Consider the following 142,872-nt stretch of genomic DNA (forward strand, 5'->3'; position numbering starts at 1 on the left):
TACAAATGGATCTAAAAGTTTGGAAACACGCTGTAGAAGCGTATTAAAAAGTGGCTACTTTGCCGCTCTCTAATTAGGGAAAAAATAACCCTACAAAGACGCAAAAAAAAGCAAAAAAAAGAACTTCGTTAGTTCTATGACAAGTGTCATTTTCAAATTTTTTGAGTTTCATTTAATATAATGAATTTTAAATTGAAAATGAGATTTGTCATTTTTGCCCATTTCTCCCCTTCTATCCCACCCCGCGGTGTTGTCGCGATTTCTCCTTTGTTTCATTTTCGGAGGTGGGAAATTTTCGCCTTTGCTCTAGTAGGCGATATTTACCCTTCCTACGAAAATGAGTCTATTCCAAAATTTACAGGTGGTCCAGACGAATCGCCAGATGAATTCGTTGCCCGAGTGGTTGCATTGGCGACGACGGAAGGATGGGACGATGGCCAGAGGATTCAGGTCGCTGTTCGACGATTAGGCCCAACCGTAGCATATTGGCCCGTTCGTGTTGGCAATACACACGCAGCATGGAACAACTGGTCAGCAGCATTCAGGACGGCGTTCGCAACAAAGATCTCTTTCACCGACTGGACGAGCAAGATGGTGGCCAGAGTGCAACAGCCAGGTGAATCTGTTATGCAATACGCAATGGCCAAAGAAAAGCTGTTGGCTATGGCTCCTGTCGTGTTGACCGACCAGCAAAAAGTGCAAGCGCTCACTGAAGGCCTACGCTCATGGCAACATCAGGCGGCCGTTATGAGTACAAATCCAGCCAACGTCGCAGCATTCTACACGGCGTGCAATAATCTGCCTACTAGCTTGGCAGCACCAGCAGGGGAGACGCCCTCAAAATCGACCGATCCAGTCGACCCATCAGCTGCAATAGAAGCTGTTGCAAACCGGTTGGTGAATGACTTGGCCTCCCGATTCGAAGAAATTGCTTTTGCAAGAGTGAAGGAGTCAGTGGCCGACCTCGTATGGGTGAGACAGCTGGACGAGGAAGCGGCGGTGGAGGGACGGCAGCAACACCGGGCCCGCGATTTGTTCCGGTGAGTGACCGAAAATGTTTCAATTGCGACGTTAAAGGTCATCTCGCTAAGGACTGTCCATCTCCAAAAAAGTAACATTGCCGCTGGGTACTGGGCCGATTCTAACCGTATATCGCAAATCACCCCACAGTGTCCCCCTCCCAGTTATCAAAGTGTTTATTGAAGGTATAGGTGAAGTAGTAGCGTTGGTTGACTCTGGTGCAAGTTCGAGCGCCATCCGGCGCAGCCTTGCAAAAAAGTTGGACAAGTGTGTTGGACCTAGTGTAAATTTTCGCGGTTGGGACAACAGAACCGTTGAAATCGATTCATTTGTGAATATGTGTGTGTGACGTGGGAAGGTAGAAAAACCATGGTTGAACGAGTAGCAACAGTAAAACATCCTCCGTTTTCTGTCATACTGGGTGTAGACTGGATAATAGCCAGCAAGACGGATCTAATTGTACAAGAAGAAAAATTGGTGCCAGTTTCACAGCCAAAAACAGCTGAAGCGTTCACCACAGGGACAACACCAGAGAAGAAAAGTATGAAATCAGTGCGATTCGGTGAAGTGCGGGTGAAAGTTTTTGATCGAAAAAAGGCCGTCGTAGAATCGAAAGTCAGTGAACACGTCTATCAGTGTAAGGATGAAGAGGAACCTTGGGACATCACGGACGAGCTAATAGCCTCCTTTCAAGAGGAAGGAAGGTGCAAGAAAAGGAGTGGACAGTCGGCAAACATTTTGCGTCGCACGACAATCCCAGTAGATTCACTGAAATTCGTAGCATGTAAAGTAGGCTAAAAACAAACGGAAACTGTGTTAGTGCGTCCGATTCGTTGTTCCCTCCCTGGGAAGGAATTTTGTGTGCCCTCCTGTCTAGTCAGCATTGAGAAGGGAATAGTAAGTGTACCCGTCCTCAATCTTAGTACCGGAACACTTCATCTTAACCCTTTATCTACCATCGGGACAAAAAAAATTGACGGCTTTTCAGTAGGCAGACACGAGAAATTAAAACCAGACAAAGTGCCTCACACTTAAGCTGTTTTCTCAATGATCTACCTACAAAATTGAATCGCCTTTTCAGCATATGTCAATCGTTTATCGGTTGATCGAGGATAAGAGTTTCAAACGATTCGTACGAGCCATTCTCGTGTTTTACGAGGATTTTGTCGTAGGGACATTTCTGGCACGTCAGGCGGCTCCGATCGAAGTCTACACGAGAACCTTTGATCGCGAACCGTCGGGACTTTTAAGTCTCCGCCAGCTATGTCCCTTCCGGTGGCTGCAATTTGCAAAGCCCGGAAGAGATGTCAGAAATTGTGAGGTTTTATTTGTGTTCCTCATTTAAAAAAAAAAAAAAAAAACAAAGAAGTAGAGCTGACCAGCCAGGCAGGCGCGGTCGAAAGAAATGGGATCGAGCGATGGTTGGATAGATATCGAAGGGAAGGCGAAAGGGGCGAAGAGAAAGCGCGAAATTTTTTAAGTAGCTTCGACGCAAAAACTTTGCTATCAAAGGGGAGCTTTGTGGAATGAAACGAAGACAAAGAATTGGGAGTGTCCGGTTCGGCGTTGATTGTAGTTTCATTTCCTCCGTAGCAAATCTCCTTTCCGACCATCAATTGGTTTTATTTTGATTCCGCACGGGCATATATGAGTTCGAGAGCATGGCGGGTGAAAGAAATGAATTTGAAGTTGTGTTTGGATGGAGAGCTCTTTCTTGGAATGGGTCAAAAACGAAGAATCAGAAGTGTCCGATTCGGGGTTACTAGTTTCATTCCTTGTGGCCAGAGCTCCTTTCCTACCCGCCGCTTCAAATGAATTCAGTTTCGATTTCGTTGCATCGCTTCTCGGTCTTATAGTACCTACCTGTCTACGGCCGGAAGATATAAATCCGAACCGAAAGATTATGAGAGAGACGAGGGTATCGACCCAATTTTACCCTAGGAAGTCTCGAAAGTCGTTTGCTCAATCAGGAAGTGAATACCTGATGGTGATGGTATTGTTAATTCTTCCTTGATTACCGATGGAACAGCAAAGCGAAAGATTGGGGACGAAAAGAGCAGAGTTCATTCCCAATTCGAATCTTAGTAGTTTTCATCTTTCGTGTTCTACTCACCGGTCCAAGATCGTGGAATTCCACTTCTGTACACAGTTCGCGTGATCTCGATTGAGTCACGATTGTATATTGACGTCTCTGGTCATTGCCCACTCCTAATTGTGGACCCTGGGTAACATCCTATTTATATATATGTTGCTTGAATGTCAATGTAAATTTTATATCGTTATTCAGGCACCAGTTTAATAGTCTAAATACAGCATCATCCTATTTCACTCGTTGGCCCAAGCTGTCATTGTCATTCTTGGTTTCATTGGTGATCGTAGCAGGACAACTGCAAGAAAGAACTGACAATGGCCAGGGGCAGGAAGAAGGCTGATCAAGCCCGTCAACAAGTTGCTGAAGACACTATTGCTGGTAGAAGGAAGAATCGAAACGTCCAGTCCATTTATCAAAGACAAGCAGAAGATCTTGGCAAGTCTCAAGCACAAACCACAGCCAACGATGGTGGACAAGGACTAAAAAATCAGACCCCAAATGCAAAGTGAAACAACATCTCAACATAGTCGAGCCCAGGATGCAGTCGACCGCGATGCTATGCGTTCCAAGATTGACTTAGCATGCAAGATTATCAACACGCTGATCGCAGACAACGGTTCTCGCCGAGCATGTCGCGGATTGGTTGACAAGCTCAACTCTATGTTTGCAGATACCGAACGTCTTAACCTGTTGGCTGTCATGCCAAACGATGCCGAAGAGTTTGGAAGACAAGCAGCCATCCAAATTGCACTGTTCACTCAAATTGAGACAGCCAAGGAAGATGTGGATGGATTCATCGATTCTCGTGCAGACGAGGCTTCTTCTATTGCCTCCTTTCAGCCTCTTTCCATCCGAAGTGAAGTATTAGGCAACTGGACTCAAACGCAACAACTCCGTCAGCAAACCTCTCAAGCGCTGATCGATGCGAAACAGAAAGCCGAAGAAGCTCAACGAACCGCAGAAAAGTTGCAGAAAGAGTCGGACGACGCAAAGCAGAAAGCGGACGAAGCAAACAAAGAGGTGGCAAATTTAACAGGAGCTATTGGAAAAATAAAATCTGCAAGTACAGTAATCAGTGGTGGAAATCATGACTGGGGAGTCAAGAAAGCTGCTATCAACGATTGGCGTCGGAAGTCCCTTATTGAACCAAGATCCCAGGAAACCGAAGAGGAAGGCGAGCCCGATTGTTGGATTGACCGATATTGCTCCGGTTTAGAATATCCGACCTGGTTTTATTCCCATAAGGCCCCATCATTGAAAAGTGAACTCCCGGTATTTTCTGGTAAAGCTTTAGACTGGTTCTGGTGGATTGATCTGTATCGTTCAATGGTGCATGATCAACGGATTTCAGCTGGCGAGAAGTTAGCAATTCTGAAGAGTCGCTTAAGCGGTGAGCAACTGGATATTGTTCAAGGCCTAGGAGGAGGAGAACCTGCTTACAAATCGGCGCTTTCCCGTCTCAAGCAAGCAGCTGGACGCCGCGATGTCATGCGAGTTGCTCATCTCAGTGAGCTCGATCGGATGGATCTCGGGCGTGATCCAACAGCATTTCGTCGGTTTGCGGAAAAGGCGAGGACTCATTTCTTCGATTTGACGCGAATGGGAGAAACTTCAAGCTCCGACATCATCGAACGTTTATGCTGAAAGCTTCATCCATCGGATCGTCTCGAGTGGAATTTCGGAAGAGGAACTGGATTGGAGCGTAGAAGTCTCAACGAATTTGGTGAGTGGCTATGTGAAAGAGCCTCAGCTTATCAAAATGCGTGCAATATCGCGGCAGAGCAAGCATCCGGAAATGGGTTTGGCAATTCGCGCCATCGTCCGACCGCCGCACGTGCTCATCACGCCAGCTTCGAACCAGATCGGTCAGAAAAGCCCTACAAGAGTCGCTGCTATTGTTGCAATGAAGAGCATCGGGTGTTATCTTGCCCAACCTTCAAGGCGATGCCGACCAAAGAGAAGATCAGATTCTGCATAAGAAGGCGGTTATGTCTCAAACGAGTAACCTGAGCCCCGGTCAAATCCGGGGAACTTTGGTCTAGCGTAAAGTTGGACTCTTTTGCTATTTGCTTTTCTGTAGCTTAATCATCTGCCCGTTAAAGATTTTATCGTGGGAAATCTGCCCAGTACCTTACTTGAAGATGTCGTCATAACGGCGAGACATCTGGTGGTGATTTGTTTGGGCATGTTTGGGCATGTTCCATTTTGGGGGAGGAGCCTGTGTTGACACATTATCCGTGACAGACACAGGCTCCTCCCCCAAAAAGCTTGTTCTTTTATTATATATGGATTTTTCGGAGCGAAGCATTCAGCCAAAGATTGTACGTTCGGAAAAGGATGCGGGGTGAAGGATTGCCCTTATGAACATCACAGCATACTCCATGATGCAGAAAATGTTCCGACGGTAAAAGGCGACAGTAATCACACTTCCCTTTCAGCCCGAGCGGATCATATGAAGGTGGCGCTGGGAGTAATTTGGACCGAAGCCTACGCTACTGATGGTACAGTGATTCCGGTGTCGGTGATGATCGATGAAGGCAGCGATACTACGTTGTTCCAGGAAGATTTCCTCCGTCATCTGAAGATAACAGGAAAGAAGCAGAAGCTGGATCTTGTTGGTGTGACCGGTGCCGAACGTTACGATTCTCAACGTGCTGACGTGCGATTTCGACTACCGGACGGTGAAGAAACAATTATCGCCGGACTGACGATACCGCAAGTCGCTCGCCCCACTCCAATTGTTAATTGGGATGAATTAAAACAATGGTGGCCCCATCTTGCCGACGTGCCTGTTATGAAGAGTGGAGGAAAGATCGATGTGTTGCTGGGTCTTGATCATTCGCATTTGATTTCCGTGCTGGAATCTCGAGTAGGTAGAGATGATGAACCGTTTGCCTCTCGAACCCGATTGGGATGGATTGTTCGCGGCTTGCTGGGAGGAGACATCGGTCCGATGACTGCCCGATCATCTTACTGCAACTTCAAGAGAAGAAGGTCCGTCTGTTCAAGAATCATTGGATGCCGAATTCAGAGCCTTTTGTGAAACCGAAAATTTTGGAACGGAGTTTCGAGGTGAAGGTTTGTCGGAGTCAGACGACGATCTCTACTCCGACGATCAGTTTTATCTTCCCCATCACGGAGTCTACAAGAAGGTCTACGGGAAGAAAGAGAGAAAACTGCGAGTCGTATTTGATGGAGCTTCCCGCTGGAAACGGAAGAGTTTGAACGATGGAATGCGGTCCGGTCCAAAACTTCAAAATGATTTAGCTAAAGTTCTTGTTAGATTCCAACAGGGTGAAATTGCCTTTTCAGCAGACATCACAGCCATGTACAGTATCCTACAAAAAAATCCGAACGGCGATTTTTTTGTTTTAAGCCACCTATCCATGTATCGGGAAACTGTGTTTGGCTTTTTTACATAAATGTAGGGGGCTAGGAACAAAGCGAAAGGTGGGAAGAAAGTAATGTCTGGAATAGCCTTAGGCTCCTTGTCAATTTTTGGACAAGTGACGAGAAAACCTAAAAGCTGCCGAAATCTTGCATGTAAAGCGGGAATAATTCGTTGTTCATTTTTTCGCGCCATGACAATTCCAGACAGCCTGTCTGATTTTGTTCATATTTTTTGGGGGGAAGGGGTGGAGACATGACCAAGGGCTAATTGAGCCTATAACTCCTTTTTTCATTCTTCCCAGTTCCCACCATTCGCTTTGTTCCTTGCCTCCCAAATTTAGGTCTAAAACCAAACAATTTCCCGAAATATGGATAGGTGGCTCAAAACAAAAAAATCGCCGTTCGGATTTTTTTGTAGGATACTGTACAGCCGAATTCGACTGAAGCCAAGTGATGCCCGATTTCACCGGTTCCTATTGCAGGAACCTGGATCAGAGAAGATTTTAACATATCAGATGGACCGACTGCCCTTCGGATTAAATTGTTCTCCGCTCATAGCTCTCAAGACAGTGAAGCGAGCAGCTGCCGATGCCAAAACGGGGAGGAAGGAGTGTATAGAAGCGGTTGAAAATAACATGTATATGGATGATTTATTGAAAGCCGCCGACAGTGAAGAATTAGCCATTGAAAACGCGAAAAATATCCGAGACGGCTTGGCGGAAGGCGACTTTCATCTGACCAACTGGATCTCCAATTCACCGAAACTTGTCGCAGCTCTTCAACCAATTGCAGATTCTACCGTGGAGGCAACATGCAGTTTAGCTTCGGACGAAGTCGAGAAGTTGCTGGGAATCTTTTACGAGCCTAGTACCGACGATCTGACCTTCCGAGTGACCGGTGCGGATGAAGTGGAATGGACGCGTGCTGGATTACTCAGCAAAGTGGCAGCCGTTTATGATCCGTTAGGCCATGCAGCTCCTCTGATTGTAAAAGCGAAGATTAAACTTTGCGAATTAGGCATCAAAGGCTTGAACTGGAAGGACGTCGTGACCGGAGAAGATAAGTCATGGTGGCAACGTTGGTTCAGCTCGCTGAAACATTTAAACAGCATCCGGATGCCAAGAAACCTTCAACCGAACAAAAAGAATATCAAGAGCAGTCAACTCCTAACGTTTTGTGATGCATGCGAAGAGGCCGTTGCAGCTGCAGTGTATTTGAATACTTCCTACGAAGACGGCTCCTCAAATTGCCGATTGGTGATGGCGAAAACGAAATTGGCTCCGCGTAAAACAATTTCCATTCCTAAATTGGAACTTAATACTGCTCTGCTTGGTGCAAGACTTTCCAGGTACGTGGAAGAGGCGTTAAACCTTCCGTATCTCACCCGACTATTCTGGACAGATTCGAGTACCACCCGGAATTGGCTACGCGCCGTTGCTGCTCACTACACTCCATTTGTCAGCCATAGAGTTGGGGAAATACAATCTCTCACCGACCCGAGCGAATGGAGATTTGTACCCGGAAAACTAAATATTGCTGATGTCGCAACGCGGTCGCTTCTCATCGATGAAGAACCGATTCCGCCTGGCTGGTTAGAAGGTCCAGATTTTCTGAAACAACCAATCAATTTGTGGCCAAAGGATCTACCCTGGATGGCTGTTTCCGAAGAGCGACGTGCGGCCCATACTCAACATGCGACAAAACTTCCGTCAAATTATGATTGGTCAAAGGTGAAAATTGACTCATCCAAACTCTCTCATTGTCTAAAGATGGAAGGCCCGTTTAAGGAGTTGATGCGTCGGTGTCAAGAAGAGGAATTTAATGAAGATATCCAGCAACTCCGTGACTTCAAGACATCGAGACATCGAGACTTCAACAATTGAGCCCGTTCGTAGACAGCGACGGAATTCTCCGACTTGGAGGCCGCATCCGTCGAGCCCGTTTACCCTATGATGTCTTGCATCCTCCGATCCTGCCAGGAAAACATGTTTTTGCAGAGGCGATCGTCACAGCGCTCCATACCGAGGCGCATCATGTCGGCACGGATTTTCTACATTCCAAGGCTAGGCAACACTTCTGGATTCTACAAGGGAAGGAGCTGGCCAAAAAAATTCGCTTTAAGTGTTCAACTTGAATTAAGACAAGAGCCAAATTGGCAACTCAGAAGATGGGAGATCTTCCAGCCGCCCGTTTGGATTCATACTCCGCACCATTTACCCATGTCACGCTGGATTATTTTGGTCCTATGGAAACTTCGGCGTACAGGGGGAGGATTATCAAGCGGTATGGCTTACTTATATCCTGTTGTGTAACGCGCTATGTTTATCTAGACATGGCTCAATCATTGTCGACACCGGATTTTCTTTATTGTTTTCGTCGATTCGTCGGGGAGTATGCTAAACCATCCGAAGTCTTCAGCGATAATGGCACGAATTTTGTCGGCGCAGAAAAAGAAATGGTTGCAGCCGTTCGTGAGCTACAAATGGACGACAAATTTCAAGAATTCGTTAAAGAAAAGTCGATTGTTTGGAAATTTCAGCCGCCAAGTGCTTCACATTTCGGCGGATCTCATGAATCGTTGGTGAAATCCGTAAAAAGAGCGCTCTACAGAGCATTGGACACAGAAAAGGCCGGCTTAAGATATCCAACGGATAAAATTTTGAGAACTCTATTGAAGGAGGTGTCGGGCCAGCTGAATAGTCGTCCCTTGACGCTCGCGAATAACGACCCGGAAGATTTTCGGCCCATCAAACCAAGAGATTTCTTAAATTTGCCGCCAACTTCAGATTTGCAAGCCGGAATCGTCAAAAATGCTCTTCCTCGGGACCATTTTCGATACGTAAAAAAGATGTCTAATCTTATTTGGGACCTGTGGACTAAATTTTATCTGCCAACATTGATTCCTCGACGAAAATGGACTGCGGAAGAGAGAAATTTTGTCATCGGAGACGCCGTAATGGTGTCAGAAAGCAATCTGCAGCCCAGCCAATGGAAGACGGGACGCGTGATCGAAGTATTTCCTGGATCTGATGGCCTCGTCAGAGTAGTTAAAGTGAGGACGGACAGCGGCGATTATCTACGAGTCATCCATCGACTAGTTTTGCTGGAACCAAGCTCGGCCAGCGTTCCGCTAACCTCGGGGGAGAATGTTCCAGTGAAAATCGACGCGTAATTTATTCGTCTGCTGTTCATTTGAATTTGTGTTGTATTTTCTTCATGGTAGATGTCACGTCAAATATTGGAGGAAGTAATTATCAGCTGATCAGAAACGTAGTCGTCTTTGTAAATTCTTGTGTCATCTTGAGTCATAAGAGGCCATTTTGCCGTAGTAACGTTTGACAGCTCTTAATTTGATCCGCTGTTTTATATCTTTGATTGTGTGTGTCTATTTTATGCTACTCTGCATTCAGGTATTTAAATTGAGATTATTTATTGAATTATTTATATTAATCGACTGTATTCTAGAGTGTATATAGCATTGAGTGAATTGATACGTGATCTCGATTGAGTCACGATTGTATATTGACGTCTCTGGTCATTGCCCACTCCTAATTGTTGGGTAACATCCTATTTATATATATGTTGCTTGAATGTCAATGTAAATTTTATAGCGTTATTCAGGCACCAGTTTAATAGTCTAAATACAGCATCATCCTATTTCACTCGTTGGCCCAAGCTGTCATTGTCATTCTTGGTTTCAGGTTTTAAATGATGGATATGGTCGAAGCGGTCGGTGAATGGCTCGAATCAGAGACGAAAGCGCTTTTTGGCAGATAACTCCTTCATGAGGTTTATTTGAGCTGGTCCCCGTGCCCATTGCAGTACCGGGCGTTAATTAATTCATTAATTAAACAATGAGCCATGCGTTAAGTCTTGAAAAATCGAACCTTGCCAAGTCCCGACGACGGGGTAGTGACGTCGTTGCCGGGACTTGGATGAATGCGAGCTTGTGGAAGACAAAATAATAGACGAACGGTGCAATTCATCCTGCTTAACTTTTTGTTCGAATACTGATGAAACTTAAAAACCTAGTAATCTTTCCAATACAAGAGTAACTCCGATTCATTTGCCCGATTGTCGGGTTTTGGGCCGCGGCTGAAATGATCCTGATCTTACCAGAAATCTTTCCGGATTTATAGTGCCCGTTCGGTGGTCAGCAATGCCTCTTGTCTTGTCTTTTCTGTGCGTTGTTCACAAATGTGCGGCAATCTGCGGCAGATGTGAAAAGCGCTGGATAAGATGAGAAACAAACCCCGTATTATTGAATGTGCATGCATGTCCCAGCATGAGGAGACCGTCGAAATCAAATAAAATTGGATCCTTTTGGCCAATATAGAAGCCTTGAATAAACATGGCAATAAAAAAAAAGTCCTAAGAGTTTTTTGGAAGTGGCGTAGAGACGAATGTCTCGTGAATTGGCTCCTAATTTATCCTAGAGCCGGGTGCAAATTCGATTAAGCCAGATCAGACTGGCCGGTTAGAGATGTCAGAAATTCAAAGATCAGAGATGTCAGAAATATACTGGTCTACACGGCTGAAAGAAAATTGAAGGGGTGGTTGTAATGAATTCCCCTGGGAATTAGCGAAAACAGAACGGGAAGTGTCAGTTCTAAATAGTTTTTTTTCCAGGCGGTATTTTTATTCCGTTCCGGTCCGTGTAGTCGAATGAAATGAATTTGAAGCCAAGAAAAAGTGGCTGCTGTGTGTAACTGTCGGGACATTTTTTTATCCCGGCGGACGGCAGTCGCTTGGAAATTTGGCCGTTGGCTGTTTCGGTGAAAGGCGCTGGATAAGAATTAGCCCTGGTAACTCCTGCATGTGCATGCTTTTCCCCTGCATGATAAAATAAGACCGTCATATAAGGCTTAGGACGTAAGGCAATTCGTTATCCTTTTGCCGAATTCACAAAGACTAATCGTGCCTTTTTTTCGATTCTGTATTTTCAGATTGATTAAAAATGGCGAAAAATAAAAAGAGAGACGCAAGATATACTAAGTCGAGAGCCGTTAAAAATTCAGCCAAGAAAGCCGCCGCCGCAGCTGTATTAAAAAGGCAGCAATTAAAAGAGGCAAATGAACGAGAAGCTGGGAATAAAGAGCCGTCCATCGATACTGAGGCTCAAAATAATGTAGAGGAATCGGTTGTCTCCGAGGAGCCGGTTGAGGAGCCTGGTCAGGAGCTGGCGACTGAAAGGGAACCGGTTCTTGATCAGGGGCCGGCTGATGAGGAGGAACCAATTGCCGAAAAAGAAAGAGAGACTGCCAACGAAGAACCTCCGGTTAAAGCTAAAACAGCGGTCAATTTGAAAAAAGTGACCAACAGGTTGGAACGCCTGGCTTTTAATCCGGATGGTTCGACGAAGGCAACAAAAAATAAAGAACAAGATGCTGATCTTGAAGGTGGTTCCTCGCCACCTGAAAAAAGGAGAAGAATGACCTGGTCAACCGCCAAGGTAGGGTGCTCTTCTGACGGTCAAGTTACCGACGACGAAGTGACTCGTTACTTCGCTCGAAAAAAATCGGACTGACCAATGCGAAATTGAGACATCGTGGCCCTCTTAGTTCTAAAGGACATCCATCCATGGCCCCTAAAAAGGTCAATTCAGATGCGGTGAAGCTTAGAATGCAACAAAAGGCCGATGATAAATTAATCGCACACCATAAAGTCATCAAAAAGCATTGAAAGGGAGTGAGCTATTGGACCGATGTGGAAGAAGATTACGAAGAGAATGATGATGAGAATCAGGGGCCACAGTACCGGCAGTATTCCTACTCGTTTACTCCAGAGGAACCTGTGGGCCCCGTATTTTCTAAGTTCCATCCGGGTGATACTCCTCTCCACATCTTTTGGTCTATGTTTGGCGGACACCAAACTTTTGATCTTTTGCCAGAAAAGACAAATAAACGGGTCCGAGACTCCTGGAATTACGTTGAAAAGGGCAATCCACCATCTAGGAGATTTGGAGGCAGACCAGAAGGGAGGCAGTCTAGCGAAATGCTTCCTGGAGGTTTAGTCGACAGATATGAACTTGTTGCGTTCCTCGGAATACAGTTCTTGATGGGTTATCATCGTTTGCAGGAGCTGTCGATGTATTGGGAAAGGCAGCCGGATACTGGTTACGGCATTGGAATCGTTCATCAAGCAATGACACGTGAGCGTTTTAAATTCATTTCAAAACACTCGGCTTGCGCTGATCATGGTGAATTAGACAAGGATAAACAGTTGAAGGTGCGAAAGGATCCTATTTATAAGATCCGATCGTTGGTGGACGTACTCAATAAGCAATTTAATGAGTGTCGCCGGTCTCCCAGGTGGCAAAGTATAGACGAATCCATGGTGAAACTTAAAGGTCGATCCATGCTTCGGCAAACGATGAAGGGCAAACCCATCAAAAGCGGCTTCAAAATCTGGAGTCGATGCTGTAGTAGAGGCTACACCTATAATTTTGAGATCTATCATGGAGCTCGAATTGGTGAAACGCTCAAGGATTCCAATTTTACGATGGTGGAAGGAGTAGTTCTTGATCTATGCAAGCCCTTGGCAAAGAACGGACATGCAGTAGCCTTTGATCGTTTCTTCACGAGCATCGCCCTCCTGGACGAACTCGACAAAAGAGGGATCAATTCGGTTGGAACGATTCTTAAAACCAGAGTGGGGCAACCCATTTTTACGGTCAACGAATCGAACCTTCCGCAGGACGAATTTGTGGCCAAGTTGGCGGTGAACCAGGAACGGGAAGAAAGGGTCGAAACGGATCCTTTGGGGATTTATCCTTCATCTGATTCCTCTGATGATTCTGATTTTGACGTGCTAAATAATGATGTAAATGATGCTGTCCTTTTAGATGAAGACGAATGGCTTCAATAAACTGTTTTATGTTGTATCAATTTGTTTTTTTACTGAGTTTGGGGATCTGAATGAGCGGTCACCGGCACGGGCGAAAGCCTGGATTGATATCAACTGAAATAGGAACGGTCGAAAGAAATGGATTCGAAGCGGATGTTGGATGTAGCTGTTTGGAATAAGCGAAAATGAACCAGAAGTGTCCGGTTCAATAGTTTATTCCTTCGTGGACAAGCTCCTTTCCTTCCGCCGTTTCAAATGGATTCATTTTGATTCCGTTTTTGGCCGAGAAAAATGAGAAAGAGAAAAGACGAAGAATTTCCGAAGTGTCGGATCATTTTTGTTTTCATCTTTCGCGTTCTACTCGCTGAAACCCCTAAGACTTTAAGTGCGAGCCGTCTGACGGGACAAAAGTGGCTGCTGTGTGTAACTGTCGGGACATTTTTTTTGTCCATGCGGACGGCAGTCGCTTGGAAATTTGGCCGTTTTTCGGTGACTGAAGTGCCGGTCGGGACTTTCCTGACGGGACATAAAACAAAAAAACAAAAAAAGTACAGTAAAAAAAGGAATTTTTTATTTCTTTTTAATTGAGTGGTTTGAGACGTCCTCAGCAATCTGTACTTTTAATTTCAGTCAAGCACGGCCAAAATAACTTTGGCGTCGAAAAAGGGTTAAAGCACGAGACTGGCTGACCAAGATCGAGTGCGCCTATGATGCTCAAGTTCAATTAGTGGAAGACCAGGAGTCGTTGAAAGATGAAGAGAAAGACAAAACAACATCGAATATGTTCGATAATGTGTACAGCTGTACATTGGAAGGAGCGGTGGGACGCGATAAAAGAAGAAATTCAATTAGGAAGCGGACTCAACGAAGAACAGCGCCGTAGAGTATTGAATGTCGTGTCCAAACATTTAAAATGTTTCCCCTCTGATGGTAAGCAGGGCTCCACATCACTAGTTGAGTTTAAGATCGACACCGGAGACGCGAAGCGCAACGCTCAAACCCAATTCGAACGTCATACAGTGAACGGAAGGTCATCATCGCTCAAAAAGTAGAAGAGTTTGTGCCTAAAGGTCTGGCACGACCATCTAAAAGCCCTTGGGCTGTTAGCGTCGTCTTTGTGAAGAAAAAGGATCAAGATTTCCGCTTCTGTGTGGATTACCGAAGAATCAATAGCGTGAGTAAAAGAGACGTTTACCCACTTCCACGTATTGATGACGTCCTCGACCGATTGGCTGGAGCGAAATGGTTTGCCAGTATCGACCTCCTCAGCGGATACTACCAGATCCCGGTGGCAGAAAAAAAAGAGAGAAGACCGCGTTCATCACACCGGACGGTCTGTATGAGTTTACACGAATGCCGCAAGGAGTTCATAATGGTCCAGCATGCTTCCAGCGCTTAATGGATAGAGTTTTGCGACATCTTAAGTGGTCCATGTGCCTTGTATATTTAGATTATTGTCTTGTCTTCGGTTCCAACTTCGACGAATTTTTGGAGCGACTTAATCTCGTTCTAACAGCCATTAGTGACGCCGGTCTCACTATCAATCCCAAGAAATGTGTGTTCGCGACGGACAGTGTTTTTCATCTCGGCCACGTCATCGACGCCAAAGGTATACGGCCCAATCCTGAAAAAGTCAGTTCCCTTTCTAGAATGGTGGTGAAGAGCGTGAAAACGATGCGAAGTTTGATCGGTGTGGCCTCGTTTTTTCGGAAGTTTGTTCCAGGTTTTTCGGTCGTCGCATAGCCTTTATTTAAATTGTTAAAGAAAAATGTGTCGTGGACCTGGGGTGCCGAACAAGAAGAAGCAAAGAAGAAACTGGTCAAATTACTAACAACGGCTCCAGTCCTGGCTCATTATAATGAAGATATAGAGGTGGTGGTTCAAACCGACGCGAGTCAAGAAGGTCTAGGAGCGGTGCTGCTTCAAGACGGCGGAGACGGGCCACGGCCGATTTCTTACATCAGTCGGGGCCTGAATGATGTCGAAAAGAGGCAGCATTGCAACGAACTCGAGTGCCTTGCGTTGGTCTGGGCGCTAGAGAAATTCAGGCCGTATGTAAAAGATTTAAAGTAGAAACAGACAGCTCAGCTGTCAAATGGTTGTTCAGTAAAAAGGAAGTTGGGAAATTTGGTCGTTGGATTTATGCTTTGCAAGAATATGATTTTGAGGTGTGTCATATTCGAGGAAAAACCAATTCGGTAGCCGACGGTCTGTCAAGAAACCCTCTAGTTGAAACAACAGACGGTTTTTCCACGATCAGTCAAATGTGTTCATTTGTTTGTATGTAAAGTTGTCTACGGGTCTAGAAAACAAGGAGTTGAGATTCCAACAGCAAGTGGATCCTCAACTCCGTCTATTTTTTTTTATTGTGTAAAGTTAACAAACAAAAATTCTCAAAATATTTCTTCTTTCAAAATGGTGTGTTGTATAGGAAGACAAAATTTGGCTTCTCTATGTGTGTCCCTAATATCCTTCGCAGTACTGTCTGATATTTTTGTCACGACGTTCCAGCTTCCGGTCATATGGGAGTAGAAAAGACTTTAGTGAGAGTGTTGCAAAGATATTGGTGGCCCCGTGTAACTGTCGATGTACATAAATATGTTCTTTCCTGTCTCTTCTGTCAATTACATAAGCCCCAGACCGGTACCCCATTCGGCATTCTTCAACCGATAGCGCCACTTACAAGTTGCTTCGAATTCATCGTAATAGACCATCTGGGACCTTTCAAGCTAACTTAAGACGGTAATCAGCACATCATTGTCGCGATCGATGCTCTGAGCAAGTAGTATGTTGAGCTCGAGGCAGTGCCGGACACTACGGCAGCAAATGTTGTGAGATTCCTGAAGAACAACATTGTCCATCGATTTGGTACACCCGTCCGTAAAGTGTCAGATCAAGGAACGGCATATACGGCAAAAGAAGTAGCTGACGCACTGGAGGATTGGGGAATAAAGCATGTTTTTGCAACCGGAGAACATCCGCAGACATCAGGATTAGTTTAACGCGCCAACCGGACGCTTGCCTTAGTTTTGGCGGCGTATGTAAACACGGAACACAACGACTGGGACAAACATCTAAGAGAAGCAGCCTACGCAATCAATACTGCTAAACAAAGCACTACCGAGAAGATGCCATTCGAACTTCTGCTTGGTCGAGTGCCCAGAACGCCGTTGGGAAATTCTTTATCATGCCCAGCAGACCGGCCACAGTCGTTCGTTGAGTTCCAGTCGCTCGTGGAAGAATTGCGCAAAGAAGTGTATATGCGTTTCATCAGTAAACAATCGAAGACCAAAGCGTTCGTGGATTTACGTCGACGAGTTATGCAGCCACTTCAACCCGGAGAGTTTGTTCTGGTGCGTCGAAAGGCAAAAAAAGAAGGGAAAGACCAGGAAATTTTTGCCTAAATTTACTGGGCCTTTTCAAGTAGTGAAACAAGTGAAATCAGGTGACAACATCTGTGAAACAACATATCTAGTTGAAGACCCCCTGGAAGAAGAACAGCGAGGAAGTTCCGGCGATTTAATGCGCATGTGTCACAAATCAGGAAATTTTGGCCACGAGAAGTTGTTTTCGACGAGAGTGAAGATGATGAAGAGAATACGGAGGTAGAACAACAGCCCGAGACCGTAATTCCGCAACGAAAAGGACGACGGAAATCGACGACGAATACGCGAGCGGATTCCGTTCCGGACGAGCCGCAACCACCACCGTTACGCCCATCATCGAGAGGTCGTCAGAGGAAGCGTCCAGATTATCTTAAAGATTACGTGACGGAATAACGGGTCGGTCTGGTAGGATTATAATTATTTCATTTCATTTTTCACTATCGTCCGTCTTCATAGTCTCATTCCTCCCGTAAAAGAAGAAAAAAAACGAAGCTATCTCTATTTTGCGTCCTCTCCTTCATAATAGTAACTCGAACATTTTTTTTATCCCTCCAAAACCAACCGTAAAAACCTATTTCTTGCTTTGTTTCCATTTTTGTTTTGCCCAATCAGCCAAGTTAATTTTCCCATTTAAAACCAATTTTCTCTACCGGTTATTTGAATAGAAGAAAAATCGGTCGGTACATTATCCCGACCTTTGTGTGCGCATTCCCTTTTGCAACAATTCCGCATTATTTATTTGATTTTTTTGTGTTGTTGTTTTCGGTTTATGTTTCTCGTTCCCCCATATTTTTTGTTGTCCCTTGTTCATTGCGCACTCGTGTGATGAGTTCAGTTTTTCAATGCGTTTCATTGTTATTGTGTGTCCATAATCATTCATTATCATTGAAAAAAAACGGTGTTTCGATGTCCATGTATGGCCGATCAAGTCAGGAAAGGCCGAATGTTACGGTACGGTAGTACCTGCTCCCTTGCGTACGGTGTGTACGTAGAGCCATCTATCTCCCTTGGCAGTTTCCCTTGTGTCTTGATTGTGTAAAAGGGGTGTGTCGTCAAAAGGGGCTGAAGGTGACGAGTTCGGGAAAGGGACGTCATTCCAGGACTTGAAGCTGAACACGGACGATATCGAAGTCAAGTGACGTGTGTAATTGTAATACAGAGTGTCGAAACCCAACTTGGTGTATTTAATCAAGGGGAGAAGGGAGAAGATGGGCTGATTGAAAGGTGCACCCTAACATGTGTGTGACTTTCACTCGCTCAGAAGCCAAGTGTTGTATTTAGTCATTGAGGTATTGAATCGCTGCGTCTAATTTTCTCCCTATTCTGTAGTCATTTGTGCTTTTCTTATTCCCCCAGTATGATACGTCCCAGTATGATATGTTCTTCATCCATTATTATTACGAGCTCACTCCAATCCATTGAGTTACCCTACCCATCCACCAACCTACCCATACTTTAGCAAGTTTATCAGCACCAACAAAAGCTACGCCTGTTTCTGGAGTGCCTTCGTTGCCTTTAGCAGATCCATCCAGGCTAACGAGCAATGCGCGGGTCTGGGGGACGCCTCTTCTACCTTGACTCAAGTATGATCTGGCAAACAGGGTGAGTAGCAGATCCATTCCACTGCCACCTAGAAGTCACACTCACACATCGCCAGCATTCGCCAAACTCAGTTGGACTGATCTGAATCGAGTACCACCGCCGTTCACGAAGCCTATCATCATCATGTCATAGGAGTGGACCGGTCCCTCTGAGAGTGCCCTTTGCCTATATATGCATATATATATGCTTATGATCAGCAGGTTCTGTCTCAAGTTTCCGTATGGTAGACTCGTCTGAAATGAAGATCAGACCACCGGTGTAGATATAAGAAACGTCAACGTGTTCATACGTTGGCTGTGAAGTAGGGCATCCTACCAGAATGCCCCTGTCCTTCCTACCGAATATTTCAACAATTGAGCGGTGGTTTAATTGAGGTGGAATGTGTGACCCACTCGAGGAAGAGATGTCGTATGGAGTAAGATTTAGCGCTTCGTGGTGTACGAAAGGAGGGTAAAGTCAAGAAGCCGCCTTCCCAAGAAGCCAGTACCAAGAAGTCACTGGCTTCTGTCACTCTGTCTGTCACTCTACCGGCTGCCGGCAAAGTTACCGACGTGAAATCCTTCAAAATTTACACGCGGCTCACCAAGGGATCGTTCGCATGAAGTGGCGGGCCCGCCAAACCATACACTGGCCAGGATTGAGCAACGACATCGTCGCGTTTGTAGACAGTTGCCAGGTATGTCAAGAACTTCAGCCGTCCCAGCAACAAGAGCCCCTACTACGCGACGCTTTACCAGAGCGCGTCTTCGAGGAGGTATCGGCGGATTTGTTCGAATCCCGGCGACTGCATGTTCTCGTGTATACAGACCGCCTATCCGGATGGCTGGTGATCCACCGATGGTATCATGCCCCTTCAGCCAGAGAATTGATTCAGGCGATCACAGAAAATTTGGTCGACCTCGGGGTGCCCATCCGTATACGCACTGATGGCGGCCCTCAGTTTGGAGCCGGAGCATTCCAGCAAGCGCTACAGAAATGGGGGGTAGTGTGGGAAAATTCATCTCCATACTACGCGCAGAGCAACGGTCATGCAGAGGCGGAAGTAAACGCTATGAAGCGGCTCGTTTTGAAAATCGCAACCCCAGGAGACCTCACATCCAACGCATTCATGCAAGGTCTTCTTGAATTCCGTAATACGCAACGTGAAAACGGAATGTCCCCGGCGGAGATGGTGGTCGGCAGCCAGCTTCGTTCGATATTGCCAGCCCATCGCACTTCTTTTGCTACACACTGGAAGGACATCATGAACGCACGAGACCACAAACATACCTTGGATGAAGAGGTAAAAAACGCTACGACGAACGGGCAAGTCCGCTTTCACCACTGCCCATCGGATCTCACGTCCGAATCCCCTCTTCCCCCTCTCGATAGGTGTAGGCTGACGTTATGAGGGAGACTACCCCAACAGACCCTAAAGGCAAAGAGGGGGAAATTTTGCTTTCGCGAGCGCTAGGTGGCTTACGGGATAAAGGCCGGCATGGCCAAAAAACGAAGAAATTTTTGGAAATTTTTTTCAAAATTTCAATCATTAATATCTCGGCTTCTAAGCAGAATATTTTTAAAAAATTAAAATGATTTGAAGAGACGGGCTATCTCATCATTTTAAACCAATTGGATTATTTTTAGGTGCAGCAGTTGACGAGAAAACTGCTGCACAAAAAACGAAAAAAAAGTCCAAATTTCGGCTACCCCCTCTCAGTTTTTTTTTAATATCTCCCAAACTACAAAAGCTAGGCGATTGCGGTTTTTAGCAATCGACTAAGCGAAAAATTTTGCACAAAACCCATCTATTTGTTTATTTTTAGAACCCCCAGCGACGATTTCTGCTAAATCAAAAACCCCCAAAACGGTCTCTTTGAGTGGCGGATCGCTTGTTAATATTTAAAATAACTAAATCTTTATAATACGATCCCCATTTCCCATTTACATATTTTCAATTACAAATTGCTATAGAATCCCACGGGCTAATTTTGTCCTCTTTTATTAGTAATTACTTAAAAAGTAAGTAGAAACAGTGTTCATTTAGAAAATTTCTAATTACATTTCCTAATTACATTTTGTACTAGGTATAGACCTTATTAAGATCCAAAGGTATGGGTCAAGCCGACCCCTTTGCGTCGCGTTGCAGTGTGAAGGGGTGCCGTGAACAGAAGATTTTGTTTGGCTCGGCCCATGGTATTGCTCTCAGGACTTGTCGGGTTAATCGTGCCCGAGGGAAGGAAAGGGTGGAAAGGAAAGAATGAAAAAAAGAGGGGACCAGACTTTCCTTTCCTCCCTATTCTTCCCTCGGGCACGATTAACCCGACAAGTCCTGAGAGCAATACCATGGGCCGAGCCAAATAAAATCTTCTGTTCACGGCACCCCTTCACACTGCAACGCGACGCAAAGGGGTCGGCTTGACCCATACCTTTGGATCTTAATAAGGTCTATTAATGCTAAAGTGACTGTACTATCTTAGGGAAGGTAACCAAAGCAAAAATCTGACGGAATGGATGACACAACTTAAAGGCAAAAAAAATATACTATTTTTTATTCCCATACACTAAAACTGTAGCAAAAATTTAAAAACCAAAATAGTCCAGCTATGTGAATGTGACGTGATCGATTTTGTATGCGAAATTACTTCGACCATGAAAGATGTACAAATTGTAAAAATGCTTCAACAACTGTTTTATATGGTGTAATAACTTTTGTTTACTTTTATTATTTTATTTTTTTATAAAGTTTAGGTGATTTTAGTTGTGATTTTTTTTATTTAAAGGGGTCCGCAACTCAAATTTACTAAAAAAAGGTAAAAAAGCAAAAAAAAGCAAAAAAAGGGGAAAAAAAGGAAATTTACTTTACATGCTAAAAGAAGGGTGCGCGCGAACGAACCCCCCCCCCTCCCCATCCCCTCCCTACCCTTTTATTTTCGCTTGAAAGAAAGCCTATCTCAAAAGGAAAAAAGGAAAAATAAAGCAAGGAAAAAGTAAAAAATAAAAAAATAAAAATAAAAAGTAAATTTGAGTTGCGGACCCTTTGCAGGAACCTAAGGGTAAATTTTATAATTATCTATGATCGTATGATTTCAAGATCGTCTTTTCATCTGATAGGTAAAAAATCTATCTCTAGCCGTTAACAATTTGTTGCACTAATGATACATTTAGCACGTATAGCGCTGTCTCTAGCCAAGTTAAACTTACCTAAATATTGGATATTATTCTCCGCCAGGCGACGACACAATAGCTTTAAGAAATAGCGCTGGAAAATGGCGAAAAGGAAAAAATGTAAAACTTCAAATGTGAGTGAGACATGAGGGTTGAATTTGAGGTGCTACTTATTATACAACAGTATATACTATAAAGAGTAAAGACTCAGTAAACCTTAAAACTTTCGTGCTGCTCAAACCCACCAAAGTGACAATTTGAATTTGTGTACACTTTACAGCTATAATTTTTTTAAATATACTTGACCGCCAAAACCAAATCATGTTGCTAATGTTAATTAAATGTAATGAATTGAAAAAGTTTCATTTGTTGATAACCAAGTAATACGGTTTATTTTACATTTAGACTTAATAGTTTACAATAAAGCCAAACCATCTGTTATTATCATTATCATATTATCATATGTTTGTTTTTTCTTTGTCTCATATGAAATTACCACAATTTTGCACAAAAATCACTTTCAGTCACATTAAGTGTCATCACACAAGTTTTTTTCTTCATATTATCGAGACCATCATAGGCCTACATACAACATACGCATGGGTGTGGGTTCAGCGCGATTTTGCCTGATTCTGTGTCTGTGTGTTACACATGTAGGGATTAACGTCTAATAAAAGAATAGTGTGTCACATTCAAAAGTGTTGTAAATAACATCGAAGTGCACACCGCCATCATCACTGATATACAGAGTGCACAGTGTAGTACAAGTATATTAGTTATACATATCTCAAGTCTCGGCATTGATTTCATTTAGAAATTTTCTGATAGGAGAGGAGGGATTGGAATTGAAACAAGAAAGACAACCAATTTAACGCACATCCACGACATCATATATCGTCTGCTTTGTCAGCATCACCGTTACCATTACCTCACGGCGAATGATACGATGGACGATAGACGTAACGCACATGACACTTCATGCTGGTCCAGCACGACCGGAGACTGAAGGCGAAACGGGCAATAATAACATCATCGAAATGGTGACATAATATATATATACTATGTATCAATTATATCAACTCAAGACAAAAAAAGGGGCTGTTTGCGCCCGGCCAACCGATGGCCCAACAGTCGATGGGGTAATATAAAGAAGATCACGTAGTATGTGTAGTAATAACAATGAAAGTTCCAGCAACAAAACAAACGCAAACTGAACCGCGGCTAATGATGATTAAGGGAGGGAAATGAAGAGGTGAGGGACATCAAAACAAACCTTTAGAAATCTGCTAACCGAAACTATACATGTACAATACGAAGCGCATAAAATGCAAGCGTTCGTCATGCAAGATGTTTTTAATAATACAAACAAGAGCGATTCGTTCAAAAAATTTCCCGGGTTCATCTTGGAGCAGGGAATTTCGAAAGGAGAAATGATGTTTGTTTTTTTTCTGTCTCTTTATTTTTTGTATAGCTTTCCCCAACACGGGTTCTGCTATTGTCGTTTTCTTGCCATGATATAGCGAACGATTTGAGCAATTCGCAAAAAAATGCAATGACTACTGTAGCAGTGACATTGAGGCAATTTATACGTACACGCTGAATACATAATAAGTGTATGTGAAGAAGGTATTTTGAAATTTGTATAAAAGAATAGAGATTTAATAATTAAATTTTAAAAAAAGAAACAAAAAAAACAATTCGACGAATTCGATCACGATAAATTGATTGAACCGAGGGAATAATATAGGGTCGAATGCTAAACAAATGTTTATTTTATATAGACAGGCAGGGAAGTTTAAATCGCTCGTTTTGTTTTTTTTTTTTTTTTTTCTTTCATTTCTTGCAACAATTTCCCAAATTTTTTGCTTTTTTTCTTGTCTTTAAATGTTTTTGGTTTCTTTGTTATTTTTCGAAATGAAATCTTAATTTGGCGGATTGAATCCGAGAGCTTTTTCATAATACATTTCGTATAGTACAATCATTTTTATTTTTTTGTCGATTGAGAGTTTGAGGGAAGTGTATAACTATATGTAACGCAAATAAGAAATAACGTATTAACGTAATGGAAATCTGATCGAATGGGATAACACTCCTATTGAGCGAACCATTTTTTTTTTCTGGTACGTCCAAAGTCGTTAAGTCTTGCCTGACGCGAGCCCAATTTTTTAAGTGTAATTTTGTATGGCCCCCAATGGCAAAATGACAATGATGTCAGTTTCCATATTTTTTGTGTGTGTTTCGTGTTTGCGTTTTTGTGTCGTCATTTGGTGGACAGAACTTGTTTACTGTTTAGGTATAACCGACTAGGTCGACATGTCCTTTTGCCCCCTCATATATATTTGCAAGGAGATGGTGGATTTTGCGTTCAATGGAGCCGAAAGTTGCTGGTGCTGTTGGTTTTGTTGGTTCTCATGGCCGACGACGAACTCATGGTGGAGGCCGATCCAGTGCCGAGCATCATTGTTTTGAGCGACTCCAGTTCGGAGGCGAGCCGGGCGATGTGCGAACGAAGTTCATCGTTGTTCTCGTCCGACGACTCGTTGCCGCCAACGATCACCAACCGTTCGTGATTGATTCCAGAAGCTGCTTCGTTTTCTTCCTCCTCCGTCTCTTGGTTGCCCATCAGCTGCTGCTGCTGCTGCTGCTGCTGCTGCTGCTGCTGTTGGTTGACTCGTGAACCCACGAAGCGCCGCTGCACAGCTTGCTGATGCTGCTGTTGCGCGTGGTGCTGGATGGGGGGTGAATTGGAGCTCATTCGCATCCGCTTCGAAGCAGGTTGTTGTTGCTGCTGCTGTTGTTGTTGCAGTGGCTGGTACGAATGAGCGGGGTTGTTGCCGTGGTTGCCAGTGACGCTGGCTGTGCTCCCACTGCTGCTGCTGCTGAATCGCGACGAGCTGCGCGGCAACGACCAATCGCCGCCGGATGAGATTCCCGAATCGCGGTCGTCGCTCGACTCGGTCGAACGTCGGCCACTTTGGTGCTGGTGAAGCTGTTGGTGCGGGTGGGGGTTCGGGTGTGATTGTAGGTGAGGTTGCGGGTGGTGGTGGTGGTGGTGGTGCTCTGGGTGGTGATGAAGGCCATGGTGATGGACTTGGCTGTGATGATCGCTGACGTTGTTGTTCATCTCGGACGTCACGTTCTCCACCGTCGACTCCACCGCCGAGGGACTGTCATCGATGCCTTCCGGCTCGTGTTTGATCTCATTCAGCGTCAGGAGAACAGCGGCGGCAGAAGCCGTTGCGGCCGTGACGTCCCTGTCGCCCAGGTGGGTTTTGTGTCGCAATTTGAGCGGCAAGAGGCGGCCGGCGGCCACGGCCGGGTCGATGGGCGAGTGACTTCCGTCTTCGCCACTACTCGATCCTGGATGACTACTCGAACTGCTTGAACTGCTGCTGCTCGACGACGAGCACAGGTCGAAGAAAGCAGCGACGGGCCCGACATTTCCGCTAGAGCCCGTCCTGTCGACGACCGCCAGGCCGTGCTGTGGGTGAGCGCCTTCGGCCGGCGAGGCTCCGGCTTCCAAGTGATGATTGGGGGAAATCCCTGGGACAGGAGTCAGAGCAGGCAGTGGCGGCAATGACCTCTCCATTACCCGCTGCTGTGCTTTCATTGGCTGAGCGTGCTGATGATGCTGATGATGCTGGTGATGCTGGAACACGTTGGCGCCGGCCGCGGCCGATTCGCCGACCGACTGGTAACGGTAGCCGTGCTGGTGCTGCTGCTGCTGCTGGTGATGGTGTCCGTTGCTGGCGTAAGCGTGTTGCTGCTGCTGCATCGACAGCGAGCCAGATCCTTGCCCAGATCCAACGTTGGGCGGACTAGGAGATCTGTGCGATCGGTTCATCGACATGAGAACCGACTGCCTCTGTTGCTGGTGCGGCTGCTGGTGATGCGGTTGGTGCGAGAGCAGCTGCGACTGCTGCGACATGGGCGGCGACAGGCTGCGATTGCTCGGGGCCGGCGAGACAGAGCCGCCGCCGCGACCGGAGCCCATCGAAGGGCTCAAGCCGGACAGGAGGCGAGAGCGGGGACGTGGCAGGCTGAGGACCTGGTCGGGCGACGGCAAGGTGGCCAGCACCTGATCGATGGAAACCAGACCGTCCGGGTTGATTCCGTATTTCTCGCGAACGGCCGACAGCTGGGCGCGAAGGATGTGATTCTCCTTGGTCAACTCCAGCACTCGACTCTCCAGTACCATGTCGTTGAGGCGGCGTTTCTCCCTGGAGCGTTTAGCTGCCTCGTTGTTGCGTCTTCGCCGGTCCCAGTAGCTGTCGTCTTTCTTGTTGTCCGGAATGAATTCGCGCTGCTTCCTCTGCTGGTTGCTGTTGTTGTTGCTGTTGTTGTTGTTCTGCTGTTGCTGCTGCTCATTGTTGTGCTGCAAGTGGTTCATGAGGCCGACGGGCACCAGTCCGGAGAGGTCCATGCCGACCGACAGATTGGCCGAGCTGAAACCGGAGACGGCGGCTGCAACGGCGGCGGCGGCCTGAAGGGCGGCGGCTCTCTCCTCCATGGCAGCGTTGTGATGCGAGAGGCTGTTGACGTGCTGCTGAGAATTTCCAGAGGGGCTGGTGCGTTGCGGTTCGCCGGACATGCTGTGCTGTTGGATCACCATGGCGCGCTCCTCGTTGGCGCCTTGGTGGTGAGACGACGTCTGATGCTGGAGGTATCGGCTGCTGCGCTGCTGCTGCAGTTGCTGCTGCTGTTGAATGTGCTGAGAATGATGGTGCGAATGGCTCTCAGTCACCATATTGCGACTCTGCGTGAAAAAAACGACGAGAAAAAACGAAATTGGGTTAGAACCGATCGCAAACGCAAACCACGTCCGTCTGCTTCAAAGAATTGAATGAAAATCTCGTCATCGGATTCGCAACTATATTATATCAGCCAGAAGCTCAGAAACGCGTTTTGACTATTGTGGATTGGTAGGTGAGTGCCTCGTATAGTATGATTGAGCAACTTTCGATTACCTTTTCACTTTTTCAGTCATAAAACGTGTTAGGTACTAGTGAAAAAAATGAGAGAATCCGGATCTTAAATTTTCGATGACCTGTTCTCCTTAGCATTTCCGAAAAATAACACGTCACTATAGATCCTGCGGGAGAAACCAGAGCCCAAGGAGAACTTGCGTAATCAACGCTTCCGGTTTTGGCATTGTGCGTGCGTGCTGTTCCACCGCCACGAAATTCGGTCGGCTAGTGACGCAACGCATGTCGGTTCAAATGAAAGCCAAAGAACAAAGTCGCGAGGAAAAGAAAAAGAAAAAAATTGCTTACACAACCGACAGCCGGTAATTTTTACAAGTTGTGTCATAACTGGAAATATCTTTAGTCCCGGAAAGATGGGCGGATAGAGAGTTACCGTGAAGTGATAAAGGAATCGCTCAAACAAATATCAAGTGCGATCTTTTGATAAATAGCACAGCAAATAAGCGAAAATGCAAACAATAATTATTTTAAAATGAAACAAGGAATATAAAACAAAGAAATAAAAAAAAAATGAATAAAAGCCGAAAAAAGAATGGAATGAAAGAAATTATCGTCCCGAGAGCTCGAACAAAACAAAACAAAAAAACGAGGTGCAAAATGATTACGATTGAAAAGTTGCGTAATCAGATTGTGAACGGGCGAGATAGAGTTATTACACAGCATACTTGTGTAGTTTATATTGCCTTTAGCGAAAGAAAGAGATGAAGAATAAGTAGATAAGGATATATACAGTAGAAGGAGAGGGCCGGGGAGAGAGAAGTTCTTTTTCGTTCTTACGAAATCACGCAGGAGGCTAATTGAATTACAAAAACACGCTAAACCTTCTACACACGAGGACAGAGTGCGCCATCTATAGACGTCTAATAGCGTGCAGAGACAAGAAGGTTGGATCGTTGACTTGGGTCCGATCAGAAAGGGGGGAGAGGATGATGGGATTGCGTAACGGTGACGTCATTCGTCAAGGGCCGCCTTCCTTATCGTTTTGATGGGCCATCTGTCGGACGAATCCATCCCTTTGCTTTACTATTTTTCTGTCAGCGCGGCGGGACTATACAATTTCGTATTTGTGCATGGACTAGCATCACACAGCAACTTCATGTATAGACAACGGGACTTTATCGCATGTAAACTCCGCAGTCCGCACCGCTTGACGTAGCACTGCCTCTACTATATCGATCTCCTATCCGCGTATACGCGGCATTCAATCGTCTCAAAGTCACCCAAACGACATTGTTATATAACTGGTTCCAGGAGATGACTATTAAAACAGCACTCTTAGCGCGTTTCATTTATTTTGGTAAAATTGTTAATATGTTTTGAATTTCTCGCACTTTGTTAAATACTACTTCCCATTCGGACGCAACGCAGATCCAGATCGTCCTTGTGGATTTCAAACACTTTCCGTGAGTGACTATACTATACTGAGATCCCGTACTTCGTTCCCTCTCTCGGCTATTTACCTCGTCTACAGTTTTATGAGAACTTTGTCTTTCAGACCGGAAAGAACCCCTGACGACGCGGTGAAATTGGTGCGCGCGTGCAGTAGCTCATAAGTAATAACAGCAGCGCGTGCATGCTTGCTTTGCCATCGCAAACCCACCAGTCCACCAATTTGCTTTTCCGCGTGTCCCTTAACATTAATTTTTTTAGGGTTTGAAAATATTTCGTCCCCCATACCTTGCCCCATACGATATGGATACTCGGTGCTCTTGGAATGATGCTGGCGGAATGAATCGAAAAAAAAAAAAAAATCTGACGAGAAATTTAAAGTCAAGTATTCCAAGTCCAAAATAGGAAACGGCCAGCAGTGATGCGCAGAAATATATAAATGGTAGATATAATGTAGGTACTAATATAATATACTCGCTCAACTGCAAATGTGTATATAGCTTTAGAAAGAGCAAAGAGTGACAAGGGGGGGGGGGGGTTGGGTGGTGGGTGGGGGAGAAGGGGCTAAAGAATGGGAATCAATAATAAATAGAACGGAAGATGTGATGCGCACGTGCCTATGTGACTTTGTGCGTATTTTCTTTGTCTGTTTGGACGGCTGCCATCCCGCAAGATAGCCGAACTGGAAGATGCCAACAGGCTGCAAAGCAACGGCCGCAACACACAGCACACAAGCCCAAGTGTGAGAAAGGAGAGAAGGAGAGCAAAAAGAGAAAAGAGGCGGGGAGAGAAAGAGAGAGAGAGAGAGGGAAAGCAAGAGAGGCCATTAATAACCGAAACCCGGCCAGACGAGTCCTCCACGTGTAGATATCTGAACGCGCGTTCGTGCAAGCCTGCAAGGTCTTGGTTAGTACTTGGTAGTAGCCTTGAGTTTTATTTTCTATCCCTTCGCCTATCTTCCTCCTCCTCCGCCCACCCACCCTCCCTTATGCGCTCTCCTCCTCTATATGCTGCTATTGACTCCCCCCTTTTTGTCTTCTTCTCCATCTCTTCCTCTTTCGCCTCCTTCTTCTCACGGGGGCAATGGTATCTACTATACCCTGTAGTATACGCGCGCCTATCCACTAGCTGATGTCGAATTGTGTGGACTCTTTCGTCACTTCAGCTTCCTCCCCGTCGTCCCTCCCTTGCCTCGTGTCTGCCCCACGCACAACCCCCGCCCGCTGCTGTGTGTAGCCTATAGCCAACCACCACCTACTCAATTCGTCCGTCACATCGCCCTCCTTGCATGCTGCCGCCTCCACCCAACCCCCCACCCCCCAAACACCAACCCTTTTTCGCTGGCTAGGCTCAAGGCACCGAATAGCCTCAATATTTCTCATCATGCCATAGCGATGGTATGGCGTATGGCCAACATTGGCGACGACTGCTGCAGAGTACGGCAGCAGCAACAGCAGCAGCACGTTATAGGCTACGGCTACGTGTGTGTATATAAGTAGCGTACTGTGTATAATATGGCTGCAGAAATACACGCGCCACCCCCTTTGGCTAGCGTCCCAAACACGGGCGTATGGTCTTCTCTCCTTATTCTCGCTACCTATTAGAACCGCGTTCAAAAGAGTCCAGGCATTCAACGGGTTTTTCCCTCTATGGAGACTAACACTGTAGGCGCTACAACTTCGGTAATCGTCATGGTAGCCCGTCGTTAGTTGAGAGTGAATGACGCAACCAGCACACAACGATTTCTAATTACCAGCAAAGAAAAGAAAAACAAACGAAACCAGGCATCGCAAAAAAAACGTGTCGTGAAAGGAATCTAAATACAATCGGCCGCTTTAGCTTCTGCATGATCATTGATGAATTTAAATTGATTAGAATGATATTTGAATCTTAAGCCAAAATTGATCTAAAGTTGCAATCTCTCACTTTTTTTTTTATAATCACAATCTTTTCCCAACTTGATTGTAATAATCTTATAAGCTATTATAACCTATATGTTCACCATTTTATCTCTATTCCGTCTAAGAGATTTTATATTAAATAAGCAGTGAATAGTGTTTTGGATGTTCAGATTCAAGTTTTAGTTTCACACGCATCATTATGCGGCATTCGATTCCCTCGCAATTTGAATTGTCTTTGGTAATTCTCCAGAAAACAGTTGTTAAATAGATAGTGGTTGCAAGAGTGCTGAGTCTAAAAACCCGTCGTGTAACGAAAATGGTAGATGATAGGCTACACCGAAACCAAGGCAATATATAATCGTATATAAAATCATGAGTGGTCATATACAGCATATAGAATAGAATGGCAGACAACGGTAATTTTAGTTCTTTTTTCCCATCACTGAACGAAAAAAAACCTTATACAACGACCGTATATGCGTAACGGTCACGGACTGTTGTCTCATGTTTGACTTTTCTCTCTTTTCTCCTCCTTTCTTTCCTTCAAAAAAAATTCGAGGAAAAAAGAAGAGTCTCCGGACAATTTAGGTACAAGGGACCTAATTGTTGAATGGAATGTCCGATTATTATAATGTCAAATAATAATTTAAAAAAAGACAAAAAAAAAAAAAAAAAACACGTGGAAAAATCTTCTTTATGCAAATATGAAAAAGATGAGTAAAAATGTTGAAGTTGTAACCTATTACCGGGAATCATCATTGAGCCCTGGGAGTGTTTTCATTGAAATCGCTATACGAGACCATAATTTCTGAACACACATCATAAGCAACTATAACTGCTCATAATGTTACGTAACAAATAATATCCGCATAATATTGATTTTGAAACAACAACAACTTATCGTGCATAAATCGGATAGCTATCGCCTTTATCATCGCAGCTATTATAACTTTGTCCACAAATGTAATAATGAATTTCTTTTTATCAGTGTCGTACAGACGTATACGAATACGTATAAGAAGGTACAACACGTGTAATTCATTTCACATGTCTACAATGATGGACAAGACCTTGATATAGGCTACATACTTATATTATGGTCTCTAGTCTAATCGATGCGAAGTGAAGGCCTACGTCTATAAAACCCATAAAAAGCAACACGTCGAAAGGAGGACTCATTCGGATAAGGGTCTAATCAATACATAGATAACGTCAACATCAGGTGACGTGGCTCTTCTGTATGTCCTGATTATATAATGTTGGTCAGCGTCTAGCTGGTCAAATCCCTCCTTAGCGGGCCACGAGCGATGCAAAAGGGCCAACGCCAATAACCGTACAGTCATTTGCGTTTTTATTCTTTGGACACAACTCCTTATACATTTACCTGCTGCTGGTTCCGCCAGCACCTCATGAACTCATCTCTCATCTGGCTCTCACGCGCGTGTCTTTGTCGCCCCTCCAAGCAGCGAGTCACGCGAATCATCAACCAATAAAAGAAATCGCCAGATAAAATCCAAAAGGATAGGGACATTGGACGACGAAGAATCGCCACAAGCCTGAGCTTTTCGCTGTTGCTGGAGAGACGACACCAAACAGCGGGTTCGTCCAAAAGTCCAACATTGTGCTGCTGCTGTGCATGATATAGAAGCCATCAATATTATGCGCGCTCGCCCAATGCTTGCTCGTTGTCTTGTTATTGAACGCGGTTTATTGATTTTTTAAAATATCATTTCACTGTTGCTGCTGTAATCAGATTATAATGGCCCTAATTACGTCACTATGTAATATAGTCGCATATTCTCCAGACCTACCACTCGAAATGACGACACCTCAACTCAAGGTCTCAATCGTTTCAACAGATGAAACTAGTGAGCAAGTGTAGGTATAGATGCTTTGCTGGGATCGGCTGGTAGGCCTATGGAAGCATGTCGGCCTTTCCATCAGTGTTAGGCTATTACAGCAGGTATACATAATTCCAAAAACCATCTCGCTATATTCGAGTATAGACAATGAGAAAAAGTCTAGCCTTGTGTGTGTGTGTACTCTGTGTTGTGTTACTAAAATAGCTGTTGATGGAGTCCGTAGGATATTCATATATTTACGTGTATTTCGAACTTATTTGTGGGCAGCCATGAAAGGACAAAGGTCCGGCTGAGAATTTATTAGAGTCACAAGGAAGCACTTTTTGGGGAGCAACTTGCATTAGGAAAATCGCGTTCGAAACACATTTGTATATTATATATCCGTTTTAATTCTCCAGACTCCTTTTTGCTATATATATATGTCGAGTCGAACCGAAAAGTCTGGTTTATTGATGTAAAGCATCAACAGTAGGCTATTACGTAATCACGCATATAATATACGTATAGGCGTAGACCATAATACTTTCGAATGCAATTGAAATTCAATAGAACGAGCAGCAGCTATATAGCCTAATATCGATTGAGATAAAAATTGACGTCATGGAAGCAAGGTTAATATTTCGCAAGGTTATATACTAGATACATGTTGCTGTTCTGTCGTAGTAACTGCTACTTTTAACTTGTCCCTGGTCGCAGCGCGGTGAATGTTCAAAATAATCAATACAGCAAAGCAATTCAATGAAACTTCAATAGCTTGGAGTCAACAAGTAAAAATAGATTTAGTCTCGCATAATATAGGTATAATAATTAAGATTAATCCGTCTGTAGGCCTTGTAACCTATAATAGAGGGATTTATAGGCGAGCGTGCTCTATAGGTCAAAGGGCTCTATCTAAACTCAAATATTTATATTGGCTGCAAACTTGCACAGCGCACAAAAGCGGACTTGAACTAAATCTGTAACAAATATCTAACTGTAGGGCCTATGTCTATAAGCCTATACGGACGCAGGTCGAGGCGTCTATATACAAGCCATGTAGTATTTCCTATGCCTATATGTGCTGTATATCAAGTGTTATTCTGTATTAAAAGAGACCAACGTATATAGCTGCTATACTATAGCTCCCATGTATAGCTGGATGCAATAAACAGGTTGTTTGATGCATGCACCCGCGCGCGTCGTTGGTCGTCGTCGTCGTCGTCGGTGCCGTGTACATCATATAGACTATGCTGCTGCTGCATGATGCCGCTAGCACAGCAGCAGCCACCGCGTTCTCTCTCCTCTCTCTCTTTTTAGTAGCAAGAGTTTTCGTCCTCGTGTCTCTCTCTCTCTCTCTCTCTCTCTCTCTCTCTTATTCCCAGCCTCCCTTTTATTTACATGGCAGACGTGATCCAGTGCACACGGACTGGGGCGGGAAAAGGGAATGAGAAGGGAGAGAATAGAGAGAGAATAGAGAGAGAATAGCGAGAGAAGGAAGGAAAAGGGAAGGAAAGAAAAAGAAAGAATGAAAAAGGGCCGTCCGTTCCCGGAGTTGATCTCCCACCACCCCGCCGACGAACCGTCCCACCCCGCGCCCACTCCACGTGTAACCTACTATCACGCAATATACGACGCAACACACATCCACACACACACACACACACACACACAAACTCCGTGCCAGAGAAGGAAAGGAGGGCTACGACCTGCTTCAACCGTATAGACAAACACACACACACACACGATCTACACGCGCGCTCCGTTCTCGGCTCCCGGCTTTCGGCTCACGGGCTCTCTAGCTCTGCTGTGAAGGCCACGCCAACCAACCCAACAACCCAACCACCACACTAGAACCGATAGCAGCGCCAAGGTCCAAACTCGTGCCGTCATTGCCGCACGATGACTCTTGCCGTCCCGCGCGCTTAAATGCTGCAACTCTTTTTCGCTACATCATTCTCTCTCTCTCCTATCAAATCATTTCAGCCGAATTTCGCCCTCTCCTTACAGCTTATATTAGCAATTCCCTCCACCCCCCCTTATTTTCATTCTATTTTATGGTTAGACAGTCGGTTTATTAAAATAGACGCGTTATTTTATACGCGTCCGTTTCTATAAATATCAAACGTGTTTTCCAAAAATGACGTTTGATTTTATAAAGGAGGGCTATTTCTTGTATACTATCTGTTCGGCTGCCATTGATGGGGGGGGGGGAGAAAAGAGGACGCCAATCCCGAAAAAAAGAAGAAGAAGAAGAAGAAGAAGAAAAAACGAGACCGGGATTGCTAGATGACTCGTTCCGCCTATACAACGACTCGTTACAGTTCGTCTCTTGTTCTCGTTCTCTTTTATATATTTCTTCAATGTTTCTCTCTGCTGTGCTGTCTCTATATTATTTGGTAACTTGACGTGGCGCTTCAAACTCAAAAGAGAAGAAAAATAGAAAAAAAATAGAAATAAAAAGAGACGGGCGTTTTTTTGTTGGGGGTTTTGAAGGACGACGAGAGAATAAGGGAATTGAGAATTGCTCTCTGCTGCCACTGCTCTCTCGTCCCGAAAAAGTCAGCACACGAGGCAAAGTCATACGGCAAGGTCTGCTCCCATTGGTTACGCCGTCCCGATTACCTCATCGGCCGCCGAAAGAGGAAGGGGGGTGGGTGGAATTGTTATGAATTGTTTCGTTTCTTTCTTTTTTCTTTTCCTTTCCCTCTGCTGAGACTCTGTTCCTTGTTTATTTTTGAGACATGCATTTCCAAAGGTTATTTTCAATTTTGTGTGTCTGTTATCAACTCTGTACGTAAGAAAAAAAAAGAAAAGTTTGGTTGGCGTATATATATATATATACGCGGTCTATTTCTTTTACGATTCGTCTGTAGCTATACATGTATAGTATGCTGAGTTTCCGACATCCTGAGGAAATGTCTGATTTCTACACTCGATATTATCCAAATGTATGACAGGCAGAAGACAGCCTGTTTCTCCCCTGGTTTTCCCCTTTATTACGCGTGTATAGACTGTGTACGGTACGGGGGTGGGGAGACATTCCGCATCCTTATGTAAGCGTCCCATCGTCGACTGATATAGACTCGACTCTGTGCTGTGCTCTGTGCAGACTGTAGTGTACATCTATTGAGCTATGGGAGCTATATAATAGGAACTATTGAGTTTGAGGGTACTTTTGCGGTCGCTATGCTCTCCTTGAATGCTTGCCGTGCTGTCCCTTTTCCCAAAGTCCGAATAGACACTGATGCACCACGCACAGCACATAGCCCAGCCATCAGTACAGCCAGCACACTGCACAGCCCTTTTAGGGAGAGGACTAAACGAGGGTGTATTGTCTTTTGTTCGTTTGGAATTTTGTCCCAAAACTTGTAACCTGTAACTTGTGAACTGTGTAACTTGACGAGACTTGTTTTGCTTGTTTTTCGTTCTTTTGGGTTTTTCTGTTTGTTTTGCTTTTCTCTAGCTTTCTTCTCATTTTTGGCTTTTTGGGGGTTTTCTCAATTCTCTTGATCGTATCCGATCGTATCACGCAGCACATACGCGACCCTCTCCATGCGACTATAAGACTTTGACGTCAACCGAGGAAAAAAAAACGAGAGAGTGGGGATGAAAACGGCGAGAAATGAATACTATTATTGCAGCATACTTCATTCTGCTTTTGGGTTTTGTTGGATATGACGACGAGACAAAACAACCGAATCTGCTTCCGCACGTCTGGCTCTTCGTCTGTTTGTTTGGTTTGTCTCAACTCGGCTTCATCTGAAAATTCTTTTTGTAAACTAACATGTACATTTTGATCGCTTCCTGAAAGTTCTGATGAAGCATGGCTCTCCTCTGCGAGGATTCTATGCAAATGACGCTTGATTTTATTTCGAGGATTCGATCTGCTGAGCCGCAATTTCGAGCGATCGTGAGCGATCCGATTGGAAGATCTGAATTACACGTCTATAATAATTAACGATTGTATGGTATAGTACTATGTGCAAAACAGGGGGCTACTACAACGAACCACCCCACGCGCAATGAAATCAACAAATCAAAGATGATGATGAAAAAAGTGGAAGAGGGAAAACGGGGAAAAAAATAAATAAATAAATGTGAAAAGATGGGAAAAAGAAAAAGGCAGGCAGACAGGCAGGCAGGCAGGCAGGCAGTCACCCTTCATTCGACCTCTGCACGTGTCGCCCGCTCTCTCGTCTTTTTTACTCATCGACCGGCGGGGGCACTCGGCACCGTGGAATTCTCCTTTTTTTTCTTCTTTCTTGTTTCTTTTTCTTTTTTCCCTTTTTCCTTTTTATTCTTTTTTTCTCGTCTCTCTCTCTCTCTCTCTCTCTTTTCTCCTTCTTCTCTCCCCTTTGCTTTTCTCTCCGCCTACTCTCTTATTCCTTGGCAGTCAGTTCCCGCTCACTCCCGCTCTCGCACACGCAAGCACACACACACACACACACACACTCACACACACACACACACACCAAAGACGAGCATGACGCAATATCTGTGATAATAACTGGCGACGTGACGCCATGAGTTGCTCAATTTCAAAATCCAGCGCAAGAGCTGCGGGTATTTGACGGTATATTATGAAGCTGATGGAAAGCAAACGGGTTCGATCTGACCGTTCTCTTGGTCGTCTTTTCTACATGTATTATTCGTTTCTCTCTTTCTCTCTGATTCGTTCTCTATTGCCTACTTCTATTGCTCTCCTTCTTCAATCGCAATTTACGATTCGCCTTCACACATCCTTCCTTTCTCTCGCTCGCTCTTTCCCAGATTAGCGCACAGCAGCGGCGATGGATGACGAAACACATTCGAGTCTATTTAATGGGTACAGCAGTAACAGCAAACAGCAGAGATAACTAGACAATTCTTGATGATTTCTTTGACTCTCTCTAACCGATCACGTAATCATATGGTGGGAGACGCCAAGGCTTGACACAACAATGGCATCGCGTAACAGAGACAGAGATATGCACATAACTGCTACGTACAAAATATTAAGACAAGGCCAACGTATATACTACTAGCGCATCATATGAGCCTATAATAGACCGCACAGCAGAAATGTTTCAGAGAAGCCCAGCGCTTATTAGGCCTCCAGACACCGCCACCTCCTATTTAGCTATTTATGTACATTAGAAAACACATACGGACTAAAGCGGAGTTGTCCGTATTGAACAGGCCTGTCGCTTTTTATACTGATACATACAAACCGATTTCTATCGCCATTCCCTTATATATTATAGTCTTGACCTGCCTGAATAAGCCCATGCAGTGTAGGACTGCTGGTGCCTCTATTCCTAGCTTGGCATATTTTTATAAAAGACTAGTATTTTATGTAATAGCACTTTTCAGCAAAATAACATTTTTCTAGTAGGCTAATTATATAGTATACAGGGCTAAGTACTTGGCAGGAAATCAAACTACAACTGATTCGCAGATATTTATGTACAGTATAGCTATATCTAAACACATAAGAGTGATATGGTTTGCGATTTGTTCTGTCTGCCTACCTTGTTCCGTTGGGAAGCTTGCGAGAAATCAAAGCTTTGCGGTCCGTCCTTGTACACAGAGTTGGACACAGGGCGTAGCAGAACAAGCGGCCAAGAAAAATAACGATTCGGCTCGAAAGAAACGATTGGCTTGTCTGCTGCTTTATAGTTTCCTCAAATGTTCATATGGGGAATCGAATAAAAAAAAACACACCGACGAAAGTCACTGAAGCGGCGAATCAAATAAGTCTGACGATGCACGCCGAAGACGGGACGTCAATCACCACCAAGAGGGTACTGGGTACGCGAAGGAAAAAGACTTGCTCACAAGAAACGGGAGAAAGAAAAACCCCTCAAAAGAAATCGCGGCAGCGCACGGGTTATATAGATGGCGGTTGTTCCAGTGGATTACGACGATTCCGATCGAAAGCGCACCTATATACGCGCCCGTGGTTGTTTTCTGTCAAAGTTTCGGTGGCGATCTGACGGGCCACACCACACTACGCAAGGGTTATGTGGGTATCTATACAGCGGGCGATACGCACGTATCTGATGTTGTGGTACGCGCGGGTGGCCGACTCGTTGGACCTCTGACGTAACACTGAGCCAAGGCAACTGAATAACCGATGCGTCAACTGTTCCGTCCGAGAGAGGCGGGCCTTCCTCGCGCACCCTGGCTCTGCTGGGCTGTTCTGCTGTGTGCTGCCTGCTGCCCCGTTCTTCGGCAGCAGCAGCATACACCCTCTTTCTAATACATATTAGACTGCTAGAATGCTATATGCTGCTATACGTGCCGTTTCCTTTTCTCTATATAGAGAGGCTACTGGAGACGCTTTAGCCTATTAGCTTAGCTAATCTATTCAAAAGGTAACCCATTTCGACGAATATGTCGAGCAACTCTATATCGCTGATTGAGCTAGAGCTAGACTATTTATATACACATGTAGAGTTTTCCAATTCTTTTTCAATCGTATATAATACCTTTTTTTCTTTCTTTTATGTAAGAGTCGATGAGACGACCCGAGACTATTTTATACATGCAAGCTTTTGTACTGTAGTAGCTTACGTAATCTTTTCTTTGTTTCAATGAGGGGGCTGGGAGGGAAGGACTATGGTGGAGAGTTGGCCACGTCCCTATTGTGTGTAATAGAGAGTAAGGCAAAAATATATACACGGAATGAGAAAGGAGAAAAAGAGAAGAAAAAAAGGAGGAGGGAGAGGAAGGAGGAGGAGGAGGAGGGAGGAGGAGGAAGAGGAAAAGAAGAAGAAGAAACCTGGGTGGAAATTGGAGGAGGGAGGGACAAAGGCGGGTGTTGGAAGAAGGAGGAGCCGTCTGCATGGTTCGTAGACTCGAAAACATTTGACAAATAAATACAGACTATATAGTATATATATTCTACGTACATGGTACGTAATGGCAATGGCCAAACAATTATATAAACATCAGGGCCAAACAATCTATGCAAAATATAAAAAATCACGTAGATCTCAAAGAGGGAAGTAATAACAACTTTTTGATTGCATCGTTTAGTTTCCGCGACCTTCCTATATTATAGCTTCGAAAACCGTAAGCTCCGCAACTCACTTTTTAGTCACAATTTTTGACGATTTTATTCTGAGATGCTCAGAACCCTCAAATATACCATAGATTTGGATTTTTTCTGTATTTTCTTTTACCTTTTTTTGCCATCAAGTCCTATAAACGTAACTGATGATAACTGATGTGAAACAAAAGAAACGATTTTAAATCTAACATATCTGATCGAGTTTTGTAAATCGTTTTCCCTTCTTGATCCGCGGTATCACCAGCACACAGCAATTTATGTAGTCGGACTGTAATCAAACAGATATATTCGGATATATTGTTTCTCCTTATATCCGAACTCACCTGCCTAATCCACGTTCCTTGTTTATTCCCTCCACGCAGTCAGAATTTCGAAATCTCCCCCTCATCCGTTTACCGTTCGCTCTCTCTGACATTGCTGTCCTCCATACGTATTTAGCCTAAGCTATACTATACAAGGAACAGCAGATAATGTCGAACACAGATAGAGGAAACTTACGGTCATGAACGGATGAAACTTGTCCAGCGTGAGGCCTTGGTGTTCCGCGATAAGCGGAGGCTGTATAGATTTATTTTGCCGGGGGAAGATTGACACGGAAACGGTCCAATTAGCATGTGCACACGAGTTTGAATTGGGGGTTGAAATCCGACGACAGCACAATCGCACAAAGATCACAGAGCGATTAACACAAAATAATGGTGGCCAATGAGAGGCAGTTAAATAGTTGTTTTTAGCAGCACTTTGTCGTTGTTTGTCTTGTGTTCAATTCTTTTTTACTTTTAGTCTATTACACGTTTAGCAGTTGCGTTTGCTCGGCTGTAGTGGCTGAGAATGGCAATAAAAGACGATGACGAATGTCGGCGCGATATTAAAATAATGCCCAATAACTGCAATAAGCCATGAATCCGCCGCTGGATGGTCGGTCCGGTGTGAATAATTGCGAATAACTGCTGTGAGCAATCATGTAAGCGATTTGGCGGAGGGGAGAAGAAGCGAAACCGCGAAACGGGCGAAGCGCACGCGGGAAAACAAGGTGCGCTCCTCTCAGAGGTGGCGGGCGCAATAAGACCAGTTCACCAGCGACAGTCCCGTGTCTATATATCACACACACGCACGCGTATACATACACACACACACACAGCACACACATATAGGCTACACAGCACACACTTGCCCGGCACAGCCCCAACACAAACACTCACGCAATACACACACACACACACACACACACACATATATATATATATATATTGTATAGAAGCGTGAGTTCCCCGCGCTCTCTTGTCTCCCTCCCAACAAAATAATACTCCGTATAGCATATAGCATTCCGAATCGACCCACTATAGACGACCACCCCCAACCCTCCCTTTCAGTTTTCCTCCCGTTCTGTTATAGTATTTTAGTTTCTTTTTTGTCCGCTTTCGTTCGCCTTCATTTATTCTCGCCTCGTGTATACGGACGCATAAGAAAACTAGGCCCCTCCTATTCCCCACCCGTCTCACGCTTCGTCTTCATCCCTTCGTCGTCAGTGGCAACGAATCAAGAGCAATCGCTGCATTCATACGATTTATACAGTGAAGTTCAACCCGTTAAACCGAAAACGAGCGAAAGCGAAGCAGGGCTACAACGGCTACAATATATTGCGTGTATAGCAGCATCGCCAATCGGCGGCATCGCATTTGTAGCCTACACCACATTTATTAGAAGATGCATAATTGTGTATTAAAATTTCTCAATATATAGTCTGATATTGCTGGTGGCATGTTTACATTTTTAAAATAAATTTATTGAAATACTATTAACACAAGTTTACAACAAGCCGCTGTCTTTGTTTGTACAAAGATATATGTAGGTCTAATAATCAGGTTATTTCATGTGTCTTTTTTGTCACACGTCAATTCAATTAATATGAGACTGTTTCTATATTATATTACCTATATAGGCTAATTTATGCTCTGATTTGAATAGTGATGAAATTCATGGAATTTTCATCGGGAGACGCGAGATGGAAATAACGAGAAAATGCAGAACTATAATCCTATATAATCACTTAATCAGATAAATGTGGTAAAATCATTAGTTACAATCTGTACAACTACGGCGAATTATATACAGAAGTAGGCCTATAGTCCCATATACAAGTTTTTAAAAATGAACAATGTTTGATGCATTATTAGCATAAACGTCTACATAGACAAGAAAGTTGCACATCTCACATCACAACTTATCAACAGGTGGGTCCTGATAGCGACTATGTTATATAATTTTTATATGCTTATCCTATGTAAAAAATTATGATATCGTATTAGGCAATCTGCCTATTATATAATGGACTACTCAAAAAAGATAGTAATTAATAATAAATATATTAGGCCTACGCTATAGCTAACTATATATATCGTATACTGTTTCGGAAATGTAAATTTGCTTTGATGGCGTATAACATTAATAATCTTTTCCTATTTGCGTTCAGTACATGATTAATATACTTTCAATTCAATTGCATCCATTAATAGGATCATGAATGTATAGGATCATGTGCTGAACAATGTTCGAATTAGCCTATACACACGATATATCTATAGGCCTACATTAGGCCTATACTATACGAGTAGCCTACCATATCGTTTGGGCACATTCAATGTCACAATTTATGTTTACAGGTTTGCTTATAAATTGCACATTATAGTCAAGGATAGTAACCACATATTAAATCAGTTCTATCTTGTTTAATAAATAGAAAGAAGAAGCAGCGTATGCATTTGAGAGAAATAATGACCGTGGTATAGATATTAGCCTTCATAAAGCCTAATATTGTTCTACAGATAAAGGCCTGTATTTTTTTAATGATTGGCTTTATCATTATAGTAGCCTACTTCAAATCATAAGATTATCGATATAGTAGCCTACTGTACTGGTGGAATTGGAAATAGCACATGCAAGCAAATGAATTATTATGATGGGGACGTTAATTCGTATCGCAAAGAATTAATTGCGCTGTTTAAAGCAAAGAATAAAGTGGACAAAGGGCGACGAAATAAAGGATGCATCATTGTCTTTATAAGAACACGATGGATTCCTATATGATATTATTATCATCTGTTTTTACACTGCTGCAGGTTGGGGAAGTCAGTACACATTTCTGTCACGTTCCAAGCCACGGGAGCAACGGATTACCTCTTATTACACGATTGGAACAATATATACTCCCGACTTTACCCTTTATTCAATATAGGCAGATATATATGCACTGCACACTATATTAGGTAATTTTGCCACTATCGGTGCTGGATTGCTGTCACTGCACAGAAACACGTGAACGCCTGCACGAGTCGTTCGAAAATAGCTAATATTTAATAGGCTTCGCCCCATTCTTATTAGTATAGCATATATACCCATTGCCGTTTCTTTTCAAGAGAGGAAGAATATGACGAGAGTGTAAAACACAGGTAAACAAGGAAGAAGCCGTATTAACGCTATTATAACGTACCTATAGAAGTCGAAATTTTGAGTCTAGCGTTGAATATGCTGGGAATTGAGAAACGGATGACTTGAAAATAATTTCAGATCAGTAACTTTGATATGGGTAACTCATACTTTCATTCTACTCATTAGGCACTTGTACGTTTCGTATTTGTATAATGAATGAAAAAATAACGCTGTGTACAATTTCGATATAATGCAGGTTTACGCGACCCCTGCCGGTTATGCTATTTGTTATTTATTTATATATAATTGTGTTGTGTTTAGATGAAACGTTGATTTAATTTTTGTAAGCAAATATTCTCATCTAAATGCGTCTAAATGCTAATGATTTCTAGTACAATTTTCATTTTTTAAACGCATTCCTGATCCTGACCACAAGATGGCGCATCCCATATTTTCCGGAAGTATAGGCCTACTGTTATAAAACGTGGTTATATAACTTGTAGCTATTTTTTTGTTATATATTATTGACTATCAATGCATATAAAGTGATGTTTAAATTTATAATTACCACGAACACAATTGTTGAAGTGCACCATAAGCTTGGGAAAAATCTTGCTGGAAAAAGAACCAAAGAAAGCAGTGATGGTTGATGAACTCGGGACTTGGCTCCGCCCAATTTCATGAAGGTAACACGTGCGGCACGCGCGTGTCAACTAGAAAGCTTGCGACTGACTCAAATTCCAGCAAAATATTGTAAGGAAAAGTCGAAATGAACGAAGATCTATGAAAAACGGAGGGAGACAAAAGGAGATATAGGCCTATACTGGGTTGCGTTCTGTACATCAACAAGTGCTCGTCGTGCTTATTATGACGAATAATATAGCCTAATAGCCCTATTTTTTTCGGTTGGCAGCTGTATCCCACATTTCACAATCATAACAGTTGGCAGTTGCTGATCCCAGCTGATCCATATAGTTAATAGACGATATAAACTGAAATCCAAGAAAAAAAACAAAAAAAGAAAGACAGTACACCGTCCAAATAAGAACTCACACTGCAATCGTAAAACGTAATAGCCTGCACTATTATTATTGGCTACTGAACTGATTTTTTGTTAGATATTTTACTGTTATTAATTTGTTCGAGTTGTGTTTATCCATATATAGCCTAACATACTCTGATGAGACAGGCCGCGTAGGCTGAATTAAAACGATCCACAGTTGCCATCCATTTTGTGCGATTTTGTGTTCACACTCGACCAGTCTTAAACTCGTGAACCAGCAGTTAACATATTGTCACGAGCACGGGTTCAACGGGTTTGACGGGCAGTATGTATACGTATATCGTATATGTATATGGTTGATCGCAGGCAAAGAGTTGGCACACTCGAAACAGTCACGAGCTCAGAGCCTCAGACTCACCCTTGACTTTCACCACCGACCACACCCTAACTTGGTCGCCAGCACTCGAGTCAGCACTGCCATGCACAACAGACAACCGCGTTGGTTTATTTAGAACTATCTCATAGGTCTAAAGCCCTCCCTCCATTCTCTCTCTCATGATAATGACCGGGGTTCGTTACATGTATACAGTACCTACCAGAAGTTTGGAAACGCGCGAGAGAAGCGGAGAGAAGCTTATGTAAAAAGCCGATTTTCGCCGCGTTCCCAAAAAATCGGGTTTTTGACGATTTTCGGAGGTGAAAAATTTTCGCCTTTGCTCTAGTAGGCGATATTTACCCTTCCTACGAAAATGAAACAAAGGAGAAATCGCGACAACACCGCGGGGTGGGATAGAAGGGGAAAAATGGGCAAAAATGACAAATCTCATTTTCAATTTGAAATTCATTAGCCTATATTAAATGAAAATTCTAAAAAATTCAAATATGTCAATTTTTACTTGAAACTTGCACAAACAGTAGACGACATAGTCGTGTACATTTGGACAAAGTTTTAAATTTTTTAAATGAAAAGCTGATTTTTGACGATTTTTTAAAGAAAAAAAGCCGATTAATTTGGAGAGAACAAAGGGGTTCGGCGGTTTTCCCTCATCTATTGAATTTTTTAGAATTTTTTAAGTAACATACACTTTAGCTTGGAAACATATGGCGAATGCGCCGATGTTTCCAAACTTTATTTCTAGGACTTTGGGGCTAAACTAATATTCACAAAAATTTCCAAAAAATCATAGTAAAAGATAATTCTTTCCTCAACAAGAGCATTTTTTTAGATTTGTTTTGCGATAACTCAAACGTGAGTAATCGCGTAAAAAAGGGAGACACTTTGGCCCGTAAGCCGCCGTGTTGGAAGCGCGAAAACACTTGCCGTGTTTCCAAACTTCATGAGGGTAGGGGAGACCGGACCCACTTGGGACAGTTCCGGTTTTTCCCCCATAACTCCAAGTCTCCAATCCCCTTACGCGAAAGATTATTTTTTTTTGCAAAAACACGCTTAAATAATTACCGCACACCCATGATTTTTTTCAGTTACGTACCTTTAAAAGTATAAAAGTTATTGAGGTTTGAATTTTTTTGGTTTACCAGGCCGGGGTAATATTGGACAGACGCCTGTACCATGTTAGACAGGGTATTAAAAGAGGGATAGTATGAATACAAAATTATGAAAAAATCAGGAAATGTAGATGGTAATGTAGTTTAACCCCAAACAAATTTTGGAAATTATATCTTTAAAACTGAAAAAGTTTTCTTAAAGGGAAAGAATTACAACTTTTATATGGGGCGAGATAGGGAAAAAATGTAGGTGGCGCTGAAGTCAATATGTATGTATGTATGTATGTATGTATATTAACATTTATATACCGCACTTTCTCATATAATAACAATACGTTCAAATGACGGTTTAAAAGTGAGCTGTGCTTTAGTGACGGGCAGTTAAAAAAGGGTAATATATTACCCATTGTCCAATATTACCCATTGGAACTGTCCAAAATGGCCTCAAAATCATGCCCCCCGCAAATTAATTAATTGTAGGTACACCAAAGCACCTAAAAATAATTTTCTTACACGCAATTGTAAAGGATAAACAGTTTTACACACTGATGTGTTCAAACAATTTTTTACTCAAACAAACTTGGAGAAAGATCAATAATTCGGGTGACAAATTTTGCAATAATTTATCGTGTTTTTTTCTTCCTCCTATAACTCCCGTTCTACTGTCGGGAAATTAATTAAACTACACAGGATCTAGCATAATCACATCTAGAACAATTCGTGTGAAATCTAGAATTTTAAAGCAATTTTTACTATATTTTAAGACACTGTCCAACTTGGAACAGTGTCCAACATGGGTCCGGTCTCCCCTACTGTATACATAACCTTGTATCTTGTATACTTGTACGTAATCTGATCTATTAGCCACTATGGCACTATATAGCCTAGTTTTCGCATTCGTATTATGCTCTTGATGCACGTATGACAACTGACAATTTGCACGTGTCAACTACAACAGCACATTTTAACATTTAACGTATAACTATTGTTTCTAAATCTTTTTGACTGTAGTAAAAAGTCTAATATAGAAATCATGAAATATTTAATTATTTACTGCAGCTTTCGATGTAAAAAAAAACTATGTTGTAGCTAGGATTTCGTCTACTCTTATGAGAACTTAAAAACGAGATTTTGTCAATCCCAAAAGAAAGCGCCTGTATGTTGTAACACGACGAGGAAAGAGCTTGTGATTCGTCACTGCACTTTTATATGGCTTCTATAACCTCGCAGCACATTATATCGCCCGTGTTGTAGGTTGCCATTACAGCAGTATTAGACTAATTTGGTATTTCATGATGCAAGATACACTTTACTTCCAGGTGACTTATGGATCGCTCGCATATGACAACCAAACATGATCTGCACGTGCTTGACCGCGCGTCATCGTCAGTATGTCACGTTGTTGATGGAAAGAATACGTACAACTGTCTCTAAAACGTATATGATAAACCGTTGAGGTCCGACACCAAATATACACTACAAGTATACCAAACAATTTACAGTAAATTTGAAAATATTGACTCTCGTGTATTTGACATTTTTCTCTTTTGATTCTTCTCGTTTGCTGTTATATTTGATTCACGCAATCGTTTTCTTTTAAAAATTCCAGCAGCGGTCCTCCCCCTAAACTTGCCTTTTACCCCTTCCCCAACTGTAAAAAGAGCTAAAGCCCCATTAGCGTCTCATCCGAGTTTAAAAGTGGCACCAGTACCCAAGGATGTAATACTGCGGTACATCAGACTTCTTCCATACCAAACTGATGGAAATAAGATTTATCCAGAGAATTTAAATATTTTACCAAAATGCGAGCTCTGGGAATCCTCATACACCCTGGCTAGAATCCCCCCAGAATCTCATAGAATCTTCAGAATCTCGTAGAATCTTCAGAATCTCACTAAATCCCGTATGAAATCGTAGAATCTCGTAGCATCTCATAGAATCTCTCTTAATTTACCTTTTTTAAAACTTAAAGTAACCCCAAAACCGTAAAAAATTCCAGGTATTTATCGAATTTGATCATATAAACTGAAATTGTTTAAAAAATGCACTAGAAACTACTGGAGAATGTCGAAATGTGGGATGCGCTAAACATTAATTTAATTCCCCCCCCCTTTTTAGCCGATGGTAATTAATTTTTAACCTCGGACAAAATGTAACATGAAATTTTTTAAATGAGCTTTTTTATTTTAGTGTTCAAGATGTTACATAAAAAACCCTCTTTGAAAATATAAAATATTTATGTAAAAAATTCAAAGTTTAAATTCAAATTATTTTACTTCCGTATAAATATGGTACTTCTAATTAGAAATATTCCCACGTGTTCTACGTCTTTTACTTTAGAACTTATCCAATTTTCATAAATCAGGTGTAAAATAATAAATATTTATGAAAGAAATAGTGACAGACGGTCAAATCTGGTCAAATCATTTTCAGCCGCGCGGCTGCTGCGGTTTACATGGTGCCTTATGGCAAAGCGGCCTTTACAAAAAAAAATTTTTCTAATAAACTAAAAAACTTAAAAATTAGAAGCTTTCGCCATAAAATAAACAATATTATGCCCGATTGATGGTAAGAAGGTTTATTAAAAGCAATGTATAGCTTTCTAATTTGTTGGAACAAGCTCATCGAGGCGGTGCGGCAACACGCTCCGGGCGTCAAGTTGCTGAAACTCATGCGCACACAGGGTGCTGCTTAGCATCCATTCTTTTCCACTATCCCTCGTTTTAGTTCTTTCCTTTCTTTCTTCTTTTGTCACCTCGTGTAGAAGTTAGAAGCTCAATAGCATCTCTCTTTCTTTCGTATCTATCTAAGTGTTTAATATTCAACTGTACCTCATCACATAATTGTTAGTACTCGTTGAATATTCAATGTATCCCAATACAGATAGTCAATCACAACAGTATGTTCACCGTCAGTTTCCTCACTATACTCTAACATAATTATTGAGTGGAAAAAAAGTCCATTTTGGACTATTAGAAAAACTTAATTTTGTCTAGGCCGCTTTGCCATAAGTCACCATGCATTTACATTTTGTCCGAGGTTTTTTTTTTCCGTAACTACCCTCGACTATTTTCCACCACTGGGTGGCGCAAATATTTTGTCGTCTGCTCATGAATGGAGGATATTATTTATTCAATTTCTATAGCGCACTTTGCAACTACATGATCAAATGACGCTTTAGGTAGAGTCACTCAAGAAAAAATGTACAATTTGGGTCATTTATAACATTTACTGAACAAATAGGATTTCAACAGAGTTTTAAAATTCTTCAGCTCCGTCATTTTCTTGATGTTATCCGGCAGGTCGTTCCACAGCCTCGGACCCATTCTTGAGAATGTGCGCGAGCCATAGAGCCCAGGATTTTCTGGTGGGACAGCTAGATCACTAGAAAACGACGATCTAAGGATTCATGGTGGGTTGTAACGCTCAATCACGGATGACAAATATGGAGGGGCATATCCATGCAGACACTTAAAGGACAATACCAGAAAATTAAAGCTGATGCGCTCGTTGACTGGCAGCCAACGCAGGGTTTTGAGATGGTTGCAAACAGGATCAAACCTCCTCGCTCCGACAATCAATCTGGCAGCAGCGTTTTGGACTCTCTGGAGTCTCAGGATCTGTTCCTTTGGAAGACCAGCGAACAGCGAGTTGGCGTAGTCCAGTCGGGATAGAACCATGGCTTGAACCAAGGTTTTCGCCGCATGTGGTGACAGGTATTTCCTGATTTTTCCCAGTGTGCGAATGTAAAAAAAAGCTGACTTGCACACGCTGTTGATATGCGAGATCATGGTTAAATTGCTGTCGAAGATCACTCCAAGATTTTTTACCACTAGAGAAGGTTGAACCAAGTCATCTCCAACCTGAAGAGGTAGTTTTTCAATCAGCTTGGATCGGTTCGGAGTCGATGTGTAGAGAAGTTCGCTCTTACACACGTTAAGCTTCACCCGACTTGCAGTAAACCAAGTTTCCGAGCGCGCTGCACAACTTGCCATCATGCTTAGGGCCGATAGCTGTTGACATGGAGCGGGACGGAGTAGAAAGCCAATCCAGAGCTGAGTGTCATCAGAGAACTGGCCCATCTTCAGAACATCTAGGGATGCGTCAAATTTCGGCTTAAGCTTTGCTTATCCGGCGTTGTCTGTCATACGAAATTGTTCATTGTGCTGTTCCGCATAATTGACGATTTGGCACATACTGTGAGACGTCTTCCAAGTGTTGTTTACCTTTTTTGTAGCTGAGAAAAATGGAAGAAATACGGATATTGACAGGGGTTTTCGCCGCAGCCTGCATACAGGAACATTTTTAAAACATCGATTATGACGAGGAAGAAAGTTTAGTGATTTTCAACAGATGTCTGAAATATTTAAGTCCTCGAAGTCGATCGTCAGTATTGAGATGGTTGTTTGTGCAAATGAGAGAAAGAAGAAGGCATCGGAGGGAAGCATTATGTGGATTTGCTGCCATGGTACTTAGGTATGCAGACGTTCAATTTGCAGAGGACTTTCGTATGAATCGACAGAGATTTCGGGTATAATTTTTCAATTGGTAATTTTAGACTGACAGTTTTTCATTGCTATTTCTTGATATATAGGAACTGTATGACTTGATAGAGCAGCATCTCGAGGAGCAATTTTATTGTGGAAGAGAATCTATTTTGCATAAACTGCTGTTAGCGATTTGGTCTCTAAGCACTCCAGAAACATTTCGTGAAATTGCCCATCGTTTCGGATACCGTTGTAGAGGTATCCAAACTTGTAACTTTCTTACATACATACAGACATACGTCACGAAAGTAAAATTTTCTTTTTATCACATGTAAACATATTTTTTTACATGTAACCAATTTGTTATATTCTTTAAATTTCGTTATACACAGGAAGTGCCCATCATGTTTTGAGAAAAGTTTGTCGTTTAATTGTGGAACACAGTGAACTATTCGTCACATGGCCAGTCAGATATGAATATGCAAATATTTCAGCGCAGTTTAGGTTCCCTTTTGCTCTTGGTAATTACCAACTTTGTGTATTTACAGTCTTAAATGAGCTTCAGTTAAGTTCCTATATCGTTAAAAAATATAGGTGCAATAGACGCGACGTATATAAGATTAGCTAATAATCCCCAAGAAGAAGGTACAAGCTACATTAATAGAAAGGGATTCCCTGGAGTTTCCCTTCAAGTGGTCTGTGACGCTAATGACGGATACTGGACGCCAGCACTGGCTGGCCATCGTCAATGCAAGACTCTAGAATATTCAGGAAAAGTTTTATCGGGCGACATGTTGACATGCTGCTTGCCGACACAGACTACATTCTGTTGGCTGATGGAGGTTACACATTGCTGCCGCGTGTTATGATTCCTTATCGATTAGACCATCCACTGGAACCGGTATATTAAAAAAAGCAATCTGAATTTTTCTCAAATAATTATTTTGTTAATTTCGATCAAGTTTGAGGTGGTGTACAACTATATGCAGCGACGTAGCCACCAAGTAGTTGAGCGATGCTTTGCTCTTCTCAAGTTGAAATTTAGGAGACTTAAAGTTATCGATGTGCACAATTTAGAGTACCTGTCGGATATAATAATAGCCTGCTGCTGTTTACACAACTTTGTACTTGATGAATCATTTTTCGAGCCAGTAAACATGACCGAATTTCTAAGGGACCACCCACTGGAGGATGAAGATATAGAAGATGATGATTATATAGGTTTTGAATTGGAAAATGAAGCTGAAATTAGAAGAGATGAACTTGCAGGTTATTTCGTGCCTGTCTGAATAAATGAACAAAGAGTGTATTTGACTCTTACGATATCACAATGCCAAATGAAAGAAATAAAGTAAATTAACTGATGGTCTCTTGATTGAAAAGGGTGACAGAAAAGGTTTGTACTGCAGGATTTCCTATACTTTGATTTCTGTTGGCAGCATGACATGGAATTAAATAAAAATGATTCATATTGAAAAATTAAGCAGGTTTCTGTTGAGTCAAGTGCTGAACAAGGGCAGCGGAAAGTAAGCGCAAGGCTTCGGTTGAGGACTTTTGAAGCTCAGTTCTCTTTGAACTTTGTTCAGCAATTGTCTTCATATGTTCTGCAACAGCATCATCTTTTATCTTTTGTTCTTCATACCTATTTCTTCTTTCTTCAGCTTCTTCCTTCTCCCTCTCAATAAGTTCTTTAAAAAAATCAGCATTTTTCTTTGGAACCTGCGTTTTCCGTCTTTTTGAGTTCGATAACCTGCACTCGTCTTCTTCCTGCATTAAATGAATGATTTGCTTATAAATAATTAAGTAAAAGACGAAATATTAATGAAATTTGAAAGTGTAAGTTTACATCTAAATCAGAGGTTGGATAATCAGCCTCTTCTTTTCGTTTTGTCCCAGTTTCCCGGACGAAAGCACTGCTGTTTTCAGCTTTGCTTCCTTCAATCCGTTGCAAAGTAGCATGATGTACCCATGGGTCGAGGTTTTTCCCCTTGAAGTCCAAACGAGAGCGGTATTGCCCTAGAAGTTTACTGAATTTGTCCATACATTGAGCTGCAGAAAACGAAAAAACGTCGTCGGCCAATTGTTCCGCAATGTAAAATATTTCGAACATGTAAAAAAAAGAAAAACAATCATTTTTGAGTTGTTTATACCGCAACAAGGCCATCCTTTTGTGAGGTTTCGACAGATCCGTTTTTTTTAAAAGCCTCGTAAGCTTCCAACATTTTCTTCGTAGCTGGTTCTGTCCATCTGTTTCTTGTCTTCGTCTTGCCCTTCAACGACTCTGAAAATAGAAATATTATTTAGAGCACTTCAGTTTGATTTTTTAACATTTCGTTGGTCTTACCGCTGCTGTTTGATGTAGAAGGACCACTTTCATTCACATGGGTCTTGTCAGTATTGATATCTAAAATATTTACTATTCCTTCTGGGGCATCTATGACGACGATTGGGCGATGATCGCCACGACTTTCCCCTCGGAAAAGAACAATTGGTACAGCAGAAGCATATGACTACGCGAAAGAAATAAACACCTGAAGTTATAAACATTTTAAATTTTTGATTTTTGACATATAATTTAGCTGTGGTTATTTTTTGTTGTGGTTGCTTGAGCTGCACGTTGGGGTTTGTTACTCTGATTTGCGTTAGTCGAATGTTGGGCGTTTGTCCTTACCTCTGAAAAAATGTTCTATTCTTAGTACCGCAACATATAAATATGTTATATTAAGGAAATTGTCCATACCAATGTGTTCCCTGGTGTAACAACACGCACTAGCTTTACAGGTGTTTTACTATTTAGAAGAAGTGTTGAGTTAATGTTGGGGTTAGTAGTAGAGTTACGAATGGCTTGGTCATTCATCAACTGCCATGATGAGTTTCTTGGAATTGGACCCAATGGACGCACCTGTTGACATAATAAAGCAATGATTATGCAAAAAAAACAGGGTATTACATTAATAGCCCCCTGATTTGTAATGGGAAATGGGAAACGAATCGATGATGCATTTGAAACGACGACTGTTCTTTCAAATCCTCTAGCAACTGCAAAGTCATTCATTAGATTTGCACATTTTATCAATTACTTAAGACACTTACGGTTTCCAACATCCGTCGAGCTGCTGTCTACATTAATTTGATGCCCAGTTTCTTTACTTTTACTTGAACTGCAATTCTTAGACATTTTGGTCGACAATGGAGATCACATGTGAAATTTAACTGCTTGGGTGGTCTGCTATTGCAAATAACGCGGAACACAATCAAAATAGCAGAAGACACAATTTCGTAAAACAGGCAACGGCGCATAAGAAAAGCTTAAGCCGAAATTTGACGCTCTCTAGGCCACCGTTGTTAAGATTGGTACCTTCTAGCACCGACGAAAGAGGATTCGCGTAAGCGAGGTAAAGAAGCGGGCCAAGTACAGAGCCCTGTGGGATCCCCGAAGATAGAGTGACGCTATCAGATGGCAGAGCATTCACAACAACAGACTGAGAACGGCCGTCAAGATAGGAGGAAAACCAATCCAGGGCAACTCCCGATACGCCACAGTGAGATGAAAGTCTCTGCATCAAGATCGTATGATCGATGGTATCGAACGCAGCGCTTAGATCCAAAAGAAGAAGTGCAGCACCATCCCCACGATCCGCCACAGCCAGTAGATCCTCACAAATACATAAAAGTGCTGTTTCGGTTGAATGATTCAAACGGTATGCCGACTGATGAACGGACAGTATAGAATTGGCCGAAAAATGTTCATGAATCTGAGCAGCGACAACCCGTTCAATGAGTTTCAATATGTACGACAAAATAGAAACGGGTCTGTAATTTGAGAGCTCTTCAGGATCAAGGGAAGGTTTCTTCAACAAGGGAGTGACCAGCGCATGTTTCATCTTTGGAGGGAAGGCGCTGGACGACAGTGAGAGATTGATAATCTTAGTGATTGGATCCACCAACACGTGTAATACCTTCTTCAGGAGCCAAGTTGGTAGTGGGTCCAGACTGCAGGATTTTGTTGGTGAAGACACGACTATAGCTTTGACACTATCTGGGCTGACCGGTTTAAACACGTGAAGGCGGTCGGACTCTCGTCTGGATGAAAGGAACTGAGCATCTTTGAGGAATGGATGGTCTAGATTGTCCACTGACGCGGTGGCCGCAACGATTCCAAGTCTGATCTTCATGATTTTTTGGCAAAAATAATCGCTAAACTTCATGGAAAGGTCATGGCCAGACGATTGGGATGGAAGCGGAGACATTGATGGCTTGCCAGTCAGAGTACTGACAAGACGAAAGAGATCTCCGATCACCCGAGCACTCTATCACCTTTGCGTTCAGGTAGCCAGTCTTCTCACGCGTCAGAAGAAAAGCATGCATGGAGGATGGTGGATGGGACAAATTTATTCCATCATGGCTTCCAAGGGGGTCCTAGGGGGTGTTATTACTTATTAGGACCAGTTTTTCGGAAAATTTGCGGGTTTCGTGCAAATTGTCTTTTTGATCCTGTCTGTGGTGGGTAGGTGAAGTCACACTTGATGAGACGGATAAGCTGACAAAAAAATATCACGATCCGTTCAGCGAATCGTGATATGAGCGCTGTCGATTAAACCGCTTTTTTCGTTTTTGCAGTTCGGATTGAGGGAAGGGGTCGAATTTTGGGCGGGGGTGGTTGGTAAAGGCTCATTTTTTGTGTGTGTTAAGGGGTCAGTTTTTGGAGGGGGAGGAGTGGGTTTTTCTGGCCTTCTATAGTTAAAGTGTCGTCTGCTTTCTTTGTGTTTTGTTCTCATCGTTAAGCAGACGATACGACAGTCACAACCGGTCACAACACACACACACGAAAAAAGACAAACACAAAGAGGGACCTGCCGCCACACTTGCACCTCCTGGTTGTTAAAAAAATTATTGATAATGCAATTAACAAGATTGAATTGGGTCTCGAAGTAAAAATTAGGTAATAGAGAAATGAATAAAGTATTCACTGTGCAGAAGAAAAGGGTGTAAAATCAAAGATATAGGTAAGAAAATAACTTTTTTAACGAAAAAAAGTTGGTTTCTCCATAAGACGCTGTAGACAACACAGACCAACTTGGACACTCATTTGATTTTCGCATTTGCGGAGAATGCGCAACGCAGGATGTTCAAATGCTCCATTGTAGTCCCTTTTTCTATAAGGTGCCGGTGTGGCGGCAGGTCCCTCTTGGTGATTTTTTTTTAAATAAATCTTTTTCCTGGGAAGAGTACAAGGTTTTTTTTTTTTTTTTAAAATGAGGTGTGTATTCGCCGAAGGCGAATGTTACCAATACAAGGGTATTAAACAAATTATTAAAGGGTAATTCGGACATTAAAACATATTCATTAGTCATTAAAGTTAAGATAATGCTAATTTGCTATTAAGATTAACTCATTGTATCTGAGTAGTTTTCACCCTGTTTTGTCGTTTGCTAACTTTTGATTTAAATCAAGGCTTGAACTGAAATCAAATCGGAAGCAGACGAAGCTTAAACTACGCGTATAAAGGAGAGACCGGGGCTATGTGGGACACTTTTTTCTTTACGCTGTCAATTTTTTAAATAGAAGAATTAAGTTAAAATAAAAGTATAGTAGTGATTCCCATGCATTTCTCTACATTAGGTTATTTTTCCATATAATTTCGTCAAACTATGTAATATTTATTTAATAAATTTAAAGGAAAAAAATTAAGGGAAAAAATTTTTAGGGTTAAACGGAACAGAGCCAGGGGCAAAACGGAACACCATTTTTCTCTGCAACGGATGAATTAAATTTATTGAAAAACGCAATAGTGAAAAGGAAATTAATTTCTCTTTCAGAATTACTGTAATTTTATTCATTCTATTGAGTATAAATGGAGATACAATAAAAAAGTAAAGATGTATTTTTTTCGATCTTTTTTGGTCATTTACCTGGCAACAGATGGCTGTACTATTTAACCTGGACCCCAACAATAACATAAAAAAAACTAAATTATCAAATACTTAGAAACACATTTTTTATAAAATAAAAATACTATCTTAAACTAGAAAGAAAACCCTATCAAAAAGCTATCTGGGTTTTTTAAAAATATTTATAAAAGTATAAAAAAATTGAAAACTAAACGTCAAAAATTTTTTTTCCGATTTCAATTTTTTTGTTTTCCCAAAAAAACTCGCAAAATTAATCAGAAATTCAGAAAAAAGTTTAGAGGATAAAAAAAAACATCATTTACAATACGCTGTATTTATTTCAGAATTTTAAAACAAATCGTACATATCAAAACTTCCCTGTACATTTTAGCCCCGTGTTCCAAATAGTCCCGGTCTCCCCTACTGTATAGAGCGTGCCGCAGTGGAGCCACACCCACCACGTCAAACAGTACATACTGCTGTATAGAAACAGGACTAAGTACTAGTAGCGCCCCTAGCGGAATTTTTTTTTATTTTTTTTTGGGGGGGGGGGACTTGATTCAGAATCTCGTAGAAGCCTGGTAGAATCTCGCAGAATCTCTAGAATCTTTGAGATTCTGAGTCCTAATACACACAAATTTTGAGTTGCTAACCTCCCGGTACTATTACGTTTTGTTGGTACTTTCATAAAAAATATCAGAGGAAATATCAATAAATCAAATATAGCCTAGCTCAACTGGGGTCTTTGTTTCATTAAGACTCTAACGACACACTAAGACCAATGTTCACTTTTACAATTCTATTTGGCTAGTTCCTTTAGTGTCATGCATGGCCAATTGGTCATTGGTTGCAAACATTTAAACATTGGCCCTTTATTAATTTTAGTTGAGAAACTAGAATTAATTTTGCGATGAAATTTTTTTATAAAATGTGTAAGCTATTAGGAGTTTAGTACTACGTGAAACATTTCCCACACGCCGAGTTGTCGCCCCCTCATGAGCGCGTGTTTTCTCTATTTAAGAGAGAAAAAGGCGCGCGGGGTGGAAAAGGGGGGACGGGAAGAAAGGGACTAGAACAGGCAAAAAAATAGAATCTGTTTTCAATTTACAATTGACTGCAATTAATATGTTGCAAAAAATCTGAAAATGAAGACTTTTGTAGACCTTATGAAGCTCCTCATTTCAGACTTTTCCGCTTCTTCCTAGCTTAACCCGTTCTATAGTTATCCTCCTTTAAAGTACTCTATTTGCATATAGCTCTACGGAGCTTCCCCAAACTTAGGGCTCGTAAAAAAACCTATCCTTCCCTTGATCGGAAATATCTTTAAAACACAGTTAGCTTAATCCTACTGTAGAGTCCTTCAATGCTAATATCTTGTGTTCAATTCTAGTACAATGTATACGGTTACAAACAAGAAGAGTCTAAGAGGTTGGTCTTACGTCTCTGGAGCTGGAGCTGGAGCTTGAAGGAGAGCTGAGAGAACTCTGACTTAAAGTTCCAAAACCACGAGTATTTATACTCGAATGGGGGAAGGTAACATACATGAACATCCCAATTAAATCGGGGCGTGGATGGTTCCGGTCTCTTGTTAAAGGAGGGCAAGACAAGAAAGAGTTAGAACTTGTTCTTGTCTTTCCAGTTTACTTGTCGTATGAGCTGTTTATGCTCATTACATTCCTCCCCCCTTACAAAGGGAAAGAATTAGTCCTCTAATTGTTAACTAATATATTTCCAACACCGAAATAAGAAAATATAGAAAATATTGTTTACATGTTGCTATATGCCTTTAGGCTTAACTATCCATCACCATATAGACGTGTGTCCTTCCCTCTCACTGGAAAAGAATTCGTCCACGAATGAATATAAAAAATGTTGTCAAACAACACAAACAAAAGAAACTGAAAAACACACAAAAATGGAACTGAATACATGTAACTAGTTCTACAACGAGTTTATACGATGAAAACATTTTTATTTTTCGGAGTGACGAAAATCAGCCAGATCGTGGAAAATTTCAGTTCTTGTCGATCGTCCTATTCTTAAAGATGTGCTCTGCCGTTACGCCTTTTGTTATGTCCCCAAACGTGGTTTTCGAAAGGAGGCTGCAAGTTGATAATGGGTTGTTCGTTTTTCTGTCTGCGACGGAAAACGAAAACTACTGGTGCAAGTTGACCGAACGACACTTGTCGTTATTTCTTCAAGGGTTTGAAGACGTTGATCCAGGGATGTTATACCCGGCGTGTCGGCACTACTTTTCTCGTATACACTCCTTGGATTATTATTATGAGTAGGTTATGATTTTTTTCTTAGTTATTAGTTTTATTGTTATTTTCATGTTGTGTTTTTTTTTTTTTTTTTTATATATATCAGACGCTATCCCGGGTACGGGTACGGTTTTTTTTTTGTTTAGTATTGGTTAGTTTTTCAAAACCTTTTTTGTTTGCCATCCCTTTTCCTGGTGCAAGATAATAAACAGTTTTTTTTATTGTCATTGGAGTGTGGCGTTCTAGATGGGGTACGTTTTTTAGATGTTGTTAACCTTTTAAATGTAGTTGCCGTGGCTGTACCTTGCAGGCTATTCATCAACTTTTCCTTGTAGTCTTGGCATGCTTTCGTGATATTAGACCTTTCCCATAGATATATCTCGTAGAGGTCGCGTCTATACCAGGCGCGGTTACAGAACACTATTTTTCCTGTATAAGCAGCGTTTAACAATGTTATATGCAGTTGATATTCCTTTGGGCTGGTTATAACATATACAATTTTAGGTGCTCGTGCTTGCAAATCTGGTTTGTTATATTTTTTCGGTACGGTTGCCTCTATAGGCATTGCTTCGGAAAGTAAAACTTCTCTAGGGAAACCGGAAGCTTCCAGGTACATGAACGAATTGGTTCTTTTGTCTGAGGGGTCGTAAAGAGGGAATCCCTCTATTTCTCGTCGTAAGGGTTGTTGGGCAGTCCGTGTATGCTTGGCCCTCAGGAGTGTTCTCATTAATGCACTGGTATCTTTTATTAGTGTTAAACATATCTGTTTCGATGCGGGGGCAGCAGTTTCGGATGTTGATTTTCTTTTTTTCCGCCATGCTTTCTGCATCTGTGACCCTCATGCCGTATCGTAGAAAAAGATTCTTAATGTCGCAGTTGGTTATGTACTCGAAAACGAAGACTCCTGTTTTGTCTTCTTTATTTTCGCGTGCTCCATGATGTAGAAAGATCTCGACATTTTCTACACGTGATCCCATGACGGCTATGTGTAAAGCCGTCCGTTGTTCATGTTTAGATATCATGTGGATATCTATTTTGTAGCGTGGGTCGCACGCCAGTTTTGCTATTTTTATGTTGTTGTATCTCGCCGCATAGTGAAACAAACTTTTGTTATTAACTGATGAAAGATCTTCTTTCACTTGCCGCCATAGCGATACAAGTACGTCTTGGTTGTTTTAGGCCACTGCGGTTAATAAAGGAGTTTCACCAAGCTCGTTGTATGCCGATAAATCAGCACCGTACGAGGCTACTATGTTGAACAATAGCGTGTCGTTTTTCTCCACCGCATAGTGTAATATGGTGCGATTGTTCTCTCTGATATTCACATCAGCACCATAGAACAGTAGTAGGTCAGTTATGTCATATCTATTTTGTAAAACACTTCCATGGTGTTTTACCGTCAGCAAAAATGATGTTAAGAAAACTTTGGGCGCCCCTGGGTCTTGGGAACGCGATTTTTCCCCTTAAGAATTCGCGGAGATATTCCCGTGGGGCATTCAGTAATGAGTAGGCGATAGTGTTTGTTTGTAATTCCCTAATCGCAACAATTTCGTCCCGTATTTGTTGGGATCGTCCAGAAGTGTTAGCAGCAAAAGTTTTCAACTTACAATTCATGCACGAGGTCTTGTTTCGTATAGTTGGAAATTCTTCGGTTGATGGTGATCCCAGCGTATGTTCTCTTGTTGCACTGTCATCTATAGTTTCTTCCAGATCTATTGTAATTGGCGAATCCACTGCTTCGTCGATTGATAGTTCGGGTGGGCTACTAGGTGAGTCGATAGCTAATGGATCGGGTGTTACAATGATGAGTTCCTCCGTTGTATCACTTCTCGAATCATAGTCGACATCACATTGGGTTGATTCAGTTGATTCTTTTGGATCCATGCTGAATCGCAGTGAAATAAGTATATTATTGTTCACGTAGTAGTTGTTGCTTTGTATGTCGTTGTAGGGCAACTGAGGGATAATGGTAGATAGGTGGGGCTGCTTTATAGAATTATGTTAGCCAAGTCTTGCTAAGCAATCCTTGGTTTCTACTCAAATCCAGGTGGAATAAGTTGGTTGACATCGTTTACTAGTAGGTTGTAGTATATACTGTTAGTGTAAGTTATTCATATTAATTTCGCTTTTGGTTTATGTGTTCTACTCGACTTTTTCCTTTCTTCATTTTTATATTCCCTCGAGGTTAGTGTCTGTTTTCTATAGGTGCTTGAATTTTTTGTTTGTAAATATTGTGTTCCTGACCATAATTGGTCTGACATTGTCCGGTCGTACTCGCATCACAGTGATATGTCAGAATAATTGATTGGGTTATTTTTCTTAAATGTTTGAGTCGCAGTCACCGCGTGTAGAAGCGGGACTGTTTATAAAAAAAAGTCGGTACAAAACTTGGATATAATCCAGTTTTAAACTATGTGTTTACTTTTGTTATTATAGATACGATTGTCATTATGGAAATAAACTATTCTACTCTAGTCTGCGTTTTTTTTATATATCTGTTTCGGGTTATCTTATTTAAAAGTTTTTGGAATGGCAACCGAGTCTTGTTCCAGGTTGCAAGTGCGCAGATCTTCCCATACCATGCCATATCCAGCTACATAGCTGCATGTGGTGTGAGAACCAGTGCAACTTGGTTTACTTCCACTCTTGGCGGGGCTAGAATGATGATTGAATTTAGGTATAAATTGGGACAGTCGATTAGCAAGTGAAGGATACATTTTTCCTGTCTGGTTATCTTTTGTGTGAAATTGGGGGTCTGTTTCTGAAGTTTCTTGGTGTAAATTCGGCCGGGCACTCGGTCGAATGTTATGTCTAGCATCTTCTAGTGGTAGTGGGGCATATTCCCGAATAAACAAAGGTTCGTTGATTGTTGTTGGGCTGTAAACTGGTTCTGGATTTGGATGCAACATCTCCTGCATTTCTTCCTCTATTTGTTCCTGTGCATTAAGATTCTCTTTTCGCTGTTTTCTCGTTCTTCTATGCCGGATTTGTGTTATTACACGCCAAAAGAAGTCGTACGCAGATGATAAACAAAATAAATCCATTGGTACAAATTCCCATTATTTTCAGCGTATCCATCCAAGAGAACATGGAAGTGATTGTGTTGTCTTGTTCTTCTGTTACTATAATATTTGATAACGCTGTGGATTCAGTCTCATGGAGCCGCCCAACTAAATAATTTAAAATGTTCAGTTGTTCCATCTCCATTACGTTGTGCGCAGGATGAGCTTTTAAAGCGTAATCAAAGTCATTCAGCTTAAGTTCTTCAAATTCAGCAATGAGTTCTAAATGTGTCGTACGAATGGTAGGCTTTTGTTTAATCCATTCCCCACTGCTTCCATTATGTTCCCATGCGTACGGGTTTCCGTTCAAATTTACATAATGCGTCTTCCAAAAACAATCAGAGTATGAATGGATGGACCACCCGTTCATGCCTACAGTAAAGTTATTTTCGGCATATGTAAAGAAAGGTTGGAAACCGCACGAGGTTTCTATAGCAGTGAGTGAAATAGTCTTTACCGCACACTGTTGTAGTATCATAGTTTGTCCAATCCCTTGTATTCGGCTACAAATGGGTAAACCCAATGTTGAAGCAGCCAATATGCCGTTGGTTTGGGATAGGATTATTGCCTGATTACGTTTCATGCTTGAAACCTGACAATAAATATCGCGTATTTCTTTTGCCAATCTATTTTCGTGTTCTATCTCAACACTAATTTTATATTGTTCGTGCATTTTTCCGATTTGAAACTGGACGAACTATTGAATTCTTGAATATTTTTTGGTAAGTCTGTGTCAGGGCCGTCAGACTGCGTAGTTATATCTTTGTTATTCACGGATTTAGTGGTTGTAACAGGTATTTCTGCTTGAGGCGTAGTAGTCTTATTTGCCTGTTTTTCTATCGAAGTGTTCAACAGTCTTGCAGACGTGTCTGATGTGCTGACTGGTGGTTTAGTGACATTCTTCATTTCAGTTGTTGTATTTGTGATAACTGTTGAATTTTTAAACTCCGTAGGCCTGACCGTAGGTTTAGTTGTAGTTGTGTTGGCTATTAGTGGTCGTGTTATATTTGTAATTGGGATTGCTATGGTTTTATTCATAACAGGTTGAATCGGGGTTGGTGCTGTGCGTGTACTAATATTTGTTTGTGTGGTGTTAACTGCTAGTTGATGAGGTAATATATTAGGCCTAACGGTTGTTGTGGCAACCGTTGTTTTAACTGAAGCGGGTTTACTAGTTGTTGTAGTTGTAGTCGTTGCAACTGGTTTCTTTGTAGATGTCGGCAATGGTGAATGTATAATTAATACATCTTGTTTTTTTTGTTGAGTTGCTGTATGTGTTTTCGGCTTTTCTGGGGAGATGTTTGTCTGGTTTTTATCATTGGCTCCTCTATTCATGACAGGTGGGATATCTGCCGCAGGCTTGTCATTCAACGTTTGCTCTGTATGCCAGGCTATTATAGCGGCAGCCGACAAAGCTTTCGATTGGTGCGGGTTTTTGTATTCGAAAGAGAAATGCTGACGTCTTATTCTTTCGTGACAATGACCAAGTCCTAACTTTCCATTTTTCACTGTCAGGCATTTTCTGTTGGCGCCGGGAGTTTCTAAACCGGTTCTGTCTGATGCCATGAATTGGCCTGTATGGTCAAATGTTCCCCAGATCGAGCTCGTATTTGCGCATTTTTCTAAAACTAACATTTGCTTTTTTGCAGTTATTAGTATTAAAAGGTCTAATAGTGAAATCTGACGAATGTTCTAAAGCTTGTCCAATGGTCGCTGCGTTACTACAGTTTGCTACGGATGTTTGTGACTGAACTAACGGGTCGTTACTAGTTATAAGATTTTTTAGACTTGTTTGACAACGTATTTAATTGGGGTCGCATGCTTCCAGTGTTAATGGACGTCCTATTCCATGATAAGTAATACATTTTATATTTTTATCTTCTCCATTTTTCAAAAGTCCCCAACTAATCAAGTCCCATACAATATTTCCGTACCCTTGGTTGACTTTAAGTAGTCCGCCAAAAATTGGTGAATTTATTGTAGTGGTGACTGCATGGCGCTGTTCGAGGCGAAAAGCTTCCATTGTTTCTAAACTGGTTTCAGGGAATTTTCAATGATATCCGGGTTTACGTTTATCTGCTCAAATACCCATTGTTGTGCTGTAAAAATATCATGTCCTTGGCTGCAAGTAGTTAATATTAAGGACATTTCCTGTTTGTTTAGTAGCTCGATTGCTGTTAGGCACAAATGGTTTTCTTCGCATATGATTTGATTAGTTTGTTGATCATAAATCCAGTGTGATACTTTATATGTACATTCAGCAAAGAATATATATGAGTGGTAACCGTACGATTCGGCCAAAAAAATATGATTCGGCCTGGCCGAATAAAAAACAAAAAATTGTGGCCGCTTTATTGAGTTTTTTATTCCGCCAAGGCCGAATCGTATGAGTGGAAAAATATATTGAAATATACAATTCGGCCAATGCCTTGTTTTTATGTTTTTTATTAGGCCAAAAATGGCAAGTAATTAATTTAAAAATACAGTCGTGGCTGAAAGTTTGTATACCTTGTGCTCAAATATACGCCTTTTTACTCTGTATTGGCGGGTAGTGTTTGCCTATCACAAGAGAAAGGGGTTGTTATTTGTGCGCATTTTTCCTTGTTAACCCAAATCCCTCTACCCCCTCTTTACTTAACTCTACCTCTGAACATCACTAACTATTTTACCGCGATGCGGCAGACGGTTAAGCAACCCTTTTACCTGACGCTAAATGAATAGAAAATAAGGCTGATAGACAAATTCTATTAATTGCCTCCATTCTGTCACGCCACCGTTTAATTCTAGAACTCTTGCTAATCAAGCGTTCGTAAATTTCATTTTGCGTTCCGTAAAAGGCTTTGTGCTGTCTGATATTTCATTGGAATAGTGAAAACGAATCTACTCGCATAGTCTGATATTACTAATATATAGCGGTAACCTTTGTTACTTTCCTGAATAGGTCCTACTACATCCATTGCAATCCTTTCCCAAACTGATTCTACTGGTGGAAGGGGTTTTAATGGTGCTTTGGTTGTCCTAAATGATTTTCGACGTGCACACAGTAAACAACTATTTACATGTAATACGACGTGTTGTTTCATCTGAGGCCATTTATATTGTCTTTTGATCCTGGCTAAAGTCTTTGCTATACCTAGATGTCCTGCTAGCGGTGGTTTGCTTCTATAATTTCTTTTACTTTAACTAATGGCACTATCAATCGGTTATGTAAGTCAATTATTTCTCCCTTGTCATTATATTTATATCGCTTAGTTTTTATTTTATCTTCTGCAATTTCATTAGTTTCTTTTTTCACTTGGTCCCCGTATCTATTTCTGGCTTCAAGTGTATTGCGGTCCCTGACCCCTTGGGTAGCTTCGATCGTATTACGGTCCCCAGCCATTTGGCTAGCTTCGTTTCTAACTTGGTCCCAATGATTAGCTTCAAGTTTTACTTGGCCCCTAACTTCTTCGTTAGCTTCAAGTCGGGTTTGGTCTTCAGCTTCTTCGCCGGCTTCAACACCTGTTTTGTTTATTAATGACTGACAATATATATCGGCACGCTGTAGTTTTCCCATTCACTTATTTCAGTTTTCTTTACATTATCTGGAAGGGGAGGGTCTTGTTTTTGTCGTGCGTCTCGTCGTTCGTTAATTTCTCCCCATCTCTGTGGTTTTTGGATGGGCGGTCTGTGAAGAGATACGTATCGCACTATTTTCTCCGCTGCTTTTTCAGGATTTGGGGTGAAAAGTACTGCAGCAATTGTGGACGGCGGGGGTACCGCAGGGTCAAATGGAATAAATGGAATACGATTTAGGCAATCAGCATTTTGGTGTGATTTGCCTGGTCGATATCCAATTGTCATTAAATATTCCTGGATCTTAAGTGCCCATCTCTGGAGTCTTCCATTTGTGCTTGCTTTCCCGAATAACCATTCCAATGGTCGATGGTCGGTGAATACAACAAACTTTCTCCCGTACAAATAAGTTCTGAAAACTTCTATCGCATGAACGATGGCAAAACACTCTTTTTCAATCATTGCCCATTGTGCTTCTCGCTCATTCAAATGTTTGGATGTATATGCTATAACGATTTCCTGATCTTGCTGTTCTGGATACCAGACGGGTTTTTCGGAACTGTTGGTTTCTTCTGGTGGGGGAGGAGCCTACATTTGGGCCAATACTGCTCCTATGCCGTATCCTGATGCATCCGTATAGATGATAAATTCGCGCGTGAAATCCGGGTAGCTTAGGATAGGTTTAGAAGTCAGACATTGTATAATACAGTTAAAGGCGTCCCTTTCTTCTTCCTCCCATTTCCATTGTGCTGTTTTCTTTGTAAGTGCAGCTAGTGGGTGTGCCTTTTCTGCAAAAGATCGTATAAATTTTCGGTAATAGCTAGCCAGGCCTAAAAAGGATTCTAATTCTTTTTGGTTAGTCGGTTGTGGATATGTTGTAATAGCTTCAATTTTCTTATAAATTGGTGTTATGCCCATTCTTGAAATGATGTATCCCAAATATTCGATTTCTTGTTTAAAAAATTCGCATTTGATGCGTTTTAGTCGTATTCCTGCCGCTCCCAATATGGAGAATACTTTTGCTAAATGTCCAAGGTGTTCTTCAAATGTTTTGCTATACACAATAATGTTATCCAGATATACTACAACATATTTGTATAATACTTCTCTAAAAATGTCATTCATTGCTCTTTGGAACGTACTTGGTGCGTTTGTTAATCCGAACGGCATTCGATTAAATTCAAATGGTCCCAATTCGCAAATAAAAGCCGTTTTGTGTTTGTCTGCCTCATTGATCTCGATTTGCTAATATCCACTGATTAAGTCTAGAGTGGAGAAATAACGAGCTCCGTATAAAGCATCAATGGTGTCGTCAATGCGTGGTAATGGGAATTTATCTTTGATCGTGATTTTATTGAGCCATCTGTAATCGATGCAGAGGCGTAGGCTACCGTCTTTTTTCAAAGTCATTACAATAGCTGCTGCGTACGGGCTTGAGCTAATCCGTATGATGTTGTTATCTAGCATGCTACGTAGTTGTTTCCAAACTTGCGGACGTAGTGCTTCGGGTTTACGTCGCTGTCGCATGCTTACAGGAGCATTGTTTCCTGTATTGATGTAATGTTTTACACCGATTACTAGTCCTAATTCTGAATCTTTATCCGAAAAGAGTTGACCATGTTTCGTAAGTAAGTCAAGTACGATCGCTCTTTGCTGGTCGTCGACGTGTTTAAGGTCAAATTCAACTTTTTCTAACGGTTTTGGCGACAGTGTGTTGTTAATTTGGAAATGTTGGAAAGGTTTTAGGTTAAGGTAGTCTTTCCCGTTAGTGGGGCATCGTCAATGCTAGGTAAATTATTTTCTACATCAGCTTTGTTTATTTTGACAATTGGTTTTTTTACTGGTACGGCGTATGGAATTTCGAAGCAACGCAATTTTGAAACTTCTGCTCTACGATTTGTTAATGCTCTATCAATGGAATTCCGTATTTTACTAATCGCGACAGTTACTGGTTTTGGTTTCGGTATTGGGTTTGTGGATGAAACTGCATTTTCGTTTTGTGCGTTGATTGGGTCTGTTACAGCTCTGTTCCCTTCTATGTCAGGTTTGTGAATTGTGATCTTGGCATTTTGCGGCTGTGATGTTATGAAATCTTTTTGATAGGAAATGTATTTTTTAAGTACCCGCAAGTGCTCTATCAAGCGAATCTTGGGCATTGCAAAGTTAAAAAGGTCGTCTAATGAACGAAAATTCCGGTAAATTGTTGGTTACTTCACAATGTGGCGTTAGTGGTATCTCATGCTGGCTTCCGCCAATAGTCAAGCTATATATGGGACAGACAGTTCGTAGCATTTGCTGGTTTTGGGCATGGTCGTAATGGATTTCCCTATTTTTGGCGTTTACTTTTACGTTGTGGTGAGAAAGAAAATCTATTCCAAGGATGCAATCTTCCTGCAAAGCTTCTATTACGTAGAAGTAATGAAGAAAAGTATGATCCTTATTGATTGTAATCGGGAACTCAAATTTTCCAAAAGTCCGCAGAGCCTGTCCTGACACTGTTTTAAAGATGGGCGAATTGTCATTATTAAGCGATTTTCTTATGTTTTTATCTCGTAGTTTGAATAAAAGTTCTGAAGAAAGAAGACTGGCGGCAGCGCCGGTGTCTATCAATCCTTTGGCATTAATATCAAAGATTAAAATGGGGATTCTAAGAAGGGGTGGTATAACATGTTGAGCGGGCGGGGTCAAGTTATGGAGAGTTAGGAGTGAGTTAATTGCTACGTTTTCCCAAATGTTTAATTCCGACGGTATGTGCGGTTGATGCGGGCCATGTTGGTCCAACATTCTCGCGCGATGTGTCCTCGTTTGTTGCACTTATGGCAAACTATATATCTCTGACCTAATCGCTGGTTGTTGCTGGGGTCTACTCTTTCGCTATATGCGTTATTATTCTGCACTGTAGGCCACTCTCTTGGTGCGTTATTATATTCGTTTCGTTGTCCACCGTATCCCTGTCGGGGGCGGAATGGCCTATTTGTAAATCTGGGATTATAGTTATTATATTGGCGTTGTTCCCTAAATCTGTTGTTATTATAGCGGGGTTCCCTGTATCTATTATTATTATATCTTGGATCTCTAAACCTTGAATAAGATCGTCCGTTATCACGCGAATCACTGCGCTCCCTGTTACTCGATGGGCTCTGATCCCTGCTACGGGAGTAGCTTGTGTCCCTGCTTCGGCTGTAACTGGAGTCTCGGTTTCCTTGTGGTCGGGGAGATCCTTCTGTCCTGGGTCTGGTGAAGTGGACTCGTGCGTCCTCCTGTCTTGGACGGCGGTCCAAGGAAGTTGTTCTCCTGGAATCAAAACGATCCACTGCGCCGATAGTCGCGATATTTTCCTGTGAGGAGTGTCGTCTTTTAGTAATGGCTCCTAGATCAGCCAATTGTTGTTTGATTAGGTCGATTTCAGTTTTTTGTTGGGTTAACGCATCGTCTTGTTGCTTCTCATGGTGTGTAATACCCGCAATTACCACTGAAATTTCCTTGTCTTCGTTATTCTCTTTATTTTGTAAAATTTGTTTAGAAATGAACGATTGTTTGCACAATTGATCAAAATCGTTAAAATCTTCTGGCATGCGCAAATATAACTCGGCTTTTATTTTTGGTAATAGTCCTTGCAATAGGGTCTTAATTTTAATATCGTCCCTCATCTTTTTTACGACACTATGTAGCGCATCTTCTACTTCGGTTTTGTTTTTAGCGTCTAATTTTTTCATTTTTCCCTCTATGCTGTCGTAGAGACTAGTGAGCCTTGACACAAATGCTCTACAATTCTCTTCTGGTTTTTGTTTTAGTTTATTAAATTTCTTTCTAATGGCCGGTATGTCGAAAGAATCTTGGAACCGTTCAATGATTTCATATCTCCAATCGTCGTAATTTAAATCGTTCTCTTGCTCTTCTGCGTAATTATCATGCCATTCGAGGGCTTCTCCCTTAAGGCGGTCTGAAGAGAAACGGATCTTTTGATCGTCATCCCAATCATTATTCCGCGCTACGTGTTCTGCAGCCTTAAGCCATTCAGTAATGAGTTTGTCCGTACTTTTGCCTTTGAATGTTGGTATGGATTTCTTATCTTCTCGAGAAAATAATTCACCTAATACTTTTACTATTGGCTTTGTTACGTTGTCCAGAATGGTCGCATTAGGAGCGTTAAGTAAAGTTTTGCTTAATCGTGATGTAAAAGTGGTTTGTGATGTACTTGCGTCGTCGTCACCGTTGTGACCTGCTCCGGTTCCTACTCCCATGTTTGAGATACTGACTCTACGGTTTTTCTTTAGTATTGTGTTGTGTTTTTGCAGTTGAAAAATGGTTATTGCCTGACTATTATTCTGCGCAGTGAGGTTATCTATTATTTTTTGGAGATTTCTTATTGTATCTGTTTTTTCGGTTTCAAGTTCTGTATGTAGAGATTTATCAATAGAATCTCTTGCCGTGTAGTTTTGGAGTTCGTCTAAGAATTTGGTTGTTTCAAAAGTTTTATTTGCGATGTCCTGAAAGTTCCTTTCGTATTGGTCTTCTGCTTCGTGATGAGCTTTTTCTCTTTCTTTTAGATCCTGAATCCGAAATTTGAGGTCGACTAATGTATTTTCTAAAGTTTCCTGTTGATCACGTAGATCTTTGATTTCTGTTTCGTATTTTCTATTTTGAAATGTAGCAGTAACGTAATCATTAAGGAGTTTCTCTTTGGTCTCATGAGTTTGGGTGATAACCTGTTTCGCTGATTGGACTTCAAGTTTCAATTTAGCGAGTTCACTGTCCAGTGTCTCGTTATGTTTTCGGGAGGCGGTCAAACGAGTTTCTAGTTCTGTTTTTTCGGTCTCAAGGGTACTGTTTGCTTCTTTACTAATTGTTTCTACTGCGGAAACGTGTTTCTAATTGAGGTCTAAAGCTTTTTTAAGTTGTTCACTGTTTTCTATCGCAGCTCTGAGCTGTTGTTCAAGTTGTGTTTTCTGAGCTTCGAGGTCGGTTGTTAATTTTTCACAGTCTGCGTTATGGGTCGCGGTATCCTGTATGTATTTTTGTAATGTTTCTACGTGTCTCTGGGAATCGCCTCAAAGTTTTAAATTTGTGGAATTATCTTTCTTTACTTGATCTAATTTATTAAGTTCGTCTCGGTTTTCTTTAAGTTTTTCCTCAGCGGCTTTCCACTGTTTATCTATCGTTTCTTTTTCTTTGGTTAGTTCAGTATTAACTTTCCGAAGTCCTGCCTGTTGTAAAAGTGCTTCCCGTTGTAATACTGTAGTTAATTTGGTGGTGAATTCGCGCTGTTTACCGTGAACGATTTGCAATTGTTGTACTAAGGGGTGTACGCTATTTTCGTCTCCTCGGAGAAACTTAATATAATTTTTTCATAGATTTGGTGGTTTCCCTTATGGTTTCTGGGGTAACGGTGGATTCAAGTTTATCCTTAACAAGAAGATAGGCGTATAGGTTTATAGTGTTATTCGTTGCTTTATGCGCTTTCTTGCTTTCTTCTTCTAGTTGTGACGCTAGTTTACGTACGGAGGATGTTTGGTAGGGTTTAGTTATTTCAGCCAAGTAAAAAGATTCGAATTCTACTGATGCCTTCCAATTTGTTAAAAAGGTATTACGGGCAGCAATTATTTCGGGGCTTGATAGGAGTGTAGTTTGTGAAGGTGAAGGGTTGGCGGTCTCTAATGTTGGGTATGTGGGAGGTGGGTTGTCGTCGGATAGAACAGGATAGAGAGTGGTAAAGAAGGAGTTGAGAGTATTCTCACTAGTACTCAGAGTATCAGGCATCCGCTTACCTCCAATAGGGTGGTGCGTTTCGACTTTTCCAAATATACTTTCTATTATCGCAACACCGGTATACGTCAGTACCGAGAAGAACACAGATAGCAAGAAGTCTCCACTTTTTAAAGTCTACCAACAATGACTGACTTAATCTAATTTCTTAACTAAAGCGTTCAGTCTCGTTGGGACCTCCAATTGTAGAGTCCTTCAATGCTAATATCTAGTATTCAATTCTAGTACAATGTATACGGTTACAAACAAGAAGAGTCTAAGAGGTTGGTCTTACATCTCTGGAGCTGGAGCTGGAGCTTGAAGGAGAGCTTAGAGAACTCTGACTTCAAGTGCCAAAACCACGAGTATTTATACTCGAATGGGAGAAGATAACACACATGAACATTCCAATTAAATCGGGACGTGGATGGTTCCGGTCTCTTGTTAAAAGAGGGCAAGACAAGAAAGAGTTAGAACTTGTTCTTGTCTTTCCAGTTTACTTGTCGTATGAGCTGTTTATGCTCATTACACTACACATAATAGCAACGGCAAAAAAAATCGTCGCGTCCGACGAAAATTGGATTTTCGGGAGCGCCGATGAAAATTCCTTTTTCCATAAGGTTCTCTTGCGCATTCCCAAACTTTAGGTAGGTACTGTATATTTGAATTTGCACATAAATTTAGATTAGAATATAATTTCTGAAATAGAATTCTAATTAGAATATAATTTCTGAAATAGAATTCTAATTAGAATATAATTTCTTCTCTTTTTTTCACTCGCATTAATAAGGTATAGCCAACGCTATCATGGTGACCATTTGTGCGACGGCACTAATTGCGCGACGCTAGGGTTTTAGATTTTATTTAAACAAAAATTTGCCACTGAATAGATTCAAAAATTTTTATTGTCGACAAGACAGAAATACGAATTTGGCCAAGTTGCCAGCAAGGCGAGATGTGTCGCGAGAGACAATACGGGAAAACAAGAAAATTATGGGGAATACGGCCCAGAGGTATAAAGGAGGTATTAGAGGGACAAGATAAGGGTGGATGGCGGGGATCATTAGCACGAAGCCCCAGCTGACCCGGCGGGGAGAATAGGGCTGTCCGTCACACCATTTTACTTGCTAAAACGCCCAAGGTGCATGAGGTGATTGTTCTTGCCCAGCGACACAATAAATTATACTACCTGACTTGGGTCCCACTATACGTTATATTTTGGACGGGGGGATTTTTTTATAACAACCTTTCATTAACCGAACGACTAGCAGATGTGCACCTATTTGAACGCCTTCAATAGACCCTAGGGTCCTGGACAACAAAGAATGGTGAATGTTGATTAATCTATACGATTTTTCCTGACGCTACTTAGACGGCGAGAAACTGCAAAAGTTTGGTAAAATCTACTGAAAAGGGATCTGTATCCCTCCTCACACACCAATGTGTCCAATTCCGTCATGCGAAATCGTAATTCGCTAGGGTCCATGGTCGGTTTCCACGAGAAGATCGACCATCTTTGACGAAAAGCCTCTGGCACCAAACTGTCGCCGGACAGTCTCCATATGACTAGGTGAAGCGCGTCGGATATCAACAACGGGTGTGGCTCGTTCAGTGCCGATGTCACTATAGATCCGGTTTCTTCTGCTGGAGTGGAATTACTATGTCGCATGCTCAATTAGCACAGGGAACCATGACACAAGCACGAGGCTTCGTCAATGGTGCAATCCTTTTTATTCTTCTGGTTTCTGCCCTTCCCGACCAAACCGCAGCCGATGGTGTCATTATTGACCAGTATTCTGATGACACAAACGGCCGAATCACCTTCCAACTACACTCTAAGAACAACCACTCTGACCAACGGGCTGCCATTGCAAACCTTGGTCACTGGACTCGTTGCACTGATCGATGGCTTTTTGATCAACACGTCATCCTCAACCTTTCCAAGTGTCTCGTCTTCTATGCCGTCTCACCTCATCAAGACCACAAACTTGCCCCTCTACCGTTGGACATGGGCTCCAGCATTCCTCAACCGTCTGCTGCAGTCAAACACCTTGGCGTCACATTTGATTCTCATCTCTCGATGTCCTCCCACATTCGCAATATTTGTCGGTCCTCTTTCTTTCACTTGTGGCGTATTAGCAAAGTTCGGCGCTTTCTCGATCCTCTTACTACTAAGTGCCTGGTTTAGTCTCTTGTCCTCTCTCGCGTTGACTATGCCTGTTCTCTCTTCGTTGGTCTTCCTAGCACTTTGCTCTCTAAGCTGCAGCGCGTGATAAACGCTTCCGCTCGTCTCATTCTTCGTGTGAGGAAGAGAGACAGCATTCGTTCCCATCTGCGCTCCCTTAATTGGCTATGTGTTAACGACAGAATCACTTTTCGTATTGCCACCCTGACTTATCGCTGTTTTATATGGCTCTGCACCGTCTTACCTGGCTCGTCTAATCATTCCTCTAGAAAACTCACGCAGCCTACGGTCATCTTCATCTGCTCTACTTCGCGTTCCTCGTACTCGCCATGTGATGATCGACCTTTTGCAAAGGTCGCTCCTTCCATCTTTAACCGACTCCCTCTTGCTGTTCGTAATGCCCCCACACTCCCCAAGTTTCGTTCTCTTTTATCCAAGCATCCTTTCGACTGATGTGTGTTATGCTTTTTCTGTGACTCTTACCATGACTGTACTTTCCGCGTCATTAGAACTTTATTTGGATAATGGGCGTTATAAATTATTTTAAAAAAAATAAATCAAATCAAATCAAATCAAAACCAGGCCTGACTTGCCCGTACGGCAAAAATTAAAACTACGTCAGCTCTCTCCAATCTAGCGATTTCCAAACATTGGAAAATTAGCGTGAATTGGGGGGGGGAGATACCCCGAAAGACCATTCCAGTTGACCGAAAAGGCATTGGTATTCGACACTTGCGGTTGCGGCCACCACGAAAAGAAGGAGGGAAGCAGTGCGTTCCAGAAGGACGAAAACATGTCAACTTTTAATGGCAAATTTTTTTAACGAGACCAAAATACGGCTGGATTTAATTTTCAATCGCTTACATCCGGTCCAGCAAGAGATTCCTCGTCAGCAATACATTCAGCTTTCCGCTAAAATGAACCGCTTCGATTGCAATATTCCGGCTCTAACACCAATCTGTCAGAGTGGTTGATAATAAGTACCTGAGACCGCCGCCGTGATTAATATAAGCCACAACCATGCCATTGTCAAATAAATTATTTACCGCAAACTTTCCGATACCTTCGTGAATGACTGTAGGGTAGAGCGGGGTCACAAAGGACACGTAATAGACAGGGCAGGAGCAGTTACGGGTCTTGGTGATGATGATTTGGGGGGATACTGGGATGTTGGAAATGTCAATATCAATACGTGACAAAAAAACAGCGTGAAATTCTTATCCCTAGCGGCGGTTGTTGGTTGAAAACTGGTAATTTACCGGTGTAAAAACCGGTAAATGGAATTTTACCGGTATAATTTACCGATTTTTATTGTAAATTAACCCCTTAAGAGCATAAAACCAACGAAGAAGTGCAGTAATAACACCGTGTTTTTACGCGCTTAAAAATTTGCGATTTTGTAAAAAAGGCGTTTCTTTTACTCGAAATATACCAGATTTTTAAACGGGTAAATTAACCCCTTGAGAGCGTAAACCCAACCGACTAATAGGGTCTTCTTTCCGTAAGTTTAACCATCAATATTCAGTTTATTTTCCTCGAAATATACCAGATTTTTAAACGGGTAAATTACCCCTTAAGAGCTTAAACCCAACCGACTAATACGGTTTTCTTTCCGTAAGTTAACCATCAATATTCAGTTTATTTTCCTCGAAATATACCAGATTTTTAAACGGGTAAATTAACCCCTTAAGAGCGTAAACCCAACCGACTAATACGGTTTTCTTTCCGTAAGTTTAACCATCAATATTCAGTTTATTTTCCTCGAAATATACCAGATTTTTAAACGGGTAAATTAACCCCTTAAGAGCGTAAACCCAATGGATAAGTAGAGTAATACATTAGTTATATTGACAGAAAAATCCAGAGTAAATAACCTAAGATATGATATCTTAAGTTGATTACACTTGCTGAATTGTGTGGGTAGTATACTACCCTCCTAATTCTGGTGTTAAATGACAACCATAAACAACAAAAATGTAGAAATTCGACAACAACATACAAATTCTGCGTCGACTGGGTAACTAAAAATGTTTGCAACGTGGTTTTAGGGTGGTAAAACTCCACTACCCCCCCACCCTCCTTCTTCTTCATTCCACCCCCAACTGCAACCTGGTTTTAGGGTGGTAAAAACCCCACTACCCCCCCCCCCCCTTCCTTCTTCTTCATACCACCCCCAACTGCAGCGAGTTTTAGGGTGATGAAAATTCCACTGATTACCACCTTCATGTAATGGAAACCATGTGGAAACTACCCACGAACCGCGGATTTGGTCCACCCCTTTTCAGTCGTTTTCCTACCCCCGACCGTCTGACATGGTTGTCTGGCGGGACATTTCAGTGGGTTAGAAAAACCGCGATTGTACAAAGAAGAACAACCGGTAAAAAACTAAGTGTGAAATAAGGCGTAAAACTGGTTAAATATTTCAATACAAACCCGTAAATCTTCGGTTTTTCTTCCCTCAATTTGTCAGTCAAATTTACACTGTTAAACTTTGCGCTCTATATAAGATTTAGAAAGTTTATTTCTTCATTGCTAAACGGGTTAGAAATACTGTCAAACATTGTAACCAAATTTTGAAACCGTTATTAACACCAGTAAATTTAAGGTTAAAATAACCAACAATTTTCCGGTAAATGGTTTCCTTCATAATGCTGTCGCTTAAAAACGTTTTTTTTTATCCGTTGCCATCCGGTTTGCCCCTGGTTTTAGCAACGGTTATTTCTACCGACTCATATATTGTCGGGTAAAGGTCTAATTTACCCTTAATTTCTCGGTAATTTAGACGATTTTAAAACTACGATTAAAAAAGGTGTTTTTCTCCATTGCTTTCCACCATACCGACTTTCAACCGAGAACCACCGCTAGGGATAAATACACAAGTTATAGAGGAAAAAAATTAGACTGTTTTTTCATTTCATTTACTTAAAATTTTTTGGTATTGCCCACGCAACGAATCGTCAAAAATTTAAATAATAGTTAAAGTAGCTAGTTTATTGATTTACTTACACAGATCCGGTATACATTTTTTTACGGATTATGGTTTAAGAATTTTGAATGATCTAAAAATTAACCCTTATTAATGGGGATAATACTTGACTCGGTTTTGGTGGTAAAATGGGACGAAATAGATTGTTTATGGGTGGAGCATAAGTTGAGTGGAGGAGTTGTTTTTCGCCAAGAAACTTTGCTTATCAGGCGCAGAATATTCGAAATGGATTTATAAACATATTTCAAGTTAATTGAGTTTATTAATGAGTTTCAAAAGTGTTTTCGGCTTTGAAAAAGTTTTTTTTACTAACAATTGATAAAGAATCGATCACGCAATATCTAATATCCCCCTCCCACATCTCCATCTGGTATCGAAATTGTCCAGTCCCCCCTTCCAATTTTATTCGTTAATTTTCTTCATGTTAAGTTATTTTTTTGAAATTTAATCTACGCTACAATAGATGTTCTATTGAGTAGTATTTAGTTAAAATTTTTGGAACCATAGATAACTATAAACTTTTAGTGGAATTAACCGTGTCCATTATGGGACACCCTCTTTCCTGTTTTACCCTCACATTTTCCCTCAACAACCATTTTTCTCAATTTTTTTTAAATTCATTAATTCGTAAATCATGGATGGCGATTTTCCCATGTTTGGTGCAGCCAAAACCCCAAACATTGGCAATTTAGAGGTTATTTTTGTTAAGGAGCCAAGGAAGGAAGAATACAGGGGTGGGGGAAGAAAAGGGTTTGTCCCCCTTTTTTCACTCTCCTTTGTCTTTCCATTCGTACCCCTTTTTCCCCTTGCTTAAAGGAAAAAACCAAAACAAGCCAGGCCTTTGGGGTTGTGGCTGAAGAAACACAAGATAGCAACCTCGAACCACTCTATAGAATGCCTGCATCCTCCTAAAATGAGACTGCGGAAAAGTTATCGTAGGTATGCACACGTAAAGTTGCCCATGATCGACGCATCCTCCCGTAATCAAATTTTCCTCGTCCTTTCCAGGACATCATCGCATTTGGTCTTAACTGTTGTTGCCTTGTCCGGCGGCAATAAAAAAGGAAAGCCTGACCGAATTAATACTCAGACCCAGATATTATATTACTTGCGATGGTTCTACAATTGATATCTCCCAACTGATGAAGAAACCAAGATTTTGCAATAACTGAACTACCCTATCTACTTCGGCTTTGGTTCTATCCTTTGATATAATCATTATTTATATATCATCAAGGTAAACAATGAAACGCATGCCCTGCCTTCTCAGAAAAGCCGCTACTTTAGAATTTTTTTTTAAACACCTAGGGCCCGGTGCTTAACCAAAAGTCAGAAAATTAAACTGAAAAATACGCCTATTTGGCAAAACGCAAATATGTATGGTGGGAAGGGTGCATAAGCGTGTAAGATAAGCGTCTTTTGAATCCAAATTTGGTAGCCAGTCCTCTAATCTCCCCAGGCACAGGCATATCAATTTCATGTCAATATGATATTCTAATGTCATTTAGATAGAGAAGAGCGGGGTTATCCTGGAAAAATTTCGTACTATTTCATCGATTATTACGAAATTTATTTTACGAATTGACAAAAAAAAATGATGAAAGTATAGTTTATGGTTACCCTTGTGTTCCTTATTTTTCTCAAGGTCCTCTGTTGAGAAGTCTCTGAATTATAGAGTTACAAAAAAAATCGTAATAAGTTTTGAAAAATAAAAAAACGGGGGTGAAACAGGACGGTTTGGGTGATCAATTGGACAAGGAAAAAAAAAGAACTTGGACGTTTTCGTTCGTTAGCGTAAATATTAAAGTAGAGAAATGTCTATTCTCTTGTTTTGTAAAAAAATGTTTAATTCTGGTTAATAAACACAGAATTTCGTTAATTAAAACTAGAGGGTAAAAACTAGAAACATCGGGCTTATTCGTCTGAAAAAGGGGGCGTTTTCAGTATTCCCTATCTCCCCTGCAGTCCAATTTTGCCCCCGAGCGTCTGTCCAAACAAACCACCAGCAATGGTCCTGTAGGAAAGTTGCTATAATGTTGTATTATGTAGATTTAAAATTTGAAAATTATCGTAACTAATAAAGGGATGGGCAGGCTATAGACCTTTTTCACAATGCGGAAAGTAAGGATGTTACAATCCGGCAACGCCGTAATCGGCCATCTTTGTTTTAATTATTTTTCCCCATGTAAATTTCCATAAGAAATCAGGGTCCCTGTGGTTTAAATTCATTTCCTTTTTTTGGTTATCTGAAACTAAAAATATTGCTCATAGATCGTGTTCCCCGATGAATTGGCAACATTTTCGTGCTTGGTATATATTTTGTTTAGTATCTATTGATTATTTTTTTAAACTTTCATTAGTTTGTTTTGATTCTGCAATGCCAATTCTGACATGTTGTGTGTTTGGTTGACTAACAGATAGAATTTTTTAAATTAAGGATTTAATGTTTTGTGTATATATCTATATATAATTTTTCCGTTTTTTCCCCTTCGATCCCTCTTCACCAGTGTTGCCATATCCCAAAATCTCTACCCTTTCTCTTTCTCCCTCTTCCGTCCAAGGGAAGAGAAAAAGCTCACTGGTAGATGAGCCGACTAGAAGGTGGGAGAATCGAGTTCAATACTCGTGGGAAATCTTTCTTTTTTCATATTGCTTTTCATGAAATTCATACTATTTATGCTATTTAAAGTGGATATGTGATATATAAGGTATCGCCTACTAATATTTAATGTATTTAGACGTATTTAAATGCATTTCATGTATTTTATTTCATTATCCAAAAGGTATCATAAACTAGACATGATTATTTGGATATCTTTTGGGCATATAAAAGAGTGACACTTGGAATGTCAAAATGAAATCCCAAATTGGTCTTTTAATGTCATAAAAGGGATATCAAATGAATTTTTTTTAACATCATTATGATATACGATTGCTACCTGGGTCAAAATAACGCGCGCGGAATCATCTTAAATCGTAATGTGTTCATATCGTATGAACATATTAAGTGGTTTGAGGTTTACAATCGGCCGAAAACCGCTCAACATTTTAGGAATTAAAAATAGCGAACAGACGACACCATCTTCCCCGCTAATCGAAATTTATACATTGGCCTTCTTGTCAAGTAATTCATTTACTCCTCTGTCGTTAACGCTCGCCATTTCTTCCAAAACCGGACACGGAAGTATAATCTGTTTTGGAGTCTTTAAAAAAACCAGCTTAATCCTCTCTGACACGCTGTTTAAGACCCAATTATCCCCACACACATTTGGCTCCCTAGGACCTCCTTAGATCATCTTAATTTTTTCCCTAATCTTTCCTATGAAGTCCCTAGATTCCTCTTAAAACCTTCTTTTAGGTCACCTGACAGCTGCCTGGTAGCTTCCTCATTCCCTCTTTCCCGAAGTTCGAAGACATTTTTGATGGAAAATAAACCATTTTCCCGGGATCGAACCTGCATCTTTTCACATCGCAATTTGGTTTGCTAACCACTGCACCATTTTTTAGATTAAATGTGCACATTTTGACGTATCTGTTTTCTCCATGATTTACTTTGGATTTGTAAGTTGTTTAGTTACGTACTCATGCTTGACAAACGAGTAATGTACTCTTTATTGGCGCATTGATATATTAACTGGTTAACGAGATCAAATTTTTTAAGGGTGTGTAACATTGCAGCCATTATGACTGTAACTAATTCAATAGAGATTTTTCGGCTGTTTAAAATTGAGTTAAATTGTGGGAAGAAAAAAAGTTCAGTCGTTTTACCCTGGCCTAAACTATAGCTTTTTTGCGTTACATATAAATGGTACGGTATAATGTTTTCAGTTTTTTTATAAAAATACATTTTTCTACTCTCATTTTGACAAATTTTTGTAAATTTGCTTATTATATTTCTTTTTGTCTTATGTAAATGATTTCAACTGCTAACTTGTTTTAATGTATCCGGAAATTTTCTATAGCTAGGTCATTGTGATCCGCAATTCATAAAAAGAGTTTGTTAAAAATAGATCATCAGGGTCCTTAAGACCTCATTTATAACTTCTTCAGACAAGTCTACAGTAAAAAACACATACGCAGAAGTAATTTACTCAAATTCCCGCAACCTTCCCCAGTACCTCCTGCCACTACTACCTTCATCTTTGGGAGGCTAAGAGCCTTTTAGGATGATCCAAGGAGGGAGGTGTGCCGTGTGGGTCGTCCGTAATAGTCTCCCGAATTTTTGCAAATTGTAAAAAACGCCCACCCACACTTTCAGATACAAGGGTATCGCGTAAAATTTGAATGGGAACACAGAGAAAAACGGAAACATACCTTTCACCTCCCCGAATACAACAATTGGCACCCGGAGGTCGTCCTCTTCCGATCCCGTCACTCTGTCTCTCATCCAAGGGAAATTTAGCCGGTGTTCCTCTTCTTGGGCGTAACACTCGCTGGGATGGGCCTGGGTGTACTGCCCCCTCTTTTCCACCTTCTTTAGTTCTCTTTCGAGCTGCCACCAAACTTGCTAACGTGGCGCCTTGAGACGCCTTCTTGAGGATCGTCTATAAGATCTTGTCCTTGAAAAGGAGCTCAGTCGCCTCCTTTCCCGGAACAACAGCGTCCGGGGTTTGACAAGATGAATTTGTTAGTCGGTCCAACCAGTGCCACAACCGTTTGCCTTCTTTTTTTGGGTGATGTGGTAATACATTTTCCTCCACTCCTGTAAAACGGCTCGCACCGTATTCTTGGCCTGCTCCTCCGTTTCTTCCTCTCCGAGAGAACACACTTTAGTGTACAAGCCGAACAGAGGTGGAGCTATGTGTACATGATTTTTAGCTTGGTCTTGATGAGCGCTTCCACTGAATTATTCACCGCTTTCAATTGATCCTTGTCCTTCGCAAGCCTAAACAAAAAGTCGTCGAGCTTATGCGGCTTAACCCTTTTTCGACGCCAAAGTTATTTTGGCCGTGCTTGACTGAAATTAAAAGTACAGATTGCTGAGGACGTCTCAAACCACTCAATTAAAAAGAAATAAAAAATTCCTTTTTTTTACTGTACTTTTTTTGCTTTTTTGTTTTTTGTCCCGTCAGGAAAGTCCTGACCGGCACTTCAGTCACCGAAAAACGGCCAAATTTCCAAGCGACTGCCGTCCGCCGGGACAAAAAAAATTTCCCGACGGTTACAAACAGCAGCCACTTAAAAAAAATTTGTCCCGTCAGACGGCTCGCACTAAACGTCTTAGGGGTTTCAGCGAGTAGAACGCGAAAGATGAAAACAAAAATGATCTGACATTTCGGAAATTCTTCGTCTTTTTTCTTTCTCATTTTTCTCGGCCAAAAACGGAATCAAAATGAATCCATTTGAAACGGCGGAAGGAAAGGAGCTTTTCCACGAAGGAATAAACTACTGAACCGGACACTTCTGGTTCATTTTCGCTTATTCCAAACAGCTACATCCAACATCCGCTTCGAATCCATTTCTTTCGACCGTTCCTATTTCAGTTGATATCAATCCAGGCTTTCGCCCGTGCCGGTGACCGCTCATTCAGATTCCCAAACTCAGTAAAATAACAAATTGATGCAACATAAAACAGTTTATTTAAGCCATTCGTCTTCATCTAAAAGGACACCATCAATTACATCATTATTTAGCACGTCAAAATCAGAATCATCAGAGGAATCAGATGAAGGATAAATCCTCAAAGGATCCGTTTCGACGGTTTGGACTGCGATCTCTTCTTCAGGATCGACAGCAAGTACCGTTTCAGCAGCAGCCTTAGTTGGATCGAGTATCCGATCATCGTGAAATTCCAAAAAGCAGTTTCTTTTCTTGGACCGACAAAGAAAAATTTTGCACATACTGCACTGAGAGAATGGTCGAGATTCCTTCGTATGACCATTGGGTCTTCTCTCGGTCGTGGCTTGGCACCATTCGCATCGTCCTCTATTCTCAACGAAAATTGGATGATGGATTCCGACCTGACTGAAGCGTATTTCATCTGGCATGCTCAGTCTATCTTTCCTTCTTTTGGCACCGGGCTCTGCCGAAAGTGGAATCTCTTTCATTAATCTTGCTTCTGGAGCATCTCCTTTGCGGGCTATCTCAGCATTCAGCCCGTAAAGTAAAAGAGAAGTAGTCACGCTTCGCTTGAATTCCAAAAGACTGAGATATCCTTTGTCCTTCAGGAAGGTTTTTCCTTTCTTGTTTTTCATCGTCTGGAAACAAATTTAACAGAAAATTATTGAAGCTTGGCACTCTGTCAATAAAATTTCTGAACTTACCACCAAATCGCAGTAAGTAATCCAGCTGTTCACCATCCATGTTTCCATGAGGGAGTAAAAGAGACGGTGCCACAATTTTTTTGATTTGCGGTCTCTCTCGTAGTAGGAACGCAGCTGGTTCGCCGTGTCTACACCGCCCATGTTATCGACGTAATCGCCAATAGCCTTCGGACAAGACTTTGTTCTGAACGAACCATCGCGCTGCTTCCTTTGCATTTTGACAGCCTCTGAGCCGTGGAAGTTGGAAGCGACCCGAAACGGCTTAGTGTTCTTCCAGATGAAAACACCCTTTCTTCCCGTTCCTGGTTCACCGCCAAACTTGGCCACAAATTCGTCCTGCGGAAGGTTCGATTCGTTGATCGTAAAAATGGGTTGCCCCACTCTGGTTTTAAGAATCGTTCCAACCGCATTGATCCCCCTTTTGTCGAGTTCGTCCAGGAGGGCGATGCTCGTGAAGAAGCGATCAAAGGCTACTACATGTCCGTTCTTTGCCAAGGGCTCGAAAAGATCAAGAACTACTCCTTCCACCATCGTAAAATTGGAATCCTTGAGCGTTTCACCAATTCGAGCTCCATGATAGATCTCAAAATTATAGGTGTAGCCTCTATTACAGCATCGACTCCAGATTTTGAAGCCGCTTTTGATGGGTTCGCCCTTCATCGTTTGCCGAAGCATGGATCGACCTTTAAATTTCACCATGGATTCGTCTATACTTTGCCACCTGGGAGGCCGGCGACACTCACTAAATTGCTTATTGAGTACGTCCACCAACGATCGGATCTTATAAATAGGATCCTTTCGCACCTTCAACTGTTTATCCTTGTCTAATTCACCATGATCAGCGCAAGCCAAGTGTTTTGAAATTAATTTAAAACGCTCACGTGTCATTGCTTGATGAACGATTCCAAGGCCGTAACCAGTATCCGGCTGCCTTTCTTAATACATTGACAGCTTCGGCAAACGATGATAACCCATCAAGAACTGTATTCCGAGGAACGCAGCAAGTTCATATCTGTCGACTAATTCTCCAGGAAGCATTTCGCTAGATTGCCTCCCTTCTGGTCTGCCTCCAAATCTCCTAGATGGTGGATTGCCTTTTTCAACGTAATTCCAGGAGTCTCGGATCCGTTTATTTGTCTTTTCTAGCAAAAGATCAAAAGTTTGGAATCCGCCAAGCATAGACCAAAAGATGTGGAGAGGAGTATCACCCGGATGGAACTTAGAAAATACGGGGCCTACAGGTTCCTCTGGAGTAAACGGGTAGGAATACTGCCGGTACTGTGTCTCCTGATTCTCATCATCATTCTCTTGGTAATCTTCTTCCACATCAGTCCAATAGCTCACTCCCTTCCAATGCTTGTTGATGGCTTTATGGTGTGCGATTAATTTAGCATCGGCCTTTTGTTGCATTCTAAGCTTCACCGTATCTGAATTGACCTTTTTAGGGGCCATGGATGGATGTCCTTTAGAACTGCGAGGGCCACGATGTCTCAATTTCGCATTGGTCACTCCGATTTTTTTCGAGCGAAGTAACGAGTCACTTCGTCGTCGGTAACTTGACCGTCAGAAGAGCACTTTACCTTGGCGGTTGACCGGGTCATTCTTCTCCTCTTTTCAGGTGGCGAGGAACCACCTTCAAGATCAGCATCTTGTGCTTTATTTTTTGTTGCCTTCGTCGAACCATCCGGACTAAAAGCCAGGCGTTCCAACCTGACGGTCACTTTCCTCAAATTGACCGCTGTTTAGCTTTAACCGGAGGTTCTTCGTTGGCAATCTCTTTTTCTTTTTCGGCAATTGGTTCCTCCTCATCAGCCGGCCCCTGATCAAGAACTGGTTCCCTTTCAGGCGGCAGCTCCTGACCAGGCTACTCAACCGGCTCCTCGGAGGCAACCGATTCCTCTACATTATTTTGAGCCTCATGTCCGGTATCAGTATCGATGGACGGCTCTTTATTCCCAGCTTCTCGTTCATTTGCCTCTTTCAATTGCTGCCTTTTTAATACAGAGGCGGCGTTGGCTTTCTTGGCTGAATTTTTCACGGCTCTCGACTTTGTATATCTTGCGTCTCTCTTTTTATTTTTCGCCATTTTTAATCAATCTGAAAATACAGAATCGAAAAAAAGCACGATTAGTCTTTGTGAATTCGCCAAAAAGGATAACGAATTGCTTTACGTCCTAAGCCTTATATGACGGTCTTATTCTATCATGCAGGGGGAAAGCATGCACATGCAGGAGTTACCGGGGCTGATTCTTATCCAGCGCCTTTCACCGCCTTTCGGAGTTTCCTCACGAGACAGCAGTAATCAACGCACGGATAAGAAAGTACAAGAGGCTTTGTGTAAAATAATTACACGGGCACTAATAGCGCCTCGAAGACTTCAAAATCAATTCAAAAGAACCGTTGGACGGAAAGGAGCTCAGCAACGATGGAAATGAAACTATAACTAACGCTGAACCGGACAACTTCCCATTCTGCGTCTTCGTTCCATTTCCCAAAGCTCCCCGTCGATACCAAAGTTTTTGCATCGATGCTACTAAAGAAATTTCGCGCTTTCTCTTCGTCTCTTTCGCCTTCCCTTCGATATCTATCCAACCACCGGCTTCAAATTCACTTGAACCCTTTTTTTATTTGTATTTGAGGCATCGCGGACACTTAAGTCGCGCGGCACCCAGATACGAATAAAAATAAATAAGGAGCTTCGGGAGGAATGAAGGAGCTTTGCCACGGAGGAAATGAAACTACAACCAACGCCGAACCGGACACTCCCAATTCTTTGTCTTCGTTTCATTTCACAAAGCTCCCCTTCGAAACCAAAGTTTTTGCGTCGAAGCTACTAAAGAAATTTCGCGCTTTCTCTTCGCCTCTTTCGCCTTACCTTCGATATCTATCCAACCATCGCTCGATCCCATTTCTTTCGACCGCTCCTGCCTGGCTGGTCAGCTCTACTTCTTTGTTTTTTTTGTTTTTTTTTGAAATGAGGAACAAAAATAAAACCTCACAATTTCTGATATCTCTTCCGGGCTTTGCAAATTGCAGCCGCCTGGAGGGACATATCTGGCGGAGACTTTAAAGTCCCGACGGTTCGCGATCATAGGTTCTCGTGTAGACTTCGATCGGAGCCGCCTGACGTGCCAGAAATGTCCCTACACCAAAACCTCGTAAAACACGAGAATGGCTCGTACGAATCGTTTGAAACTCTTACCCTCGAGCTACCGATGGACGATTGACATATGTTGAAAAGGCGATTCAATTTTGTAGGTAGATCATTGAGAAAACAGCTTAAGTGTGAGGCACTTTGTCTGGTTTTAATTTCTCGTTTCTGCCTACTGAAAAGCCGTCAATTTTTTTTGTCCCGACAGTAGATAAAGGGTTAATTGAGAAAACCAGAGATCTTAAAACTTTAGCTAAAATTTCTTTAGGATTGCTTTCGAATCGTCGACAAGCCAGTCGTTTGCCAGAAGTCCTTGTTTGGTGTTAATTGTCCATTTTAATTGTTTGGAGTGAGAAAATCGGATCTACTTTAATACTGATCTGTGACAGATCGGTAATACGGAAGCACTATTTACAAACAAAAAATAAATTTTGAAGAAAAAAGGGTGTTTCTGCTATTCTATTGAACCAAATCCTCAGGTAGGAACTGTAACCAGTTTAACACGACCACTTTGCGCTTGTTCACGTATAATTATTTTTTAGTCATCAACATGCATACAATTAAGTTGTACACTTATAGATTCAATTACTAGCAAGGAATGTATCTCTATCCAAACTGCTTCCTACATATGACTACCACTGTTTATACTTCTTAATTAGTTGGGAATCTTATTTGAAGAAGTAGGATTTTCTGTGGGTGTTGGCTACTCTGTTCTACAATGAAACCAACCAAGAACAGCCAACTGATTTTAAAATCCTCCAAGAGAGGAAACACAATCGGAACATATAATCGGAATTATTTCTGATTTCATAGCTTTTACTATCAATCTTTAACTTAAAGTAACTACTAGGTATTTTTTTGTTCTGGTGCTATTGCACAGATAAAGTTATAATAAAGGTCTCTAGTTCTCTTTACCTGTACATCCCCTATGGCGGATTGACCATGGGGTTCTCTTCCATTTCGTATGTCTCTTACGTTTGATATTTCATTGGAAATAAAATTGTCGTCGTAAAAAATTATAATTTTACCCAGATTAGGAGGGTTTAAAAAATAGATTCACGAATTTACATGCAGGTATCCTTGGCCTATCTGTCGTGGTCAAGGCAGGTCCGGCCGTTGGAGCATCATAGCAAATCCTTGATGATTCTCATCTTTCTTTCACAGAGTCCCACTGGCATGTTAATAGGGACTGTTAGTAGGACCTAGCCATGATGTTTCGTCACCAACCCCCCCCTCGAAGTATGGGAAGTGTTAAGACCATGGCGTATGCGACGGTCCTTTCTAGTTTTCTTTCCACACAGACTATTTCCAAACCCGATTTTTTTGAATATATTACAGATACCAGTCCTCTTCTGTCTACGATGCCTGCGAACTTTTGAAACGCAAATAAAAAGAAGCGTGATGACATGTCTATAATTCGTGTAACCGCGAATGTAAAAGAACAAACACAAGAAATTAGATGGTTACCTTTCTTGATTTGAGTAGACGGTATTGTAATGGATTCTTAGATGTAAACATCCTCTTTCACTGAAGCTACTTCGTCTCTAGTAATTTCTCACATAGGAAGCCTTTTCCGTGAGGGTTTATGTTATGATGTCCTCATAGACAAAGAATGACACCCTGGCTATCGGAGTTAGTTCTCAGATGATTATTTGAGACAAAAAACAATCTTCATGTGACATAGCACACAAGAAGACTAAAGGGAGAGGCAAGTGTGAAGCCGCTTCGATACTCTTGGCCTCAGCTGACTAATCAAATGACACCGATAATAATAAGCAACGATACTGAAAACATAGTTACACTCGAGGCGTAACCGCCATGATGGACGCGGGGTCTGCTGGGGGACGTAGAGTCGTTTCTATGGGTAGCGGCGGATAAGCGGCCAATCGATCTGGGGAACGGAAGAAAATAACTGCAACGCACCGCCACGTCACGATCAAGTCTTTATTCAAGCGTTCACACACGACACATACACGCAGCGGCTACCAGTAGGATACTTCACACTGCCGGAGCAACACCCGAGCAGAGGTTTTAACCCCGACAGCAAGAACAAGACTGGTTCATCGTATCGCAGAGGCAAATATTTATATGAACGTAACAAGGTCAAGTAAGGTAGAAATCTCGGTGGGTTTAAGGTGTGAAGAAGGGTAAACTTGGATTTTCAAGGTTTTACAAGGTTAACCTTCGGTTGAAGACCGTGGGAATTTGGATCGCTCTTGCTCCATTTATTGGGAATCAGCGGATTCTCACATAACTATCCGTCATGTTAGATTGCGTTCCGCAATCGCTATCGACACGTCCTCCTTTTCTCTGCTTACCGATTCGATTACTTTTTTCTATTCCATATAGTAGAACGTTTTTTTTTCAGGTTCCTATTAGGTTACGTTCGATATGGCATAAGATTGTTATAGTGGGGCTCGCCCTTGAACCGTCCGCAGTGGTTGAAAAGTTATCGAGGTTTTTTTGTCGTTACGTGCCCGTTTTTCCGAGGGAGGGAGGGTTAGCAGGGATCCGAGAAGCGTAAAAAAGAGAGAGAGCGAGAGAGAGATAGAAAAAAAGACATAAAACTTCATCGTCATTGCGTCAGAGGTATGTGCACAACAAAAATTAAACATGTGAAATCATTTGAGCATGTGAGAAGATTTTTTTTTTAAATTATATTGTTCGGTTCGCAATTGCAAATCAGGCAATCGCCACTGCAGTTAACGATGCCCAATTCCCCCTGTTACTTCGCAACATGATTCGCAGCCTTTCATTTATTTAGCAATAGCGCAGCTTGTTTTTTCCGTACCTCCTGATCGGTCACCGCCGTACTGTTGGCCGACACAGTCAACAGCGGCCGATCCGTTGGCGGAGCCCCGGATGGAATGTTGATTATGCTGATTGGGGAATTTGCTGGCTGGCTGCTGACAGTGTTTAATCCTATTTCGACGTCTTCACGTCTGAGGGCACTAGTTGCTACTTTAAATGGGTTACAATATTGAAATACAGACAAACATGGTATGATTCTGGTAATCATGGAGCCTAATCCGCAGAACCTGAAGACGACGGCTAGAAGTAGTCCAATTCCCGAAATTGATCCGAAATTTTTAATCCAACTTCCCATTCTGGATAAGAATGATATGTGGGGTGCGTCGTGGCGACTTAGCAGCACATTACTAACGTGCCGATTGCTCGTGAAATCAGCGGAATGTTGTTCTTGAACGGCTGTTAATATATCTGCCATTGCGGCCGCGGGACTCACAGGGTTAACCCTCAGAGCCGGGTGCATGTGTAAAAGGTTTCCCAACGACGCATCGACTTCATATGGCATTGTGCCAATCAATTTGTCCCCTTGCACGAGGACTGATGGCAGCAACGGGACCCAGGTCCCGTTTTTGAACGTATGCGATCTTCCGTTAAAATTCACGAAGTCGAAATGCCAATAGCATTCGGAGTAATCCGTGAGCTCCCATCCTTCCACACTAATAGTGAAATTGTCGTGCCGAGGTTGTGGGCCGCAGTTGGTGATTTCCGTCGTGAACGTAATGTTTTTTTGGGTTGCACTGTAGAACAGCTACATCTTTTCCTACCGGAAGGAGTTTATAACACTTAGGCAGATTAAGATAGCTGGCCGCTATCAATCCGTTTTATTGCGCAGTTGCGATCGCGTTGCGATGAGTTATTTCACGCAGCTTGCACTGTAATTCCCGCACTTCTTTTGCGACACTATTGGACATTTCTACTGCGAAGTCCCGCATGTATTGTGCGTGCGCCGCCGAGTCAATTTCGGCGCGGAGCACAGAAGAAACGTTTTCGAATTCCATTTCTGACTTAACTGCACGGGTAGAGTTATGAATTGGGTACCAGGTTGTCACAACACGGTCCATTCCCATCACTGCTTTAGCTTTAGACATATTAGCGGGAATACCGCACACTCTGACGTCCACGTTCTTCACCATAAAATCCATCTGCTTGCGGGAGTCGCGTAGTCGCAAAACGTCTGGAGTTGTGGTATTGTATAGTAGTCCGAGCCCCTCTTCCACTAGCCTGGCCTTACACTTGCCCAATTCCCTCAGGGAGTTATCCCAAACTATTGTCACGAGGTTGTGGGATAGTGATCCATTGGCCGATCCCGAAATATCTCCTAACGGCGAACTGATGATACAGTCGGCGCATTACAAGGGCGTGCGGCTTTCAGTTACGGAATCCCATTGCAGAAAGTCACGATATACTGTTTTCGACATCCGCCACATGCTACACGTGTGCCCGATGAATCGCTGAAGGAACGGAAGGGTGGTTATTACTTTATACATCACAGGAGTTGGTGATCCTGGCTTGACGAGGTGTTTGCAGTCCTCGTTGTCGAATTAAACGAAGCCCTTACTTGCCGCCTGGCTGCAGTCGCAAACGGTCGTTTCGAACGCACTAACGGTTCCGAGCGTGAATGCTGCAAGGAAGTTGATAATTCTAGAAAGGACAAAAAGAAAAATTTATATATATACACCAAAAGTTCTGTTTTTTTTTTTTTTTTTTTTTTGTTAAAATTCTCGCTGTCGAATTTTTGACCATGGTCGCAATCCGGCTGGGCGGTCTGGCTTGGGACCAGGGGGCTCCGTCAGGTTCAACGTTCGCTCCTTTTTCATCGTCATTTCCCTCGGTCCCTAGATCCTCCGGTATTGCCAACGTGTCCTTCAGGTTGCCATTATTAATTCGCACATCTTCAAAATGTGGGACCCAGAAAATGAAAAAAGTCTCTTGGTGTCGCGAAATTTCCTTTAAATTCCTCAAGCGCTGCCTCAACTGATAATTCAATTGTTTCGTACGCTAATTCCGTTTGCTTATTAAGGTAGCGCAAAAAAATTATTTTATGTACAATTTCATTCCGCGGAACGCGTTCCAATGGTAAGTCAGCGTATCTGTTATAAAAATGTCTATTTCCTGTGATCTCAGCCGGCAGAACGGAAGGATCAAGACACGGCAAAGTTGCGTTTTCCCAACGTGTCGCCTGTAGTTCGTCTTCTCTTTCCTGCTCTATTTTCCTTCCTACTTTCAAATCCACAATTTCTGCCTGAATGAGACTTGTTTCTTGTCCACTTGGAACTAAAGAAGCAGCCGCTTCCTGAAGTGAGGGGGCAGACGGGACAATAACGGAGGCGGGAGGGGCTGGCTGCTTAGGAGATTGTGTGATTCCCCTTGTGACGCCAAACGATAACCAGGGGTGGTTTGCCTTCTCGGTTGACCTATTTTTTGGTGATATTTTCGTAGCGGCCCTTCTAGCACTCTCTAAAAGCTTCTCCCATACTGGTTTTTGTTTACCCCCGGACGCCATGAGCGATCATGACGGAAAACAAAGTCTAGAGCCGGAACAATTTCCCGACTGTAATCCTTAAAATACAAAATTTCCTTCAAAACGTTACAGAGGGTTAAAAGGTTCGTGACCGCTGCCACCAAATGTGAAGCCGCTTCGATACTCTTGGCCTCAGCTGACTAATCAAATGACACCGATAATAATAAGCAACGATACTGAAAACATAGTTACACTCGAGGCGTAACCGCCATGATGGACGCGGGGTCTGCTGGGGGACGTAGAGTCGTTTCTACGGGTAGCGGCGGATTAGCGGCCAATCGATCCGGGGAACGGAAGAAAATAACTGCAACGCACCGCCACGTCACGATCAAGTCTTTATTCAAGCGTTCACACACGACACATACACGCAGCGGCTACCAGTAGGATACTTCACACTGCCGGAGCAACACCCGAGCAGAGGTTTTAACCCCGACAGCAAGAACAAGACTGGTTCATCGTATCGCAGAGGCAAATATTTATATGAACGTAACAAGGTCAAGTAAGGTAGAAATCTCGGTGGGTTTAAGGTGTGAAGAAGGGTAAACTTGGATTTTCAAGGTTTTACAAGGTTAACCTTCGGTTGAAGGCCGTAGGAATTTGGATCGCACTTGCTCCGTTTATTGGGAATCAGCGGATTCTCACACAAGTGAAGTGGAGAGGCAAAAGGGGAAAAGTTTGATCAGTTATATTTTTGATCGGATGTAAACTTATTCAAATTAACTCTTCACACAAGCCGACAACACGAACGAAGAGTGGAAATGGCGGCTTAACAACAGACATAAACCTGAAAAAAACGGCAGTCAGATAGCAAGACGTCAAAGTGTATTTAAAAAGAACAAATAAAAAGTGAAATAAAGAAACCAAACATGATAATAAAAAACAAGTTGAATAAAGTAAAAAAATGAATTGGTCATAACTGATAAATCGCTAAATGAGCTTGTAATTTCTTTTGACGTTTTCTTGCTATGGGCCCTATATTATTTGGTGGTGGAACACGTCGATCATCTGCTTGAGGATACTCAATGGCTAAAACAGAAGTTGTTTGAGAATTGTTGACTGATCTGTCGGAATGTCAGATGTTTGAGTCACGGAGGGAATCACACAGATGACTCCATCGGGAGTTATTGGCTCACATTCATGAGCCATCTTGATAAAATCGACGAACGTTTTACCTGGCTGGCCAGCCAGCTGCCGTTTGCTGTTTAGAACGTAGTCGTTGCTGTTCACAGCACAGCACAGCACAGCACAGCACAGCACAGCACAGCACAGCACAGCACAGCACAGCACAGCACAGCACAGCACAGCACAGCACAGCACAGCACAGCACAGCACAGCACAGCACAGCACAGCACCAGCACCAGCACCAGCACCAGCACCAGCACCAGCACCAGCACCAGCATGCTGGATACCAAATAACCACAATCAACCCTCGAATCCGTCGCATCATCGACCACCACAGCAGCAGAGAAGGAGTGCAAGCATTTTTCATGGTGCATCAAGCTCCCAAAAGGATCATGGCTCGGCTGAGTAGAAAGAGAAGAAACCGACTGAACCACACTAATTTAAATGTGAAGGATCGCACCGCCTTGAAGACTGTACCTTTTTCAAGGACCTTCCCATCAGTGATAGACTGACCTTAACACAACGTCGAGGATTGTGTTATGGCTGCTTCGGCGTCAGGCACGGCTTCAGGAACTGCACACTAAAGAAGGCGTGTGGCATCGACGGATGTAAGCTGTCCCATCATAGACTTCTCCACAAAGAGAATGGTCCGGTAGAAAGAAATGCCCGGCCTCACACTCTACGTTCCGACCGACGACAAATTGCATTCAAGATGCTCCGTCTAGACGCGCTAAACGCCGACAGGGAGATGGTGCCTGTGAACATTTTGATGGATGATGGAAGCGATTCAACTCTCATTCGCGAGGGGCTGACGCGTCGACCCCGGCTTACTGGCCAGCGGCAGACCTTATTTGTAGGTGGCGTCGGTGAAGAATCCTCCGTCCATGAAAATTCAGAGTACCTGGAGTTGCAGTTAAGGACGTCGGCGGGAGAAACAGTGTCGATCCAGGGATCTACTATCCCCTCCATCACCAAACCAGTACATGATGTATGTGATGGAATGGGAGAAACTACGCGGACGATGAAGCCACATGGAAGACTTGCCGCCGCTTCGAGACTGTGGTGGACGTGTGGACATATTGATTGGCTTGGACCATGCCGCACTCATCACTGCGAGTGAATCTCGATTCGGCAGAGATGATAAGCCGACCGCCTCAAAGACTAGACTTGGATGGACGCTGCAAGGAGCACTGGCGACCAGTGGTGGACTGGACCCGATATCGTCGGGATCCATCATGTGCAGACCTCAGCTGATTCCACTCTTCAACTTGCCGAACAAGTCCGAAGGATCTGTGATACGGAGTCGTTCGGCACCGAATTCAAATCGGAATGCATGTCGGCTGAACACCGGAGGGCGGTGACCAAATTGGAGACGGAGACTGAAAAACTGGATGTGGGATATGCAGCACCGTTGCTTTGGATCGACGACGTCTCTCCTGAAATTCCCGATAGCCGCCGCACGGCGGAGGCAAGAATGATGAGTATGCGGAACAAATTTGCCCGTGAATCAGGAGACTACGAGACTTACTACCGTGCAGCCATGGAGAAACATTTTAGTGAAGGCTATGCCAGACGGCTCACGCCGGAAGAAATCCAGCGGAGCCCAACTGTTGAGACACTTCAGTTTTATTTGTAAGATCCAGATTGATCGCAGGTAGTACAAGTATAATAACTCACCCACACAATTGATCACAAGATTAATCGACACGATAGAATCAAATACGAATCGTTGGAAGCAGCTAAGTTTTCCTACGTCAGACGCGCGTCACGGCGTCGATCAGAAAGAACCCACGCCGTCGGTTGCTAGTGCAGACGAATCCCTGCGTCTGCCCAACGGTTGCCTAGCAACCCTCGGTTTCCGCAACCAGTCCGAATCAGGTTGTCGAATGTTACTTCAACACTCTCTCTCATTCGAAACAGACAACAAACACAAAGGAAGATCGAACTAAATATGATGACATAGATCAGTACAGGATGAATGAAAAAGAATTGTCCAAAAATAAAAATAGTTTTCACTCCAGTCTTCGAAGACAGTTCAGAATGCGCAAAAATCAAATAGGTAATGAAAGGGAAGAAACACAAGTTAGCTCGATTCTTTAGGAACCAGCGCTAGACCAAATCCACTCAAACATTTAGAAAAAGTTTCACCATCTACGGCTTTCGTGAGGACATCAGCTAGTTGATTGTTGGTGTCGACATACACCACATCTATGGTTCCATCAGCAACCTGCTCACGGATGTAATGGTAGCGCACCTCTATGTGTTTCGAACCTTTATGGGCCAAAGGATTGTACGCTAGACCGATAGCACTTTCGTTATTGCAACGGAGACAAGTTGGATCAGTCTGACTTTCACCAAGATTATCGAGTAGCCGACGCAACCACACAGCTTCGCGGGTAGAATCACTAGCGACAATGTACTCGGATTGCATGGTGGACAGTGCAACAATGGGTTGCTTCCGACTAGACCAAGTTATGGCTGCTCCGTTGAAGATGAACACATAACCGGAAGTGGACGCCTGGTGTTAGGATCCCCTTCATAATCCGCATCCGAATACCCGACTAGTGCATGTCTGGCGGGTCCGTTTCCTCCGAAGCAGAGACCATAATCGCGTGTTCCGGATAGGTATCTCAGCAGACGCGTTGCAGCTTTCCAGTGTTCCATCCCTGGATTTTGGCAGTGTTGAGACAGTTTGCTTGCCATGTAAGCTATGTCAACACGTACAGTGAGCGCTGCATACATTAGACACCCCACGGCTTCGCGGAAAGGGATGGTAGACATGGCGGCAATGTCAGCAGGTGAAGAGGGAAATGATTCACGAGAGAGACGAGGCGCTCCTTTGAGTACTGGGAGAGAAACAGGGTGCGCGTCGGAGAGGTGGAACTTTGCCAGAATTTTGTCGATGAACTGAGGGATCGACTTGTAGATTTTTAGGTTGGGTCGATCACGAGTGAAGACGATTCCGACGAAGAGGTCAGCGGGAATGGCAGTAATTTCAAATCGCCTGTTGAGGAATCGGACTACTTCGTTGACAACATCCACGGAACTGCCGGCCACAAGGCCATCATCGACCCAAACGGCAATGATGAGATAGTGGGAATTAGTGATCTGATGATACTCACAAGGGTCCACAGAGCTCTGCGTGAAACCGTAGTCGATGAGGGCATCGTGTAGCGTTTTGTTCCAGATGCGAGAGCCTTGGTATATGCCATACATTCCTTTGTTCAGTCGACAAATTTCACTTTCACGACCAGTGACGACATAGCCTTCGGGTTTAGCGATGTACACCAGTTCATCGATAACACCGTTGAGAAAAGCGGCTGTCACGTCGAGCTGAATGAGTTCCAGATCACGATGGGCCGCGATAGAGATATGACTCGAAGAGAGTCGTAGCGAACGACCGGTGCAAAGGACTCCTGGTAGTCAATGCCCTTGACTTGTCGATAGCCTTTAGCGAAAAATCGAGCTTTACGGCGACAAGGGAGGCCTGATCTGTGTGTCTTCATCTTGAAATCCCAACCGCTGGGAATGCATTCCCGGCCTGGAGGCAGTCGGACAAGGGTCCAAGTCTCATTCTTGATGTGAGAGGACTTTCGTTGTCCGCAGCTTGTTTCCATAACGCACCTTCAGATTTCCGGACGGGCAGGTGAACGGCGAGGAGCTTAGTTTTGGTCCCGAGATTCGGATCCAATGTTACAGGATGGATGGTGGCCTCAGGTGTGATGTCATAAATGAGAGGTGATGGCTGTTGTTCTGCAACACTTGGGGCGGGCTCTATCGCCAGTGGCCAATATGGGAGATTTTCGTAAACTCTAACATGGCGTGTGATGAGGGTCCGCCCGGTAGTTTCCACAAACACCCGACTAGCTTTTTGCTCTTCACTCTCACTAACGTAGGCACCTTTTGTAGCTTTGGGATCCAGTTTCTGGCGTAGATCATCAGCGACTAAAAAATAGCTGGCCGACCCAAAAACATGGAGATTGGAGATATCGGGTTGTACTCCATACCAATGCTCAAATGGGGTTACAGTTTTGGTATTAGATAGGGTCTTGTTCAAGACGTAGACAGAATAGTTTATAGCTTCAGCCCATAGCTTGAGTGGAATACCACGGGCATGGATTTGGCTAAGAGCGGGTTCTACAGTTGTGTGATGATCTCTCTCAGCGATCTTGTTTTGCTCCGGCGTGTACGGCGCACTGGTTTGAAGTTTGATTCCAAGATTTTCTAGAGATTTTTTTAAGTAACGGTTGTTATACTCCCTACCACCGTCACAGCGAAGCATTTTGACACGTTGGCTGGTATCGGTGTACACCTTTTTGACGTATGTGAGAAAAAAATCAGCTGTCTCTGACTTTTGTTTGCGGAAGTAGGCAGTCTTGTACTTGCTAAAGACGTCTTTGAATATGACGTAATACCGCGCACCTCCAATGGATTCCACTTGTAAAGGACCGACTAGATTGGAGACGATGCATTCCCCAATTGCTGAGAACAAGGATTGACTCTTGGGGAACGGAGAAAGTTTGTGCATCTTTCCGACTTCACACCCATGACAGCATTCGTCGAGGGTGGTGGATCTAGGAGAAATGTCCATCCCAGTGACACCGATGCCTGATGCCATGCGTAGAACAGCTCGACGATTCACATGTCCCTGACGTTCGTGCCAGGTGTTGAGCGTTGCTTGAGTAGTTGCGGCTGCAAGGCCCATGGTCGACGGGGTAGAGACGACAGCATTGACTTTGTAGAGAGTTTCACCCGACCTTGATGCTGTCATGATTACAGTATTGTTACGCATGATACAAGCATCTAGACCGTGGAAGGATACTGTATATCCGTTGATAGATAGGCACACGACAGATATTAGGTTTAATCCCAATCCAGGGACGTACAGCACATCCTTTAATTGGTTTCCATTAATTGTCTCACCGTGTACATGGGAAGACAACTTGATCGTTCCAACACCTTTGGCATGTAGGACCGTGCCTCCGATTCCATTGATCGGCCAGCTGTTGGGAGGTATGTCTCTCAACTCTTAGAAGTAAGAGTGTACTCCACTCATGTGCCGGGTGGCTCCGGAATCAAGGTAAAGAGCATCAGGGTCTGTTGTTGTGAGGTAGCATACAGGGATGAAGGAGAAATATGCTTTCCTTGAGGGACCACTCCCATCGCCGTCATTGTTTGGTCTTTTGAATGAGGTTGTTTGTATGTCTCCTTCGTTTGCAATACGAGTCCTGCATTCAAATTCGTAGTGGCGTGGTTTTCCGCAGTACGTGCATTTTGCTATGTCGCGATTGATGGTATCTCGTGATGCACCTCCTCGGCCACGACTTCATCGAAACGCACGTGGGAAATGTCCCTTTTGTCCACCGTAAGCTTGAAGTGCAGTCCCCTCTGGAGTGTTAGTTAAAGGTTTAAAACCTTCCTCTTCTGTCTTTCGTAGTTCAATTCGGCGTTGCTCAGACACGATTCTTGACCGAAGAGCATCCATGGATCGTTCGTTGTCTGGCACATTGTCCCAACAGGAAGATAAGAATTTAAATCTGGCTGGCAAACTACACATGATGGTCGTGATCAAGTCGTGCTCTGTCACGTTCACTCCTATATCATTAACTTCAGTCGCCATGGACTCTAGGGCCGTCTGTGTAGCAAGTGCTTGTTGTCTGCAGCACGTTACAAGTACTGAGTTTCCAATCTAGTCCACATTTCATGGCTGGTTCTGCTGTTGAGTAGGGCTTGCTTCCTGATTTCATCGCAGCTATTGAAGATGAGGTACCTGGCATAGCAGTCACTCATTTTCCATTGTTCAATATCATCCGCGTTCAACATGATGGATGGGTCATCGTCATCAAACTCTGCTTCAGGTTCAGTGAGTTCACCCTGTGTGTATAGAAAGTGATGCAACGGTATTAGAATTTGCAAATTCTCATCCAACGTAAAAGAGAGTTGGGTAACTTACATCCACAATGGCTTTCACATTCTTTAATGTGAACAACATCTCCATGTTGTGTTTCCAAGTGGAAAATTCCTTTCCATCGAACTTTCTAGTATGCTTGATCACATCGAGTGAAAAATTCTGAGCCATTCTGGAATGTGTTCAAAGCTTAGCGTGGCCTGGGTCCATAACCTGTTGAGACACATCAGTTTTATTTGTAAGATCCAGATTTATCACAGGTGGCTGCTCCAACACAGATGCTCGTACAAGTATAATAACTCACTCACACAATTGATCACAAGATTAATCGACACGATAGAATCAAATACGAATCGTTGGAAGCAGCTAAGTTTTCCTACGTAAGACGCGTCACGGCGTCGATCAGAAAGAACCCACGCTGTCGGTTGGTAGTGCAGACGAATCCCTGCGTCTGCCCAACGGTTGCCTAGCAACCCTCGGTTTCCGCAACCAGTCCGAATCAGGTTGTCAAATGTTACTTCAACACCAATCAAGTATTTTCTCCCGCACTTTGGAGTACCGGAAAAGGCTGGGCGGCTGGAATTACGTCTCGTATTTGATGCTGCTGCAAAGTCGAACGGCAAATGTTTAAACGATTTTGTCACTAGTGGTCCTGCGCTGCAGAACCCCTTGCCCGCCGTTTTCATTCGCTTCCGAGAAGGAGAGATTGCCTGGTCAGCGGATATAGGCGCAATGTTCAGCCGGATTCGTTTGAAAGATGCTGGCCGTCCATACCACAGATTCTTATGACCCGAAGAGGATGGAACCATATCGACGTGTGAAATGACCAGGGTTACTTTTTGTGTAACTTGCTCACCCTACGTCGCCATACGAACCACTTGGCGCGCAGCAGACGATACGGGACCGGAAATGAAGGAGGCGACCGATGACGTTCGAGAAGACATCTACGTCGAAGATTACCTGGCCTCGATTAGCAGAATTGAGGATGCCGTAAGGAGAGCCACAGGTGTAAATAAGGTCTTAGCAGACGGCGATTTCCACCTGGGGCACTGGGTGTCCAATAGCAGCCAGCTATTATCAATAGTCCAGCTGGATTCGGATAATGGGATCACTGTCAAGACCCAAGTGCGCAGCCTTAGTGATGATCCGGAGTTGATCCTTGGGATTGTGTGGAATCCTTCTACTGATCATCTGGGATTCCGAGTGAAAGTGTCCAGTGTGAACTACACCAGAGTGGGGTTACTTGCCCAAGTGGCTGGTTTGTTCGACCCTTGGGCACGGCCGCCCCGATGACTGTTAAGGCTAAGATTAAACTTCGGGAATTGGTAGTGAAAGGGCTTCAGTGGGACGATCCTGTGGTTGGTGAAGAAAAGGTGTGATGGGAGCAGTATTTCCAGAAAATCGGACGTTTGAAGGAGATCGAGCTGGCCCGCTGTCTCTTCCCAAATGCGGAAGAAATAGTTCGGACCGAATTGCACACTTTTGCGGACGCGTCAGAAGAGGCGTTTGCCGCGTCCTGTTACACCCGTGTGGTTTATCAGGATGACCGAGTGTTGGTCCGGCACGTAAAGACAGCGACCAAGCTTGCTCCTTTAAAAACAGTTTCCGTTTGTAAACTAGAGCTCAACGCTGGTCTCATGGGTGCCCGTCTGGCTAAGTTTTTCTAAACGGCCCTGAAAAGAAAAATGGATGGCCGATTTTTCTTGACCGACAGCAGCACGGTCCGGAATTGGATCCGGGTCGTGTCCTCCCACTACCAGGTTTATGTCAGCCACCGGATCGGTGAAATTCAAACCCTTACTGAGCCTCATGAATGGCGCTTCGTTCCTGGGAGTTTAAATCCGGCCGACGCTGCTACCCGCTCACAGATGGAAGGAGAGGAAATCCCAAGTTGGTGGTTAGATGGTCCGCCTTTCCTTCATGAAGAGGAGCCGGCCTGGCCAAAAGGACTTGCCATGGATGGCCGCAAAGGAAGAACTCCGGTCTATCCACATCCATCTGAATTCCACAGCCGTGGAGCCGCCGACCGTGTTCAATTGGAAAGACGTCAAGATCTCAGCCCAAGATATTCTGGCCCAAATCCGGTTGGAAGGGGAGTTTCTGAACCTCGTGAAACAGAGTCAACGGGAGGTTTATTCTGAAGAGCTGAAAAGATTGCAGCAGACAAAACTGCTCACACCTTTCCTTGATGAATCTGGAGTATTGCGACTTGGAGGCCGGCTAAGCCGGGCCAAGTTGCCCTATGATGTCCTGCACCCTCCATTATTGTCCGGAAAACACCCGCTTTCTCGGATGATCATCCGAGCGTTTCACGACAGCATGCATCACCTTGGCACGGATTTTGTATTATCTCACGTGCGACAGCTTTTTTTGGGTGACGGGCGGACGAGAATTGGTTAAACGGGTCCGCAATGAATGTGTACCATGCCTTCGATTTCGTCCGAAAGCAGCTCTGCAGATGATGGCCGACGTCCATCGAGATCACCTGGGCGCCGGTCATCCCCCTTTCACTTACACGTCGGTGGACTATTTCGGACCCATAGACGTGACACACGGGCGTGGAAGAGCAAAGAGGTGGGGCGTACTTTTTACGTGCATGGTGACCAGAGCAGTTTATGTAGACGTTTCAATTTCCCTCTCCGCCAGTGATTTTTTAATGGTGCTCCGACGTTTTATGTCAGTGTACAGAAAGCCAGCGCATATGTTCTCGGACAATGGCACGAACTTGGAATGAGGCTCACATTGGTCATTAGTACGATCAGTGAAAAACGCTCTCTACGCCGCGTTGGATCAAGAGAAGAGTGTATTGCGTACACCCAGTGACGAAGTTCTGCGCACTCTTCTTTTTGAAGTTTCCGGATTGTTAAATTCTCGGCCTTTGACTTATAGCAGCTCCGACCCGGACGACTTCCGTGCGTTAACCCCAAACGATTTCCTTAATCGAGCTCCTGTAGCTTATTTACCGGTCGGAGACTTTAACAAGGCCCTTCCGTGCGATCATTATGGATACGTCCAGAGAATAACTAATTTCTTCTGGGACGTGTGGCGCGGATCATTCCTGCAGTCGATGACCAGTCGGAAGAAATGGAGAACACCCGCGCGGAACTTTGCCGTCGGTGATTTCATTTTGGATGATTGGAAGAATACTCCGCGCGGGCGTTGGAGAACCGGCAAGATCGTCAAGGTCTACCCCGGTGCCGACGGATTAGTCCGAGCAGCAGATGTGGAAATCTCCACCGGAATACTTCGCCGAGGGACTAACCAGCTGGCTCTACTGGAAGCGTGCTCGCCAGATCCAGCGGAAGATGCGACAGAATCCGGCTCGGGGGAGAATGGAGCCGCGATTTAGGCCTTCTGCTCATTACGACCAGCGAGACGTATGGCATGTGTGGCCATCTATTAAACTCTTTTGTTTTGTTAATTAATTCCTGTGGCGCCACTTGTTTTAAGAAACTGTTTAGTCTCGTTTCCCCCCTCCCCCTGTCTATCAAATCATTTTCCTTTTTATACTGTGGCTGTCACTTTTTCTATACTGATTTAACTTCTAGATTGACAGGTATTTTTATGGTTTCATGTTTTCTTGCCCATTGTTAATGTTACCATCTGGGTTCTTTAGAGAAGTAGCTTCTCCAGTATTTGCATTGACTGACCTAGACGTGTGGGTGACATTCACCGTCATCGTCACGCTCTTATCTTTCTGACACGGTGGCATAGGCCACCTAGGCTGTCAGGTATCTTGTTTTATTGTTTAAACTGTCTTTGCTAGTAATGCTAAATCTTATTCTCCTTCAGGTTTATTGCATGTATGTGTGTGTGTCCGACCAAGGGCCCCATTAGTTTTATTCCTATTCCATCGAAGACTGGGTTTTCCCAGGTATTATTGATTTGCATTACCTTGTTGACTCGTTAATGATTTATGTTCTGTCTTTGACCAGGATTGATGTGCTCTGATTGATGTTTGCATGTTTTATAGAAGCATGATGCTTGACGACTGCTGATTGACAGTCTGCGAATAAAATCTACACTCACACATTTGAATTGATTCCCAACCACTATAGAGTCCAGCACAGCACAGCACAGCACCAGCACCAGCACAGCACCAGCATGCTGGATACCTTTTCTATCATTTATAAAGGTAATTATCATTCTGAATAAGTGTGGAATATCCTATTCTAAAATAAAACAACAAGATTACTCCTTATAAGTCATATCTTGCATTGGCGTTGAAGAAAAATCAAAAATACTGCTTTGACGAGCTAGAAAATACCACTTCAATGAATTTAAATTTGATATATTTATTGTTTTGCTTATTCAAAGGGATTTATTCTTACAGGATATGTAAATCAATGTCCAATACAACATTTAAAGTTAATTGAATCAATAAATTCATAAAAACATCAATGATGTTTATGAAATAGAAACAAGAAGAAATTCTTCCAGGCACAGCACAGCACAGCACAGCACCAGCATGAAGAAGAATGACAGGAGAAACAACGGAATAGGCTAACAGACCAAAATCTGATATCATGCTGAAGCCTGGTTGGAACTAAACCGCTTGGCGGCGCTGTGCGGTGGTAGGGCAGTTTTGCAAAGCAGTGGGAACTGGAAAGAGAAAAAAAAAGATTCAAACAGGCATTTCGAGAGCATAAATTCACTTCTTCATAAAATAAATTCAATTAAGCTATGTTGAAAATTCAATAAAACTTTGCTACAGTTGCTAACTTCTGCTAATGTTGAAAAACACAAAAATAAAACTGCTTTACCACCGCACAGCGCCGCCAAGCGGTTTAGTTCCAGCCTCTTTATTACGAGATCTTCCTTGGTTTTCCCCAAAGCGAGTTCCTTGATAGATCTGAAACTATGGCAACAGCGGCTCCAAATTTTGAAACCAGACTTGATCGGTTTGTTCTTCATCGTCTGCCTCAGCATTGAGCGGCCTTTGAATTTAACCATAGACTCGTCGATGCTCTGACCCCTAGGAGGCTTTCTACATGCATGATAGCTTTCATTGAGTCCTTTGACCAGATGACGGATCTTACGGATAGGATCCGGTCACTCTGGCTCCTGATCCGGGTCGTCAGAATTAGGGTCAACATCATCCCATGGGCTTGCGCGAGCTATGTGTTTGGTTATAATTTTAATCGCTCGCGAGTCATGGCCTGTTGAATTATTCCGAGCCCGAGACCAGCGTCTGGTTGCTGCTCCCAGAACATCGACATCTCGGGCAGACGGTGATATCCGATCAGAACTGTATGACAAAGGAAGGCTACAAGTTCGTGGTCTGTGACAAATCCCCCAGCAGGCAACCGCGGGCCGATTAACCTGCCTTCAGGCTTGCCACCCACTTTTCGAGATAGTGGCGTCTTCCTTGACCTCCAGAATTCAGCGATGTAGTCATTTGTTGCCTCCCGAAGAAGGTACAAAGTGTCCTCACCACCAAGCATCGACTTGAAAACTCCGAGGGGATTCGAAATTCCATTGAATTGACTCAACACGGGGCCTGGTCCTTCTAGGGGTGCAAACTGAATTGCCCTTTCCTGGAACTGAGGCTTCGGTGAATCATCATCAGCCCGTGATCGTCTCCCAACGTCGCACCAGACTTTGCATTCTTTCCAATTCCGGTTGACGGCTTTATGGTGAGCGACCTTTTTGGCATCGGCCTTCTTTTGCATGTTCAGCTAGGCCGAATTTGAGTTCGTTTTTTTTGGCCAGCCGGAACGGATGCGCTGTAAGCACGCGAGGCCCACGACACCTCAAAGTCGCGTTCGTGAGACAAACCTTTTTCCCTGTGAAGTACCGTGTCACTTCACCATCGGGATCGGCCGTTTCAGAAGAAGACCCCGTTCTAGTTGGTCTTCGGGTCTTACTTCTGGTTCGTTTAGGTGGAGAAGAACCACTCTCTGAACTGTCTTCACGATTCTTTCTTTTCTCCGTTAGTCTTTGAAGCGTCGCTGGTGATTGAACCAATCGTTCCAGTCGAACTTTAAGGTCTTTCTTTATGATTGGTCTTTCCACCGGCTCCTCTTCTTCTGTCCCAGCTTTTTGTTCTTCATCCTCTGAGCCAGATGTTTCGTCCTCTTTTTCCGGATCCTGATCAAGCTCCGGCCGCTGGGAAGCAACCGACTCCTGACCATGCCCCTCAACCGGCTCCTCGACCGGCTCCTCGACCGGCTCCTCGACGGCAACTGCCTCCTCCTCCTGATCTTGAGCCACATGTCCGGTATCAGTATCGATGGACGGCTACTTATTCCCAGCTTCTCGTTCCTTTGCCTATTTTAATTGCTGCCTTTTTAATACAGCGGCGGCTGCGGCATTCTTGGCTGAATTTTTCACGGCTCTCGACTTAGTATATCTTGGGTCTCTCTTTTTTTTATTTTTCGCCATTTTTAATCAATCTGAAAATACAGAATCGAAAAAAAAGGCACGATTAGTCTTTGTGAATTCGGCAAAAGGATAACGAATTTCCTTACGTCCTAAGCCTTATATGACGGTCTTATTTTATCATGCAGGGGAAAAGCATGCACATGCAGGAGTTACCGGGGCTTATTCTTATCCAGCGCCTTTCACCGCCTTTCGGAGTTTCCTCACGAGACAGCAGTAATCAACGCACGGATAAGAGAGTACAAGAGGCTTTGTGTAAAATTTATTTACACGGGCACTAATAGCGCCTCGAAGACTTCAAAATCAATTCAAAAGAACCGTTGGACGGAAAGGAGCTCAGCTACGATGGAAATGAAACTACAACTAACGCCGAACCGGACAGCTTCCCATTCTGCGTCTTCGTTCCATTTCCCAAAGTCGATACCAAAGTTTTTGCGTCGAAGCTACTAAAGAAATTTCGCGCTTTCCTTTTCGCCTCTTTCGCCTTCCCTTCGATATCTATCCAACCAATGGCTTCAAATTCACTTGAACCCTTTTTTTTATTTGTATTTGAGGAATCGCGGACACTTAAGTCGCGCGGCACCCAGATAGGAATAAAAATAAATAAGGAGCGTCGGGCGGAAAGGAGCTCAGCTACGATGGAAATGAAACTACAACTAACGCCGAACCGGACAACTTCCCATTCTGCGTCTTCGTTCCATTTCCCAAAGCTCCCCGTCGATACCAAAGTTTTTGCGTCGAAGCTACTAAAGAAATTTCGCGCTTTCCTTTTCGCCTCTTTCGCCTTCCCTTCAATATCTATCCAACCACCGGCTTCAAATTCATTTGATTCGACTACACGGACCGGAACGGAATAAAAATACCGCCTGGAAAAAAACTATTTAGAACTGACACTTCCCGTTCTGTTTTCGCTAATTCCCAGGGGAATTCATTACAACCACCCCTTCAATTTTCTTTCATCCGTGTAGACCAGTATATTTCTGACATCTCTGATCTTTGAATTTCTGACATCTCTAACCGGCCAGTCTGCTCTGGCTTAATCGAATTTGCACCCGGCTTTAGGATAAATTAGGAGCCAATTCACGAGACATTCGTCTCTACGCCACTTCCAAAAAACTCTTAGGACTTTATTTTTGATTGCCATGTTTATTCAAGGCTTCTATATTGGCCAAAAGGATCCAATTTTATTTGATTTCGACGGTCTCCTCATGCTGGGACATGCATGCACATTCAATAATACGGGGTTTGTTTCTCATCTTATCCAACGCTTTCCACATCTGCCGCAGATTGCCGCACATTTGTGAAAAACGCACAGAAAAGACAAGACAAGAGGCATTGCTGACCACCCAACGGGCACTATAAATCCGGAAAGATTTCTGGTAAGATCAGGATCATTTCAGCCGCGGTCCAAAACCCGACAATCGGGCAAATGAATCGGAGATACTCTTGTATTGGAAAGATTACTAGGTTTTTAAGTTTCATCAGTATTCGAACAAAAAGTTCAGCAGGATGAATTGCACCGTTCGTCTATTATTTTATCTTCCACAAGCTCGCATTCATCCAAGTCCCGGCAACCACGCCACTACCTGGTCGTCGGGACTTGGCAAGGTTCGATTTTTCAAGACTTAACGCATGGCTCATTGGTTAATCAATGAATCAATTAACGCCCGGTACTGCAATGGGCACGGGGACCAGCCCAAATAAACCTCATGAAGGAGTTATCTGCCAAAAAGCGCTTTCGTCTCTGATTCGAACCATTCACCGACCGCTTCGACCATATCCATCATTTAAAACCATTACGCGAACTGTGTACAGAAGTGGAATTCCACGATCTTGGACCGGTGAGTAGAACACGAAAGATGAAAACTACTAAGATTCGAATCGGGAATGAATTCTCCTCTTTTCGTCCCCAATCTTTCGCTTTGCTGTTCCATCGGTTATCAAGGAAGAATTAACAATACCATCACCATCAGGTATTCACTTCCTGATTGAGCAACTGACTTTCGAGACTTCCTAGGGTAAAATTTGGTCGATACCCTCGTCTCTCTCATAATCTTTCGGTTCGGATTTATATCTTCCGGCCGTAGACAGGTGGGCACTATAAGACCGAGAAGCGATGAAACGGAATCGAAACTGAATTCATTTGAAGCGGCGGATAGAAAAGGAGCTCTGGCCACAAGAAATGAAACTAGTAACCCCGAATCGGACACTTCTGATTCTTCGTTTTTGACCCATTCCAACAGAGCTCCCCATCCAAACACAGCTTCGAATTCATTTCTTTCAACCGCCATGCTCTCGAACTCATATATGCCCGTGCGGAATCAAAATAAAACCAATTGATGGTCGGAAAGGAGCTCAGCTACGATGGAAATGAAACTACAACTAACGCCGAACCGGACAACTTCCCATTCTGCGTCTTCGTTCCATTTCCCAAAGCTCCCCGTCGATACCAAAGTTTTTGCGTCGAAGCTACTAAAGAAATTTCGCGCTTTCTCTTCTCCTCTTTCGCCTTCCCTTCGATATCTATCCAACCATCGCTCGATCCCATTTCTTTCGACCGCGCCTGCCTGGCTGGTCAACTCTACTTCTTTGTTGTTGTTTTTTAATGAGGAACACAAATAAAACCTCACAATTTCTGACATCTCTTCCGGGCTTTGCAAATTGCAGCCGCCTGGAGGGACATATTTGGCGGAGACTTAAAAGTCCCGACGGTTCGCGATCAAAAGGTTCTCGTGTAGACTTCGATCGGAGCCGCCTGACGTGCCAGAAATGTCCCTACACCAGCTCTGATGTTGCTAATAAACGGGTGTGGTCATCAACCACATATTTCTCGATTGCGGTAACATAACGTTCAACTATTTTCGGGTATTTCACAAAGTTTTTCTACTGATTCAAGCGTTATAGCGCACTCGCTCGGTTGTCGGGAAGTTCTTTTCTTGGATTTTTCCACGGTAGATCAACTTCGAATCGCGCACCCACATTTTATATGGATGAAGCCAGCATTTCGAAAGCCAGCGTATCTTCTATGAACATTTTTAGCGCTGTCAATGGTCCAAACGTTTCGGTTGCGTAAGAGTTTTGGACCACTGTAACTACTAACTAGGTCCGCGTCCTTTGGATTTTCTATTCCGGTAGAAGCGGGTATCCTACCAATTACAGTCCATCCGAATGGCGTGAGTTTACCTTCAGTGCTTTCTTGTCTTGAGACTTTCTGGTGACAAGTTGGTGGTGCGCATCTTCTACCTCCTGTCCAATCAACACGTCGATTTTGCCTGAATCTATCTCCGGTAAATCCAAGTTAGCGAGATGTTCCCACCTAAACTTCTCCTTTGGCCAGTTGATTCTTCTATCTGACACTTTAATTGAAGGTACCAGATAGCTTCATCCACATGAAAGTTGTTTCTCTTATCGATTGAAAAAATATCAAATTTTATTAATTTCATCTGGAGGAGTTGCGAATCAAAGCACGATCCCAGATTAACCCTTTTTCGACGCCAAAGTTATTTTGGCCGTGCTTGACTGAAATTAAAAGTACAGATTGCTGAGGACGTCTCAAACCACTCAATTAAAAAGAAATAAAAAATTCCTTTTTTTACTGTACTTTTATTGCTTTTTTGTTTTTTGTCCCGTCAGGAAAGTCCCGACCGGCACTTCAGCCACCGAAAAACGGCCAAATTTCCAAGCGACTGCCGTCCGCCGGGACAAAAAAAATGTCCCGACAGTTACACACAGCAGCCACTTTAAAAAAATTTGTCCCGTCAGACGGCTCGCACGGGGGTTTCAGCGAGTAGAACGCGAAAGATGAAAACAAAAATGATCCGACACTTCGGAAATGCTTGTCTTTTCTCTTTCTCATTTTTCTCGGCCAAAAATGGAATCAAAATGAATCTATTTGAAACGGCGGAAGGAAAGGAGCTTGTCCACGAAGGAAAAACTATTGAACCGGACACTTCTGGTTCATTTTCGCTTATTCCAAACAGCTACATCCAACATCCGCTTCGAATCCATTTCTTTCGACCGTTCCTATTTCAGTTGATATCAATCCAGGCTTTCGCCCGTGCCGGTGACCGCTCATTCAGATCCCCAAACTCAGTAAAAAAACAAATTGATACAACATAAAACAGTTTATTTAACCCATTCGTCTTCATCTAAAAGGACATTACATCATTATTTAGCGCATCAAAATCAGAATCATCAGAGGAATCAGATGAAGGGTAAATCCCCAAAGGATCCGTTTCGACAGTTTGGACTGCGATCTCTTCTTCAGGATCGACAGCAAGTACTGTTTCAGCAGCAGCCTTTGTTGGATCGAGTATCCGATCATCGTGAAATTCCAAAAAGCAGTTTCTTTTCTTGGACAGACAAAGAAAGATTTTGCACATACTGCACTGGGAGAATGGACGAGATTCCTTCGTGTGACCATTGGGTCTTCTCTCGGTCGTGGCTTGGCACCATTCGAAACCGTCCTCTATTCTCAACGAAAATAGGATGATGGATTCCGACCTGACTGAAGCGTATTTCATCTGGCACGCTCAGTCTATCTTTCCTTCTTTTGGCACCGGGCTCTGCCGAAAGTGGAATCTCTTTCATCAATCTTGCTTCTGGAGCATCTCCTTTGCGGCCTATCTCATCATTCAGCCCGTAAAGTAAAAGAGAAGTAGTCACGCTTCGCTTGAATTGCAAAAGACTGAGATATCTTTTGTCCTTCAGGAAGGTTTTTCCTTTCTTGTTTTTCATCGTCTGGAAAGAAATTGAACAGAAAATTATTGAAGCTTGGCACTCTGTCAATACAATTTCTGAACTTACCACCAAATCGCAGTAAGTAATCCAGCTATTCACCATACATGTTTCCATGAGGGAGTAAAAGAGACGGTGCCACCATTTTTTGATTTGCGGTCTCTCTCGTAGTAGGAACGCAGCTGGTTTGCCGTGTCTACACCGCCCATGTTATCGACGTAATCGCCAATAGCCTTTGTACAAGACTTTGTTCTGAACGAACCATCGCGCTGCTTCCTTTGCACCTTGACAGCCTCTGAGCCGTGGAAGTTGGAAGCGACCCGAAACGGCTTAGTGTCCTTCCAGATGAAAACACCCTTTCTTCCCGTTCCTGGTTCACCGCCAAACTTGGCCACAAATTCGTCCTGCGGAAGGTTCGATTCGTTGACCGTAAAAATGGGTTGCCCCACTCTGGTTTTAAGAATCGTTCCAACCGCATTGATCCCCCTTTTGTCGAGTTCGTCCAGGAGGGCGATGCTCGTGAAGAAGCGATCAAAGGCTACTACATGTCCGTTCTTTGCCAAGGGCTCGCAAAGATCAAGAACTACTCCTTCCACCATCGTAAAATTGGAATCCTTGAGCGTTTCACCAATTCGAGCTCCATGATAGATCTCAAAATTATAGGTGTAGCCTCTATTACAGCATCGACTCCAGATTTTGAAGCCGCTTTTGATGGGTTTGCCGTTCATCGTTTGCCGAAGCATGGATCGACCTTTAAATTTCACCATGGATTCGTCTATACTTTGCCACCTGGGAGGCCGGCGACACTCATTAAATGGCTTATTGAGTACGTCCACCAACGATCGGATCTTATAAATAGGATCCTTTCGCACCTTCAACTGTTTATCTTTGTCTAATTCACCATGATCAGCGCAAGACAAGTGTTTTGAAATATATTTAAAATGCTCACGTGTCATTGCTTGATGAACGATTCCAATGCCGTAACCAGTATCCGGCTGCCTTTCCCAATACATCGACAGCTCCGGCAAACGATGATAACCCATCAAGAACTGTATTCCGAGGAACGCAACAAGTTCATATCTGTCGACTAAACCTCCAGGAAGCATTTCGCTAGACTGCCTCCCTTCTGGTCTGCCTCCAAATCTCCTAGATGGTGGATTGCCCTTTTCAACGTAATTCCAGGAGTCTCGGATCCGTTTATTTGTCTTTTCTAGCAAAAGATCAAAAGTTTGGAATCCGCCAAGCATAGACCAAAAGATGTGGAGAGGAGTATCACCCGGATGGAACTTAGAAAATACGGGGCCCACAGGTTTCTCTGGAGTAAACTCGTGGGAATACTGCCGGTACTGTGTCTCCTGATTCTCATCATCATTCTCATGGTAATCTTCTTCCACATCAGTCCAATAGCTCACTCCCTTCCAATGCTTGTTGATGGCTTGATGGTGTGCGATTAATTTAGCATCGGCCTTTTGTTGCATTCTCAGCTTCACCGCATCTGAATTGACCTTTTTAGGGGCCATGGATGGATGTCCTTTAGAACTGCGAGGGCCACGATGTCTCAATTTCGCATTGGTCAGTCCGATTTTTTTTCGAGCGAAGTAACGAGTCACTTCATCGTCGGTAACTTGACCGTCAGAAGAGCACCCTACCTTGGCGGTTGACCGGGTCATTCTTCTCCTCTTTTCAGGTGGCGAGGAACCACCTTCAAGATCAGCATCTTGTGCTTTATTTTTTTTTGCCTTCGTCGAACCATCCGGATTAAAAGCCAGGCGTTCCAACCTGACGGACACTTTCCGCAAATTGACCGCTGACTTAGCTTTAACCGGAGGTTCTTCGTTGGCAATCTCTCTTTCTTTTTCGGCAATTGGTTCCTCCTCATCAGCCGGCCCCTGATCAAGAACCGGTTCCCTTTCAGGCGCCAGCTCCTGACCCAGCTCCTCAACCGGCTCCTCGGAGGCAACCGATTCCTCTACATTATTTTGAGCCTCATCTCCGGTATCAGTATCGATGGACGGCTCTTTATTCCCAGCTTCTCGTTCCTTTGCCTCTTTTAATTGCTGCCTTTTTAATACAGCTGCGGCGGCGGCTTTCTTGGCTGAATTTTTCACGGCTCTCGACTTAGTATATCTTGGGTCTCTCTTTTTTTTATTTTTCGCCATTTTTAATCAATCTGAAAATACAGAATCGAAAAAAAAGGCACGATTAGTCTTTGTGAATTCGGCAAAAGGATAACGAATTTCCTTACGTCCTAAGCCTTATATGACGGTCTTATTTTATCATGCAGGGGAAAAGCATGCACATGCAGGAGTTACCGGGGCTTATTCTTATCCAGCGCCTTTCACCGCCTTTCGGAGTTTCCTCACGAGACAGCAGTAATCAACGCACGGATAAGAGAGTACAAGAGGCTTTGTGTAAAATTTATTTACACGGGCACTAATAGCGCCTCGAAGACTTCAAAATCAATTCAAAAGAACCGTTGGACGGAAAGGAGCTCAGCTACGATGGAAATGAAACTACAACTAACGCCGAACCGGACAGCTTCCCATTCTGCGTCTTCGTTCCATTTCCCAAAGTCGATACCAAAGTTTTTGCGTCGAAGCTACTAAAGAAATTTCGCGCTTTCCTTTTCGCCTCTTTCGCCTTCCCTTCGATATCTATCCAACCAACGGCTTCAAATTCACTTGAACCCTTTTTTTTATTTGTATTTGAGGAATCGCGGACACTTAAGTCGCGCGGCACCCAGATAGGAATAAAAATAAATAAGGAGCGTCGGGCGGAAAGGAGCTCAGCTACGATGGAAATGAAACTACAACTAACGCCGAACCGGACAACTTCCCATTCTGCGTCTTCGTTCCATTTCCCAAAGCTCCCCGTCGATACCAAAGTTTTTGCGTCGAAGCTACTAAAGAAATTTCGCGCTTTCCTTTTCGCCTCTTTCGCCTTCCCTTCAATATCTATCCAACCACCGGCTTCAAATTCATTTGATTCGACTACACGGACCGGAACGGAATAAAAATACCGCCTGGAAAAAAACTATTTAGAACTGACACTTCCCGTTCTGTTTTCGCTAATTCCCAGGGGAATTCATTACAACCACCCCTTCAATTTTCTTTCATCCGTGTAGACCAGTATATTTCTGACATCTCTGATCTTTGAATTTCTGACATCTCTAACCGGCCAGTCTGCTCTGGCTTAATCGAATTTGCACCCGGCTTTAGGATAAATTAGGAGCCAATTCACGAGACATTCGTCTCTACGCCACTTCCAAAAAACTCTTAGGACTTTATTTTTGATTGCCATGTTTATTCAAGGCTTCTATATTGGCCAAAAGGATCCAATTTTATTTGATTTCGACGGTCTCCTCATGCTGGGACATGCATGCACATCCAATAATACGGGGTTTGTTTCTCATCTTATCCAACGCTTTCCACATCTGCCGCAGATTGCCGCACATTTGTGAAAAACGCACAGAAAAGACAAGACAAGAGGCATTGCTGACCACCCAACGGGCACTATAAATCCGGAAAGATTTCTGGTAAGATCAGGATCATTTCAGCCGCGGTCCAAAACCCGACAATCGGGCAAATGAATCGGAGATACTCTTGTATTGGAAAGATTACTAGGTTTTTAAGTTTCATCAGTATTCGAACAAAAAGTTCAGCAGGATGAATTGCACCGTTCGTCTATTATTTTATCTTCCACAAGCTCGCATTCATCCAAGTCCCGGCAACCACGCCACTACCTGGTCGTCGGGACTTGGCAAGGTTCGATTTTTCAAGACTTAACGCATGGCTCATTGGTTAATCAATGAATCAATTAACGCCCGGTACTGCAATGGGCACGGGGACCAGCCCAAATAAACCTCATGAAGGAGTTATCTGCCAAAAAGCGCTTTCGTCTCTGATTCGAACCATTCACCGACCGCTTCGACCATATCCATCATTTAAAACCATTACGCGAACTGTGTACAGAAGTGGAATTCCACGATCTTGGACCGGTGAGTAGAACACGAAAGATGAAAACTACTAAGATTCGAATCGGGAATGAATTCTCCTCTTTTCGTCCCCAATCTTTCGCTTTGCTGTTCCATCGGTTATCAAGGAAGAATTAACAATACCATCACCATCAGGTATTCACTTCCTGATTGAGCAACTGACTTTCGAGACTTCCTAGGGTAAAATTTGGTCGATACCCTCGTCTCTCTCATAATCTTTCGGTTCGGATTTATATCTTCCGGCCGTAGACAGGTGGGCACTATAAGACCGAGAAGCGATGAAACGGAATCGAAACTGAATTCATTTGAAGCGGCGGATAGAAAAGGAGCTCTGGCCACAAGAAATGAAACTAGTAACCCCGAATCGGACACTTCTGATTCTTCGTTTTTGACCCATTCCAACAGAGCTCCCCATCCAAACACAGCTTCGAATTCATTTCTTTCAACCGCCATGCTCTCGAACTCATATATGCCCGTGCGGAATCAAAATAAAACCAATTGATGGTCGGAAAGGAGCTCAGCTACGATGGAAATGAAACTACAACTAACGCCGAACCGGACAACTTCCCATTCTGCGTCTTCGTTCCATTTCCCAAAGCTCCCCGTCGATACCAAAGTTTTTGCGTCGAAGCTACTAAAGAAATTTCGCGCTTTCTCTTCTCCTCTTTCGCCTTCCCTTCGATATCTATCCAACCATCGCTCGATCCCATTTCTTTCGACCGCGCCTGCCTGGCTGGTCAACTCTACTTCTTTGTTGTTGTTTTTTAATGAGGAACACAAATAAAACCTCACAATTTCTGACATCTCTTCCGGGCTTTGCAAATTGCAGCCGCCTGGAGGGACATATTTGGCGGAGACTTAAAAGTCCCGACGGTTCGCGATCAAAAGGTTCTCGTGTAGACTTCGATCGGAGCCGCCTGACGTGCCAGAAATGTCCCTACACCAAAACCTCGTAAAACACGTGAATGGCTCGTACGAATCGTTTGAAACTCTTACCCTCGATCAACCGATGGACGATTGACATATGCTGAAAAGGCGATTAAATTTTGTAGGCAGATCATTGAGAAAACAGCTTAAGTTTGAGGCACTTTGTCTGGTTTTAATTTCTCGTTTCTGCCTACTAAGGCCCGCAATTTTTTTTTGTCCCGACGGTAGATAAAGGGTTAAGTGCGTCAGGCGGTCCCGACACTCCGATATTCTCAGCAAAGTTTTTTCGCATCCGAGTTATTTCACTTCCTGGGTCTAGCATCCCCAAGGTACGAAACGCGCCATTACGTCCGATGACCCATATCGGAACGATTGTGACCAACACTGCAAAATTTTTATACAACCGCTCTATAGGGGCTACTGTGTTACCTGACCGACGCGGGATCACTCGTCCCGACCCATGAAGGAGTGGGTGAGGCCACTGGGAGCAGTCCGTTACGGTGAATTTTGTTGCTTTTTACATGCAGCTGAGAGGTGTTTTCGTCCAAGGCATCTAGAGCAATGCTTTCCATTCGCGACTGCTTCCGCTCTTTGGGTGGGTGAGAAGTCGATGATAGTCTGGCAGAATGATAGAGGGTGCCCTGGATTGGCGTGGCACACCGTGCAAGTGTTGTCTTCATTCGTTGGATTTTGAATAGCCGCCATTCTCACCGTCGGGAAAAATTTTACAATCTTGGCTAGGGGGTTGTGACGATTTTTGCGCTTTGCGCGATGCTGATGCGCCCAAAAATTCTTCTGCTCTTACAATACCTTCTATTCATTTGTCAAAATTGACCAGACCTGGCACTCTTAGTCTTAGTGGGTACGCGAACCTTCCCCACACTCTTTGAAGCTTACTTGGAAGGTCTCTAATCAATTGGCTCTTGATATGAAATGATTGGCCTTCTTCTTGATTCACACTAGTTACTGCATCTTTTACTTAAGCCGCCATGTTGACAAGTGATTTTAGGTCCCCCGACGAAAATGGCTGAAGAGGTAATAATTATTGACAATGTGCATGCATGATGGCTTAGCGATTACCATATGGATCAGTAAGCGCCTTCCACGACGTTTGGTAATCAGACGAGGCAACGAATAAGTTTGCTACTCTCCTTCGAACGTCCGGTTCTAAATTTTCACGAAGGGCTAGTAACTTCATATCTTCTGGCATTCGGATATTGTGGATGAGAGCGCTGAAAGAAAGTTAGAAATCAGGACATGTTCGGGAATCTTCGTTAAAAGGTGTAATGGATATTTTTGGCCATGGTCCTCTTGGTCTTATTTCGTCATCCGAATAATTTATTGAGGAAGAAAATGTTGGCTTCAAATTCGATTTTCCCGGCGATTTTAGACCTTCCAATTGACGCTGATATTCGATCTGTAAAGGGAGGTCCTTTTGCTGTCGTTGACTCTGTTGTCGGATGTCCTCCACTTTACGTTGCTCCTCGAGCTTTGCTTGTTCTCGCTCGAACTCCCATTCTAGCCTTCTCTTTTTTGCAATAGGGCCGCGTCCATCTTCTCCTTTTCCGTATTCGAATATTCTTCCGCTGCCTTTCGACATACCGTATAAAAGGTGTTGATTTCTGCTTCCCATTCTATTGCGTCTGGCTCCTTGCCCTTGCCCGCTTGCTTGTATTTCGCACCAGCCCGCTGTTAGATTCTTCGAGTACCACTAAAGCTACGTTCACGTCATCTGATTTCCCCCTCCGTCGATCAACGCCTTGAGGTGGTTTGCTTGTCGGGTGTGGTGACGTTTAGCGCTGGTTCGGATTGCCAAGATTGTTTTTGTGTCGACTTCCTCTTTGCTATCGCTTGCAGACACTATTTTCTCAGTCGACTCCCTATTAACTAGGTATCGGGTTTGCGATAATCTAAAAAGCACCAGTTCAGAGACGATTATTTATGACTTTCTCAACAAGTTTTTGAATTCGACAAAAGGTTTACCTGGACTAGTTTCAGAAGCGTTAGGTGATGTTTTAGTTTTTTTTATCCATGTTAGTAGCTGATTCTCAACCAACCACCTTTTGCAGTTTCAAATTTACCTGAAACCAGTCCAGAAGCGAATTAATATGACTTCATTTACATACGTATTCATAGATTTTCATTTGAACTTGGTTCAGAAGCGTGAAGTAGTAATTCTGGTGATTTTACTTCCCTCTGCTTACACTTCTCAAGCGCTTGTTACTTTTTTGGGTTTGAAATTTACCTGAAACAAGTTCAGAAGCGTTTTATGACCTGAAAACAAGTCGTCAAAGGACAGACACGTCTTAAATTACCCTTTACATTTACATCACTCCTACCCATTTTAGTATTACATAATTATTCACTGCATTAATTGCCATCATGTGAGAAATATAAGTTGTCTGACCACCTTAAGCCCTGTTTTACCCTTAGTCACGGTCATACTACTTCAATACGATTCCCCGTGGATATTTTCGACAATAAGAGAAGGATGGAGGGGGGGATACGGACCAGAGGTATTAGGGAGGTATTAGAGGGCAACATAACGGGAAATGGCGGGGATCATCCCCCGTGTCTACATTTGAATTCTTTTTCACAAATTCGCTTCTGACCCGGCAGGAAAATTGGGCTTTACGTCACAATATATAAGAAAACTTTCGATATCAACCACCGGCGAACAATCGGTTATAATTGTGATCGTGTGGGGTTCAAAGGCAAGACGTGAATAATTAACGTGAATTAATTAACAAGAGTTTGTCTGCCTAAAATGTCGAATTTTCTAAAAAAATTCTTACAAGGTAATCGAAGGGAGAATCAAACAAGACGAACTTCTAAACTGAAATCAAGGGAACTTTTACGTTCTACACTTAAACGAACAATGCGCGGTACGAATACTTCATTTACAAATGGTGTATAGTTACATCATCCGCCCCTTTCCATTTCTGAGCAATCTTCTAAATCATCCTTGTCTCGTTTCTTAAAACCCGACTGAGATTATGTTATGCATTAATCCGCTCTGCACAGAATTAACAACGGGTAATAATTACGAATTTCGAGACTTACTGTGTAGCGAGTCTCGGTTTACTGAAAATGGGCGCGTAAAGTTACAGGTGCTGTCTAGGTAGGCGCACTTGATTCCCGGGTTTTGGCACGAAAAAATGTCACGAACTGATCGCATATAATCGGAACTTGAGAGCGGACTAAACACAGTTTATTTTCTGAACCGAACAGTTAGGACAACATAGAGCTGGACTGCAAATTGCTGTCCGCGTCAAACTCAATTATTTCTGATTTCTTTTTGGCCAAACTTCTTTTAACATATTTGCTAAGATGAATTCCATTTTCCTCGTCAGAAATTTTCTTTCTCTTTCCCATGATTAATTCCTTCACTTTTCGTTTATACCTAAATTTTTTTTTATTTTGAAAAAGTGAAAATGTCTAATTATTTTAATTTATTAGACAGTTTGTAACAATGAGACCTGTGCTAAAAATTAATAATATGATCTATTTTTAGACGTCAGACGTCAAATCCTGAAACATTGCAATGTTCCGTATTGGCAACATTGCTTTTGTGACATATTTCACGCCAACGCCAATGCAAATGGCCGTCAGGCGATCATTTAGTTTGAGATCTGATGGACAAGTGATGGTAGCCATTTAGTTGTGAATATTGCTTGTTAACTTTTGTATTATTCGTTTTTCAAACCACATTGAGGACAGTACGTATGTAAGTTTTGTAATATTCTTATGTGTTTTCTGGAATGGCAAGGAATTTTTCAGAACCTTAATGAAGTGATATTTTTAGAGACAGAATGGCACCAAATGAGGCGCAAGAAACCTGTTATATCCTTCTCAAATTTGCAAACGGAGAATTGGGAATGGGAACTCTAGATTTCATTAAGAAGCCATTCTACATGTTGGTTTATTCTCAAAGGGGACCCAAGTTCAAGATCTTATACGGGATGAAACTTAAATTGCTGTTGTGAAGCTTGATTTTCTTAAATAACTTTTTAAATTTAATAATCAGAGGTGTGCGTTGACAATTTCAAGGTGGCCAAAAGATCAACAGTGTTCTTTCCAGATTCCTGTTGTAGATACGTCAAGTTTCAGAAAGTGGCCTTTGAAAGCTGCCATTCTTCTGGCATGTTCTGGTACGTAGTATATTGTTTTGGTTAATTTAAGAATGTCTTAGATTTCATTGAATACTTTTGTATATTTTTAGATAAGAAACTAGATATCATAATGAGAAGAAATGATATGGCTGCACAGAAATCAATCTTGAATTCTCAAGAGTTACGAGAAGCAATGACAGTGTCTGAAGATGAAAATGATAAGGAAGATGATAATAAAGATGACAGCAGTGAAGATGAAAATAGAAATGATAGGCCTACTGACTCGAATAATGCAATCCCGAAAGAGTCACCACTGCCATCACCTAAGTCAGAAGAAAGAAGTCATCACCAAAGAAGAAATGCAGAGAATGGAAGAGGAACTGGCTGCAGCGAAATTTAATATGCTAGATAATCCATCTATTCTTTCCCATAGTAAGTAAACTCATTGATATTTACTAAATCCCAAGACTTTTCTATTTTTATTTTATGTGTTTTTTAGTCTTGAAGGAAGGTTTGTAGTTGCTGCAATCAATTAATTTCTATTGCTGGTCATCTCCTCTTCAATACAGGACCAGGAATACAGCTTTTATAGCTAGTGATCTTAAGAAATTACATTTAAAATTGTTAAATGTTCTCTTGTCTTTCAATAATCATTGTTTTGGTTTTACTAAATTAGGTAAAACTTAGCCGAACGTATGCTATTCTCATTAATCCAAATGCCCTGAAAAACGCTTCAGTTACGGGAAGGGAGGCAAGAAAACAACGTACTTGAATGCGATGATAAATGTTATAATGGAGGACCTTTGGGAAAGAAAATTCATGTCCCAGCATTCTCTTAGTGAAAATAAAGCAAAAAATGACAAGTCTGACACACCAGCGAAGCCTGCCCTACCCCCTGATTCCGTTCAGACAATCATAGGTATTCCTTTTATACTTTATGGAAAAAAAACAATGCATAACAATTTACCCTTCCACAGTTTTTTTAGATTATGTCACCGAATTTTGGAGAAAGATACACATCACCCTGGAAGCAAAGCGCATTAGGAGTGCTATCAGTACCAAACTCTCGACCGAAAACTTGGCGTTCAAGAAAAGATCATCGATTGTTGCATCAGCTACTGCCAGAAATAATTCAACCGTTGATGATAATGGACAACCTGGTGCTGCTGTCGGTGCTGATGAAAACGAAGATGACGAAATAACAACTTAATTATTCAAATAACTCTTACATGATGATGATGAGAGATAGGTGCGTCTGCCATGATCCGGGGATGCCGGGTTCTGCAGACATCTGGTCTTCAAGTTGAAGACCCTCAGCTCCGGCTGGGAATTCGTTTCTTTTTGTTTGTCTGGAGTGTGATTGTTTTTTTTTGTTTTTTTTGAAGAATGATTGGGGGAAGGCGGAAATTTGGTTTTGCTTTTTTGATTTTTCTTTTTAGGGAACTGGAAAGATGGCAACGTTTGACGGATAGGAGAGGGTTAGAGAATTGGCGCCGATAGTCGTTGTTCAGTCGCGTGTACGCCTTGGTGAAGAGAGTTTGCTGTTAATTTTTTCGAGTGTGTTTGTTGTTGTTGGTGCCGGAATTTTGGAAGATTGACTGGACGCTGGATTGGGATTTTAGTGAAAAGTGTGCTGTGAACTGTGTGCTGGATATTGTTGTTGGGGCTAGTGATGCGGCAAAGTGGAGTGGGAGAAGTGTTTGGTGGAGATTAGGAGGTTCTTTCTTTTGTTTTAGATCTTGATGTTTGTGCTGAGTTATTTCTGTGGATGTTGTTTACTGGACTCATTTTTCTAGTTTTTGTGAAAGGCAGTTTTTTGTTTTTAAGATTTTAATTTTTTCTTTTCTTTTCTTTATGCAGGGACCTACAGAAGAAAAGCCATCCATCAAGTGGACGGAAAATTCTGATTGCAGGATTTTTAAATTAAATGGGCATGTTGGTTGCTGAAATCATGTTCCCTAAATGGTAAGTTGCGAGTTAATATTTAAAGTTTTTTTCAGCAGGAAGAGTGTGGTGGGAGAATTCCACCCCGTCCGATCTGGTTGAATTCACACAACCGAAAAAAAGTGTCTGGTCCCCGTTCTTATGCTGAGACCCGTACGAATTGTTTAGCTGGGTCTCTGAACGACTAGCTAAAAAATAGCTTTACGTACGTAGGTTGGTCATAACTATCTTTCTTTAAGTTACATTACAGCTGAACGGGAGCAGCCTCGTTTCTACCAGCTAGCTTAAACCTCTTGATACTAGACTGCTTGCGTTCAGCAGTAATTTAACCATGTGTAGGCAGTAACGACCAGCCTATGTACGTTAAGCTATTTCGAGCTAGTCGTTCGACTTATAAAATTTATCTAATTTGCGCAGCAGTAAGTTTTAGCTAAGGGTAACTAGTAGTGACCAGCCTTTGTGCATAAAGCTATTTTTAGCTAGTCGTAGGGTACCGAATAAAATTTTCAGTCAGAGCCCTCTGTTTGAATAAACATACATTTTTATATATAGAAAATTTGGCCATAATTGATGGCCACCTTTCTTACAACGTGTCAACGTTGGAGGCTGATTAAAGCAAAATTTTTGAGTGGAATAAACACTGGCTGCTGCTGTTCATTTTACTTTATTTCGGTTGTCATTTTCGTTGGAAAAATCCAAGTGTCCAAATGCCACCTAAAGAGAAAGAACCTTCTCGATACTTAAAACGAAAATGGGGAGTTGAAGAAGCATATTTGGATCTGCAGCTACATATGAAGGAACAAATAGAATTGTCTATCAGTGACGGCATTGGCATTGGCTGATGACGAGTTATTTGGAAACAACACTTACGAAAGGTGATATGGATGATTACATTTTTATGGTAAAATGTGTTATTAGTTTATTATTTTTCGATATCTCACATTCTAATACCATAAAATTGAATGTTATAGGAAGGCCTGAAAGACTGTGATCGTGGCAATTACCTTGCTTTAGTTTGCTTGGAATATAAACTGAAACATAGACTATCTAATGCTGCGTTCAAGGATCATCTGAGAATTCTGAAATTGTTTACTGGATCAACTGTCAAAGAAATGACAAGTGCAGCCAAGTGTGCAGAAAAATATGAGAAGGTTATACAACCAACTAAGAAGATCTTTGTATGCAATGAAAAAAACTGCGATACTGTACTGAAAACTGGTGCCGATGGTGTACCTTTAGCTTCACAGCCATGTGGCCATCGCTTTAGCAAGGAAACAAAAAATTACTATTTTTTAGTGCTATCTATCGAGCAACAAATTCAGTATTTGTTGGAGAGTGGCGCAGCTCAATGGTTTGTAATAAGCAGAACAACTGTGACGGTAAAACAAGAGGAGATATTCAAACTGGAGACTTGTATCGAGACAAAGTTAGAATCACTGATGAGCCAGTTACATCACTCTGCAACTTAACACAGACGGAGCTGAGTGTCACAAAAAAAGCAAATTTACTTTTTGGGCATTTATGGGAGTACCTAACGAACTCCCTTACTGGTTAAGAAGATCAAATATTCTCTTATTCGCCTTATGGTACGGTAACAAAAAGCCCCCAAGTGGACCTTTCCTTGAAGCCTCAATATCGGAACTCCAGCAGCTTGGGACCAAAGGAGTGCAGTTCAATCAACGAACTTATTTGGTGAAGCCATTAATTCTCACAACAGATTCCATGGCACGCAGTGTTTTTCTAAATGGTTCCACTTTCCGAGGAGAGTGTGGATGCGATTTTTGTCTTCATCCTGGTAAGAATTCAGTCATATGTGCGTGATTGAAATCTTCTAAAATTGTTTCATTATTTTCCTTTGCAGGAGAGATGGTTAAAATTGGCCGTGGAAGTACAAGTGTGTACCCCGAACCGACCTCAAATCCTACTTTTGCACCGAGAACTATTGAACAGCACGAACGTGATCTGATGGTATTTCAATGTAATACTGTTATTTACAAGATGTACATTCCTATATCGAATTTGTATTTTCATACAGACTGTTCTGGGTAACGGGAAACGCCTCAACGGAATTAAAGGCCCTTCTCCATTTTTGGCTCTTTTTGATTTTGATTACGTCGAGGCGCAAGTACCGGATTATCTGCATTGTGTCTGCCAAGGAGGAATTAAGTTTCTGGTGGACTTATGGACATTGACCAAATATTTTAAACAACCTTGGTACTTGAATGAAAAAAAAAAAAATTTTAGATGCTCGTCTGAAGCAAATGAAGCCACCTTATGAGATAACACGGACGTCCAGCCCATTGTCTGATATAGGTCAGTGGAAAGCATCCAACTTCAGAGCTTTTGCTTTGTACTACTTCACAGCGCTTGAAGACCTCCTGCCGAAGGTGTATTTCGATCACTTTCTGTGCCTCATATATGGAATTCAAGTCTTGTTACAAGAGGAGGTATGTAACAGTTAACCTCGTTCAAGAAATGGATTTCCTTTTTCAACACTTCGTTCGTGAAGCTGAAGTTTTATATGGACATCAAAACATGCGTTTCAATTTCCACTTGATAACGCATTTAGCTCGTGCTACGCTAAATTGGGGATGCATTTGGAGCTGGTCGACCTTCATTCCAGAGTGGTTCAATGGCGTTTTGGTGTCATCGACTAATGGGACACAGTGCGTTCCAGAGCAAATGGTGAAAAATCTTCTCATGAAAAAAGCTTTACGTTCGGATGCAATTACTCTAATGTTAAAGTACAACTTGCCGCAAAACGTATCAGTACTGCTTAAAGACTTTCTCAACATTTCTCACCATGATTTACTCAGTTCATTAGATATTGACTCGTCCGTCTTTAATTTGAAAGTTCTTGGAGTTCCGAAGAAAAAATTAGGCAGCAAAGAATGCCAATCCGCGATTCAAAATTATTTTTCTTCCGTACGTGAGCTGGCGCCTTTAAACATCAAAAGCTATTACTCTTACAAAAGACTTCTTTTTGGAAAGAAAGCAATATTCACAACTACGAGTTACACTCGTTCACCAAAACGGATTAACTATTGCGCTTACATGAAAAATGATGTGTTCTTTATCATCGAAGAAATTGTTTCCTTCAATTTGGTGCTCATGATGCTACGGGGGACGTTTTCTTACTCGGTCGAATCATGGGGTCCATCTCTAAAGAAAAGTATTCTCCAGCTCCAAAATGTTTAGAATCCCTATATTTTTTAATTTACCTGGACAGTCTACAAAATGCGTTGGCTTGTCATCGACTCTTGTTGCATTCAGTGCAAGTGATATCATGAAAAAAGCTGTAATTGGATTTCGTAATTTGCCTTACTGAAACTTACGTTGTAACTGCCCTACCCAATTCAGTTGAAACAGATTGAATACAGTAAATTTAAAATCTCCAAATGAAAATTCTCATTGTTTTCTTTTAATTTGCAATTTTTTACGGTAATTTCATTTTTACTCCATTTATTGCTGGTATTTAAAAAATAATCAAAAACACAATCTTGCAACGCTTTCAATTTTTGGCGCTCAGGTATTTCCAGCTGCCATTATTCTAGTTCACTTTCGTCTCCATGATGCGTTTTCTTTTTCGACGTGTGAAGTAGTTTATAGTTTTTATTTATCAGGAATCGTTTTCCTAACAATATTGGAAAAATGGGAAACCCCACAATTTACGTTCTCGTTTCCTTTAAAAAAGGTAAAACAGAGCTAGGTATTGGGCCTATGGATTCCAAAGCCTTTCCCAAAACATTCGTGTCGCTTCCAAACCTTGAAGACAAGATTCGCATGCTCAAAGAGTTCATTTCTGGGAAGACTGATGTTGCTTTACAGTAATGGTTTTGTATTTAAACTAAATGTCGTAAAGTTGTATTAAAGAATGTTTGTTTAGGTTCCCCAAGCACAGTGCTTCAGGTGAAGACCCATCGATCCAATTGGAACTTAGAGCTGGGCATGTTATTACATTCTCAGGTGATTGTATTGTTGAACTTGATTTTATATCGCATGCTCTTTCTAACCAATGTTTTTTCATTGTAACAGAAGACATGGAGGTGTTAGAATTAACTCGTGATGCAATGATAAAATCTAAATCAAAATCTGCACGCTCCACCAAAATCTTGCACTCAACTCCAAAATCCCAAGTGGCCCCCAAACCTGTTGCTTCTGTTTCCTATGCCAAGAAGTCTTTGCCTCCAACAGTTGGGAATACTTCAAATTCAGGTTTCTTTTAATATTTCTTTTTTCGCAAAGTGTTTGCTATACTTACTCTTTTATTCATAGAACCCATAGATAACAACAAGAGAAAAACAACGAAAACAAATCCATCAAGAAGCAAAGATCAAGCAATCAAACCAACAGCTGATGAAGTCAGTGATTTGGGTGTTTGTGCTCTACCATCATCTGAAAGCGAAGAATCAGACTCTGGTAATGAAGAAGAAGATTGGCTGGCTCCATCTCCTCCTCCTCGTACCCGCAACAAAATCCCCCTGACTGATGTAGTAATTATTAAATCTGTGTTTATAATCACTGGCATGAGTAAAGATTTGTTTATATGTACAGGATCGCTGTATTGGTGGCAGTGCCTCAAGTAATGGTGCCGTTCACTCGGTCGTTCATCGCAATGAAGTTATTCTGACTCCTCCAGTATCTCGGTGTAACACGCCATCATCTTTCCGAACTCCAAGTAGAGAAGTAAATGCAAAACGCGTGGTTTAAAAAAAAACTTATTCATTAATTTCTATTTTTTTAATGAAGGAGTTTTCGAAAGACTTGCAATCTTTGAATAATGAAGCATCGCATCTGGATGATAGTAATCGCAATGACGAAAACAGTCAGGAGGCTCAGATCATTGGACAGTCAAATTCCCTTCAAGACATTGAGGAAGAAAATTCTTTTTTCAAAGAACAGTTGAATCAAAGCTTGATTGATTACGAACATATGAAAGCTGAATACGAAAGGAAACTACATGAAAAGGACGAACTTATAAAGAGTTTACGTGATGATAACCCATTAGTACTAGCACAAAGTAGGGTTAAGACTGACATCTATTCAAGGTTGTAAATTTTAATTTGATTTTATATTTAAAATAGCTCTAAGGGAATCTCTGTTGTTGCTGGACACCGCTCTGGCTAATTTGCCATCAAATAGCCGTCAGTCTGTAGCAGTAAACGCTGCGAATAGTGCAGCTCCTTTGCGTTCAATGGTGAAACTTCATGAAGATTTCAACGTAATGATTAATCCCAGCGCGCTCAGATTGGCTATGTCGTACGGAAAATCAGGAACTACAACCAAGTAATTTCAAACGTAATTTAACAAATTTCTCTCAGCCCGTTTTCCCATTTTTTTTTCAGGGAAATGGGAAAGATGGTGGCGACTATAATGGAGGCTTTGTGGGATAAGGCATTCATGGCTTCACACTCCCTATCTGGTCGCAAAGCACCAAGCGATATGAACGACCCTATTAAAAAAAATTGCCAGCAAAGCCGGCTATTCCAGCCGATCCAAGAAATGCAATCATACGTATGACAAACTTAATTAATTCGACATGATTTCATCTCTCATTATTTCCTATCTATTTACAGAATTCACCATGAAATTTTGGGAGAGCAAGAACAAAATGAGAATTCCGGCTACCACGGTTAACCCTCTAATAAGTCAAAAATTACTCACCGAGCACAGCTCTGTGAAAAAAGCGTTAAATGACGACGGATCTGCTGTGGATGAACAGAACGAGTATCAAAATAAAATATGTCGCGTACTTATTCCTTTTGCAGCTTGTAGAAGGAGGGATGGACTCCCTCTACAAGCTGCCATTTAATGTGCCTTATTGTTTCCCTCCAACTTAGCAATATGTTTGCTGTTACATTTCTCTACAAACTGCCAGTTATGCGCCTTATTGTTTCCCTCGTCAACTTAGCAATATGTTTACTGTTAAACTCCATTTTTGTCATGCTGTATAACCAAGTCTTTGCATTTTAATCTCGTCGTCAAATACAAAGAAATTTGAACTCATTTTTGTATGTGACTAATTCTAGGTATGCAATAGGAAGAATATACTAGGTAATTCTAAGTATAAAATAGGAAGAATATACTAGCTTAAGGTTTGCTTGTATTTAGTAGGCTAATAAATCATAGTTTTCCTATAGCTGCTAAACGGCCAGCTTTTTTCCCCTGCTCATGTTAAGTTTAATCTAACCCTGAAATTCCATGCTGTTTTTTTAAATTGTAACCTAGAAGCAGCTAGCTTTACCCCCCTAAATGGATAGCTGTAATTAAGCTAAAAATCAGCTTGCCGTTTCGTACGGGGACACTCGTAAGTGTCATTGAATTTCCTTCCCATTGCGTTGCGTCTTGGGCGTGAGGATTTTTTTTTTTTTTTTAGGCTGTGTATCTGAGGTTTGTTTTAGATAGGAAGGTGGATAAGAGGTGGTTGATCTTGAATTGGGTTTTTGTGTCGATGTCGGGATTTAGGCCAAGGAGGGTTTGAGTGTTGAGGGGGAGGTTTGCAGTTGCGAAAAATTGGTTGATTTTTTTACGGTGAGAGTGATGGGCGGCGCACTCGATCAGGACGTGATGGATGCTTTCTATAGCTGCGCATCCCTGTCGGCAGCTGGGGTCGGCTCCAATGTCAATGCGGTGTGAGAAAGAGTTTAGATGCGTGTGGCCGGAACGAAGGCGATGGAGGCATGTAGATGTGGGGCGGTCCTGGGTGTGATGCCACGGGGTGATTCCGAGTTTCGTTTTGAATTGTACGCTAGGCTTGTTGCAGAGTTTCAGTTTTTGAAGAACTGAGTTCCCCCAGGATGTTTTCAGGATACATACTTGCTCGCTAGGGGAGAGTTCGTTTTTTATGACGTTACCTGAGGGGAGGTTAGTCTCGGCTGTAGCTAACTTGTCGGCTGTTTCGTTTCCTGCAATTCAGGAGTGGCTTGGGATCCAGTAGAGAGTAGTGGTGGAACCGCTTGATTTGAGGCAGCTTAGCAGGTTTCTAATTTCCGAGATGCAGCGGTTAGTAGGTTTGGTCGTTGAGGCGATTGCTTTAATTTCGGCGCTGGAATCCGTGAATAGATGGATATCTGGGGCTGGATCGTCGGCTGCGTAGATACAAGACAGACCTTTTAGAATACCGTGGAGCTCGGCTGAGAAAATGCTGGATCCTGGTGTGAGGCCCCATGATTGGGAAATGTTTAGGTCAGGGATGAAGACGGAACAGCTAGAGGTGGGAGGGGGTTAGTTACAGAGCCGTCTGTGTAGATGTGTGTACTTGGGGCCTGAATGTTGGTGAGGAGAACGTTGAACAGATCGGAGACGGCTTGATGATTCGAAGCGGCCTCGCTTTTCGGGATCGGGAACCATTTGATGTGCACAGGAGATGGAGTCAAAGGGGCGGGTTGTTTAATAGTTTGGTCGATGGATCCGGCTGGAAGACGGAACAGTTTGAAGCCTTGATTTTTGATGATATCGGACACAGTTTTTAGGCTGGGAGAACATCTGGGAGGCCAAGATTCGTTGGACTCGTGAAGGGATTTGACCGATTCGTAGGTTGGGTGGGCTGGATTTTGATTGAGGGAGACTAGGTATCTTGAGCTGAGCCAGTCTCTTCTGTCCGTAGTGGGCTCTATCCCTGACTCAGAGTAGATCAACTCGGTGGGAGTGGAGGGCTTAGATCCGAGGATGATTCTGATGATAGAGCGGGCCACTGTGTCGATTTTGGAGAGATTTGTCTTGCATGCCGAACCGTAGACGATGAGGCCATAATCAATACGGCTGCGAACCAGGCTTTTAAACAAGGTGCATAGCGATTTGATTGGGGGGGGGGCGTACGAGGCTTCTGCAATAATGGAGAAGGCGTTTTTTAAGCGGATGCATTTGTTGACGACCTGCGCGATGTGATCCCTCCAAAGTAGCTTTGCGTCGAGGATTACTCCAAGGAATTTGAATTTGCTGGCGTTGGGAATTCGCTGACCATTTAGAAAAAGTAGGGGGTCGTCGCCAGGCTTGTAGGAACGAATGAAGGAAACTGTTGTTGATTTGGAGGCGGAGAATTTAAATTTCCATTTTCGGCCCCATTTCACTACTTTGTCGATGTACGGCTGGAGGACTATTTCGGCGTCAATGGGCCTTTTTACCCGTGAGTAGATGTTAACGTCGTCGGCGTATAGTTGAAGATTTATAGGTGGGGGAGGGGTCGGAAAATGGATGAGCATAAGTTTGAACAGAAGGGGACTAAGAACGGCGCCTTGGGGGACTCCATTTTTTATTTCACGCGGTTGAGAGATGTGACTGCTGAGTCTGATACAGATCGACCGGTTCTGGAGGAAGTTTTGGAGCCAGCCCAGGCAATTTCCCGAGAGGCCGATTTTCGTGAGTTTGTAGAGAAGACCTTTTGTCAATACTGTATCGTAGGCCTTGTCGATGTCTAGGAAGACAGCTACAGTTGATTCCTTTTCTTTGAAGCCTCTCTTGATGTCAAGGTCTATTTTGACTAGGTGGTCGGTGGTGCATCGCGATTTTCTGAAACCGGCTTGTTCCGGGCCAAGAAGGTTCTTGGTTTCGACAAACCAATTAAGGCGGTGCGTAAGGAGACGTTCGAACAGTTTACCTAGGCATGAAGTGAGACTGATGGGGCGATAGGAGGTAGCTTTGTCGGCCGTTTTCCCGGGTTTCAAGAGGGGGATTACGATTGCTCTTTTCCAGGAGTCGGGGACGAAGTCGTTGAGGTACATTATGTTAAAGAGATGGAGGAGGTACTTTTTGTTTGGAGGTGAAAGATTTGTTAGAATGGCATTGTGTACTTCATCAAAACCGGTAGCATTGCTCTTTTTAAGTTTGGAGAGGGCTTTGTCTAATTCGGATGGGGTGAACATGGAGTTGAGGTCGTTTGGTGAGCGATTTTGGATGTGGGACTGAATGTATGGTTCAAGAATTGCGTTGTCATCAGGAAAGTCAGTTGAGGAGTCAAAGAGTTCAAGAAAGATATCTGCGATTTGAGTTGTTGATGGGGGGTTGTCGTCTACCGGATTTTTTATTGGGGGGATGGATGCAAAATTGTCGTAACCGTTGCCGACCATGGCTCTTATGAAGGACCAAGTTGTCCTTTGGCCGTCTCTGGGGTCTAGGCTGCTGATGAAGGAGGACCATGCTTGTTTTTTTGCGCTGATGATCGTTCTTTTTTTTTACAGCTTCAGCTTTCTTCCAGGCCGTTTCTTTTATGAGCGATAGGGGCGATCGCCGCCACTCTTTTTCGGCTTTTTTGGCCGCAGAAACGGCCGCCTGGCAGTTTTCGTTCCACCAGGGGCGGCGTGGTTCTTTAAAGGACGATTGATTTTGCGTAGATTTTTGGGAAGTGGAGTTACTCGAGGCCAGGATGGCTTCCATGAATCGATTGTAAGCTTGGACGGGGTCTTGAAGCTCCAGATAGTTTGGCAATTTCAGGAGGTTGTCGAGGGCTGCGTTCCATTGCGGCCATTTGGATTTATCAAAAATCCAAGCTGGTAATTTGTTTGACAGGCGGACTGGGCTTGCGTTGATAATGGTTATGATTGGTAGATGGTCGCTACCGGTGTACGGACCTTGCGAGGTAGTAGAGTTGAGGGCAAATTGGGATGATGCGAAAATGAGGTCGATGGTGGATTCTTTACCGGAGGCAGGATCGATTCTGGTACCGATGTTTAATGGGGTGAGGATTGCGGCGTCTGGGTGCTCGAGAATGGCGGAGTGAATGGATTTACCCGCTGTGTTTTCATTGGAATTTGATTCCCAAAGGGAGTGGTGGGCGTTGAAATCGCCTGCTATTATAAAAGGATTAGGTCTATTGAACAAAAAGTTAATTTCTTCTGGTGGGCAGTCGCCTCTGGGGCAGTAAACAGAGAAGCAATCGATTAGGCCCGTTTCGGAGGAAAGCTATACACCGATGACTTCTAGGGTGTCAGCGTAGGGCATAGAAATAGTGGACATTTTTAGCGTTTCTTTAAATAACATTGCTACGCCTCCGCCGCGGCTTGTATTTCTGTCTTTTTTTAGGATGGAATAATTTTTAAACTTAACATTGAATTTGTTGTTCCAGAACGTTTCACTTAGGAATACAAGATCAGGGTTTAGAGAGTTTAGGAGAGAGCGGAATTCCTCAAGTCTTGATTTTGTCAATCCTCGGGCGTTCCACTGGATGCATTTGAGGCTATTGCTGGTCATCTGTGTCGATGTGATCCCACTCTGGGGGATTTGGCGTGTAGTACTTGCTTCCTAAGGGGTGAATGAAGGAGAGAGAGGAATTCATAATGCTGCTTCCTGGGCTTGGCGGGCCTGTTAGAAGTCTTCTGTCACATGTGATGGTGGGGGAGGAAGAGCTTTGACCTACGTTCTGTGCCAGCATATTAGTCAGATTACCGAGGAGAGACTCTAATTTGTCGAACCGGGCAGATTGGGCTGAAGAGTTGGTTTCCTGTTTATTCTCTAGGCTGTTATAAAGCGGACATCGAAGTGCACAAATTTTTCTTTCGTTTCTTCGAGGTCTTGGGTGAGAGATTGAATTGAGGCGTTTATGCTTGGGATCGTTATTTCGCGAAAGAGCTTAAATTCCGCTTGAAGCGCCAATAGTTGTTGGGATGTTGAGTCTGAGAGGGAAGGGGTTGGGACGGGACAGGAAGGGCCGCGGAGCGTGCTCTGGACTGCCTTGCTGAATTGGCGGTTGTGTTGAAGGCGGGCCTCTCTAATTGTAATACCTTGGATTGTCGCGGTTTTAAGAATAGCTTTCATTTCTACAAACTCCGGTCAGGTGTCGCTGTCAGCTTCATGGGAAGGGCTGTGGCAGTTGACACATTTCGTGGAACAGAGAGAATCCGAAGGGTGGGATTTACCGCATTTTTTGCAGCAGACAGAGGTTTGGCTGCATCTGGAGGTGGGGTGACCAAGGAGCCAGCATTTTCTACATCTGAAAGGGATAGGGAACGATTGTTGGACGCGATAGATCATGGCGGCGATTTTTACCCTGTCTGGGATTTAGAGGAGAAAGTCAGAACGACGGTTTCAGACAGGATTTCGGGGTTGCCTTTAATGGGGAGACGTTTCACGTGGACGGCGTTTTGATCAGCGAGAGCGGCTAGGATCTCCTCTTCTTTGTCCGCGATAGGGACACCGTGGATAATACCTTTCGACATGGTAGATGCGATGAAAGTTCTCGGGAGGGAGCATGCGATAGATCTGCCGGCGATTTCGGTGATTGACAGGATTGCGTTTTGCTGATCGATGGACGAGGAGTGGGCGCATAGATCTCCGCCGTGCATAATTACTGAGTCCTTTACTTCGCCTATTTGGTCATTTAGGGCACGAAAGAAGGCATCGCGTTCGGCAATTTTCATATTACGGAAATTTGGTTGGCCGTCTGTGAGATTAATTATGACTGGGGCCAGTTGAGGGGATTGGGGGGAGGGCAGCGGTCGCCTAAGGCCGGGAAGTCGGAAGGCTGGGCCGAGTAAGGGCGTTTGTTTGGGGGGCTATTACCGAAGTTAAAGACCCTATTTTGCATCTTACTTGGGAGGAGGGGCTCAATTACTAACTTTAGATTTTTTCTTTTTTGTTTGCAGGATGTGGAGCGGGATTTCAAGTTCGCGCCAGCTGGATGAAAGCACTTATTGTATCTGGAGCGAGAGAAAGTACGTCTTGACGGTGCCGTGGCTTGGGCCGAACTCAAATAACTCTTACATGTTCATTTTAAATCATCGTCCATTCTGCTGACCAAATTAATTATCTATATGTGTAAATTATTGCGTGTTTTTACAATAAAGAGATGTTGATTTAAAGATTGAATGAAAATTATTTTCTAATTATTTATTTATTTGTTAATATATTCATACATTTTTAAACGTGTAAAAACAAGGTTTCAAAAATCGAATATAAAACATCATATTTAAGTTTACTTATCACAACATTAAAATAAAAGGCTTGGAGCAACCTTGAATAAACAAGTTTGGTCCAAGCTTAAAAACAGTATTATTAAAAGTTAAAGTTTTAAAGGTTGGAATCCGCGAGCTTTTGCTTGGCTTGGGAGCAAGTCTAGCGCAAGCTCGCTCCAAGCCGTTCATTTTCTACGGGCTCGAATCTGGTCCGCAACATAATGCAACACTGCACCACTGAGTACTGCCTGCACTGACAGATGAAAGGTTACGCAAAAAAAGTGGATTCACTGCCTAGGATTTTGCAACCAGCTAGGTAACGAATGCGCAAATAAAATAAAATAACTGGGAAAAAATAATTGAAAATACGAGAGCGTCGTGCATTGAATTTTCATAGAATTGTTTACAACATTTTTGGACGATTGGTCATGCAGGGAAAAAACGTATTGATTTCACAAATCACTTTAGCTTATTGTACTTCACTAGAATTATAAAACAAAAAACGAAACTGAAATCCGTACTGGAATTTTCAAGAAATTTGAATATAAATTCTGTCAGACGAGACGCGAATGTCAAAAAACTTAAAACACTTCTGGTGACAAGTATATTGATGAAAAAAATCAAAGTTAATCTCCATTAAAAAGAAAATGATATCGACAGATTAAGAATAATTTCCTCTTTATGTCTAGCTGCATAATGGAAACTTGGCGTCAATACGTATTATTATGTATGTATTGCATTTGTATCCCGCACTTTCACAAAAAAGATCAAATGACGGCAGAGTGTGCTACGATTTACATTATTTACAAAATGAAGGGGACGCTAAGGAGAATAGATGAGTCTTAATAAGTTTCTTGAAAACTGGGCGGATGGTTGTGGAGCGAATCAGAGCTGGAAGACGATTGCAAGTGTACTGGACATAGTTGGAGAAAGAACTCATCAGCAGCTTCCCCTTTGTGGCGAATGGTCGTACGTAAGCCCCTCGTCTCCCCTCTCTGGGAATCGCCCTCCTCGACAATCTTCTGCTAGAAGCCTTACGAACATCAACAGTGAGTGTCCGAGCAGAGGATCGAAGTCCTGTGTGGCCCGGGACGTGCAAGTTGATTGTCTCTTGGAGGTAGAGTGGTGCCGAGGCCGTAAGACAGTCGAAGACCATCAAGAGCATCTTAAAGTCGATCCTTTGCTGAAGTGCGAGCCAGTGCAAGCGGAACCTTGCGTCCTCGGTCGAGATTGACCGGCCGCGGTAGATAAGGCGAGCTGCTGAATCCTGGACTGCTTGAAGAGACTTGAGATTGTAGGCCGGCAGACCCGCGAGAAAAGAATTTGCATAATCCAGACGAGAGATGACCAGGGAGGCAACCATCGTTTTTGTAGAAGATGATGTAAGCTGATTTCCAATCTTCCTAAGACGATACAGTTGGTAGTAGGATGATTTAACCCCGGCAGAAATCTGACTGTCCATAGTTAGATCGTTGACTAGAGTCACTCCAAGAAGCTTTGCTGAGTTGGATGGGCTCAAGACTTGAAAACACAAGACGGAAACACACAAGCAAGATCGAAAGGTGCAAAGTACAAGAAATCACTCTTGTCAGGATTAAGTCTAACCCAGTTGAATGCGAACCAGTCGGCGAGATCCCCAGCACAGCAAGACAGGATCCTAAGAGCGTCCATCTGGTCAGGGATCCCGAACGGGAACCTAGCCTAATAGGCTATACTTCTTCTAATTAATGGCGGTTATTTTCTCCCTTGTGACCTTTGAATTCTGGACAGTAGACGAAAACATCATTGTAGTAAGTCTAGTAAAATTGCGCTAAGAAAAAGATGAACAATTGGCGTTCGATTCTTATATTCGCGAAAAATTAACATTAATAAAGAAAAGAAAAGTCGTAGTATTTTGGCAAGTGTCATGTGTTGTTGTACGCTCATTTTCCAACCTTTTTAAAATTTCCTTTCCCCTCTGGGATATTAAAAGGGGAAAATAATGAGAAAACTATGGAATCAGTTATTATTTATTTATTTATCAGATTATCTATAATATTTCTTAGTTTTCGTACGTTGTCTCCAATGTAGAATTTTCGAGATCAATGCTGGTGATGACAGAATCTTCCAAACTATCAGAAGTCTTTTGAGAAACTTTTTTAGACTTTGTTTGGGCCATACTATTGCTATGAAGTGCAAATTATTTCAATGTTCATTCCAAATTTAATTTCACAATTGAAATTTACATTGCCATATATTATTGATGGTAACCCTCATCGAAGTTTTCTCGTCCTTGTTTCCGCTTTTCTCGGTCTGAAAGTTGTCTTTTAGCTATTTTTTTAGTTAGAATTGACGAAGATAACTCCTCTTTAGAAAATAGTTTTCTGGGACAAAACACTTGTCTGCGACACTGGGAACACTTTCGGATTGCAGCTGATGCCAAGAAAAGATTCACCATTGACTTACTACAAAAGTTTTTTTTTATGCTGAAAATGTGTCTGGTTTTAAAGTATTTTCAATTACTTATTACTTATATTTTTTTGGAACTAGGGAATGCAACAGTAATATCCTGTTGCCGAAACCTAGCGAAACAGAAGATGCTGTTTAGCAGCATATTTCCCCAGTCTGCTTACTCTCACGTCCTTCTGATATTTTCTTCTTATATCCTAATAACTTAACCAAGTGTTCTCAGGTTCTTTTAACATACTAACTCCTACTAAGATTTATACTGATTTTTAAGAGTAGGCTACCTGAATTCCCTTTGTTAGTGTCTGCTACATTTACTATTTTACTACCCCATGGTGAAGTTTATGTTCATTAATACTCTCTGTGTGTCAAATAAAGCACCATTCATGCACCATATTGTATAAACTACTTATTTCAACATATTTCCAAAACATCTTCGTCTGAGGCCTTTCCAAATTTTCGTACTTCATCTTTTGAATTTCACCAAGATTATCCTGATAGTTTCGGATGTAATATTCGAAGCTTTCCTCTTGTTCAAAAATGGAAACAAACATATCTCGCCAGTCGAGAGCGAGGTTGCAATTCATTCAGGATTGCGTGTCCAATCTTCTAATAACAATTTGTAATTAGCTACCAATCACCTGAATTCAAAAAAGCATTTTTCGTCGAATCTACCCTTTTTTCGCAAAAAAAGTTTCATTCCCACTAAGCATTTTTGGTTTTAGCCATCCACGGTTGATAACGCTTGTATGGGTATATGATGAAAGGAGGCAAAATGCAACCGGAAGCAGAAACCGTGGCCAAATAAAAAACACTAGATTTTTCAGAACATTTGTGGACGAGAAAGATGTTCTTGGTTCCTGTGGTACCCAAGACCTTTTCTTTGGCGGGGGAAATTTGGACAAAAGTTTCATCAGAACCTAAAAAACATAAATTTTAGAGGAAATGAACGTGACATTTTCCAAAAACAATGATGCGCTAAGGTAAAACTATGAACTTTGAGTTTTAGGTGAATGCTTGTGTCAACAACCGGCTCCACAACAGTGGTCTATCTACGACGGAATTGCACATGGGAACAACTATCAACTTCAAGTAATTTGCCAAATGATCTGGCCACTTCTTTAGATAGTCAGGAGTGATCAAAGCCTTGGCAACGTCAGATGTTTCTGGGATACGGAGAAATATTTTGTGCCCCTTTCGAAATTTTGAAATTTCGACTTGGATGGTCGTTCTATTATTGGTAATGCAGTTATCTTTTTTGCAAGATTAAGGCTATGTTGGATTGAATCCAACAGCTCCTTATTCTTTACTGGAAAGTGGAAATCCTGTATCTGCTATTTTTCTGACCCAGTCGGCTAAAGCTTCCTCGTCCCCTGGATTCAAATTTAGTCGTCTACTCAAAACCGTACCTTACTCAAAACTGGAGCCACATTTACTCTCGAAACATACTTTTAGTTTTTATTGACCAAAAATAATAGAAATTTTGAGGTTGGATTATTACAAAATTTAATAGAGTTAATTAACCTTTTCGTGGAGCGTTGATTTTGGGTCGCCAAATATGCTAATGAAATCTAGAAAAAATATATTATCGTCAGCGGCTCAGCAGATTCATACGTAACAATTGCTTCTTGAACAAAATGTTACATGGCACATATTACGAAATCAATATGGCGATTAATCTGAAATCAAAGAAAGTCAAACTCCGAATTCTCAATTTTCTCTACACTTTTTCGGAATACCCTCAAGAATTTATAGACATTGACTAATTACTAGCTGCAATCAAATAGATATTGAAAAATACTGGTATCCATCTTACGAAACAGCTTTACTTGTATTTAAATGACAAAAATACCTTTACTTCAGTGTTTCTATGCTGAAAACTGCATTGAAGGCAGATTTCAAGGTATTGTAGAAGAGAAGTTGCATTTTTAATAAATTTTAATTAAACAAACCCGGACTCGTCGTGCCCAACCCCACCGTTATTTCATTTTAAATACTTTAAAATCAATTAATTAAGCTGCTGCACTTGTTCACTTCTCATGTCACACCATATGTCTTTTTGAATATAGTTTGCTTTAAATCCCCTGTGATTTGTATTAGGCTTAGCCTTTGTCAAATTTTTGCATTTGTTCGTACCATATCGTAAATTTACAATAACGCGTGTTTGAATGTGAATATTTTGTCTTTAATTGATCAAAATATTTTTTTAAAAAGCTAAATAACCCACAGTTCAGACGATACTCACAGAAGCCTGTAATTAAAAAGATATAGAAAAGACGAGATACGAAGAAATTGGCTGTGTGTGGAGGCGCTGACTACCTGGGTCGATCATACTTTCAATGGGGAAGTGTGACCGCCTCCAGCAGATGCCCCAATTTTATTTTCAAAGCTAGCAGACAAAACGTCGAAATCAGGCCTAGCAGACGACAGTTCGTAGACCACTAAGTTTATAAACCATGTTTTTACTTCCATTTATAGCTAACCTGTCCTTTACAATAAAAATCTGAAAAAAAATTAGGTAGTAGCCAACCCCCCATGGCTATATCTAAAAAAATGTTGCTGTCCCCAGTCAAAAATTCGATTTTTTGGGAACGCTAAATTGGAGCTAAGATATCTCGCCCCTTGCCATTCCTCCACTTTTCCCTCCATTCCACAACACCCTCCTATTCCCCACTTCCCAACTCACCCGGCGTGGCACTTATAGCTAAGAATCAGAGAAGGCAAGCAAAGGCTTCACTTCCAGAGAAAAAAAGAAATGGAAAGGCTCACTATATGAGTGGTGCTACCAATATTCAATAATTCGCTCTGTCCATGGCTAAAAATACGAATCGGGTGCCAAGATGGCGGAATCCGCAAGAGTGCGTTCACAAACTAGGGGTAAGCATCAGTCACTTTCTCTATTTAAAATATTCTATTGGAAACTTCCAAGGCAAGGAAGACTTACGGTTGAACATGGTCAAACAAATCCACCAGAGTACGCGTGGGTTGAGAAGACTATTGTTTGTTGAGTTGGTTTTGCAATAACTTCTGAATATGTTAGCGGCATGTTTGTTGGAAAGTCCCGAGGAGTTCAACACTGAGGCGTTGGATGAACGCAGCAAAAATCTTTTGCAAAATATTGTAAATTGATTAAATGTTGCATAATTTGCTAAAACGTTGCGTAATTTTTTCTTAATTTGCGTAAATTTTACACGTATTTTTGCGTAATTTTGCTCGCTGGCAGAATAATAGATAATACGATAGCAAAAATAAATAAATAACCACACGAAAATGAAAACTGAGCTTACATATTAATTTCTGGTACAAGTAGCTCGACCTGGATCTATAGGGGAGACCGGAACTATGTGGGACATTTTTTTTCTTTTCGCTGCCATTTAAATCAAAATAAGAATTATGAAAAAATAAAAGTATATGGGTGATTCCCTGGCATTTATTAACATTTGGCAATTTTTTTAATTATTTTCGTTCAATCATTTAATAGTTATATGATGAAATGCCAACATAAAAAAATGCCGAAAAACAAAAAAATTAGGGTTAAACGAAACAGAGCCGGGGGAAAAATGGAACATCAATTTTCTCTGCAACGGCTTAATTATATTTATTAAGTATGCACTGCTGAAAAGGAAATTTATTTCCCTTTCAGAAATTGCTGTCTTTTAATTTATTTTGTAAAGTAGAAGTGGAGATACTATCAAAAAAGTTTGTTTGATCATTTTTCCTTTGTTGTTGTTGCCAGGGGGCGTTTTTCTGGAAATAACGTTGATCTGGCAATACCTGTTTTACCCCGTTTTTCATGTCCCGTTTAACCCGAACCCAAACAACATCAAATAAACTAAAATATAACATACTTAGGAACACATTTTTTATAAAATATTAATATTATCTTAAACTAGGAAAAAAAACCCTATCAAACAGCTATCTGGGTTTTATAAAAATATAAAAAAAAAATATTACTAAAATGAAAAACAAAACGTCGGAAATTTTTTTTCCGATTCCCATTTTTTTGTTTTTCCCATACAACTCGACAAAAAATCGGAAATTCAGGAAAAAAACTTTATATTATAAATAAAACATCATTTAACATACGCTGTATGTATTTCGTAATTTTAAGACAAATTGTACATATAAAAATTGCCCTGTACATTTTAGCCCCGTGTCCCACATAGCCTTGGTCTCCCCTACGGTGTTGACCTTGTATTGCATCAGCTGATTTTTCAAAAAAAACAAAAAACAAAAAAAGGGAAGACCACCTCAGGCCATATGGGAACAATTCCCCTTCAGACCTTTTTCAGCTTTCATAGTGACAACATGTCGTCATCTAGTTCTTCAAGTTTGTCTTCTTCTAGGTCTTCAAGTTCAGATACTGATTCGAGGGCAGCCATCCTTCCTCGTCGCAGCTTGCGTCTCTACCCCCCCCCCTCCCCGTGGCCGAGGAAATTCAGTAGGCTTGGAGAGTAACCGCAGTCGCTGCCGGAGCCGCAGCCGTTCGGTGAGTCGCAGCCGCAGCCGTTCGGTGAGTCGAAACCCTAGCCGTAGTAGCCGTTCAGCGGACAGCACTCGAAGCCGTTCAAAGGTCCGCGGTCGTGGCCAGCAAGAGGATCCGGCGCTCCCTGAAAGGCCCGAGTCGGATCAAGAGGCAAGTGATGCAGCTGCTGTCCCTCTACCTATTGAATAGGAGCAACTTCTCCCCAAGAGTTTCCAGCTGGACAAATATCGCTCGAAGGAGCTCAGGACCTGGATGACTATACTTCAGAAGCCGGTGGAGTCGAAACAGCTGAGAGAGAATTTTGTTCTCACCTTTGGGAAGAGCTCGTTTGACCTGCAAGTTCCGAAACTGGACCCATCCATGGCTTGAAGACTAAAAGAAGTAAGATTAGGGGATGCCAGCAAAGCGGAGGTGAAAGAGAAGTCTCTGTCCGCGGCCTAATACAAGATTTTGGACATCACCAAACCGCTTCTGTACGTGTGGGGAAGTTCAGCGGCAGCAGCCGTGGTCGACCCCCTTAAGGTTAGCGCGGCCGAATCAGCCTTGCAGCTTTGGGGCCACGAGTTTCATAACATCACCATCCAGAGGCGAGAAAACATCTTGCGGCAGACGGACCCGCGCTTTGAGTCGCTGTTGGCGGAATCCGGTTCAAGCCGAAGGAATGTGCCCTTCTCTTCGGCCATACCTTTCTCAGAAGCAGGGTTAAGGACGCCTCTGATGACCAAAAACTAAAGGCTTTAGGACGCAAGGGAGGACAACCGTCCGTTTGGGGGAAGAGTACGCCATTTTCCTTCCTTTTGGCCGTCACTGACGGCCGATGAATGAATTTTAAACGCCATTTCAGTTGGGGTTAGAATTTCCTTTACCGGGATCCCGTTTAAAGATCGCCCGGGGGGATATGTCCTTTAGACCAGAACTAGCAGCGATTTGTCAGGCGTAAGTCAATTCGTTACTAGAAAAGGGGCAGTGGAGAAAATCCCGCTCGAGAACAGATGCTTCGTCAGCGGCATTTTTGTAATCCCAAAAAGTTCCGGTTGTTTTTAGACCAATAGTTAATTTTAAAAAGTTAAATTAGTTTGTAGAAAAGTTACATTTCAAAATGGAGGGTGTCAGCTTAATGAAGGACATAGTAAGGAAGGAGGATTATTTTACGAAAATAGACCTTCAAGACGCCTACTACCTTACCATTCCCATCCATTCGGACTATAGAAAATTTCTCCAAATCATGTGGGAAGGGTCGCTTTTCCAATTTTCATGCCTTTGTTTCGGTTTATCATCCGCTCCTTGGACCTTCACATAGTTCCTTAAACCTGCCTCGCTAAGAAGGAGGGGGATCCGAAATTTAATCTACTTGGATGATTTTCTCATCCTTAACCAAACGAAGAAGGGGGCAGAGCGGCATTTCGTATTTGTTGTAGAATTACTAGAGAAATTCGGGTTTTTGATTAACTGGGAGAAATCCGTGGGAGTTTCCGTGCAGAAAAGGGAATTTCTGGGACTTTTGATCAACTCCAAGGAGTTATCCGTTTCTCTACTCCCCAAGAAAATAGAACAAATCATTGAGATTTTTCGCAAGGCACCCTCACCCATCGACATCTCATTAAGGTGGCGAAAATCTAGGGAATTTAGCTTGGGCGATCCCAGCTATTCCGTTTGCCCATCGAAACATCCAGCGGCTTTACATCACGCAGTCAGCGCGTGCAGATGAAAATTTTTCCACAAAAATCCAGCTGGATGAAGAGTCGAGGGCTGAGTTGGATTGGTGGTCAACCTTAGGCAAGTTGGACGGCTTCGATTTGGGCAAGCACCCACTGGTAGTAAAATTAATGCGAGGGGTGTACAACAATAAACCCCCACCCCTAAATATTCAGGCTTCTGGGAAGTGTATTCAGCAATAGAATTCCTGATTTCCCTAGGTCCAAATAGTGGTCTTACTTTCAAGAGCCTCTCACTAAAATTAGACATGTTGCTGGCTCTTTCTTCGCTTTGTAGTGTGTCGGAGATCGCCAGCATCGACAGAGATTCAGTGATTTATCCCCAAAGTGCTAGATATAAAGTTTGGAAACTTCGGCGCGCTCACCATATGTTTCCAAGCTAAAGTGTATGCTACTTAAAAAATTATAAAAAATTCAAAAATATCAATTATTACTTGAAACTTGCACCAACGGTAGACGACGTAGTCGTGTACATTTGGACAAAGTTTCAAATTTTTCTAATGATGCGCTGATTTTTGCCGATTTTTTAAAGAAAACATGCCGATTAATTTTGGTGGCGCAGGGACGAAATCCTAGCCCGGGGAAAGAATAGAGGGAAGAGAATAGGGGAGAACAAAGGGGTCCGGCGGTTTTCCCTCTTCTATTCTTCCCCCGGGGCAGGATACTCTCCACGCGACGTGAGAAGAAAAATCAACATTTAATAAAAAATCGGCAAAAATCAGCGCATCATTAGAAAAAATGGCCGTCGTCGTCGATCGGATCAAATTGGTCGACGCCAACTTCAGCTGCAATAGCGTGAAGCGCCCGATTTATTCGATGCGGATGGGCAAGTGGTTGGCAGCGGGACAACCAGAGAGAGTCCCGTCTCTCTTCAACAGCACGGGGAAACTATACACAAGTAGGCCTATATGTATAGTATAAATAAGTAATATACTTAAAAGATATCGTCAAAAAGGAAGAAGAAGAAGAACGAGTATTGGTCGATAGCTCCGATCGGCCTTTGTTTCCGATATCATCAAAGCGCATACACATAAGCGGGGAATAACCCATGCTAATACAAGGGAAAAACCATAACGTCTGTTAGTCAAGGGTTTCCCGTGACGTTCGGTATACTTTCACGAAAGAGGAGCAGAGCAAAAGCGGGTTACATGGGGAAGAAATTTCACCGCCAAAAATTTAGCTGCCAATAACACTAACCAAATAATAAAAAAATGATCGGTATAACCAAATTAATGCATAATATTATTAAAAAAACCGAAAAATGCATTTTCTGTTCACATTTACTTCGTTAAAAACTCACAGATCCTCCCCAAATCTCTCTATTTAAAATTAGGCGCTTAGGATGCAGCGTTGCCATTTTCACAATTTACTAAAATTTCCTAAATTTCTTACACACCGACGTCTAATGGCCCCAAGGCCCCAGACTATGACGTCTGTCTGTCGGAAATTCAATAAAGTTGATATCCCTCTATTTTTTAAGATATAGTTCAGATTTTCTAAATAAAGTTGATTTTTTTACCGTTCCCGCCGACTTCAGGATCGCGTCACGCTTGAACGCCCCGGCCAGTCGACAGACGTGGCTTTTTGTGTGTGTCATACCCCCCCCCCCCCCTAACCATATTTTGCCTCAAACCTTCTTCTAAATCATTGTCATGTTTTTGGGGCCCAGCTCCCAGACTATTAGACCGAGCAGAATCTTCTGCAAAACCATCCATTTCCCAACACGCTTTGAGTTTTTTTTTCGCTGTGGAGCTTTTTTATGAGCTGTGAAGTAGTAAACAGGGAACATTTCTAGGGAAAAAAAGGAAGGACTCCTATACCTAGTGGCTACACCGTTAGGCCTATCTATTACTCTGCTTCTGGCACAAATTTTTCAGTTAGTCTTTCAGTAGTGAAACTTGTTGAAACTTAGCATTGCCATTTACTTAAGTTTATTTTCTTCGTACTTTTTCTACATTATACTTGAAATTTTCTATCTATTTGCGTATTTTTACTTGAAATTTGTGCGATTTTTGCTTAATTTTGCTAAAATTAACCTCTTTCGGGCAAGTTGTACGATAAAGTTTTTAGTGGTGAACCCCTAAAGTCCTCCGGCCCCCCCCCCCCAAAAAAAAAAGGAAAAGCTTGCAAGATAAATAAGGTGAATTTTATTCACCAGACAATTTTTATTTTTACATACATAAGTCATTGTGATAAAAAGTACAAATACGAAAAGAAAAATTGAGGGGCAGAAACATCGATACAGCTAGTCAAGTGTTCGGTTTGGTTGATTCGGGTGCTATTTTGTGGGAAGGCACGAGAAAATTTCGGCAGTCAATCAGTTTTAAACAAATTGGATAATTAGATGGCTACAAAAAGGGTTGACAGAAACAAACAACAAAATAAAAAAGAAGGAAAGTCTTGGATGTTTAGTCAAACCTCTCGAAACGATACGATAAAGAGAGCAAGACTGAAGAGCTTTGATTCGAGTATACGACTGTGTTTTATATATACGCTCCTCTGGTTAGTAATCTTTTTCCGCCTAGTAAATCAAAAACTCTGTACGGTACACACGAAATATCAGCGATACCAATATAAAAAAAATGCTTGCGGAAGCCAGTATCAAAACTTTACGGACAGTTCTTTTCTTTAAAGCGTTTTATTACCAAGTATCTGTGGCGTGAGGTGGTCTTATTTCGCCATAAGACGGAAAATGTTTTAACTTTGTTAATGGATAAATAATCGCGATTCAATTAATAGCGGAGTTCAATAAACGGAAAAGCAAGCGATCTGGTTTTTGGACCACCACAAGTGTGTTGGTTGGCATGAGTCCACAGTCCCCGAACGTCAAATGACTCGGATAATCTGTAAAATCTAAGGCATACCCTGCTGCTAGTGAAAATCATTTAAAACTGAAAAAAATATCAAAGGGGAGCGCAAAATTGAAAATAAATTGTTAAGTCCAGAAGTGAAAGAGAGTGCGATTTGCAACCTAAAAAGAAATTCCATTTAATATTCTGACATTTGCCGATAGCGCTGTCGTTTTGTTACTGTTGGGGCACATGTTATATTATCTACTTATAATCTACCTCACTACGAAAAGTCGGATGTGATATTTGAAAAAGCGGGAATGAATTCAAAAATGAATCAGAAGCTTGATTCAAAAGCGGATTATTTTCTACAATAGGAATCTTTAAGTCAACCAACAGGGGTGACGATCCAACCCTTTCCCCCAAAGAATACAATCAGGTATAGAAAGATGAAAAATAGGGAGAAAAATATCTTGGAGATGAACGAAAAGTCACGTTTTAACCTCCATCTTTTTTGTTTGTTTTTTTTTTACGTAAAATATCAGCATGCCCCTTTTCTGTCAAGTATCTTTAAAACAAGAGTTAATTTTCTCATGCTTCCGTTTCACCTTTCAGTCTCAGCCGGGCAAAATCTTCGAAAACAATGTCGTCGTCCTGTTCCATATTAGTCGTCACTTCACTAAACGGAAAATAAAGAAACAAATAAGAAAAATTATTTGTTGGAATCCGTTTGATAAAGTGCATTGACACTATCGAATTTCTTTTTCACATGAGCCATTTAGAAAATGAAATGGAACGGTAGACATTTTTAGAACATTACCAAAAGAGAAAATATAAATTATCATATGTAAATGTGCAAGAAAAAAAATTTACGCGTCAAGTTGGATCAGATTAGTATCCACCGGTACACAGTCGTTT

General features: G+C 42.4%; 8 protein-coding genes and 4 long non-coding RNA genes across 18 annotated transcripts in view; 6 read left to right on the forward strand and 6 right to left on the reverse strand.

Moving 5' to 3' along the window:
• The first annotated feature begins 3,172 nt into the window (after positions 1-3,172).
• LOC124195623 lies at positions 3,173-3,348 on the forward strand. Its single transcript, XR_006875328.1, has 2 exons — positions 3,173-3,245; positions 3,308-3,348. It is a non-coding gene; the product is annotated as an uncharacterized LOC124195623 (long non-coding RNA).
• Positions 3,349-7,137: 3,789 nt separating this feature from the next.
• On the forward strand, positions 7,138-8,385 carry LOC124196169. The gene has a single exon (XM_046590983.1). It carries the CDS (start codon positions 7,138-7,140, stop codon positions 8,383-8,385), a length of 1,248 nt encoding a protein of 415 aa, XP_046446939.1.
• A 13,463-nt stretch (positions 8,386-21,848) lies between these two features.
• On the reverse strand, positions 21,849-39,732 carry LOC124196453 (TPR-containing protein DDB_G0280363-like). Of its 3 annotated transcripts, none has more exons than XM_046591543.1 (2): positions 39,152-39,732; positions 21,849-26,239 (listed from the first exon to the last, which is right to left on the reverse strand). In XM_046591543.1, the coding sequence occupies exons 1-2, from the start codon at positions 39,155-39,157 to the stop codon at positions 23,849-23,851; spliced, it is 2,397 nt and encodes a 798-aa protein (XP_046447499.1). In that variant the 5' UTR covers positions 39,158-39,732; the 3' UTR covers positions 21,849-23,848. The 3 variants fall into 3 exon arrangements, with proteins under 3 accessions (XP_046447499.1, XP_046447500.1, XP_046447501.1); XM_046591544.1 differs by lacking the exon at positions 39,152-39,732 and adding an exon at positions 37,110-37,969; XM_046591545.1 differs by lacking the exon at positions 39,152-39,732 and adding an exon at positions 27,246-27,407.
• Positions 39,733-48,807: 9,075 nt separating this feature from the next.
• Positions 48,808-49,951, forward strand: LOC124195646. The gene is made up of 3 exons (XR_006875343.1): positions 48,808-49,122; positions 49,186-49,599; positions 49,673-49,951. It is a non-coding gene; the product is annotated as an uncharacterized LOC124195646 (long non-coding RNA).
• Positions 49,952-50,183: 232 nt separating this feature from the next.
• Positions 50,184-51,218, reverse strand: LOC124195540. The gene is made up of 2 exons (XM_046589989.1): positions 50,925-51,218; positions 50,184-50,845 (listed from the first exon to the last, which is right to left on the reverse strand). Exons 1-2 carry the CDS (start codon positions 51,186-51,188, stop codon positions 50,558-50,560), a joined length of 552 nt encoding a protein of 183 aa, XP_046445945.1. The 5' UTR covers positions 51,189-51,218; the 3' UTR covers positions 50,184-50,557.
• Positions 51,219-51,277: 59 nt separating this feature from the next.
• LOC124195541 lies at positions 51,278-51,517 on the reverse strand. Its single transcript, XR_006875265.1, has 2 exons — positions 51,423-51,517; positions 51,278-51,359 (listed from the first exon to the last, which is right to left on the reverse strand). It is a non-coding gene; the product is annotated as an uncharacterized LOC124195541 (long non-coding RNA).
• A 28,825-nt stretch (positions 51,518-80,342) lies between these two features.
• Positions 80,343-81,917, reverse strand: LOC124196170 (piggyBac transposable element-derived protein 4-like). Its single transcript, XM_046590984.1, has 2 exons — positions 81,030-81,917; positions 80,343-80,948 (listed from the first exon to the last, which is right to left on the reverse strand). Exons 1-2 carry the CDS (start codon positions 81,915-81,917, stop codon positions 80,343-80,345), a joined length of 1,494 nt encoding a protein of 497 aa, XP_046446940.1.
• A 25,838-nt stretch (positions 81,918-107,755) lies between these two features.
• Positions 107,756-108,613, reverse strand: LOC124196171 (piggyBac transposable element-derived protein 3-like). Its single transcript, XM_046590985.1, has one exon. The coding sequence runs from the start codon at positions 108,611-108,613 to the stop codon at positions 107,756-107,758; it is 858 nt and encodes a 285-aa protein (XP_046446941.1).
• Positions 108,614-116,166: 7,553 nt separating this feature from the next.
• LOC124195618 lies at positions 116,167-118,401 on the forward strand. The gene is made up of 5 exons (XR_006875326.1): positions 116,167-116,305; positions 116,384-116,729; positions 116,801-117,122; positions 117,190-117,609; positions 117,668-118,401. It is a non-coding gene; the product is annotated as an uncharacterized LOC124195618 (long non-coding RNA).
• Positions 118,402-118,412: 11 nt separating this feature from the next.
• LOC124195616 lies at positions 118,413-121,399 on the forward strand. 2 transcript variants are annotated; one of them, XR_006875325.1, is made up of 5 exons: positions 118,413-118,847; positions 119,335-119,535; positions 119,606-120,429; positions 120,496-120,612; positions 120,670-121,399. XR_006875325.1 is itself a non-coding variant. In XM_046590105.1 (5 exons), exons 3-5 carry the CDS (start codon positions 120,156-120,158, stop codon positions 120,910-120,912), a joined length of 624 nt encoding a protein of 207 aa, XP_046446061.1. In that variant the 5' UTR covers positions 118,413-118,847; positions 119,335-119,535; positions 119,606-120,155; the 3' UTR covers positions 120,913-121,399. The 2 variants fall into 2 exon arrangements, 1 of the variants encoding a protein (XP_046446061.1); XM_046590105.1 differs by having other exon boundaries at positions 120,496-120,602.
• Positions 121,400-122,207: 808 nt separating this feature from the next.
• On the forward strand, positions 122,208-123,650 carry LOC124195619. Of its 3 annotated transcripts, none has more exons than XM_046590107.1 (5): positions 122,208-122,461; positions 122,521-122,600; positions 122,673-122,849; positions 122,910-123,320; positions 123,384-123,650. In XM_046590107.1, exons 1-4 carry the CDS (start codon positions 122,286-122,288, stop codon positions 123,218-123,220), a joined length of 744 nt encoding a protein of 247 aa, XP_046446063.1. In that variant the 5' UTR covers positions 122,208-122,285; the 3' UTR covers positions 123,221-123,320; positions 123,384-123,650. The 3 variants fall into 3 exon arrangements, with proteins under 3 accessions (XP_046446063.1, XP_046446062.1, XP_046446064.1); XM_046590106.1 differs by having other exon boundaries at positions 122,210-122,461; positions 122,670-122,849; XM_046590108.1 differs by having other exon boundaries at positions 122,211-122,461; positions 122,670-122,849; positions 122,919-123,320.
• Positions 123,651-141,297: 17,647 nt separating this feature from the next.
• The window catches only part of LOC124195358 (beta-arrestin-2-like), a 10,467-nt gene continuing 8,892 nt past the window's right edge, over positions 141,298-142,872 (reverse strand). For both annotated transcript variants that reach the window (XM_046589727.1, XM_046589726.1), the window contains exons 11-12: positions 142,828-142,872; positions 141,298-142,633 (exon numbers count right to left, since the gene is read on the reverse strand). The exon at positions 142,828-142,872 is cut by the window's right edge and continues 108 nt beyond it. In XM_046589727.1, the coding sequence (XP_046445683.1) occupies positions 142,546-142,633; positions 142,828-142,872 (133 nt within the window). In that variant the 3' untranslated portion in view covers positions 141,298-142,545. The remainder of the gene's footprint in view (positions 142,634-142,827) is intronic.

The sequence above is a fragment of the Daphnia pulex genome, chromosome 6 (genome assembly GCF_021134715.1).
Source record: "Daphnia pulex isolate KAP4 chromosome 6, ASM2113471v1".
NCBI classification, from domain to species: Eukaryota; Metazoa; Arthropoda; class Branchiopoda; order Diplostraca; family Daphniidae; genus Daphnia; species Daphnia pulex.

What these genes read in the sequence shown, in the direction of transcription:
- LOC124195616 (XM_046590105.1), top strand. Translation starts at nt 120,156, where the DNA reads ATGGGAGTACCTAACGAACTCCCTTACTGGTTAAGAAGATCAAATATT. An exon ending in CGATTTTTGTCTTCATCCTG is followed by an intron (nt 120,430 to 120,495) that starts GTAAGAATTCAG and finishes TTTCCTTTGCAG; the next exon opens with GAGAGATGGTTAAAATTGGC. An exon ending in AGCACGAACGTGATCTGATG is followed by an intron (nt 120,603 to 120,669) that starts GTATTTCAATGT and finishes ATTTTCATACAG; the next exon opens with ACTGTTCTGGGTAACGGGAA.
- LOC124196171 (XM_046590985.1), bottom strand. Translation starts at nt 108,613, where the DNA reads ATGACACGTGAGCATTTTAAATATATTTCAAAACACTTGTCTTGCGCT.
- LOC124195540 (XM_046589989.1), bottom strand. Translation starts at nt 51,188, where the DNA reads ATGTTCGAAATATTTTACATTGCGGAACAATTGGCCGACGACGTTTTT. An exon ending in ATCCAACCTCTGATTTAGAT is followed by an intron (nt 50,846 to 50,924) that starts GTAAACTTACAC and finishes CATTTAATGCAG; the next exon opens with GAAGAAGACGAGTGCAGGTT.
- LOC124196169 (XM_046590983.1), top strand. Translation starts at nt 7,138, where the DNA reads ATGTATATGGATGATTTATTGAAAGCCGCCGACAGTGAAGAATTAGCC.
- LOC124195619 (XM_046590106.1), top strand. Translation starts at nt 122,286, where the DNA reads ATGGGAAACCCCACAATTTACGTTCTCGTTTCCTTTAAAAAAGGTAAA. An exon ending in AAGACTGATGTTGCTTTACA is followed by an intron (nt 122,462 to 122,520) that starts GTAATGGTTTTG and finishes ATGTTTGTTTAG; the next exon opens with GTTCCCCAAGCACAGTGCTT. An exon ending in TGGGAATACTTCAAATTCAG is followed by an intron (nt 122,850 to 122,909) that starts GTTTCTTTTAAT and finishes TTTTATTCATAG; the next exon opens with AACCCATAGATAACAACAAG.
- LOC124196170 (XM_046590984.1), bottom strand. Translation starts at nt 81,917, where the DNA reads ATGACACGTGAGCGTTTTAAATTAATTTCAAAACACTTGGCTTGCGCT. An exon ending in TTACTTACTGCGATTTGGTG is followed by an intron (nt 80,949 to 81,029) that starts GTAAGTTCAGAA and finishes ATGAAAAACAAG; the next exon opens with AAAGGAAAAACCTTCCTGAA.